Consider the following 144179-nt stretch of genomic DNA (forward strand, 5'->3'; position numbering starts at 1 on the left):
ACGAAGGCTTGCAGCCGAAACGCGTTTGTTGACTCTGGTTAATAATAAACGGGAGATTGAACACCAACCTGCCCACGAGTGCTGTTTTCCTCACGAATTCGAAGGATTTTGAGCTTCATATATATATATATATATATATTGATACCCCTCGGTTCCTTTTCGCCAGAATTTGCAGCGCTCTCTCGCCGGTTCGTAAATCCCCGCGGCAGAACCACGCCGCATTTAAATCCACAAACAATTCCCCCAGCTGGGAGAAAAACGGGACGAACTCGCGTTTGTCTTCACTTATGTGCTTTTTTATTTAATCCTCACAGCATGGAGTTTCTCAAGCAGGCAGGCACAAATCTACGTGTTTCGGGATAGCATATCCCTTGTTCACGATCAATTTGGCTCCAGGCTCTCAGTCTCAATATAGTGAGTCACATTATTACATAATTTCCTGTTTGATGTATTTTGGCCCTCGGCCTTCTGGATGATGAAGTTTTTTGCAATTTGTTTTATACATTTTTTTATCTGTCTGCATAGCCTATGTCCTTCTGCTGCAACTGCCCTTTCCAACGCTGTATTGGGTGTTGTGATTGGTGCTGTGGTTACTGAGATTACCCGCCTCAAAGGTTTGGGCTCTCTCTTTATAATATTAGTATGGATTGTATCATCTTTCGCGTCTTGCTACTTCTCTGTGTTTTTCCTAATTTTGCTTGAAGTCACAAAAATTGGGTTTCTGCCCAAAAATCTTCCAAGTTTTTTTTCGTTGCTTATTGCAAACTTTCCTTACCACATCATGTTATGCTTTTAATCATTATTTTTTCGACAATGTCTGTTTTTTCACTGTTGGCTCATCACATTCACATTACGCCTTTTTGAGATTTGGAACGCATTTCAGTTCTACATAACATTTTACTGCATTCCCTCCACACTAACCTTTTCCCTTCCATCTGTGTGTCTCGAACACCACAACTTCTTATTCCAGAAATACTTTCCTGCTCCAGAGTTTCTATGATTTCCCAGAGTTTCCTAAGCACATAGTTAATTCTTCTGGGTCTTTTTAGCTAGGAAATCTTGAGAAGACCTCGCGAATGAACAGACCATCACCAAATTTCACATGTAAGTAGAGACTACTGTCTTCATTTTAGCTTTGTATTTCATTTAGAAATACATTGTATGTATATCGGTGTAGGGACATTCAAAAAGGTTAGCCGTTCAGGAACTTTATAATAATCTCCTGGAAGCTGATTGGCTATTTCAGACTGAACAGTGTCTAGTTCTGGCATATTTGAAGAGTGAGGATTTTTCATTAAGTCCACCGACTTTACCAGCATGAAAGCACAAGGTTGTCAGGTGTGGGGTGTGGAGGATGGATACTAGAAACAACTATCACAGAAGCCTAAGGCTTATTGGAGAAAGGTTGGATATGTCCTCATTTTGACAAAAAGTGTGTTCTTTATATTTCATAGTGTGAGGACAAAGGGCCTGACATAAATCTTGGTGGACGGGTTACTGGTGATGGATATCCCTTCCACCGAAATATAAATTCCAAAGGATATAATGGGATTTATGTTTTTGGCGGATGGGATATCCATCACTGTTATGATGCCAAGATCTAAATCAAGCCCAAAGGAAATTTCTGGGATTTCAAAGGTTTCTTTTGAAGGCAGACTTTTAAGTATGATAAAAATCGTATTTTTAGAGGCGCACTACATTTTACAAAGCGCACCGTATTTTGGGTTGCGCAGGTATATAATTGAAAAAACTCCTTCGAATTGAATAGAAAACACCTTTATTAAAGAATGTGATGATTAGGTATACTAATTAAACAAATTGAAATGTGGTCAATTATGGTACTGTTTCGTAAAACAATAATGCAGCCAGGGTGCTTTAGGATGGAGACAATAGAAAAGCATAAAAAGATAATCAGTTGATGTAATACGAAGAAGATTGCAAGTATCTCTACAAGGTGCCCATCTACACAATCATGCAGCTTTACATGCCACCATGGAATACCCCCACATTCTTTTAAAAAACAGTAGAAGGAAAGACAGTGTAGCAGACGGAACTTAGTACAAGAAGGTTTCAAGTACTTTCTGAAGAGTGAAGGAGAAACTCAGCTGCAAGTTGATAGAAGGCTGTTGAGTAATCAGGAACCACTGAGAAGAAAAAGCTTGCTTGAAAGTTATGGCTCTTCTTAGTTGGAAAATTCAGGAATAGACTTGGCTTTATGTAGCAAGCAGATATCACCAGACAAATTTACCCTTGGTCTTCTATTGTTTACCATAGGAATATGAGCCAGGTTTGTTCCAGCTCTTTTGGCAGAGTGACAGGAAGTTTTTAATACTGAGGAAATAACCTACCAGTTAATCAGTATAGAATGCTGATGTTACATACATTTCTGGTAGCAGCCATTTTCAAAGATGTTCAGTAGATGAGACCATTCATTGGCCAGGGTTTGGGCTTGCGCGGGTCAACACATAGTCCATGATGATGGTCGGAAAGTATGAGAGGGGGAGATCTAGAAACTTGCAGTCCCAGCCACATGAGTAGCGTGTCCGCGGGTAGACGGCTATGACAGAGTGCTGCATGGAGTCCACTACAAGGTGCAGGTTGGAGCTGCCTTTGGTCACCAGGTCAATAACGTTTTTGCAGTCTGCAACAAAAAGACTAAAGATGAGCCTACAGTACATCCTCACATAAGTCACTTATTAAATGCAGCATATTATGTTGCACAATATTAAGCAGCTATTGTATCCTACAGCAATTTATGTATTTTCTATAATACTAACTCTACCATGGAAAGCAAACAAAAAAAAATCAGATCACACATATGAGATAGGTCTACCGGCTTCTCTTTGAAGCCAGAATACACTTTCAAATGGCTCTCCTTTATGACAGTGCCTTGCATTTCAGTCTAAAATAAACTCCTAAGAGGAAAAAGCAACACCAAAGGCAAATCACGTTTGCCCTTTGTAATCCCCCCCTCCAAAAAAACACTGTCCACAGCTTTTGTCAACCACCAAGTCTTTGTAACAACCGGCCTGAGGATCTTAAAGATTAGCCACAGTGCATTTAACTACACTTAAATTTATTTATAATAGTATTTCTTGTTTTTTGGGAAGCGCACGCGGCTGCGTTGAATAAAATAGAATTATGTAATACAGCGCAATTCTATTGTTCCATTCTCTGACATCAATTTGTTTTTTTATCTTTCATATGGCACAAGTTCAGTATTGTGCTTTAAAGCACCAACTTCATTGTTAATTCCTTCTATAACACCTGAGGTATTTTATCCCATGGCAATAACCTCCACATACTGTAATGCAATTATTAAACAGAAGTACAAATATTTATCAAACACACTTTAGATAAAAGGAGACATTTTGTAACCCCACTTCTCATAGCAGATGCGCAGTGAACTCACAGGTGTTGAAGTACTGCTCTCCGTAGCTCTCTTTGATGTCCTTTGGCACGCGGGCCCACACGGCCTGGAAATTCTCCTCTACGATTGGCTTGGTTGCAATGCCTGTTTTAAAAGCGCCGGGCTCCACAATGGAAACTTTTACCCCAAATGGACGAAGTTCGCGCCTAACACAAAATGGAGAGTGCACAGAACATTTTAATTAATAATTCTGAAAAGCAAGGCACTACGTGAAAATCATAGGCTTCAAGCAAAAGCCTGCACCACAGCACTTTGACAGCATGGCGCCACCTCGGATGTTAAAATAAAAAGTAATGGAGCAGGAACTCACCACTTAAATAAAAAAACCTCAGTAGAACACCAAGGGATTTTTTCTCTGTAGAAGACTGTCGCATTTTTCTGTCTTATTTACAGTGTGTGTGGCAATGCGAACCACAGCTAATCCAATTAGTTTTAAGATCCAAGTCTGTGAGCCCATTCTGAAAGGCAGTTAATTCTTCCAGTTCTTAGTCCTCAATTAGACGATGTTCAGGAATGATGGGTTATATGATGATAATGTCCTCTGCATGGTGCACAGTTGTGCTTCCTCCCTGAGTGCCCAACTGCATGTATCTGGTATCCTGATTTTAGTTTCCCACCTCTTGCTAATCTAGCCTGTGCTCTAAGGCCTAGGGGCCTCATTTATGAGCCCTTGCGTCACTTTTACGCCGCCGGTGCGTCACTTTTTGTGACGCACCAGTGGCGTAAACAATGCGCCTTGTTGCGCCATATTTACAAAGTGACGCATCTAGGGAGATGCGTCACTTTGTAAACCCCTGCGCCACATTATACCTGCGCCAGGTATAATGTATGCAAAGGGGGCGTATTGACGCAAGAAAGGGTCGTAGAAGTGACGCAGTGAAATCTCTGAGATTTCACTGCGTCACTTCTAGGACACTGTTGCGTGAAAATCTTGCGCCTGCCTCACAGCAGGCGTAAGACTGACGCAAGCCCTTTCACATGGGGCTTGCCCCATGTGAAAGGAAGCATTGCTGGAGTTGCGTCACTTTTGTGACACACTCCAGCAATGCGTCACTTTTGCGCTTACACATACGTCAGAAATACTGACGTATCTGTAACTCCTTGCGACATGATGCGTCATACATTAAATATGACGCATCAGGTATGTCGCAAGGAGTGCGCACTGAGAAGTGACGCATCGCTGCTTTCACGCAGCGATGCGTCATTTCTCATAAATAAGGCCCAAGGTCTCTTCTTTGACACGGCTGTGGTCCTGGACACAGAGGAACAGGCAGGGGCGTAGCTCAGGCAGAAAGACGGGGGAGGGGTGTGAGCTTCAGATTTTCCGACAATCACACTTGCATGTAATGTTAATCATTATATGAGAAGCACCGCATGAGGGGACTAAAGGACCAGTAGAAAGGTAAAGGAGTGCAGATGACCCTGCCACGAGGAGTATGACTCTAGGCCAGTGTTTCCCATTTTTTTAGACCCACAACCCACTTTTTAGAATGACAGTTAGGCAACTCTCCTAATTTTAAGTGAAATGTTGAGGGGCGATTTTTTAAATGTAACTAAAGCATTGTGTGGTAACGTACTGTCATTTCCAGACAGCATATTTTCTATTGAAGTGGCCACTAACTTTGCACAGGCATACTGTTTTACTGATAAACCCACATAGTGCACAGATGATAAGATGTGGAAATCGGGTTTCTGTAAATATCATTTATGCATCATCAAGTAAAATGCTTTGAATTGTTCCTATTAAAATCTCTGCTTCCGCACACTTCAGAATTACGAGAAAATGTGCTTCATTTTTGATTTTCCTAACTGCTGAATGAATACAGTTCATTTGGAGAAGTGTGGCTCAATGGTTAGAGCGGCAGACCCTGATGCAGAGGTCTAGCCCGGGATCAGGGTTCAATTCCCCGCCTTGGTGGGTCTTGGGCTCAAAAATTCCACGGACCTGATCATTCTCGCCTTGGTGCCTATTCCAATCATGGAGTCCCACTCTGCAACTCTGGGCAATAGCTTGCTTAATCTCCACAACGGCCCCCACAACGCTAAGGATGCCTGGCCTCCACCTTGGGGGTGCCCAGGAGTGGACACCTCACAGGGAAAGCCAGGATGGGTTCCACAGCGGTATTCGTACAAGCGCCTTGAGACCCTTGCGGGTGAGTAGTGCGCTATACAAGTATCAATTTACAAGTATCAATTTACATGTACATTTACAGGTATCAACTGTTGTGTGTTGCAAAAAAACTATGGGGCACATTACGATAGTAGTGTAACCACCACCCTCAGCCTGCCGGTGGTGGTTTCACCACCTTCGTGAAGCACTTCTCCGCCCGCTAAATTACGAGGCGGGCGGTGTGCTGACGGGCGCAAAGTCTATCCACCACGGGTCTGCCACCCCACTCCACCCGCAACTACAAAATGGGGGCGGGGCCTAGCAGGCACTGTCCGCCATATTACGATGTTGCATCCCCGGCAGCCGGTGTATGGTGGTTCATCCGCAATTCAAAGCCTACGGGGATGTACTTTGGAGGCACGTTGTACCCCCCTTGAGGTGGGTGTGAACTGTGGGGGTACCTATGGTATCCCCTTACATTTCCTTGCATCAGGTGGCAGGCACAGCGTGGTGCCTGCCATGTAGTGCAGGGAAATGCAAACAGTGCATTTCTGACATTGCGCCGGTCCGGCAACCAGTAGCACCAGAAGCAATGTCAGAGATACACGATGCGACTGCCACGGTGGCGGTCGCATCGTAATCTTATGTGCAGGATTGCCGCATTACAGACAGCTGTTCCCAAGCCCTGGCACGATGGCGGACGGACGGATGTCCGTCCGCCATTGCAATGAGCCCCTATGTCACACTTTGCTGCACTCCAGCAAGTTTGTCGCATAATTCACTTTAAAAACTCCCTCAGTTTGCAGGCCCAGAAAGAAAAGTAAATGGCAATCCCATAAGCAGCAATTTGTCAGGAGACATATAGCGTGTCTTTGAAGCACCAAATGTGAAAGATAAACAGAGAATTAAAGGCATCTTTATTTATTGCTCGGGCATTTGTGATCCACCAAAAATCGGCTGCCGACTCACCAGTGGGTTTGTTGTGGGACGCAACAGGGCCCACTTTTAGCTTCACATTTTAGCTTGACATCTTTTTCTAATGGTGACTTTTTACATGTTTTTCACTTACACAATAATGTACTGAGAAGCTATTTGGCATACAATTTTTTTTTTTTTAGCGAGCATTATTATTATGTTGCTTGTACACTGTGTCCAAGGATAGGCCCATGGAGCGCGATGCCCTTGTATTTGGTTGTCAGTTTCGAGACAGCTTTAAGGCTCCAGACACACCATCACATCAGCTCTGCACCTTTGACACAGTGCAATTGGAACAGTGCTTTTATTATAGAAACAATACCAAAAGAATTGATGGACAGAAGTGTTGAAGCTTTGGAAACATTCACCCCCAGCCACAGATCTGGGTTTAATCCATCTTTATTTTGCTCCCCATGTCAGCCCATGTTGCATTGTGCGCCCTACATGGCTAACGGTATGCCCAGACTTGGGTCCCTTGCTCGCCGCACCACTAGATTCAAGCTAACCTGGCTGATGAGGAGTGATACCCCAAACCCGATCCCAGGATGCTTGTTTCCGGTCCAGGAAGGACACGGCTTTGCATTTTGGTCTGTTCCCATAAGGAGCAGGGCCAAGACTGATTTGCATGTGGCTGGGTTCAAACTGGAGTGGCGTAGTGAGCAAAAGAACGATGGATTTAACTCAGATCTCTTGACTGGGGGTGAATGTTTGTTTTATTCAGCATTCCGCCTATCAATTGTATCTGCATAACTTTATTATATAAACAACCCCTGCATTACATTCAGCAGAGCAGCACTTCTACAGGTTTGTCCTGGAATGCGAAGCACTGCTGCTGAAATACAGTCCTGTTGAGTCTGCCCTCTATCCTGTAAAGGACGATAACCTGTTTCCCACTGGCGACTTCCTGATACATCATACTCAGGTAAGGGGAGTTACTAGGAGTGAGCGGTGAACTCTGCTCCACCAGTGGAGTTTGCAGAGTTTTTGCTAGAAGCAGCCTCAGACGCAGATGGCTCTGCTGGCCCCAGTAAGTCCTCCTGGTGTAATGTTAATATATATTTCCCTAACTTTTACTGCCCTATTATTTCCATTTCCTAATTTTAGTTTTTCCCAAATCATCTTCATTGTATCTGTTTCAAAATTCTTGTTATTGCTCCATTACCTACTAACATTGTTATTTATATTTCTAGTGTCGTTTTTTTTTTTACATCATACCAAACCGCCTCTGACTCTGTATTAGTCTGTCTATAGCTTGATTTCTTCTGGTTTTCCACTCAGCTTTTCCTCTCCCTTATATATTTTGTGAATTGCCTAGTGATGGTACTATAAGACTCAGATAATCCAGTGGTCCTACTACTAGCACCAGTTGTATTAAGGACTCCTTACTACTACTAGTACTAGTAGTACTAATCTGCTGTGCAGATTGCATGCCCAAGTAAGGTATTCTACGCATGTTTGTTGAGGTGAGAAGGCTTTCTTTTACTGTCTCATGCTCAGCCAGTAAATGGTGGTCACTCACGTTGGACACCCCAAAGTGGTGTATTTGACTTTTTCTCATCTAGGCCTAGTACTTTTTTTATTAGCAGCAGGTGATGGTGAACACTGAACAACTGAATATCGTGCACCATGGCTGGAAGGAAGTATGAGGAGGAGGATGGCACCATTATTTTCCAACCAAGAGAGACCTCATGTCCGATTGTCCACCCAGTTGGCCACTTTTTTTCTTCTTTAAAAAATATCAGATGCACCAATAGCTCTAGCCACTGAGTACAGTTCTTTGGGTTGGCCTCTTCTTGAGAGGCTGTTCAAAAAGTGCCACCAACAAAATGCCCAACCGGATATTTTGTTATTTTTTATAGGACATACTGTCTACTCTACTCTAGTATCCGAATTGTAGATAGTGATGTGTGTGGTGTATGTATTATTAAGTATTTTCAATCTTTTTGGATACTCCCCGGAATTCCAAGAGCTCCACCCAGGGTTAGGAGTTACCAATCCCAAGGCATCTGGCAGAGGGTACTCCCACTATGCTCTCGATAGTATAGGTAGTGTTAGGTAGGAGTATAATAGTATAATCATTTAGTAATGTTATGATGGTTGAATTGTTCATCTTTTTCACCATTTTTGTAATGCTTTGCATCTTCTACCTAATAAGTGCAGCAGACTCTTTTAAACAAGAATTCAACTGCTTCAATAATTGTTTGTGAAGCCAGTTTGAATCTTTCTTGTGTTTACCTTGGGTATGCAAAAGTAAACAACAAAAGGGTAGATCTGTTTCAACATTTTCCTTGGGGAATAAAGAGTGCTCATGTTCGAGGCTGCTGATACCATCTAACACCCTGGCAAGTTTAGGGGTTCAGATGGGGCACTGTGAGCTAACTAGGAATTAGGTTCAACATTTCCTGATGCTATGTGTGAACCGAGTTCCCATATTCCAATGTTTATGTTGTCCAGATACACTGTCCTACCTAATTCGTAGGAACCGTATAACAGGTTGCGACCCACAATTTGTGAAGCACTGCTCTAGAAAAAGGCTGAGTCTGGAAATTATCTTGAGAAGGACACATGTAAGAAGAACCACCCCAAGCCACTTCTAAAATACAGACTGAGAATACACATCTCCTGTGTACGATACCTACATAAAAGAGAGAGCTGTTAACCTGCTTGTTGTTCCAGTTCCAAGTTCTCTCTGACCAAGGAGGGGGGTTCTCCACATGGTACACAGAGGACTACTGTTCAACTAGGGATGGTGTCTGCAAGACAGTCAGCTTTTCAGAGGTGAGGGGATATCATATAGTGTCTGATCTGAAGGTGGACCATCTCCCTTTCCTGGTACGCCTGTGGATAACCTGACCTGTCAAAGGGAGCAAGCAAACCCCATAGCTGTTTGCCAGCATGGACAAGAGCAGTTGACTATGAAGCAGTTCTGGTACATCAACTAGGGACTAACAAGAACATGACCTTCTGCTCGGAGCCCTCTCTACATCTGAACTGGAGGGGTTACAAACTGCTGAAGAGTCTCCAAGTGGATCGCCCCAAAGAAACCTGCCTGCTGCTGGTCTTTGGACTTGCCTAAAGTGTTCCCAAAATTATCTCTGCTCTTGCAGACCACGGCACATACGCAAGTGTACTCAAGAGGCCTGCCCTGCTGAAGAACTGACCCGAACCAAAGACCAAATACAGACTGATCCTCACTCAACCCCCTGAAGGTCTGTCCAACTGTGCCGCCAACTCAATGTCCAGTTGACTTATTGTGTGCTCAGAAGAGGACAGCTGATCCGAAGAAATTTGCACTGGTGCCTGCTGTCACGTCTGAACTTCACTGGGTGACCCTGCATTTACTCCCAGATTCAGGGCAATCAGCCAGTGCCCATGTGTCTGGTGTTTCCTTCTGCACTGATAGGAGGACATGGACTGAATTACAAGGAGGCCTAACAATGCCTACCAGAAATGCTCATTGGTGAAATATTTCGTATTGAGAGACTGATGGTACAGCTCTGCTAGGGGGGGGGGGTAAGAGAAATGCCTAAGACACATACCAGAATTAACCTAATGCTAGGGGGAAATGATGAGGGGAGGTGGAGTTATCCCTGACCGCAAGACTGTGGTGCTGATCGAGATTCTGAGTACCAGAATTTTTTATTGTGCATTAATATGTTTTAAAATGTATTAAAGTATCTTTCTTTTATAAAGATAAGCACTTGGCTGAAAAATCGAGTTATTACGCTACTCGGTGTATGTTGACTGCTGAGCTTGCTGACCCCCATAATAAATTCCCTGAGAAGCCTGTCACCTTGCCCATGACGACCACTGAGAATCAGTCGCTGAATGATTTGTACTTATTCCAATCTGCAAAGCCATTGTAGGAAGAACCCCAGAACATTAGACACAAACAACCCCCAACAGCTGAGGCTCTATTAGCATCTTCTTACTCCATGGCCCCCGAAAAGGGTCTGGCAATATGTCAAGAAAATCTGCGAACGTGATTATTTTCATAAATTATATAGAAACATTCAATGCGACGACTGGGCTAAAACCCAAGATCACTGCTGTGAAGTTCTAAGTTCCCACAGCAATCCAAGATGGCGTCTCAAAAGCTCTGCAAACCATACTGAGCGTACACTGATACTAAACTGTAAATGGCCTCACCACAGAGGGCGAAATTAAGCATTTGTAGCACGGAAAAAAAGATTGTAACGAATGTATGGATTTCATTCTTCTTTGGGAGGAGTTTGCAACTCACTTAGAGTAAGCCTGTTTGGTTTTCACTTTTTAAAGAGCCAAGCCTGTTTCTAAAAGCATTCTGTTTTAACTCACAATTGTTTTTATCCATTGGCGATAATTCTGTGAAAAAAAGTTGTTTGACATGCAAAACAAATTAAGTTGCACCTTTGGCTCCAACCTGCATTGCTGTGCAATGATTAATTGATTGTTAACAATTACTTGAACGAGCACTTCTCTTGCTTACCTCAGGCTGTCTGAGAAGGCCTCCACTCCGTATTTGGAAGGGCTGTACCCTCCACCAAAGAGTGCGATTCTGCCCAAACCGCTGCTTACGTTGGTGATCCTGCCCTTGGCCTGCCTCACGAGGTGCAGCAGATTCAGGGTCACGTCGATCATGCCCAGCAAGTTCACGTTGATCACTTTTGCGTAATCCTCTTTGGTCAGCCACTCATTGAGAGCTATGGGGAAGCCAATCCCGGCGTTGTTCACTAGGCCCCAGAGTCCTGGTGGGAGAGAAGAGAGATAAATGGAACTGAAACCAGAAGCTTAGTTGTGTGTTTGGAAATGGTGAAAAGAGCAGGCAGCAGAAAGGGGGATTGGCTTGGGCCGAGCCTAGCCCTTCTTCCTTCAATGTAGCCAAGATTTCCAGCTCTAAAAGCCCAATCCATCAAACACTAAGTTGGGCACCTGAGAGGGCCTAGTGTTAAGAGTGCTCTAGGAGGCTCATTACTGAGCCCAAAGCCTCTGTCCTTCCTGAAAGCCTGGGAGCGTATGTAAATGTGTAGCACCACCATTTCCTCCATCTCCCTCTTGAGCTGTGTTAATTCCATACTTTATTCATCTTTAGTAAAATACTATCCAAGGCACAAGAATCCGTTAAATGTGAATGGATAATCCACTGTCAAAGATAGATGCAAGTGTAGCCCTCGCAGCCTGGAGACTGCTAAGGATTGATTGTTCTGGGTGCATTGTGGGGTCACTTTACTATGAAGGGCCAGAGATCTTGTAATACCAACAGAGTGTGATTGGTAGGGTGGGGAGTATCTGAAGTGAAGTTATGTTAAGGTTGTGTTATTTTTCTATGCAGGACTTACTGATTGCTTGATGGAACATGTGTGGAGGCTGAAAGCAGTGTTCTGATTGGACACATTTATAACGTAGGGGAGAGGTGTGTGTGACTTGCCTCGCTTCTGCCTATGTTATCCCTGTTCTATGCAAGGAACACTTACATACAGACTCATAAAGACTTACATACCGACGCACTGCTTGAGCAGCAGCGGTGCATAGGAAGAGGGGGCAATTAATGAGAGTGCGATGTTTAAGTTGAGTGTGCACTGCTGGTGAACATGTGCTTCATTGTGTCCTACTGAGGTTTAACTAAGTCTTTTCATTGTGCAAAGCGCCAAACAATGGAATTCGTTAATACAATTTTAGGTTTAGATTTATTGTCACATTACCAGTAGCAGAATATAATTTAGGACACTACCCACAAATAGATAAGATGCATAGAAGCCCAATCTTGTTTGTCCACCTTCCTCATAAGTTTGTGTGAGGGTTTGTACAGAGAGTTTTGGGAACCACAGCAGGTACAAGTACAGCTGAGCATAAGATAAGCCATGTGCTTGAAAGCTTTGGGGGAAGCTGACTGCATGCAGACAGTGACAATGTCAGATTTCTGGATGAGTGACAGAGTGCCACTGGTGTCTGACTGGCTGAACATATGTGCGCTGATGTGTATGAGTGAATGGAAATTTTGGGTAACACTGAATCTCAGAGCTAAAAGGAGGGGAGCGAAGTTTGCGGACACTGCCCTTGGGGCAGTTTATGGGGTCTAGGCCAGCATGAGTGTCAAGGGACCCAACATGATCTTTTATGAGACCTGTTAGATTGGGTCCTTTACTCAAGAGGGCCAGAGGTGAGGGAGGGGTGAAGGCTTGCCTCTTTGCACAAAGTAGTTGCCACCTCTCTGCTTACCGAGCTACCACCTCAGGGCACTGTATTATTAGGAAAGGGGGAGGAAGTGCACCTGCCCATGATGGAGCGGACAAAAGAAAAGAGGGGTGTGGTGTGATCACCAGACTTCATACAGCCTTGTGTGCATGAGAAAGAAGCAGCGCTACTAATGACAAGAGTGTGAAGCTTCCAAGCTCTGCCCTGCTGTAGCTACCGAGAGATTGGAACATTTTAAGTTTATAACTCTTTCCTAAATGGAAGTAGTTTTAAGTTTACAGGAAGAATATTCCAAACTATGCTTACATGTTTATCAAAAGATGTCTCTGCTTTCATCCTTTGAATTTCAGCCTGATTGAGATACATCACCTGAAGTAAATTCTGAGGCCTTCTAAATTCAATATGTAACAGACATATCAGCACAGTGGTGTCCCCAGCCCATTCTGAAACAACTGCCTCTCCTGCTGGACTATTTCAAAGCAAGATAATCACAACACGACGACCGCTGTATTCTGCGGTCTACCTGTGTACTGATTTCTGCACCAATGGCAAGAGTTCTGCAGTGGATTCTGTGCTGAACTGGTAGTCAGTGCTTTCTCCAAAAGCTGGCTGAGATGTGGTGTACTGTCGTGTGATCATGTGCAGTAGGACCCTTGTGGTCCTCCACGGCCTCCTTACAAAGTTAGGTAATCAGTTGGGAGGTATTCAGATACGTCTGGTGTGGTCAATAAAGCTTATGATTTAGTACGTTCAGTTAACAGTTGCATGCCGAAGAATAAAAGTATGTGTTATAGAGCTCCATGTGCAGTCCTTTATGTGCTCCAAAGCTGGGGAGGACGCTACAACTGGAGTCGAGTGCTGGATCTGTGCCCCGATGCAACGAGGCTGCTCTCCCTGGACGTTTGCAGTGCTACTGCAAACTCCTCCTGTGTGCCACATGCACCTATTTAGCTGTGAAGCAATTCAAAGTTGGCATGTGTGGAATCAAAGCACCCCTATAGCTCTTACAAGGTCCTCGAAGAAGGTGAAGACCCTAAAGAGGAGCCCAGTCAGAAAGCCTTCCAGAAGCTTACTGGTAAGGCCGAGAGAAGAGATACTGTGCCACAGCATAACACAGAGCCATCATCGTCCATACAAAACAAAAATGCTAAAGGCAGTGAAAACCAAGTATGAAGAAGCACTAAAGGCAGCAACAGTTAGGTGCAAGAAAACGCTAAAGGCAGAGATGACCAGGCGCAAAGAAACACTAAAGACAGTAACAACCAGCTACTGAGAGTATAAGTGCACTTACCAGTGTGAACTAAGGAAATGCCACTCGATCTCGGAGTGGAACACCTTGGAGGCATCTAAAGTAGTCAGTAGCACCCAATCTGACCAAAAGCCAGTCAGAATAGTGAAATTTTTGAATGACTGCAGAAAGGAGCGCCAAGTATGATGCAGCCGCATTCCTGAAATCACCACTGCTATTCGACACCGCTAATAAGGAGAATATTGGTGCCAGATGGACTGCATGGATCGAAATGTTCAACGACTTCATAGATGCTCTAGAAGAAGTAGATGACAAAAAGATCATCAAATACTTTAAAAAACCTTGCAGGTGATGGACTGAAAGAAGTCATAAAGAAAAATCACATGCTGATGAAGTATCCTACCGTCCCATCAAAGAAACGTTAGAAGTTAAATTCAATTCAATGCCGAATGTTGACTATGAAAGGTAAATTTTCAACGAGGCAAGAAAGCAAACTGGTGAAACAATGAATGAGTTTGTTGAAAGACTTGATACCCTCATCAAGCACTGTAAGTTCAGTGAATTCAATGAGGAAGAAGACATGCGTCTCAGAGTTATCGATGATTGCCATGCCGATTCTTTCAGATGACGCATGCTGAGAGAGACATGCACTCTGAAAAAGGTGCTTATGGCTTCAAAAGCTGAGGAACATGCAGATCTACAGACTTCTAGTATGGAAGCTGGAACAGCCAAGAATAAAGCCGCATAATCATGAATGTAAGCCAAAAGACAAAGTGGGGGCCCATAAGATGATATCGCTGAAGAAAAATGAATTGCGCTTCCAATGTGGATTTGCATTTCCACATGAAGGTAAATGTCCCACCATTGGACAGATATGCAAAGAATGTGGGAAAGAAAACAATTTCATAACGTTCTGCAAAGCAAAAGAGAAACGAAGTGCGTCACGACAAGAAGAGAAAATGGACACAAGAAAGTTCCAGAAGCATTCTAGCCCCGCACACAAGGCCAAATGGCAATATCAATTGAGGCAAGTAGAGACTAAACAAAGTTGGTCGTAATCAAATCAGTCTTCCAAAGGCTCTTTAACATAATCATCGAGGTGACAGTGAAGAAGATGGATGTGCAATGGTGATGTTGACCACAGAACGACATGTACTTGTAGGGTTTGGATGCTTGCAAAGAAGAGCACAAGTCAAAGAGAGATCACCACATGAAGCAACCAAATTCTTTTGGAAATTGGCCCAAGATCAAGCTAAAGGTAAATGGCTTCTGTATATCTTTTATTATGGACAGTGGTGCATCGATCAATATCATGCCAGCAGAAAAATACAATGAACTATCTCTGATATTGCGTCTAACACCATCCAAAACAAAGGTGTACACATGGGCAGCCTCTACGCCATTGCAAAGTCAAGGGTCATTCATAGCACCATGAGGCATAGAAAACAACAGGACAAGCACCAATTCATGTACTCCAAGGTACTTCGTCGAGTGCATGTCGACTCAGCTTCAGCACTGCTGCTGTCACGGGACTAATATCCATCAACTACAACCTTAATGCACATTCTGAAATAGTAAGTCAATTCTTGTCCTTGTTCCATTGACTAGGGAAACTCAAGACAATGAAGGTGCAACTTCACACAAATGAGGACATTCGTCCTATTTCTCAGCGACACCCTCAAATTTGCTTTTTATTTACATGAGTCAGTTGAGAAAGAACTAGAAACATTATTAGAGTATGACATCATCAAGCGCTCCACTGTTCCAACACCATGGGTTTCACCCATAGTATATTAATCACCAGCTGATGGTGCTCTGGAGAGAGCAAATACATTGTATGCTGTAGTCTGAAAAGACTGGAGACTGCAAGGCCTGAGTGGACTGTGGGACTACGTGTCATTACACTGCACTGCAGACTGCCAACACGAGAAGCAGTGATCCACCTCTCTCTTTCCTGGAGTCCCCCAACAAGTGCCTGCTTGCCCCCATACAGTGAGACATCTAAGGGACCTGCCTGGTTGGTACCCGTAGCTGTTTGGTCCTAGCTTACACACCTAAATAAGACGGGATGCACCAGCGACAATGGGAAAAACAGACACACAACGAAGCTGCCTCATATTTGAAACTAAAAAATGCAAAAAGAAACTAAGCACATGCCTAGGTCTCAACAACATGCCTTATCAGACTCTGAGCAGGAGCTGCAACTGCAGGGCAATCCATCATTAGAAGCCACGCTGCTTGGTTATGCAGCACAGCCGGCAGTCAATCGACAGGAAAATTGACATTCTTAATTTGTGTATGGCTAATATGGCAACAAAGCTGGACAAGCAGGCGGCATGACTGGCAACAGCAGAGCAGCGCATATCGACAACCAAGGATGACCTACAATCAATCACGGCCAAATGCTTAAATATGAAGAAGGTGCTGGTGATAATGCAACCAAAAAAGGAGGACTCACAAGCATGCTCCCACCTCAAAAATGTGCATTATAGGGAGTCCTGCATCCACCAACACTGGCAGACTAGAGTACTATGTAGAAAATATGCTGCCAGAGAAATTTGGAGCCGAGCACAGGTTCGCTATATTAATAGTGGAGAGGCCACACAGGTCTTTGATGGCTAGGCCACCTCCAGGAACACCCCGGCGACCAATCATTGCTAAGCTTGGTCAAGACACGGTCCTCTGACTGTCTTGGGCGATGCAGGCTATACAGTATCCAGGGAATGATATTGCTTTCTACCTGGATTCTACAGTGGTGGGGCAGGCAGCCCGCAAGGAATATCTCCTGGTCAAAAAGAGGCTGCAAGCAGCGGAAATTTCATACGCCATGCTTTACCCGTCATGATTACACATTGAACATCACGGCACACAGAAAATATTCACCACACCCAAGAATGGATTCTGTCAAGACAGTAAGTCAACTGCACGGCAGCCAGCAGGAATATGAGTCCGGGACAACTGACAGCTGAACCTGCTCACTAGTAGGACAGCTGATATTGACCTAGCTGTGCCATCTACGGCTTGGGAGGAGACATGGCATTCATAGACTACCAGAGACACTGAACTTTGGACTCACAAGTGTGAGACTGGCCCGGGTTTGGAAGGTGCACCCCATATACATATAGACTGCTTAGGGCCATAACCCGTATGCCCCATGGATGTCGGCAGACCTAAGGGAAAAAGTGATGTTATACACTGCTGATATTTTCCTGACCCCCCTTAAAGCATCCTTTTCCTACATAATCAACATGTGTTGTTCCTTGCCACCTCCGTCCCCCAGGAGGAACTTAGCTGCCCTACGACCTTTAACTGGAATGTTGAAGCTACCGGTATGTATTGTGATATTCTGTTAGTATGTTTGTTACTCTTGTTCTCTCTTTGCAGGGATGTCATTAGCATAATTGGGATTTTGAAATGGGTGGTGGGAGGGTTACTTGCTCAATGTTTGCACTGCCACTACTGTACCAATACTTCTGTTCGCCATGCATCTTGCCAGGCCATGCCACGATCAATTTATAGACTGCTACAGACACGCGCTCTGCCCCAATGACCCCCGTTGTAGGTCACATATCTGTCCTCGCTTGGATTGTACGTGGGCTTAACAGCCCACGACAAACACGCCAGGTACTCGCCTATTTGGATTGCCATCACATGCAAATTGCACTATTGCAAGAGATATTTCACATGACACACAGAGCAGACCATAGGCACCAGATTGGAGGGGATATGTGAGGCCTCAGCTTATGGGGTCTTTATATTAATCAGAAAAAGAGTGCCTTTTACAGTCACCCATTTTGAGTCCAATGAACAAGGCTATTACGTGATAGTGCATGGATGTCTGTGCAGCACCAACTTTACTATAACAAACTCTTATAGACCCAACATTGATGACACAGGGTTCTACACCCAGATCTGGCGCCGCTTGCACACCCTACAGCCCTCAGCTGTAATATGGGTTGGAAACCTCAACACATACCTTGACTCAACACTACACCTCTCTGCTATAGCAGATTGGCAGGTCAAACAATCTTCCCGAGTACTGAATGAGGGCATGAACGTATACTGGCTACTTGATTTATAGAGACTACAGAACCCAGGAGGACGGGAGGGCACTTTCACATCTTCAGTACATGGCTGGTAACAAGGGAGGTGCCTGTGTGGGTGACTACTGTGAGACAAATGGCGAAAACACTCTCAGTCCATGCACCAGTGTTAATGGTAGCCACCACCCCAACTTATATCCCTACTGCAATTCCAGTGGTGGCTTCAGACCATGGCCCAACTGGATTTGGCAGTAATCCTAGAATACTTTGTGATAAATAAAGGCTCGTTGGAAGGAACAGACACATTATGGGAAGCGTTTAAAGTTACCTCAAGAGGGGTATCCATTGGATTTCAAGTGGGCATCCTGCAATTCATACACAGTTACAGCAAATAGAAATTCACCTGGGGAAATTAGAACCGGCTTATGAAGCTACCTCAAGTCCCGCTATACTGCCAGAGATCAGGGAACAGATCACTAACTACAATGACACAGCAGAACAGGAAGTGAGACACTGTTCTAGGTGCTAGGACATGAGAATCGACAGTGAGGGTGGCCTACCAGGCCATAACTTAGCTGCCAAACTAAAAGAATCCTGGGCTCAGATACATATAGTAGGCATAGCCTCCTCTGGTGGCAGCATCTCTCATGATGCGCCAGCTATCCTGTCGGCATTCTTATACTTTTACATGCGGCTATACGAAGCTCATGATTCTGCGTCAGAGGAGGAAGTAGCAGGGTATCTGGATGACTTGGCACCAGCATGGTTCACACTGGGCCAAAGAGAATTCTTAGTACAGCCTTTCACAGCTGAAGAGATAAAGGAGGCAATGCGCATGCTCCCAAATGGGAAGGTCTCAGGTATTGATGGTCTACTAAATGAGTTTTACAGAGAGTTTGCAGACCTGTTAGGGCCCCACTTTCACGACATGTACACAGAAGCCCATGATAAACAGGTGTTGCCCCCTCCCGCAGGGAAGCCCTAATAATAGCGCTGATGAAGCCCAATAAACCGCCGGAGAGAAACAAATCATAATGAACGCTATCCCTCATAAACACAGATGCCTAAATCTTAGCAAAAATAAGCAGCTACATTTCACCCACTACTGACCACTCTGGTTTTGTCAGATCAGTCCAGCGTTATCCCCACCCACTACGCAAAACCTGTGTACGCTATTTGCAATTCTACATCAGTTTGACCCCTTTGTCCAGGCTGCGGCAGTCATATTGGATGCTACCAAGCCTTTGATTTCATATAGTGGACCTATATGGTCACGGTTCTGCAATGCATAGGAATGCCACAAGCATTTCTTGATGGATCCGTCTCTTGTTTATTGGCCCAGCAGCAAGGGTGCGCATTATTGGTAACACATTGGACATGTTGCACATATTATGGGGAACACGACAGAGGTGCCCTTTGTCACCAACATTATTCGCACTGGCACAGGAGCCCATGGCGTGTGTGGTAAGGCAGCATCACGTGGATGCTACGTGAGTTTCTGCCTGCCTCCACTAGCCATATCTTTATATGCTGACGACATATGTTAGGGACCTAGCTACACATTTGGCACCAGTGATTCTTGAATATGTCCGATATGACTAGTACTCAGGCTTGAGCATAAACTGGTCGAAATCAACAATTTTCCCACTGAGTCGCACTCATTGGGATTCCAGTTGGAATAGTGAACGGACCCGATTGAATACCTAGACATTTGGTTGCACAGAGATCCAGAGCTAGCCATTAGATATAATTACTGCAGGGCAATTTCAAAGCTTGAAGATCAATGTGGCCATATGGTCTAGGTTGCTCCTGTCACTAGCTGACAGAGTGGCAGTAACGAAGATGATAGTGCTACCTATATTTCTCTACATGTTTACTAACATGCCAATTATCCTGACACAGGCCTTCTTCAAAAACCCTTAGGTCCTACATGATAACATTAGCTTGGGCAAGCAAGCAGCCTAGATTTAGCTGGACCACACTTACACTGCCCTATGACCAAAGAGACTTTGGTGCCACAGATTTACAATTATATTACCTATGCGGACAAGCTAAATTTGCCCGGTATTGGATGTACCCCCCAAACACGCCTCATTTAGCAATAGAAAGTGATGCTGCTCATCCCATAGCCCTGAAGGCTAATCTCCAGCACACGTGCATGGATATGACACATGCAGAAACCAACACCATACATTGCAACACACAGGCCTGTAATGCGCCTAGTACTCGAAGGACTAAGACTCCCTTATATGCACCGGTGATGGCACTGCTGCATTACTAAGACCTCTCAGTCACACAAGAAGCCCACAACACTGGCTCTGCTAGGAGAAGCAGAGTTAAAAACACTGGAGACATCTACCCGGGGGACATTTATAAACACTGGTTGAGGTACTGCAAATGCCAGACCCAGTTATTGACCTTTATATATAACCACCTTGGTACAGCTGTGAAGGCATATATATATCCTGATTTCCCAGATAATACATCAGGTCTGGGAGGCACTACAGACCTTACTCACCAGTAACACACGTCAAGGGCTTATCACTAAGCTATACATTGCATCACACAAAGACAGAAGTGTAACCTCGAATGATATATTGGAGAAATGGAATGCCATACTTATGGAGCCATTGGGACTAGAAGAATGGGGTATTGTTGTAAGCTAACGGTTATGTTAACATTCAATTGTAACTTACGGATTGTACACTTTAAATATCTGCAGCAAATGTACTATAGCTCTGTCAAGTTACACAAATTCATATGCAAACGGTGCACAGTGTGGGGCTTTAGAAGCGGACCTAGCCTGCCTGTGAATTTTGGGAGCCGGTAGTACGGGTATTATTTACTTGATTCTGCAGCCGACCAACAACAAACTGGCCGCAGTGGTGAACAACCTTTACAACGCAACTTTTACAACGTAGTGCCTTTACAACGCGGTATTTACAACGTAAACTATTACAACGCATTGCGCTGGGGGGCGCTCTAGGATAGGGAATAGATTTAATTTACTATCCAACACCTTCCCTACTATCCACGGGGACTGGAGTTGGAATAGTAAATGAAACTATTCACTATACAGCACCCCAAAGCGCTATGCGTTGTATATGCATGCGTTGTAAATACCGCGTTGTAAAGGCATGCGTGGTAAAAGCATGCATTGTAATGTCATACATCCGGCAGCAGTTGCTCTGCTATTAGCGAAAAGAAGAGTGGCAATCCACGGGGGCAAGAGAAAAATCCCCAAGACCTGTCATTGGCTGCAAGACATGGCGTACTGTAGAGACCAGCTAGAATTTCACACCAAAGAACTTCTGCGGCCCTCAAGGCCAAAAGACATTTGGAGTCCATTTACTGCATATCCTTTGAGTCCTAATGCACAATAACCTGTGCTACTCAAGGAATAACTTCATGGTTGTAAAATGGCTGACTTATTGTATATGGCATAGTACTGTATAAATTATATGTAATGTCGAATTTGATGTAAGATGGCAAAGTAATTGCACCGGTTATGAATGTTTGAAAATATAATAAAAATAATAAAAATTTTAAAAAGGTATTGTATTAAGAGGTTCCAGAATTGTCATTCCTGAGAGATTGAGGCAACAAGTCATTGAACTGGCATGCAAAGGAAATCAGGCATTGTAGCCTCCAGGAGAGCCCTTGGAGACCAAGTGTGGTTTCCTCACCTTGATGAACAATTTGAGAAGGAACCGAAAGCATGTCACCTGTGTAACTGCTTATCTCCCAAGAAAACACAGCACCCGCTAAATAGATCTGATCTTCCTTTAAAAGCGTGGAAGGAAATTGCAGTTGATTTATTTGGACCCTTAAACAATGGATATCATCTTATGGTACTTATTGCTGAGTACTCATATTTTTCCTTGGTGGAAGATTTATCATTGCCCACCCATGATAAAGTCATCGAGAGGCTGGATGATGTTTTTGCACCTTGGGGTGTTCCCTCCATCCTTAAATCTGACAACAGTTCACCCTTCAAAAGAAGATAGTTTAAGGACTATCTTAGTAACTTAAATGTCAAGGATCAGAAAAGCACACCTCTCTGGCCACAGGCAAATAACGTTATTGAACGATTTATGGGCACCCTGGAGAAAGTGACTCAGCGTGTTGCACTCAAAGGAATTGATCTCAGGCCAGCCTTATGCCCATCCCTTTGTGCCTATCTGCCAACTCCCCATTCTACAACAGGTGAAAGCCTTGCCACCTTGTTGTTTGGGTGAACCATTGGGACAAAGCTACCATAATAGACCAGGAGCCAAGTATTAGACATTGATTAAATTTGTGTCATGGACATTTCTCGCGAAAGCAAGATGAAGGCCTGCGCAGATAAGTGCAGAAGTGCTCAGAATGTGGTTTTCGGAAAAGGAGACATGGTTCAAGTTAAACAGTTACGGGAAATCAATACTGACGCTCTGTTAGATGCTGATACTATGCAAGTCGTAACAAGTAAAGGAAACACCGTTTAACGTCCCGGAAGGTCCATTACGTCACATTTCAAGCATCTGCCTTAATGTTTGTAGGCTACAGACATTGCGAGTGAGACATGTCACCTGAGTGCCCAAGTCAAGCATCCAAGTCTACATCTATGATGCGACTTGATCTGGAAAACTGGTGCGAGCACCTCAAAGACTCATTGAGGAACTCTAATGGATATATTTTGTCCCTACTTTTTATTTAACAAAGGGGGAGATGTAGTGTTGTGTGATCGTGTGCAGTAGGACCCTTGTGGTCCATGGCAGACTTCTTACAAAATTAGGTAATCAGTTGGGAGGTATCTGGGTGTGGTTCATAACATTTATGACTCAATGCATTCAGTTAACGGTTGCATGCTAAATAATAACGATGTGTGTTACAGAACTCTGTGTGTGGCGTGGTCCTTTCGTGCTCAAGAGCTGGGGAGGATGCTACATGTGGTTTCTCCAAGGTGTATCACCAAATCCTGAAGCACCTGCAATTTCTTTACATTTGTTTCAGGTGCACCAATGAACTTGGCATTGCAACAGTTCGGTTTGGCACCAATTGTCACAAGGCAATCGAGGCACAATGTCATTCTCCTCGAAGGTGGAGGTCATTTGTCTCATCAATATTAAGTGATAGATAATGTGTGATGGAGTTTACTTGCCTTTTCATGTTCATTTTAGCATGGAAAATTATAGACATGGTCTTTAAATTGGCTTTTGAGGGTATTTGAGGACAGCTGACTTTGAAACTTGTACTGTGGAATGAGTATGTTGTGCACAGTTTTCCAGAGGGCCTTGGTTGTTGTCATCTACTAAGCTGCAGCTGGGGCATGTGAATAAACTTCAGAGTACCCACCCACTCAGCTATGTATGTGTCAGTCATTGAATAGTGAGATATGATGGAGAGTTTCTTGGCCTCACTGCCAGGATGGTGGCATGAAGTTTTACATAAGTGCTATGCCTCTCAGTACATTTTAACTGCAAACTAGAAACAGCCCTGCCAAGTCCCATACATGTTAGGGTTTACACTAACACATTTGATTGTGGTGGCTGTCATCAGTGCACTAAAATACATTAGTCTTGCATTTAAAGTGCCTCATGACACCACCAGCGCTGCGAGGCACAAGCTGATACCGGTGAGAGGAGCTGCATTAGCAGTGCGGGCCACATGCTGCTGCCAGATTGCACACTGTGCTGCTGCCTGACCACTAAGCCTTCATACTGGTGCCTCAGTCGCACAGTTTATTCACAATAGAACTGCACAGCTCACAATAGTACATTGGCACTGTGCTGCGCTGTCTGGGGCGGGCGGGCGGCATGACTGGATCATCAAGCTGAGATTCACGACGCCCGGCTGCTGTGGTCTCAGGAACAATGTGACATGGCTAGCTGTCACAGACACATGCCCGGATCTAGGAATTTTTAAATGGGTGGACTAAGAGTGCATTCAGATGGCTCACTTCAGGCCCACATTTAGTTGCCACTGGAGGGAGCCAATTAGACCTAGATTATATCATATTTACTTCCAAACAGGCACCATGATACAAAGAATAGATTGTGTGTTGATATAGACCATTTAGTGAAAGTAATAGCCAATATCTGTGCAGTGCCTTGAACATAAAAACCTTGAATTATGAATCCACAAATTAGGGTGCTATGCTACTTTGGTAACTAACTGAATATGGTATACATGGGATCATTTAACCTCTCTCCCCATCCCAAGGCATTCTGATTTAAGTCTGTAGGCTTATTGAACTGCATGAGTCTCTGTATGGTTCATGGGGACTGAAACTGTCTGAGGTGTTTGTTCAATTTTATTTTAATTTTCATATTGTTTTCAAATGTATCCTGTTTAAGGGAGTACTTAATGTAAAGAGTGATGCATTGCAATGTGACCTACATGGTGAGTGTTACAGTATTGTGGACGAGTGATCGGAGTGATGCTCTTATCTTTATTTTCGCTGCAACTAGCATGGTTTACAATTTTTCCAGATTCATGCTAGCAAGGCCAGTCCAGTTTATTTATAAGAATTGTGGGACTTGTAGTTAAAAATACAAGTCCCAGAATTAAAATGGGACTGGCCAAATTAGTCACGCATGGACCTGGGAAACCAGGCAGCAATAAACTAGAGGCATAATAGCAGGAAGGAGTGAGAAATGGAATAAATACAATTTACAATATCTGATTGAGAAGGTCCCATTAGGATCAGCCTAACTACAACGGATGAGTGATAAATAACTTGCCCTCGATAGCGTCAGTCCTGGTAAAGCTCTATATAATCTCCCAGAATGACATGTACTGTATACACCTAGGCATGGCAAATAATCTTGAGCTTAACCAGCAGTGATGATGAGCGATCCAAAGGAGTGCACCAGTTACAGGCAGCCAGAGTAGATCTATAAATGACCTTGTTATGAGCAGGTAGATAAATAGCGTTGAGTCCATCTAGCAGCAGCAGGAGCAATCTATTGCATAAAAGGGTTCGTAGGGTTATTGGCAGCCAGCATAAATGCACAGTGCATTCACCCAAGGGGGTAGCTTGATGCTTGCACCAGATTCAGGTTGATATTGTAAATTTAAGATATTTAGTATGACCCTCCTCTTCCCCAGTGTCACACAATATAATACACTTTGCGGTAGGGTATCCCTTTATGGGAAGGTTATATGAGCAGTAAGTACCAAACTGCATCCTACAGCCTGCAGTCTGATACCTATGTTCATTATAGTGATGTTGCAGCTGACAGCAGCACAGGAAGATAGCTTTAGTCTCAAAATGGCTCATATTTCTTGGGAAACTGCCTTTACAACACTGTCTTTACCATGCATATACCTTTACCACGTATGGTAAGTATATGTAAAGTAAGTATATTAGGGAGTAAGGGTGGCTTCAGGATTTAGGGGTGATTAGTGGTAAAAGGTGGTTAAGGTATTTTTAGGGTTTACAGGTGGGAAATGGTAAAGGGATGGGAGGGTGATTTTAGGGTTTTGGGGTGGGTAGTGGTAATTTAGTTAAGGGTAAGTTTAGGCTTTAGAGGTGGGTGGTAAATGAATGTAAAAGTGATTTTAGGGTTAAGAAGTGGGTAGTGGTAAAGGGACGTTAGGGTGGTTTTAGGGTTATGGGGTGGGTAGTGGTAAAGAAATGTAAGCATTTTGTGTGTTGTAGTCTTAGTGTGCTTCTATCAAATTAAGGAGACAAACAACGAACACCAACGATTTGTGAGTTTAATGTGTACGATTGGAAACAATGTCTGATTACATGGAGGAAAGTTGCCATCACACACATAGACGAATGCTTCTAATATCAAATGGAACAGGCCTAGACAGAACTGCTGGAATTGTGATTGAAATCTACAGCTCTCACGGCTGCAACCCTTCTACCCTTTGCACAGGAGTTTGGAGACACCAGATTATGTGGAATTTTTTAAACTACATTTCTACCATCTCAGGTTACTGAGTAAAAGAAGGAAGAAAGGTAAGCAAGAGTAGGTTAACATAACCGAAATCTACACATTAACCACGGCCTAGGTCCAAAGAACTCCTATCCTATGAGATTCAACATGCCATGTAATCGTAATTTCCAGGTGAGGCCCCTCAACAAGATCCTACCTTCCATCCCACACAGACTGGAAGCTGGTTGTGGCACACTGTCAGTGTCACAGTATAGTGTGTGGATAGGCCAATCAATGACCCTTACTGGGGGGGGCAAAATGTTGTTCTTCTTTGTTGCAGCGCCCGGCGCAGGCAGAGTGAATGAGGGCTTGTACCTCAGGTCCACACAACGCAACCCCAGCCTCATTGGTAGTGCACTGTGAGCTAACCAGCTTAGAAAGGGTTGGCGAGCATGACTTGCACTTGAATGTTTTTTATTTTAATGCAAAACCCTGCCTGTCCGTGCCCCCAGGAAGGCATCGCTGGTGCCAGGGTACGGCCCACCAGAATGAATCAAAAGAAAATAACAAAGCGACTTATATCAACACTTGCTGCCCTCAAGAAGTTTTTAATTTTGCAAAATCCTGCAAGCCCGGACTCCCTGTGCAGCACCAGAGAAGTGTGCCGGAACCAGGTAAGAGCTGTCTGAGAGTCAGTGTGACAAGTCATGGGACAACCAATAGAAACAAAATAAATCTGTAGCATTAGTGCCAGCATAAAACTTTTAATCCTAAAGATCAGTGTTATGCGATAATGCCATGTGGCATTGCCACTGCTTGCATAAGTCACAAGGCGCTACACATGGATATACCACCCTACCTCTGAAATAAACTATCTGAAGCCGGACAATAGAGACCACTTCGAAATTCAAACAGACTTCTCCTGATCCCGCAAAAATTCAAGAAAAAAAAATCTTGATCGTATTCTTCCTCAGGAAATGTCCCCAGAATCTGAAATGTTCTGCCCCAAGACTTATGCCACAATCAATCCTTCCCCCACTTCAAGTCGAAATTGAAATCCTTCTCCTCAACAAATATCTAAACCCACCCGCCTAAAGCTGGCCCACTCTGACAACCACTAAGGCAAGATCTAGGCCAGCACCATAATCCCGGGGAAAGCTCTTATGCCCCACTCTCCCTGTGCCTTCACGAGGCTCACCTCTTGCTTTCCCTGAGCTTTCTCACCCATCCAGTTGACTGCATGCTGCAGCCCATTATTCTTATTTGGCCTTATGTATGCTCACCTATCCCTCATGTAACACCAGGTAGATGTAACTATGCACTGCTAAATAACTCTATTTATATATGTATGTGTGTGGCATATCTACCTCAACATGCATTGGCATAGCCAATAGGTCTCGCTTTTGAGACCTTATAAGTATTTAGTTATGCAGCCCAATATCCTTGGTACAACAACATCAACTGTTGCATGGCGAAACACTTATAAGGTCCTAAAGGCGAGACCTATTGGCTATGCCAATGCTTGTTTATTTTTACAAATCAAGAATTGCTTCAAGTATACATCTACACACAACAAGCAAGGCTGAGTCCTAGAGAGAAAACAAAGAACCAATCCGTACTTACAGCCTGAACGGCAGCAAATACATCCGGCGTCAGCGCTCTACCTACAGAGTTAAAATACGGTGTCCAGTACAACAGACGTTGGGGTTCGAGTTCCCCCCTCCACGAGTCTTACCATGGCCATTAACTCTCAGTAGGACTCCCAGACAAAGGCTCCGAGAGCAGGAAAGGAGTGCAGGTGCCAGGGCTGGGCTTTGAACCAAGGCGTGAGTGCTGCTTTCACAGCCAGGCTCAGTGAGGGGGCGGGGCGGCTCCGGTGGATCAGAGAGAGGCAGTCACTGACTGCGCTGCTGCAGCTGCAATCAGGGAGTGAGAAGTGACGAGTGAGAGCGGCACCCGCAAAAAGGAGAGAGAGTGAGGGAAGCTTCCTCAAAAGGGCCGAAAGTGAGTGCAGGTCCCACGGCCAGGCTTGAGTGAGGGTCCCAGAAAGCGCTCAGTCACTGCAGCTCGTGCAGCTGGTATCAGATAGTGAAGAATGAGAGCAGCTCCCTCAAAGGGCGGAGAGAGTGAAGGGTGTGTGCAGCTCAGGCAAAAAGGCATAGAGAGCGAACAGTCACTGCACATCAAGCAGCTGGTATCAGAGAGTGAGGAAAGAGTTCAGCTCACATAAAAGGACAGAGTTTGAGGAGTCGATGCAACTCCTGCCAAAGGACAAAGAGGGTGAGAAGTGAGTGCAGCTCCTGAAAAAGGTAAAAAAGTATGTGGAATGAGTGCACCTTTCTGCAAAGAGGCATAGAGTGAGCTGTGCAGCTTCCACAGCCGGAATCAAAGAGTCAGTGAGTGCAGTTCCCGCAAGAAGGATAGAGTGAGTGCAGCTCACAGCAGCCAGACTCGGAGAGTGAAAAAATGAGTGCAGCTCCCTCAAAATGGCACAGAGAGTAAGGAGTGAATATAGCTCCTACAAAAGGGAAACAAGGAGAGAGGAATGAGCAAACAAGGAGAGAGGAAGTAGTAAAAAAGGGGAGAGGAAGAGAGAAAGAAGTAAAAAGGGAGAGAGAAAGGAGTTAAAAAAAGGCAGCGCAGCCGTAAAAGTGACGCGGCCGCGTGGCCGTCAAAGTGAAAGTGATCGCGATCACGGGCTGTAAGGATGCCCGCGAGTGATGCACTTAAATAGCCATGATGAGAGAGGAAAGCCAGATGGCGCCTCTGCTCGTAACTGTGTGCGTAACCGCACGCTCTAGGCCACACAAAAAGCTGTGGTCAGCTTTTTAAAGCCCACTCACTAAATGTCTTGCCAGAGCAGTGCATGCGCTGGCTCAGGCGAGACCTACAAATGAATCCGCTATTGAGCCTAATGCCTTCTTATACTTTGCCTGCACTCTGTCATTGTGTCGATGTGCCCACCCTGAGGTTACGTAGTTTTCGGCCTCGCTTCGCTACAGCTGCCATTTTGTGTTTAGTCGCCATTTATGTTGCCTCACTCAGGCAGCACGGCTAACGCGGTAAAATGGTCTTTCTGTCTTTTGCTGCTGCTCCATGTTTTGCCCGTTAAAAAACAACCTTTGTCCTTGTGTGCGATACTGATGTCAGGGTCTGGCCGAGTTCGCAAAGCCATGTTTAGACTGATTAATCCATGTCTTACTCCACTGTTTGGGTCCCACCATTCTTCTCTACCTTATCTTATTTAACTGGCCTTCACTATTCTCTCCGTGTGTTCTCTTGTTACATAGCCCTTCTTTTGAAGCATTCTACATATGTTTTGCCACCTGCAAATTGAATTACGGGCACTAGTGTTGATTAACCTAAGGGGAGGAGAGCACATGGGGTCTGAAAGGAGGGTGTGTTTTAGACATCCGATAGCTTGTTTTCAAACTATTCCTATTTGTCAGTTTTTCTGTATATCGGGAGTTGCTATTGTAAACTTGTGCTGTATAAAAGACTGTGCGCCACGGATTGAAGTGGCAGTCTCTTGAGAACCTACCTGTGTGGTACTTCTTAGATAACTGTGCTTAGCTGCAGCTAATTAACTACTTTTCTACGCCTAACAGAGTGTCTCGTGTCTCTGTCGGTCGAGGCAGGTGAACTCGGAGATCTTAGGCGTGCCCTGCGCCGCCTGGCCCATAAGGTCAGGTTCTCCAATTGGCGGCCCAACGTGTGGGCGACTTCAGCGGTAGTAGTTTTGCCCGAGAGTCGTGAGGAGCTTCACAGGAAAATTCCGGAGGATTTCGCGAACCACGTGAGCGACCCCTGCATGTCAAAGTGGACCGAAGGTCTTTTGAAGCGTGGCTACTCCTTCCCGACGGCTGCTGATGACTGCTGCCCTGACTGTCGCCCTGCCTTGGCCCTTTGGTGATGATTGGTATCGCGAGACGTTAGACGGACATCTGTTGGCGTGAGAAAAGCATTTAGTTAAGTATTTGTGGGTAGCGCCCACTTTCTTTGTTTTTGTATTTGTTATTCGATTAGCGCGCTAACCGAAGCCAAGGGGTAAGTACGTTTGTGCTGTGACTCTATTGTCTGAAAATCCCTTGACGTTTGTAAGGAAGTCCAGTTTGTTACGAAATGCCTGGATTTAGTAAGTTTAAGAAATTTTGTTGTTTTGGGTGCTCTAGGGATTCCCGGCTAGAGGATTCTTGTCCGATTCCTCCAGTTGGAACTCCTACTTACGAGCTGTACTCAAAACATGGTCTGGGTCCTATTGTTTTTAATGAAACATGGATCCGATACACTAAGAAAGACGGTGTTTTACAGTGGCCACAAAATGGTTCTTTTGCGCCAGATATATTAGATAATTTGGAAACAATTCTATTCAAGAGAAAAGCCCAGCCGGCAATGTTTGACTCTTTTCACCCATGGCGAAAGGAAGCCAAACAGAAAGAAATTAAGCAAATGAAGAAAGATAAGAAAGAGCAAAGTATGTCAATTCTACAGGCTGCCCAACAATTTAAAAATGACGAAGCGGATCAAGTAATTGAGGTGTCGGAAAGACAACACCGCATGGCAATAGATAGATGCTATCCCGTGTTACCTACTGTATCAAAGAGTAAACCTACTGATGACGATTCCTTTATGTCCCATTTGTTGACATTACCTCCACCTTATGTGTTAGGTGCTAATGCACCGCCATTGCAACCTGCTGTTAATCCAGCTGTTTTGGTTCCTGCACAATTGCCTATTCCTGTGATTCCAGCTCCGCCCCCTTTGCCAGCGACATCTGTACCCCAATCTCCTGTTCCTCAGCCTTCTCCATCTGTCGTTTCCTTTGCTGCAGATTCTTCTTCTGTTTTACAGAATACGTTGTCCCCTGTTTTAGTGTCAGATTCCCCTGCAGCTCGACGGCGTTTAGTCGATACTGTTTCAGGTCTTTTGTCACCTTTTCTGGGACCTCTTTTCTTTTCTCCTGCGTCGTCTAGGAGACAATCCCGTAGTCAGTTTCCGGATTTGGAAGAACAGACTAAATTAGATTCTCTTGCTCGTAATTGGATTATGAGTAGTGTACAGTATAGCGTACGTGATATTTTAGATACTTTCCTGCAATGGAATGCGCCCACACAGAGATACGTATTCAATGTTATGTGCAATACTCTGATTAAAGGATGGGGAGATGAGTATCTAGATTCACCGCCTCAGGATTTATTTGAAATTCAGGATCAATTTGATAAGGGACTTATTGTGGGTCCTGCTGTAGAACGTGCTATTCAAAAGCTTGTTACTTTTCGTTCCGCCTTTTTCCTCTCAAAATTCTCTTGAACAGGATCCCGCGGTTCGTCGTACGGCGGCACAATATCCTATGCGAGAAGTTCCTCCGATATGGAGAGATGAGGTTCCACAAGCGGGTAATGTTCCAGGTGTTCCTGCTCATTTTCAGCGTATATGGGTACATGACCCTTGGAAAAGGTCAGAAGTACTGGCACTTTAACAGTCTTTACCGGACCCTCGTAAGAATCCTGCTGGATACTATAAAGAGCTGTCCCAGACTGTTGACGCTTGTATTATGAATTTGGCAGATATTGACTTACTTATGGGAAATGTAGCCCCACAAGCAATATGGACCAAGATTCGTAGGCAGGATCATGCTGCAGCTTTGGGTGGTGATTGGGCTGCTATTACAGCTGCGGATGCAGGACAAGTAGGTGGTGCCAAACCAGATGACTTGATCACGGAATTGCCTGGAAGAATAATAGATTTGATGAAAACTATGATGCCTGCGGTGCGTGTTAATTGGGATAAGTTAGCGGCGTGTAAGCAAAAGACGGATGAAAGTGTCTCCGATTTCTTTACTCGTTTCGAGGAGACTTTCATTGACCATAGTGGTCAAGACATGAGCACTGAAGGTGGACAGCGATTATTCGTAGACAAATTTGTTTTTAATTTACTTCCGGAATTATCGCATAAATTAAAACATTCGGAGAGTTCTTGGGCTGTCTCTTCAACTGCTCAGATATTGGCTACTGCTCAATATTATGAGAATAGGGATAAGGAGGATAAGGAGAAAGCGGAGAAAAAGACTAAAGACTTGAAAACGAAGGTTCTTCTGCAACAGGCTTATCCTCCTCGTTCTGCTCAGCCCCATTATCAACAGCCCCCGCAGTTTCAGAGGTTGTTGCAGAAGCCAGTACCCTCAGTTCCACGAGTTCCATTGGGCCCTAATCAGTGTGCTTACTGTAAGGAAGATGGTAATTTTAAGAATACATGTCCGATTTTATTACAGCGGTATGGTGGACCATTAGCACCACGGGGTCGTGGTGATTCTCGGTCCATGTCCAGAGGTAGGGGTCGTGGTGCGTCGACTCAGGAACGACGTCCCTCTCCCCCTCAGGATTCTACAAATTACTTTGACCAGCAGACTTCTCAATCTGCACAATATTACAATGATGACTATTGTATCGATAATGAGAATGTTGATTTTCATACTAGCTAGGACAGCCATAGACAAAGTAAGGGAGTCGTATCAGTTCCAGTAGATCAGGAAAGACCTTATGTTAATGTTATGGCATTAGGTGTTACAGAACCATTTCTCTTGGATACTGGTGCTATGAGAAGTTCTATAATGCATTCTAAACTCCCTGGGGCACCTTTGTCTGGCTTAACAAATGTTTCTGTGGGATTCTCTGGCACCCCAGTTTCAAATCCTATTTCTTGCCCTTTGCCCATTTCCATTGGTCCATACAATTTGGAAGCTCCACTCCTTTTAACAACGGGATGCGGAGAAAATTTATTGGGGTTGGACTTACTGAAACGTCTACATGCTACACTGTATTGTTCACCCTCTGGTGTGCACCTCACTTTAGGTGATAAATTGACTTCTCCAATGTATGTATCTAAAGAACAGCTGCCACCTGAATTGCGTTCACTTCCTGCTACACTTTGGGCTACGGGTCCGAATGATGTTGGCTTATTGCAAATTCCACCATATGTGATTACTGTTAAAGACAATGTTAAGATGCCACGTGTTCCTCAATATAAAATATCTAGTGATGGTGAGAGAGCTTTGTTGGCCATTGTTCATGATTTGGTTCAGAAGGATGTGGTTGAAGAGACTAGAGGGAATGTTAGTAATAGTCCTGTTTTGCCTATTCTTAAACGTACTGATTCCTCTCAGCCACCTGTGTACCGTTTTGTGATTGATCTTCGAGAGGTCAACAAAATTATTGTCCCTCAGTTTCCTGTTGTGCCAGATATAACAGCCTTGCTTACTATGATTCCTGCTTCGGCGGTCTGGTTCTCGGTTATTGATCTTAAGAATGCTTTCTTTAGCATTCCTATTGCTGAGGAAAGTAGGGATCTTTTCGGCTTCTCTCTCGGAGGCCGAAGCTTCCGCTTTAAGCGCACACCTCAAGGCTATTGTAAAAGTCCTTCAATATACAGTCAAGCTTTGAAATCTCAGCTTGACACCTTTTCTTTGCCCTCAGGTGCTACTCTTATCCAATACGTGGATGACTTGTTAGTCGCTGCTGATTCGGAAAATGTCTATAAAAATGCAACTGTGTCGCTCTTACAACATTTGTCTGATTTACATCATAAAGTATCATCTTCTAAGTTACAATATTGTCGACAAGAAGTTACCTATTTAGGTCATCTCTTGTCAAAGGAGGGAAGGCGATTGACCCCGGAACGTATTCATGCAATTGCACGGATGCCTGTACCATCCACACAGAGAGAAGTGCGTGCTTTCTTAGGCATTACCTCTTACTGTAGACAGTGGATTCCAAATTTTTCCCTACTTGCTAAACCTCTGTTGAAACTTACACTTAAAGATACGCCCCAGCCTCTTCCTTGGACTGATGAATGTCAAAAGAGTTTTTCAGATTTACGTACTGCCTTGTGTTCTGCTCCTGTGTTGGGTACTCCAAATTACAGTACACCTTTCACTCTCTATGTCCAAGAAAGGGAAGATTGCACATTATCAGTCCTGACGCCACAATTCGGCGACAAACAAAGGCCGTGTGCCTATTTTTCTGCAACATTAGATCCAGTAGCTAAGGCATTACCTAGTTGCCTTAGAGTAACAGCAGCAGCGGCAATTTCTATTCGTCAATCTGCTGGACTAGTGTTAGATCATACTCTTAATGTTATGGTGCCACATGCAGTAGATACTCTTCTTAACAGGACGAAAACTCAGCACTTAACGAGTGCTCGCTTGTCTGGATATGAGTTGACACTTCTAGCTAGTCATATACACATAAAAAGATGTAATGTTCTGAATCCAGCAACATTGTTGCCTATTCTGGATGCGAACCATGTACAAGATCAGCATGATTGTTTTCTTCGCACTGAAGAAGAAACGAAGGGTCGAATAGACCTGAAGGATACACCACTTGTGGATCCGGATGGGATCCTTGGGGTAGATGGGTCTTGTTTCAAACTTACTAATGGCGAAACCACCGCTGCTTATGCAGAAACAACTTTGCGCACAGTGGTAGAAACTGCACGTATTTCGCACAATTCAGCGCAAGCTGCAGAATTGATTGAGTTGACAAGAGCATGTGTGTTGGTGAAAGGGAAAAGAGTGACTGTCTATACTGACAGTCAGTATGCATTTGGCGTTGCCCATAGTTTTGGTCGCTTGTGGAGGGAAAGAGGATTCTTTACCTCCCACGGCACCAAGATACATCATGGTCAGTTGGTAACTGACCTACTTGAATCACTTGCTCTGCCTACTCAAATAGCGATTGTGAAGTGCAGTGCACATAAAAAGATTACTGATGATGTTGGTCGAGGAAATGCATTTGCAGATGAGATAGCGAGGGAAACAGCAAGGAATATTGAAAGTCGTATGTATGTTGCGGGCCCTGCAAGATGGGTCACAGAAGGTGGTATGTGTGAAGACACAGTGGAAAGTGTGAAAGCGATTCAAAAAGAGGCCATCAAGACAGAATTGAGTACGTGGAGAGAAAGTACGGGAATGTTGGATAGTATGGGATGTTGGACGGAATTGTCAGAGCATCAACGATGGTTGTTACCAAACGCATATGTACTGCCTGTAGTTACTATGGCTCATGTACCAGCCCATATTAATGCAAGGGGTATAGGTAAGCTTTTAGCTCCAGTATGGCAGAATGAAGGTATTCCTAAATGTGCAGAAAATGTGGTGAAACATTGCATTGTTTGTTTGATGCACAATCCAGGAAAGGGTACACCAACCCCAGCAGGTTACTTTGCACCCCCTACGTACCCATTCGAGGTACTGCAAATAGACTATATCCATATGGAACGCTTTAACAATCTCAAGTACGTCCTGGTGGTGGTTTGTGCCTTTTCCAGATGGATAGAGGCCTACCCCCAAAGGACAACACTGCCTTGCCCACTGCAAAAATATTTTTGAAAGAATTCTTCCCGAGATTTGGTTTGCCGCGCATTGTCTGGAGTGACAATGGAAGTGAATTTGTAGGTCAAATTATGCAAAAGGTGTGTGTAGGTCTAGGCATTAGGCAGAAATTCCATGCAGCGAACCATCCTCAGTCAGCGGGTCTGGTAGAGTGCTATAATGGCACTCTCAAACTTAAGTTAGCAAAGATTCAGGCCAGCACAGGCCTTTCCTGGCCTGATGCCTTGCCTTTGGCACTCCTTTCAACTAGAACGACTGTTCATTCTTGTTTGGGGCTTAGCCCATACGAGATTGTGTTTGGACGCCCAGCTAATGTCTGGGGAGTCCCCAGACCCAAAAAGTATTCAGATATTCCGTACCCACTGTTGGTTGACTATTTGCATGATCTCACCACTAAATTGCATGTTATTTGTCAACAGGTCCAAAACGCTTTACCGGAGGCCTCCTCAGATCCCGGACACTCCATCCAGCCTGGGGACTGGGTGTGTCTGAAAAATTTCCAGAGGAAAAATAACTTGGAACCTCGCTGGGGGCTGCCGCGACAAGTCTTACTCATGACTCGTACAGCTGTCAAGGTCCTGGGAAAGAAGAACTGGATCCACGGTGTGCATTGCAAAAGGGTACCATTGCCTTTACCTTATGACCAGTGGGTCCGAGAAGGTGTTGGTGATAGTGAATGTGAGAAGGTACCCAGCTTCGTACCGTTCAGCAGTGCACACCTGGATTGGACTAGTTCAGAGAAGGAGGACGATGATGTCTTTCAGGAAGCTGTACCTGTGCATCTAAGACTTAACACCACAGATCCCGAACATTTGTTCAAGGACCAAACGACACCTGGAAAGAGATGATACAATCTGAGAAAGAGATTGCCGAAAGACAATTAATTTTGGTTTTCTTTAATTCTGTTTATAAAGAAACGTTTTTTTCCCTTTATCCATCAAGTTGCAGGGTCACGGTAGGAGTCTTGAGCTGTGACCTGACTAGTGACTAGGGGCCCAATGTAGGTCGGTCGGTAACGGCCGAAAATCGGTATTTTCGGCCGTTACCGACCGGTAAATCAGAATTGGTATGTAGGGCCACATATTTTACAGATTCGGTAAATTTACCAATCGGTAAATTTACCGAATCTGTAAAATACCGAATCGGTATTTTTACCGATTCGGTAATAATGAGATGTAGGTGGGACTCTTCTGAGTCCCACAAGCCTTACAGAATCGGTATTTTACCATCAAATATATTTGATGGTAAAATACCGATTCCGGTGTGCATGCACATGTGTGCATGCACACCTGTGCCATATGACAGGCAGACCTGCCCTTAGGGCAGGTATGCCTGCCACATGGCCCCGAACCTTTTTTGGGGGTGCTAGAGGGTGTCAAAGTGACACCCCCTGCACCCTTGTCAAAATCGGTATTTACCGATTCGGTACATACCGACCGGTAATGCTCCATTCATTCCTATGGGCTTCAAAGCCCATAGGAATGAATGGAGCATTACCGGTCGGTATTTACCGAATCGGTAAATACAGATAATTACCGATTCGGTAAATGGAACATCTGGATGTTCCTACATACCCCCCCTTCTTATTTACCGATTCTTAATTACCGAATCGGTAAAATTCGGTAATTAAGGATCGGTAAATAAGTTCTACCTACATCGGGCCCCTAGTCAACAGGACTTGCAGTGTCATAGGACGGCTGACAATCACAGCCAAGTGATTAAGGAAGATTATCGTGAGCAACGCCTTTAGAGTAATGGATAGTACAGGGAAAGGAAGTGATATTAAAATGATGAAGAGAGCTCATTATAAGAAATTATTATTTGGTTGTTGTGGCGTAGCACTATGTATTTTAGTGTGTTTATGTAGTTTATTAGCATGCATAGGATGGCTTATTCACGCCCTGCAGTTAGTACCTGTTCCTGCTTCTGCCCCTCTAAATCCCTCCACTACTGCTTCTCCGCATAAGTTTTACTCACTCCCAGATCACGAGCAAATGAGAAGAATGGAATATCTTAACAATTCGTTCATTCAACTGGTACACCAGCATCAATTGATAGTAAATGTTACTGATTGTTGGGTTTGTGGTCTCATACCACATAACACACAAAGAGGAATGCCGTATCTAGTCCTCCCCTTTTCATACGAAGGTTCTGCTTGGGCCTATCTGGCTATGTTTTCCAATGCATACCAGAATTTACTTCGATATCCTTCTGGTGGATCCTATAATGGTGGAGTGGATTTCAGTCACAGTTCCTTGATAAGGGGTATTGTAACGATGGCAAAGATTGCTGACATTATCAAGATTCCCAAAGACGAGAAGAGAGCATACGATGGGTGGAATATAACTCGTTATACTCTCAGCCTCACTGACAAGCTTAAGCAACAGAGTTCTATACCGATTTGGGTCCTACCCCAAAAAGGTCGTTTGTGCTTGCAAATTAATGGCCAGGATACCAAAACTAAGCAAGAGTGGAGCAATTGCTCCCATACTTATGTCTATACTTCTTCTACCCCCGCACCATTGGTGGCATCGCAATGTACATATTTTATTTGTCATGACAAAGCTTATACATGGCTTCCCACATACTTCTCGGGAACGTGTTATATAGCTTTTCTCCTTCCCCCTACATATACTGCCCCTGCTGATTATCATAAAAAGAGAGTCACTAGAGGAGTTGTAGATTCGGAAGATACAGCAGGTCAAGAAGGAGGGGATTTTCTGAAAGGGTTTCTTCCCTTTTGGGGTCCGATGGCCAATAGCAAAAATATCAGACAGTTGATCCGTGTGGTTGATGCCACAATAAATGTGACTTCTGGAGCATTAAAGAATTTGACTGCTGAGCTTCAGGCGGACCGACTTATGATTTTACAGAATAGAATGGTTTTAGACATAATTCTTGCGGATAAAGGTGGGGTCTGTAAACTGATTGGGTCTAGTTGTTGCATTTATATTCCTGACAATGCCCCTACAGTATACCAAGCCATCTCTAAGCTACATGTCATCTCGGAGTCTATTCACCAAGATACTGGAGATTGGTCTGTGATGGGATGGTTTTGGGCACTACTGTCCACTTGGGGATGGAAAGTGCTAACTTTCCTTGGAATGATTTTAGCACTCGTCTTTTCTTGTTGTCTTTGTCTACAGTGTGGTCCAGCCATTTGTGGACTCTGTGCCACGATCTGTGTCTCCAAACCAGAAGCACAGCAGACAGAACACATTAAGATGATGGTGCAACAACATCTCAGTGACCTCATGACCATTGATATCGTCTCAGACTAACATGGGTTCCTTTGTGCATTGCCTGAGTATGGCAAAAGGAGGGTCTGAGGTTACGTAGTTTTCGGCCTCGCTTCGCTACAGCTGCCATTTTGTGTTTAGTCGCCATTTTATGTTGCCTCACTCAGGCAGCACGGCTGCTGCTCCATGTTTTGCCCGTTAAAAAACAAACTTTGTCCTTGTGTGCGATACTGATGTCAGGGTCTGGCCGAGTTCGCAAAGCCATGTCTAGACTGATTAATCCATGTCTTACTCCACTGTTTGGGTCCCACCATTCTTCTCTACCTTATCTTATTTAACTGGCCTTCACTATTCTCTTCGTGTGTTCTCTTGTTACATAGCCCTTCTTTTGAAGCATTCTACATATGTTTTGCCACCTGCAAATTGAATTACGGGCACTAGTGTTGATTAACCTAAGGGGAGGAGAGCACACGGGGTCTGAAAGGAGGGTGTGTTTTAGACATCCGATAGCTTGTTTTCAAACTATTCCTATTTGTCAGTTTTTGTGTATATTGGGAGTTGCTATTGTAAACGTGTGCTGTATAAAAGACTGTGCGCCACGGATTGAAGTGGCAGTCTCTTGAGAACCTACCTGTGTGGTACTTCTTAGATAACTGTGCTTAGCTGCAGCTAATAAAACTACTTTTCTACGCCTAACAGAGTGTCTCGTGTCTCTGTCGGTCGAGGCAGGTGAACTCGGACATCTTAGGCGTGCCCTGCGCCGCCTGGCCCATAAGGTCAGGTTCTCCAACCCCAAAATATTTTGCTAAATATGTGTTGTTAAAACAATATGTATATCTGCAGGCTGAGTTTACCTCTAGAATGTATCCTCCTATTTGGCTACACACTGCAGCGCATTGTTATTTGGCCTTATATAGGTCTATGTATTCTCTGTGTAACCTCGTACCAATAAAACGCTGCACTGCTAAACAGTATTTACATATATGTGCTGTATATACCTAAAAAATGTATCAGCTACTGATCCCAATGTCTCCATACATTTCATTTCATGTACTGTTTCACCCTCAAAAACTGTTCCTGCTACTGATAATCATGCCTTCTTATGTTTCGCTCATGTACCACCAAAGTTTGGCCTCTATGTCTACCTCAATCTGTAAACCTATAACTACTACTATGCAATTTTTGTGACACTCTCTGTTTCCTTTGGATCACGTTTGTGCAATATAAAACTCTACAAATAAATAATAAATAAATGGCAAATAAGCTGCATGCCTCGTCAGTATACAAAGAACACAGCTCAATGAAGCATGGTTGTATTGTATCGCAACGCTGATAGGGACAACAAAGTCCATCGTGAGGCTCTGCTTCAGATGGAGGGATGATATACTACAAGGCAAGTTCTTTCATAGTGAAAATAGGCACTAAGCATTTAAACATCAGAGCGCCACTGTCAGATGGTGAGCTGCTGTCACTTGTAGCCTACAGGAGCACTACCAGGAGAGAGCATTCACTGATCAGTGCTTGGGGTCTAGAATTTACTAAAATATCTATTTGTCCATGGGGCAGGTTGCTTCATAAATCTACCTGTCCTGTAACAAAATCCACTTGTCCCTTTTGTGCCATGTAATGCGGCGACAAATTATGGCAGCAATCTCATGATAAAAGAGCTCTGAAATAGCCTCTCTGATTATGCGAGTGCTTCTTCCATAGTAGGGTTTGAATACTAGCAATTCCCTTATGTTGCCACATTTCCACAGATCTACCGACTGGGGCTGAAGTTAATGGCCTATTAACTTGCATATTTTAAGGGTTTTCACCAACTCTTCTCTACCGTATTCCGATACTGAGAAAGGCTGGAAATTTATTCCTGACAATGGTAGACATAAAACTTCTTCCAGGGTTGGGGAAAAAGTGGTTGGAGAGAAAGTGAACTTGCAAAGACTCAGGTTTTTGCATGAGCAAATCTACACCTGCATATTTGCTCATGCTAAAATCCAGTTCACAAATATTTTCTAGGAGTACAATTTCTTGGCCTACTTCTGTAAAGTCTTGTGAATTCACGAAAGCTGTATATCTGCACTTAATGCAAGGACTTGGGTGCACTTTTGAGGCTTTATTTAATAATCGGGCCCCTAAATAGGTCTGGTGTTAACTATGACCGGTCATGTTTATTAAAATTCTCTCTCAGTCTATCGGCTAGCTTCACTGTGGGTGACAGCATTCTGTTCTTTCACAAGGAGCATATTGACACAGTTGTTTTGTTCAGTGCCACGAACTACTGTGGCGATGTGTGCTTTTTGAGACAAAAACTATTTTTGCTTTTGCCAATGTTTGTTATAATTTTGAGGGCCCAGCAGCTCCCACACTAATAAGGTTTTACAAGAACCATGCCAAAACAAGTCACTCATCGAGCCGTCATCTTGTTGCATCGTAACCAGAACGCAGTAAGAAACAGATGCATACCCTCCTCTCCGGTAAGGAACGCAACACCTCCCCTGCGCTGTAGTAAGGAACCAATGCATCACCTCCCCCAAAGCAAGGAACTGACGCATCACCTTCCCTGCAACCCTTTTGCTTGTTTTGCATGACACATCTAAGGTACTTTGTTGGAAAAGTGTTGCATTTAACAACTTGCATTGAACTGAACTATTTCTACCATTTGAAAGCCTTATTTTAATTACTGTATTGTGGATGTTTGTCGTTTGGTCTCGTTTAGATAAAGGTTACTTATTTTTCTAAACTGGTGTGGTGTCCATTTGTAGTGTTTTCACTGTATTACTGTATGTGTTCACAAATGCTTTACACACTGCCTCTGAGATAAGCCCGTCTGCTAGTGCCAAGCTACCAATGGGGTGAGCAGAGGTTATTTTAGGAGTGAATCCCCCTTACCCTGACTAGAAGCAAGTGCCCCTATTTGGACAAAGGTACCTACCTCTGCCAACTAGAGAACCCCATTTCTAACAGTCAGTATAGTTTCACTTTAGTTACATCAGCACGAAGATGTATTTTTTCCAAATGTAATCAATAACAAATAAATAAGCATTTCAAGAATGCTGTATTCTTTTTCTTTCCTCAGGTAGGCTTGTTTTGTCATGCAAGGAAATCAATATGTATTCTTCAGAAGTTGTTACCCTCTTTCGCCACAAAGAAATTACTTGAAGTGTGTTTTCACTACTAGATGCAGATTCTGGTATACATGGAAAAGTAACAAACAGTTACTATCAGTCCATAACTCTGTTGGAACACAACCTCAAGGAAAATGTAAATGCAAAACATATTAATTCCATTAAAAGCAGCAAATCAAAAACAAGTCTTGCAAGAGAAGCACAAATGTTTTTAATCTTCCATTGAACCATACATTCATCCAATTATCCATCCATATATTCATTCCCATCATAAATCGAATTGATACATAAACTTAAAATGCTGCATGAATCTGTGCACCTTTGTATCTCGCTGAATGTTTTACAGCTCTGTTATATGTTAAGAGATGTTTACGATTGATATAATAAAATCAAGAATGAAAAAATCTCACCTCTGTCTCCCACTTGCCGCTTCACCCACTGTGCCATGGCAGCCACGCTCTCAGTTTTGGTAACATCCAGGATGACCGTCTGCAGCCTCTGGGAGGTGGCCTCTTGCAGCTGCTCCGCCCCCTTCGGTGTCAGACACGCCGCCAGGACTCGGAGGCCACGCTGGTCCAGACATCGCGCCAGCAGGTTCCCAAAGCCAGAGTCGCAGCCGGTGATTAGAACATACTTATCCTGGAGGTTTGGTACTGTCGGCCTCTCCCAGTACCAGCGGAGGAGAAAGTAGAGGCCAAAAAGAGCCACCAGGTACAACCACATCGTACACCCTCAGCTTCTGACTGCATTGGAAACAAGTAATGGCAAGCTAATAATAGTGCACTCAAAACGTGCAAGTCACTGCCCGCCACTGAGAAGACTCACAAGGAGAGACACAACTTCTATGATGGTTTAGCCAAGACATAACCCTTTATCTTTATTCACACAGCATCAATTCAGTGAGAAATGAGAACCACACCTAAGCAGACATAATAGTTATAAGAATACAGGTCATAAGATCAGCAAAAGAGCTCAAAGAATGGACAAGCAATACAACAATGGTCTCGACTCTCCACCACAGTTCATCACTCCTAAAGCATAGTGCCAGAAGATCCCTATTCCTTATCCATCTCCCATGCCGTCACCCAAAGACATCCCAGGCTTCATAGGCAACCATACCTTAGATGCATCGTCCCCTCCATCTCACAGAGGGATAGGCAATACCCTCAGTTCAATACCAACACAAACAGCAGCACTGTACAGTGCTCCGACCCTGCCGGGGTACCTGTCACCAGGCAAATCCTCCCAACATTTTCAACTCCAGGCATCCTGGGGTAGGGCAGGAAGGTCCAGGACCACTAGCAGGTATGCCCCCCTCCTGTCTGCCCAGTGCCCTCACAAATCACCACCCCTCCATGGAGTCAGCTCAGTAAATCAGTCAACATTTTTGAGTAGCCCCCTTTTTCTGCTGCTAGCAATTCCGCCTTCCAGGAGTGGGTGGATGTCTGCTCCAGTATGCTGGATGCTGGTGCCCAATGGGGAGAAAAAGAGGCTAACCCTCGCATCTCAATGATTTTAAAGCTCCAGTCCCAGGCATCTCTCGATGACGTCACGTGACCTCTTTGTAGCAAAACACAGAGGGGGCTCCACCCACCTTGGCTCCTGCCAATGGGCAGCTAATGGTGCCCATTCGCTATTTGCAGAGGGTGTCTGGCCATTCTTGTAATATGTTCACATTTCATGCTAACAACCGTTGTGAGTATTTAGATTTGCTTTGCAACACAGCTGCTTAGAAATTAAATATTTTAGACTGGCGTTTTAAAGGACTGGGCAGTGGGGGTCTGATTCAGACATGGTTAAATGTACATGTTCTTTTTGTAAGTTTACTCTTTTTCACTATTCACAAACAAATGATGGAACAGTAAGTTTACGATATTGGAGATTCCACAGTCGGGGAAGAGAGATCTCTGCAAATAAAAATATGGAACAGGCCTATCTTTTTATGTGCAAAGTTCTCTGTCCTGACTGTGGAGTTTCAGTCGTTGTAAACTTACTATTGCATCATTTTTGGATTAGCAAAAAAGAGTAAACTTACACAACAACTTAAGTTTACCTTTGTGAATTGGGCCCTGGATTTGTATGGGTCAGTTGCCCCACAGTGGGGTAACAAAGCCCTCCAGCCCCCATGCTCCACTGTGTACTGGCGGCGGGGCTCTAGCCTAAGAGCTACCGACTGAGTTCGGAGCGTGGGGTACCCCCTCCATGTAGATTGCAGGGGGAGCCTCAAGTTTCGTTGTGCCACTGATGCCCCACTGAGTGTTTTAACTGAAATCTTACAGGGTAAAACTACGGACATGCTTATTACTCTAAAAATGTAACGATTGTCATAGAAAATACGCAGTACAGTCTGTCCAATCGAACCAGAGAAAGGGTCGACCTGCACCAGAGAATAAGCCCATCTGCATCAGAGAAATCCATAAACTATGTTACTGAGCAAGCCCAACTTTACAGAGAAAGAAGTTTTCCCATGCGTGTCCTCTCTCTGAGATTTCTTCAAGCATCACCCTGCTTATGCATACCATACCACAATAAAATCACCTCAGTTATCCTCGCATACAACATGGAAATGCTTCCCCACATAGGATAAAAACAAAGAAAACAACCTTTCAACCACACAACGCACAAAATGTAGCATGCTGCCAAAATAGGCCTGCAATGGAAACAAGAAGGTGATAGATGCAGTGCATGAATTAATCTCAGCCACTGGCAACCGCTAGGGCCGCATCCCAGGTCATCATTTTTCACCCACAATGCCACCTTGTGTGTCCCCTGCACACTGTCCCTGGAACCAGGCTATACCTGGTTGATGAGTCCCAACTAGGGTGAAACTGGTCCTAGGTTGCTTGTGTTTGGTTGAGGGAGGACATGGCATGGCAGTTTGGGGTGGACTGTTCTTATTGGAGTAGGGTCAAGACTGATTTGCATATGGCTGGGTCCAAATGGAAGTGGCATGGTGAGCAAAATAACGATGGACTGGAATGAGGCCCCAAGTGTTTACCAGCAAGGGGTTAATTCAAGCATTCAATCCATCACTTTTTTGTATGCTAAAATAGCCATTACTTGAGCACCCGACATATGGGTTGCCTGCACTATACAAATGTTGCAGTAGAGTACAATACAGTATCAAGTGAAATATATATTAAGCAATCGTACATGACCTGTAGCAATAGGTCTTAAATGAGGTTGAGGAGACATGTCCAGCAACTTCAGCCTGCGTCCAAAGGTGGCAGATAATATTTGTCACAGGTGTCTATGGAAACCAGGCTCTGTGAAGCACAGTTAGGATTTACTGACATATTTTTGCATACTACACAATGCTCATTGCATAGAATTTCCTCAAAGGTGGTCATGGCAATCTGCCTAGTGGCAGGCCATGCTACATAATGCAAAAAGCTTTACAGATTTTTGAGCAAAACCTTTACTGGAGACCCCTAAATCCCACATATATGAACTCAGTAAAGTGTCCTCTTGAGCCCCAAATGTAGTGCTGTCATCCTCACAGATAAAGTCACTGATGATGTTATCAATCACATCTTTCCTATCAGAAAAGAGCATTAGTGACATCCTGGCTGAACAGGGAAACCAAAAGCAGCCCAGGCAAAAGTTCTCAAACCAGCCCCACTCCCTTCATCTCCTTGTGCAGTCTGTTTCCTACCATCCATTCTTTCTATCTCCTTTTCGATCACTTTCTCTCTTCTGTCTATTTCCCTCCATCTTTTTCTCTTCTCTTTTGAAGCCCCACCGCCTGCTGCAGAGACCCTTGGCCTTCAAATTTGGGTCCAAGGGCTCCAGCCCACCAGGGAAATGCCCGGTGGAATATAAGGCTTGCCTGGCCCTGATGTTAATATGCCTCCTAGCCACGTAGCAAGGTCTCCCACGCAGTCGCGGCCCATGCAGGTAAGACCTGTAAAGCGGTGGAGCCGGGGGATGGGGGGGGATTTTGACAGACGAGTGGAAATTAATTATTTATTTAATTTTCCCCCGAGGTCGTCTGTCGAATCCCTCCCACCCGGCCCCACCACTGTCCGCTCTTACCTGCACGGGCCACGGCTGCTCCCTTGTGCTCTTTTCTTTCCTCTCGCTAGGTTTTGATAGGAGGGAAATAGCCACAAGAGAACCAACATTGCTGATTAAGCCACAGGAAGTGGAACCAAGCTTTTGGAAATAGAATAGGTTTTACTATGTCCAATCCTCTCCCCAAAATTCCAGCAATGGCAAAAGCAATTGTCTTGGGTTTTGGAGCGATTGGCAAAAACATGTACAGAAAGATACATCTTACATAGAAGCACTAGCATAAACTGTAATGTATTCAAAATGATGTACATTTGTGCCTTTGCTCCACCATACATTTACTGCCTTCAATTTACCATGGATTACCACCATCATGTCATGGCCAGCATTGTACCAGAAATTACCACCATTGTGCCTGGGCCTCCACATTGCCGGGGATCACCATCATGGAGATAGGCCCACCATTTTACCAGGAATTACCATTATTATTCAGGGACTGGCATGTTACCAGGGGTTACCACTTTTGTACCAGAAAGTTGTGATAGATTACCACTGTTGGACCAAGGCCTGCATTTTACCAGGAATTACCTCCTTTGGGCCAGTGTCTCAGATTGCCAGGAATTTCCACTTTTGTGCCTGGTAAAGCATTTCAGGAGTGGGGCCGAAAGCAAAACACAGGGTGCTCATGCATACACATCATTACTGTAGCATTGGTAGCATGGGCCATAATGTATGCAAGGAAAATAGGACCCTTGCCCACCAGTTGGGTAGAAAAAGACAAGTATAATTGGGAAGCAATGGGCCACTCCACACCTGGGCTCCAATGCAACTGCTGTGCTGTTGATTGCTACACCCTTGATACACACAGACACACATTCTTTCTCTCTCTTTAGAAACGTACCTTTCTCCCTGACTCTGGCTGCAGTGCTGCTTTTACAGGCCTGTTTTTCTCCTCTCGTTTCCTGGTTGCCGCCGGTCCTGATCAGCACTGGGGACCGCTTCAGGCAGCTTGAGAGAGGAGAGAACAAGTCATTTTCACGGCGCATTGGGCACACTTGTCGAAACATTTACTGGGGGCCTCGCATAGCCCCTAACCTCGATGGGCCAGTTTATACTACCAGGGCCTTACAAATATTTCTATAAACCAGACTCTCTTCCTTTCAGATAGTCTTGTATTTTTAGCAATTTTTTAAGTGAGATGAAAAAGATGGAGGCTCCAAGAGGAGCATTGCCAGAGAAGCTTAAATAGAAATCAGTTTAAAGAGACGTACCCTGTGTAAATAAAAGCCTCGATGAAAATATGTAATTTAATGTACTGTGCTTTACACAACGTGGCACTGAGCAGTATTTGGGTGCCAGTATACGGTTTCTTTTAGGTCATCCAGACATTTCACACAACAGCCAACAAATTTACCTAAAACAAGCCAGACAAGACCTATTGGTTCGCAAATTTTGGGGGAGAGTGTAATCTGCTTAACTTTAAAACTAGGGCTCCCGGTTTTATGGTATTTTTTTTTTTAACATTTCCGTCTATATCCATATTTTTCTTTTTTGCCATTTTATCTGTATTTATCCATATGTAATTAGTGTTTTGCGGATAAATTAAGTCGTAAAACTGTACATTTCCATATTTATTTAACTGATAGACACACAGTCATACTTTGATGTCTGTCGTGTTCTAGCTATTTAAGCTGCCAAATATTACATAACAATACATCCACTGGTAAATATTAGTATTATACCACAAATGTAAGTCGACATATACCATTATTTGAAGAAATGTCATCCTTCTTTTTAACTTCCCATGATGTCCGTCTGCTCAGCTGTTGGGCTATAATTCATGACAGATAGCACGGAGAGTCACTTAAAAGAAGCCCCGTTTTCTGTATTTATCCACTTTTAAAAATAAATGCACACAGAAAACATATTGCTTTCTGTCTGTATTTATCTGTAAAAAATCCAGCAAAAACAGAAAACCGGGTTCCTCATTTATGACCTACTGTGAGGAATTTGGACTGCCTTCAGCTTTGACTTCAAGAGCTTTCAATCATGTGCCATTGGATCCACCCATTCGCATCGTAAGCTCACCCAGTGGCGTAGCTGGTGGGGGCAGCACTCTTTTTGGGGCGGAGTAGGTTAGCTAGTCGTGTCTGTCGACTATCACTACCCAGCCCGAGAACAAGTCGTCTGTGGAGTGGAATTTATCACCCACCCCTATATTTGAGGACCATGTTCAGTGTCTAATTAAAAGATGTGTGCGTAGCAGGCATATCCCATGAAAATCGTATCTGTAGGGAACCCCGGGAACTTTCCAGGTACTTCCCAGCTGCCAATGATTCAGTTCATATTTCTAGTCCAGTCCACAGAACCTTGTTTAATGATTTTTGCATTGTTGCTTGCAATTTGTGGCTTCATTTTACAAAAATGCCCCGTCTACCAATTGTTTGCTTGGTTATTATAAAATCTCCAATTGTTTTGAGCGGAAGAGGCATTTCTCTGTAATAATAAGAGATTCCAATATGTGTTGGACATGATAGTATCTAACTTTCATGCACAGGGCCTGACTAGGAACCCAAAGCAGCGCTGGCAAATTTTGACAGACCAGCCCCCGTACAGTGAATAGTGAGAGCAGAGATTGAGACTGACCACTACAAGGAGGGTTTGGGCAGAAATGGTGCATTCTGCAACATATGTTTCATGATAAATTCAATTGTATTAACTTTTAAAGCATAGTAAATGATGACCTTAGAGTTCACCAGATTCAATAGTCTTTGTTGGGCTTCCTCAATGATTCCCTCACTATCACCTTTGAACAGTGCTTAGCACCTTTCCATAGCCCCTCTATCACACGTATTTCATTTGTTTTATAGCACCTCTCATACCAGTGTAGGGTGTCGGAGCACTTTACATCACACACAAATACAGAGTCAAAGAAAGAAACATGTTTAATTTAGTATATAGAATATGTTAAAAAGACAAAGGGAAAGTGTACGATTCACATGTCATCCATACTGGCCTTGTGTGGAGAAGCACAAACCCAGGATTCAGAACATAACACAGTGGTTAGGGTTGGCTTTCATATTAAGAATGTATTTCTACCCAAACAAACCCTTTTTAGCAACATTAGGATAATGAAAGGGTAAGAAAAATCTGTTTCTAACCTGTACCATGTAGTTTGCATGTAGCCCTTTGAAGACACTTCAAACTTATGAACTGCACAATAACAAAAGGGTCTTTGTGATAAGAGAAATTTATCAAGCAATGGAAAAGCCAAGAGGTCTTCGCTACAAGAGCTATTTGCTTTGTCAATATTTTGTAGCTATGGTGAACAGCACGGCGCCTAAAAGAAATAAAACAGCACTATGATGTGGCCAGCACAGCTGCATCAAAGGGCTTTTAATTTTTTTTTTGTGCCGTGTACTCCCCCGAGGCAACATAGAGGGAGGGAAGGAGAGAAGGACAGGACAATACGGGATGAGGGAGTACATGGGCAGCCGAAGGTAGACGAGGAGACAAGCATACAGACAACAGAGGGTGGGTGGGTGTTCAAGTAGATGGACAATGTCTCAAGCAGATGAATAAGCAGAGAGACAAGAGAGGGTCAGCAGGAAGGGATGGGGCAACTACTCGAACAACAGAGAGTATGTGCTAAGGGGGCCACTAAACTGATAACGGAGAGTGGGTAGAGATTTGTGGGCAAACACATGGACTATACACTGCAGATGTACACAAGGGACACAGGTGAAAAACATGCACTCTTGTAGAGTGCCTAAAGAAAAAGGTAGCGCCTGAAAAAATTGAGCACAAGTAGTGCATCCATGCTGCAGGGGAAGGACAAACATACAAAGAGGAAGTTAACTGACGAAAAGGAAGGAGACTAATGAAAGTGACAATGAACCCAACCAATGGTAAGCACAGGCCTTCATCTAAGCCCCCTGCAAGATAACAAAATGTTGCAACAGACAATACATGCTCTGTCATAGACGAGACCTAGAAAGGAGATAACTAATCAGTCTGCCTTCGCTCCTTTCAGTGACTCTCCACCTGAATTTGCTTTCTCAGTCCTTCCCTTCTAATCCTCTTATAATCCCAAAGTTCTTGATTCTACTACCTCTCCTTATGCCTTAACCTTTAGAAAGTCCTTTCTCTCATATCTTTGCTCAGATCTTTCTTGAAGTTGTACTCCTTGCGTTATCTCTCCCTGCTTCTTTTCCGTCTCTTATTTCTCTCTTTAATGTTCTCTTCATTCTCTTTCTCCTTGCCTCTCACCAGTCCTTCACCCCCTGCATCCAGTTTCAATTATTTTACTCTTGTTGCTTCTCTTTTCCCATAGGTATATTGCCCTCACTCTTTTAACCTCTCCTACTTCCCTTTTCACATCTTCCCCTATCCCTCACCCACGTCCTTGTTAGGTCTCGCCTGGCGACGCAGCACGAAAGCGCTGTCGCCAGAGAGATCTATTGTTGCTGACTTGCCTCAGAAGGGAGACAGGAGATGGGCACGCGCAGGGCGAAAGGAGGTCGTGAACACGCACGTACAGCCACACGGTGTGAACATCTCATGTCTTCCTTCCATCGTCGCAATCCTCATGCAACATCACTTTCACTTTTCTTTATGCGCACGCGCGCTCACTTTAACATAATGACCAGTTACACGGTACCCTCTGGCCCCCACGGGGCTTTAAAATAAACTAGCCCCATCGTTGGAGCGGCCCGCAACGGCAGGTCCGCTCAAGAAATAAACACTGTGTCTTCATCGGCACAATCACTGTTGAAACGGAGAATCCCCCACTCACCCGGTCTGCGGGGGGAACTCCTCCTCTGGTGCCATCCTCCTGAACGGCGGCTGGCTGCGGCGCGCTTCCGAAGCACTCCAGCTCCTCTGTACTTCTGCCAGCACGACGCGGGGCTCTCTCCTCAGTCATGGGAGCCCCGCACTGCTATCCGCCGCTCTTCCCTGGGCCCCCTCCTGGGACCCGGGACCCGGGACTTGAGCTCCCACACTTCCTCTCTGGCACCAGGGCTCCCTTTTCATCACGGGAGCCCCGGAAGGGGACAAGGGACAGGCGCTGCCTGCACCGGCCATTTCTCTCCTCGCTGGCTCTCTACTTCTTTGCCTAGTTCCCCTTCCTGGGACCGGGACTCCATGTGGAGCCTGCGAGTCTCCGAGCAGCTTCTCCGGCTGGTGGGATTTCCTCTCCCTGCCCCACCTGCATTTTTTTTTTGTTGCTTTGTTGCTCACGTCAGCAGACGGGCACTTCAGGGCAGCCCAACGCTTGTTTTTAAAGTTGTACCATTTCCATAATTACTAACCATTACGCTAAAGTAGAAGTGCGGGCCAAACAGAATTGAAGAACCCAAGAAAAAGCCATCTGACGAAATAAAGAAATAAAATTCCGATAACAAATTCCGAATGCAGGCTTTAAAAATGCAGGATGTGTGCGCTCCTCCGAGAAATGAAATGAAATGAAATGTATATTTGTAGTGCGCGATTGCTGCCCTGAGGCGTCCAAGCGCTAGCGGCAAGTATGATTTGCTTAACAGAAGGAGGTCGCTGAGGAATTAATGAGGAGCATTAAAAAGGAAAGTCTTCAGCTGTTTCCGAAAGGAGGAAAGGTTAGGGTTGGACCTGAGTTGAAGGGGAAGTGAGTTCCGTAGCTTGGCGGCATTATGAGTGAACATCCTGCCGCCAGCTCTTGCCTTTTTTATTCTAGGGACTATAGCCATAAACGCCTGGCTAGAACGAAGATGTCTACTAGGATGATACTGTGTTATTAGATCACGGACGATAGCCGGTCCTGTGTCCCAGAAGGCTTGGTGGGATATACACATAGCCTTAAAGGCAATTCTTTGTCGTACTGGTAGCCAGTGCAGACTGCTCAGTCCAGGTTTGGCTGACAGTCTGCACGGCAGCTGGAGCAATGTGCGGGCTGCGCAGTTTTGCACTGTCTGTAACTTACGCAGTGTGTATTCAGGGACACCGAGATAAAGGACATTGCTAAAGTCCAAACGGGACTGAATCAGACCCTGAATGGCCACCTGCTTTGCCTCCATAGGCAGAAGAGGAAGAACTTTCTTCAACATCCTAAGGAGACCAAAGCAGGTAGTCGAAAGTTTTGTAGCATGGATATTAAAAGATAGAGCTTTGTCCAGCCAGACCCCAAGGCTCTTTATGTTGTCCTTGGGGGTTGGAGGGGTGCTTAGGCATGGGGGCCACAGGGAGTTGAAAAATTTGGGGTTCGTGGGACCCAGGAGCATCAGCTCCGTTTTGTCCCCATTAAGTTTGAGGGAGGACGAAGGTGGGATCTGCAGTCGCCATTTCACAAACAACAGAGTGCAGCACGCTATTTAAGAGGCAAAATAAATACCGCTTTTTCGCACGCTGGCCCCTTAGAAAGAAATATTAACCATGAGAAAGTGAGCTCTGTTCCAATGCTAATTAAATAATGTATACATCACGGTTTTCCGCAGAGATCCCTCAACTACGTTACAAAGAGCAATGAAGCAATGCATTAGTTGTACGATCCCGCCCAGACAGCTGGGGCTTCATTAGACAGCCACAAGCACATACATGCAAGCACTAGGGAAGGCTGATGACCGTAGTCCAGAACACGCCTCGCTGTGAACAACCTGCCAGGAGTCTGCACCGTCGGCAGCCTCACCTAATAAGCATTTGGAGTCAAAGAGGTCTCACACTTGTGAAAGTTGGACCTATTGACGATGTAAATGACAATCTGTGTCACTTATGTGTTTATTTGGGGTTTTTTGCGGGAGAGTTATTATTTACAGAAAATAAGTACACGTTCTCCTGTAGCATTTATGTAGTGATATTGTACACTAAATATGGAACGACTGTGTGTGCTATATTGTGACAAAAAATGTATTTATTTCCACTAAATGTTAACCAATCTGCACCACTCATATTTATTAGGCTACTAAAGCACAAAGGCTAAGAAATATGTTTTAGCTCATATTTTTGTGAGGAATCATAAACTTAGGGCACTGCTCGCTGCAGTAAGCATGGCATAGTTGCACAATTGTCAATGAAAACTTATTTATTCGCCTTGCCTGTAAAAATGGGCATAGTTTATAGTCTGGAGAGGTTGCGGCTGAAGTCCCGCTAGGGCAGATAATCCTTGGACTGCTACTTGCTGCCGCCTTTAGGAGCCATCATGATAGGGACAAGCTACGGACAGCTTTATGGAGAGAAAGGGTGACCTGCTTGGGCTTCTGTCAGATGCAGGAAACTCAAGTAAGCAACTGGAGCTGGAAGATGAAACGCAAGCCAAAGTGTAAAACAACAGGGACGCTAATCATCCCAGCTCCTGTTGGAGGACACGGCCCCAGCTGTACTCGACAAGCATTTGCAATGCAATAGGTCTCGCATTTACGCGAGTTTGAGCTATTGGTATTGTAAATGACAATGCCTTTTTAAAGTTTTGGTTTTTAAAACATACATAAAAAGCATTGTCATTTACAATGGCAATAGCTTAAACTCGCGTAAATGTGAGAACTATTGCATTGCAAATGCTTGTTTTCTCTTCCTTACACCCCACAAACCAACCCCATTATTTCAGGTTTCTCCCACCCCACCTACGCTCTGCTTTCCCCATCTCCGTCTCCTTCTATTCTTTTCAGCACTGCCAATGCTGCTCTCGCCTCAGGCTCTTTCTACGTCTCCTCCTTTCTCTTCATCTCACCTTAGTACCCTCTTCTATTATCAACTCTTCAGTCACCCAGAAGAGGATTTCCAGTATATACACCCCTCTTGGCACAAGGAGAATCAAGTCTGACCATAACCGGCCAACTACACGACATGTTAGTCAGAGCTTTACTCAAGAACTCACGTGTAACTGATTGTGCCCCAGCATAGCTTAATTGTCAGTGACAAAATAGAATGGGGCATCTAGAGCTGGGGGCAAGGATAAGCAAGAGTCGGTCCTGGCCTGCAGCTGCATACCATCTTCACTGCAAAGGCCATGCAAGCTTGTCTCATGACACACATACATCCTCATTTAGATTTCGTCTGACATGCCACAGCTTTGCCAAGGGCTTTAGGACACCAGTACTGAACAGAAATGTTGTTGTGTGGATGCTGGCATGAGTCCCCCGGCCATGGTGGTGCATTCATGCTGATTCCTGTGGCGCTCTCCATTCTGCAAAGGCCCAGAACTAGCCTTGCTCTGATCATCAAAATGCTCTTTTTATGAATGTTACAGGGGAAGGTGAACCACAAGAACAAAGTGAGCCAGAGAAATTAAGAGCCCTGACATGAGTCGTGACATAAAAAACAATATCATGCTGCGACGGACGAAGTAGCTGGGAGAGTGAGCGGGAATGATACAGCCGTTTAGAGGATGCATGGTGGGCCAACTCATTGGTGGATATGGGCATGCTGTGACAGTCTGGTGCTTCAGATAGGCAGGTTGTCAATCTACCACGGGCAACACTACTCACTTTTCCCCAGCCTTACCTGCTTTTCACACCAGCAAGTCAAACTAAAACCCCTCTTCCATGACATGTCTTTGCTCCTCTTGATCATTCTTTTCTTTCCTATATCTCTCGTTTTCCATGCCAAATTTCCTGTTGTTTCTCACTAACATTTTCCTCACCAAGCGGTCCCTGTATCCCTCTCTGCCTTGTCTCTTCCTCACCATTGTCAATCTTACTCCACCCTGCCTCTTCTTTTTTAACCCTACCACACCTATGCCTCTCCAGTTTATCTGACCTCTCGCCCTGACTCACTCCATGGTCTGGAGAAGTGAATCACTCAAAGCTTGGCTTATTTTTCAATTTAGGATCAAAAGGACCTTGGGCTGTGCGTGAGCAAGTCGTCTGGTTTGACCCAGGCTCAAGCATTTAGGAAAAGGAATGTCACTTGCATGGTATATGGGCGTGAATCCCCACCCGAAGGGCCTACCTGAGTGTATATCTGGTATCTGGCCTATTTTGTCCCTAAAGACAACGTCAATCTAGCTTGAGCACAGAGGCCTAGACTTATGGCGACTATGATAGAAATGGAAAACCAAGCATCCCTTCAAGCTGGACAAAGGACTACTGCTGTTGTCATGGTTATAGCGCATAAAGTGTGTGTTTCTCTGTGTGTCTGTAGGACATGGTCAGTAGTAAGGTTGAGTGTGATGAGTGTGAATACTGGAGCCAGTGGATCCATTTTGCATGCCTCTGCTTTGCATAACACATGATAGGCTTTGTGTACAGTTTTCTGAGGAAGTGGAAAGGTATTTTACTGTGGCTAGAAGGTGGAGAGTCAGACATTGAAGTAAGTAGGACGGTGACAGGGCTACCTTTAGACATTCCATGAGGAAGTTTTGTTAGCTGGGGGATGCATATTAGTTCTTTCTGAGCATTGCCATTTAGCTGATAGAAGGGGTGAAGGGTGGGAGTGGAGTGTTTATTGTGTTAGGAGAGGAGGTTTCTAAATCAGACCTGTTCTTTTGTTTGCCCCCAATTACTGCGTTAGAGGCAGACAACAGCCAAGTGCAGAAGCCTTACACTTCTTGGTGCTTCTGTTGTGAGTGCTCCAGTCTGGAGACAGCCCAGTTCTACATCACTCTACACAAAGGCTGTATTGGAGAGCATCCTGAGAAGGGCACTTGAAAGGAGAGCCATCCTAAACCAGTTCTGAAGTTTAGATAGTGGATCTACATCCCGTCTAGAAGTTGTGTATAAAAATGGGAATTAAACCTCCTCACTTTGTTCCACTTCCAAGTCCTTCAACACCAAGATGGGAGTGCTCTGCAGAGTTCACATAGGCCTGCTGTGTGACCAGGGGCAGTGTCTACTCGACAGCCCATTTCCCATGGCTGGTGTCTGCTCAAAAGCCAGTTTTCCAGAGGAGAGAAGACATCACCTGAAGTTTGCACTTTCTGCTGGAGAGGAAGAGTGTCTGCCTGAATGCCTAGAAGCATGCCTGCTGAAATGGTGTTGAGACTGGCTACTCCATCCCCTGGCGACAAAAGTAGGCAGGGTACACCCTTGTTGTAAATTCCTGCTTGCTGAGAAGGGCAAGAAATGTGCCTGGTCCTGCCAGGTAAGAGACGGTCCAGGGGGATAAACCTAGTGCATTCCCTGGTCTGTGGGACAGTCAAAACAAGCAGACTACTGAGAGTGGATAGGAGCACTCCATGTTGCAAAGGATGCCTTTAGAAAATCTGCCTTTTCTGTGTGGTCACCCTGTTTTTCTCACCTTTGCTGGAACCTATATGTTTGCTGATATTAGACCTCTGTGCACTTTAACCACTGGTAAACAATGGCAAATCATCTGTGCTCCCCCTTAAATATGGTTGAATTGGCATATTCATGATTGTTATAATTAACTAACATATATGTCCCTAATATGTGGGCCTGTAAGTTAAATGCCACTGGTATACTGCAGCCCCTATTGTGACAACCACTACAATGACAGTGTAAAACATGGCTTCAGACCTACCATTGTAGCCTGATTTGGCAGTTTAAACACTTCAATCAGAGCTGTCAAAATAATCCATTTTGACAGGTCAAAACCTTAGTTTTAAATATTAATACATCACCACTATATAAGCCTTGTACTACACAAAACAGGCAGCATGGTATTTAAGAGTAGGACATGTAGAAATTTAAAGTTAACATACAATCACAGTGACTAGCCCCCAAAACTTATTTTTTTCATTGTGCCATGCCTACCTGTCCACGGTAGAAAACCAGAGTACAGATTAAAATGCTAATACTGCATCTCGGGAACGGGACCAGTTAGAAAAACAATTAAACAACTATTTGTAATAACTATGAACAATCCAATTCAATGGTGAAGTCAGTTTTTAATATACATTAAAGAAAGGTTACTTTTAGCAAGTAAACTTTTCCTTCCTGGAGGCTAAGATGCATTTGCTCTCAAACTTCTCTCAGCCAGGGATTACCATTTGAATAGGTTTGATAAGGCTGTGAAATGCCTGCCAGGAGCAATCAATAGTCCGACCTGAATGGGTAGCGATGACTCCTCTGAACCTCCCAGAAAACTCCTCCTTTTTGACACTACAGTGTCAAAGACTGCTTGACCGTTCTGCTGGGTTTTACATAGAAGACTAAGGGCACACTTGAAAGGACGGGAACAGGATTGTAAGACAGTTCTCATGTATCCGCTGGTTTGTGATAAACCCTATTTTTGTCTACCAGACATTGGTCTCTGGGTTTATTGTAGGTACAGTAGGTGATTCTAACTGAATTTTAGAGTTAGATGTGGGAAGACACTAGGATTACCATAGAACACTTCTCACACACACCTCCATCACTCATAGCCCACGTTCAGTGCAGCCTAAGTCTTTCACCATCTTGAAAATACCCAAAGTGGTTTGGGATGGCCCCGGAAACTTTTAACTCATTGGTTAGGGCATGTTCAGGAGTCATTCCCACCCACTAAATTATGCCAGGCATAAATGTGGCAACTCCAGAAACCCACTTCAGAACACTGCTGGATGTGAGAATGAATAGAAGAGGGCTGGACCTGTTCTCTGTGCCCTCAGAGGTGCCTGCTCCCTCTTGCACCCAGCACAAAGCAGTGGACTCCAAGGTTCAGTTGGCTGACCTTGATGTTTAAGCTACAGGGATAGTACAAGCTACAACAGGTCTTTCATACTGTGCACGCAGCTGACCAGTGGCAAATGGACCTGCACTTGACCCTGCTGTTAGCATATACCTGATACCCTATGAGCTTTAGAAGTGTAAATATGTTGTCGATTTGGATTTAAGGACTAAGTCAGAAGTTAAAATCTTTGATCAGGATGAACCTGATTGTTGTATCGGTCCCATGCTCCCTCAAGGTCATCGTCAAATTGAGCCTAGGTCCTGGTCTACTGTGACTATCAGTGGCACCTTGTGCTTCTTGGCTCTATTCCTGTTTACAATTTTAAAAAGTCATATATTTGGCACCCCTTAATGATTTTTTGTCATTTTGGTTAATCCGGTTGCTAAAGTTTACTTTCTTTTGAGTCTGAGATTTTTATTGTTTTGCATTTCGACTTTGTTACTGTTTTGGTACTGCATAAATACTTTACACATTGCCCTAAGTAAAACCTGTCTGCTCTATGCCAGAGTTACCAGCTTGCTGAGCTCAGGTTAATTTAATGACTTTGAGCGTTGTAGCCACCCACCACAACTAATAATCCAATGATTTACAATCTCCCTGATCTGTCAAAAGTGTCTCTTGGCATGAACTGATTTATGAGTGCCTGACTGGTCTGCATCTTCTGATGTGACTGACTGGCCTTGTGTAGGGCCCAGACCCACTTTGTGGCCGAAGTGGAAACGCACATCGTGGCCTACAGAGCAGCCGCTAAAGCTGTCCTCGCTCACAGAAGGACTAAGAGGTTGCCGGATACATTCCGAGGGAGCATTACAAACAGCTGCCTGTCGATTTGACCACCAAGGGTAGGAAACTTGAACCGAAGTGAATTGTGGGTACATTTGATGTGTGGAGGATACTAGAGACTGTACCTGTGCCTGACTCATGCCTTTGCGTGCACCACTAGGGGAGAACCAGCCATCAAGGAATCCTCCGGGTGAGTGCAGCGCAGAAGGTGCTCGCGGGTGTAGTGCCACAAGGGGAAGGTTTCACCAGGGTCACTGTATGTTGAAATGCGTACTCTTCAGTACTGCTGTGTGATTAAAAGTACTTTCTTTTGCTGAAAGTTAAGCACTGGGCTGAACATATTGTTGGGTTGGTTGGTTGAGTTCTGAGTTAATGCACCCCCTCATTGTCTCCTAATTCCCCGTTGTTTTTCAAACGCTGACACTAATGGAAGAGTGACCAACTCACTCACTGGTATGTGCAATGGATGCAAAACAATATAACAACACCCAGAATGCTTTAGATTATCAAACGGAATATAATGACCTAGAGTGTGAGCATCATTTTGAGAGTGCAGCATGGGCTACACAGTGTGCGCTTGGGCACCTTGCACTGCAGTCCTTGTGAAGGTCTTGAGGGGCAACATGATTGGCTGTTATCTCGGTTAGCACTCACTCTCGGATTAATTGTCAAAGAGCCTCGATGGACACAGGCAGTAATCAGAGGAGTACATCCCCTGCCTGTTCGTTTGGTGTGAGCGGGAGATGCTACCAAGTGACTTCAGGATGGTGAGAACTTTAGGCAAACCTGTTTTTTTACCCACATGAGTCCATGATGCAGTGTGTTTTTGCTTAAAAAGCAAGGACCGGCTGTGGGCATTACACATGACAGGTAACCACTTGTCAGTTGCATGTGCGTGAATACCCTGCTGCTCCCGTGCTACATCATCTCTGACTGAAAATGATGAGAAAAGCGTGGGAAGCTGCAACGTACTGGTTTGCCTAAAAGTGTCCACAAAGGATTTAGGCACTTCTGCGGCGGTTAAACAGGCTGTGATTTCATCTCTCACTGATGCCTGAGGACAATATACCAAGTGCAAACTATTAGCTCAGAGCAGAGGTCTCCAACCTTTTTAGGTCGAGCATTCGAGACCTCTTGTATATTCTTTAGTATATACGTATTAGTGTATGTACTTTGTGGGCTCTGGAGATCAGCCCTAGGACTTGTCTGCTTCCGCTTAGGGACTTTTTTTCTGTTCAACTGCCTCTATTTAACCGTCTTGATAGAAAACGACCAGTAGAGGTCAGTAAAATACCAGAATCACTTTAGCATTCGCTAGATTCCAGTCCATAGAAATTGTCTTTCATGAGCACCCGTAAACAATAATATTGTTTTTAAATCGTGTATTTTCCATTATATGACCACTGACAGCCCTGATTTCATATTAAAAACAGAGCCTTGGACTATTCTATTTCCAGCTGAAAGGCAATATTTCTCTCCATGTGCTCCCATACCTGGCGTGTCACACATTTTGTGCTTACTTTCCCTCCAGGTTAAAGAACATTAGAGGTTTCAGCACCCAGACCAATGTGCTGCATAGCTAAATACATATAAGGTTCCAAAGGCGAGACCCATTGCATTGCAAATGCTTGTTTATGATAGGAGCTACTTACGTTAAATGAAAATCATTCAGAGGTACTAATATTATTAATGTTGTAATAGTGACCACATCAGATACAATTACATTAATGGCCACCATATGCAAGATGCGACGAGGGATTATCACCTCGGGTCATCAGTCATAGTTGACAACAGTAATGTAAAAAACGGGTTTGTGGAATACCAGTACATGGGTAATACATTGCACCCGTAGCCGCAATGCTCCTGGCACCAAAGTCAAAATATTAATAATAAATATCCCCAACACCGCATGATTTGTCAGTAAAATATCAGCTTTAAATATATCGTGGAAATTTAACCATTTTTCTCCGAACACCAGCCTATAAGTTCTTAGAATTAGTGCATTTTTGGCTCAAATATAAGTTTTCAATGTTGGTATACATATATTAATTGAACCAAACTAAAGCTTCTAAGTTAGTAGGCTGGGTTGCACACAGGAGAGCTACTTATAGGTAGCTAGAGAGCTACCGGTAGCTCACGAGCCACTTACTCATTGGAGAAGCCTGGCTAAGAGAATGTGTGTTTACATCGAGTACTTCTATTGGAGAGGAGAAGCGAACGAGAATGTAAAGATAAAAGTCAGACCTCGACATCATTCATGCATGACCAACCTTTTGCCGCCATGTCCTCCCCCCCCCCACCTCCCTCTCTGTCCCCTCCTGGCCTTGCCTCGCTTACCTCTGCCTCCTGAGCAGACGCAGTGCTTGTTGGGAATGTCCGAATCAAGGGTAAAACGACAGAGTTCTGGCTGGAACGGAAGGCGTCCTTCCCGCTGGTGCTTCTGTTCGCAGATGACCTCGTCCTCCCGCGCTCGGTGGGGTGAGAGGAGGCAGCGGACTTATCAGCGCTCAGGAGAGGTCCTGGAAGATGGAGTCAGTCAGCTCAGTTGGCGGCCTATAGGTCAGTCATCTCCCCGCTCATAGGCGAGAGGAAGCAAACTCTAGGCGTGGCAGGGGCCTAAGTATCATTAGAGCAGCAGATGCAGTTATTTATGGTTGTCAAGTGAACAGTATTTTACCAACAGGGCCACTGTGTTTTATTCTTATATAAAAAGATCATTACACAAACAGAGTTCTCGAGGATCCGGGGCTATGCGTGAGTGGATTATCCAGTCCTGGTTTTACTTTGCATTTTGAGACTTGAATGAATGAAATTAACTTATAAACTGCCCTTTTACCCGGGGGCGTCTTGGCTTCACCAGCTAGCCTGAACACATGACTAGTGCATGCTTCAAGATTGAGTAGCCATGCTTTTAGAGACTTTAAAAAAGCAGAACGATCTTCCATTCCAAGGCCTGTAGGTCAGATGGCATAGTGTTCCAAAGTTTGGTCATATGATAAGAGAAGTATCTGCCCCCCCCCCCCCCCCCCCCGCAGCAACTAATCTTGACTCTAGGAATAGTCATGTGTCATATAGTCCTTTGTCGCACATTATAAAACCAGGACTGCAGATCTCAGAATACAGTATAACATTATCCACTTTAGTGATACAATCCATCGTGCCAAAATGACGGTGTAACCACGGGTCAGGCTAATCTACAATAAAGCCCATTAACATAAATGACCAAATTTCTCTCAGGCGCCGGTAAAGGATGTAATTACTCCTGGGGTAAAAGTTCTGAAGAAGATGGCCTCTACATTCACAGCTTCAGTTATAAGGTCACTTTGTGACAAAATGGCTGCTACGGTGAAGTCAGAAGCATCAGTCTCCACTATAAATGGAAGAGCGATATTGGGATGATCCGATACCAGTGCTGAGGTAAAGACTGCTTTTAAATTTTAAAATGATTCTTTCTTCCCGCTGAGTGCCACAGGCGACTGATAGACCCTCTTGGACAGTTCTGTGATAAGCTTAAAAATGTCAGAAACATTGTGGGCAAAATATCTGTAAAAATTGGCAAAGTTCATAAAATGTTGAATGTCCTTGATGTTATGAGGTTAACTCCTTCCCTGTGGGGCTAATTCCCCCGCTGTGATGGGGGGCGCGCACAGCACCCGGTGCTCGTGACGAGCTCAGCTCGTCACGCAGCACGGTGGTGCTGTGCTCATGACGAGCTGAGCTTGTCACGGCCACACCCGTTTCCTTAGAACGTTCAGCACAGCAGTGGAATTAGCCCTGCGTGTGAGTGTTGCGGCCGTTATGACGAGCTCATCTCGTCATGAGCCACGGTGGCCATGTGCTCGTCACGAGCATGGGAGTGGTTGAGGTAATTCCAACACTGCTAGAGTGCAATGATGCACTTCTCTAGCTTTGCATGACAGCAATGTTGACATAGTTTTTGGAAGACTTCCTTCACATGCACTTGTGTTGCTCTAGGGTTTTGGGAATAACAGTGGCATCCAAATAAATAATGACGAAAGTGTCCATGATGTCTGAGAATACTAAATGCTGTAAGGCTGCTTGAGCATTACACAATCTGAAAGGCATTACTGAATACTAAAATTGCCCTTACAGGGTGTTGCATACCCCTTTTTAATTATAATTTAATTAAGACTTAAGCTGCCATAAACTAATTCATTTGAACAGAAATAAGAGGAAAGAAGTATACATTACAAATCACAGTGGTATTGAATTCCAGTATTTGTTGCAGGGTCAATACTCTCCATTAGGTTTTGAGATGGTAAACATAGGGGCTTCTGCAGATGAGGTGGAAAAAAGTGTTAATCCCATCTCCTTATTGTCTTCCAAATAGGCGTTTAGGACGTGATATTCTTTGACATTGTGTGTGGGTCAATACGACCATGTATTATAGACAATTAAACCACTTCGCTTGTGAGTGAGTACCTTGTCGACCCCTTTAATACCGAAGACATCTGTAAATGATTTACTGGTATCCCCAGGTCAACTAAAAAAAAGTATGGGAGTGATCACTCACATTACAGAGTTATCAATGTTCCAGAGAATAGTCTGAATAAAACACTACACAACTAATTAAGGATTGTGCACTAGTAACCAGCTGGCCTAGTACTGAAGGAAATAAGGGAGCATTGATGATATCATATAATAATTCTTCCATATGTTCTGAATGGATCACTGTCATCAGAGACCCGATATCCCAACATACATCTCATAATGTCAGTGTATTACCATTAATATTCCAAAGGCTAACCTACTTTTGAGCATTTAATTGTAATTGATTGTGGTTGCTGAAAAACACCACCCCATAAAACATGCCTAGGCCCCAGGGTCTACTAATGAAATACAGGATGAAGAACCTTATTAAAAAAGTGAACTTTATCATTGACAGATCTGAAAGAGCATTATTGAATCAGACTTTATCTTGTCAGGTAAGTCCAAGTCGATCCATTTCCCACCAATAAAGGGCAATTATAGGCAAAATGACCTAAACTCCTGCAATACAAGCAAAGCAACATCACATGAGCCATACTTTGTAAATGATTTACATTACTTAGCTAATGACCTGACAAACGTCCATGATTACCAAACGTGAGGAACCCGATGCAAACCCTAATCCTTCACCATGGGTCATTACAAGTCACTAGACAACATACAGCACCTGCTAAAGACCTTAAACTGGAAAAAGAAAAGGGAGGAGACTAATGTTATATCCAATTAAATACATCCAGGAAATCCAAAGGAAAAATGAAGAAGATTTATTCTTATAAGAAGAACAACACCATAGATCCAACAGGTGTCTCTCTTGGTCAGCCTCCACTCAATGACTGAGGACAAAATCCTGTAAGAGAGCAAGATTCCACGTTGCAAGGTAACATAACATAATGAAAGATGCAGGCTAAATTAAAGCAAGCTAAATTAAAGCAATGTAACTACTATACATTAAAGCAAAATAAACGACTATACATGTAAAGAATATAACACATCTCCCTTCCTATAGTAATGCAAAAATAAAGACAATTAAGTAATATAATTTTCAAGTTACTTAGGTCTGAATTTCTGTCTAGAACAGGTGACACTATTCGAAGAATTGGAAGTAAGATTGTTGTCATTAGCTCCCTCAACAGGTACCTTACAAGGAGAACTGTGCATAGTATCAAGAATCAACTTATCTTTTAAAACTGGTTCAACTTGTGAAGAAAAGTTTAGTGCAGATGAATCACAAGGATCATTTGAACAATCGTCTTGAGAATGAGAATCAAATGACACCTCCTTGAATGGAAAACTCATACCATCAGAGCAACTTGAAACTTGAGAATGCTTAGTTTGATTATTGCAATCAATATTCTTCACCCGGGCCACATTCCTCTTGCTCCACCATTTCCCACCAAAAACCATGACAGTGTGTGTTAATTTTGACAACAACAGTCTCTGGATAGAATTTAGAACCTCTAACTTTAAATGGTCTCCTTATGCGAACTTTGTCACCAACATTGAAACTTTCTTCTTTAACATGTTTACTGTCATATCTGGATTTAGATATCATTTGAGAATGTTCAACCTTGGTTTTAATTTGCTCTAACGATGGAATACTCTTATTTGAATTAGTATTAGATACAACCCATTGAGGTGAAAGTTTATTAAACGATTGTCTGCCTCTCAACATAGCAAAAGGCGTAACACCTGTGGTTGCATGAGGAGTATTATTATAAGACCAAATTCTGTCACATACAACCTCTTTAACCTTTAAACCTGAAGATGATGCCAAATGTATCGAATCCTTGAAAATGCGATTCACTCTTTCCACTAGGCCATTTCCCTGAGGGCTGTAAAGAGCAGTCGTGAGATGTTTGATACCATGATTTTCCCAAAAACGTTTCATATTGTGTGATACAAATTGTACCCCATTATCTGACACTAGGAAATAGGGTAAACCTTCTGATCTAAAAAAATTGCTTTAAATATTGAATCACATTCTCAGTATTAGGATCGGTCATGAATTTTTAGGAGACCCACTTTGAATGATAATCCACCAAAGTTAAAACATATCTAAACCCTTGATTAAGACCGCTAATAGGACCAATAAAGTCAATCCCAAGTTTTTCCCAAGGATTTTGAGGAACATTGACTGGGCACAAAGGAGAATTAGTTGTATGAAGAGATTTTTCTGCATGTGAACATTCAAGACAGTTGTTTAAAGAGGTCTCAACCAAAATGTCCATTCCAGGCCACCAATAGTTTAAACTCAGCCTTTTCTTAGTGCTAGTAATACCAGTGTGACCTTTATGAGCTAAAGCAATAAGTTTGTTCCTAACGCTAGCTGGGGGAATAAGAAAGGAACCTCTCATAATGAAATCACCTTCAATGCTCAATTCTTCTTTAACTTTTGAAAAAGGAACAAGCTCTTTATCGATTTGATTTTCTCTGGGCCAGCCACTTGAAATACATTTCTTAAGTACAGTTTGACAAGTGTCAGAACATTAAGCTTGTAACCAGTCTGATTTAGAAATGGTATCAATATTTAACATTAAGCCATCAATTAAGTTGACAACAACTTCTTTGTCATCCAGCAAAGATTAAATGCTACTTTCATAAATAGGACATCTCGATAAAAAATCAGCGTTGAAATTTTTCCCACCTGGAATGTGTCTCATAGAAATGTTGTAATCATATAACTTAGAAAACAACCATACAAGTCTAGGGCTGCCATTTCTTAACCCTCTGTCATTCCACATGGAGATTAGCGGTTTATGATCAGAAACTAATACAAATTCTCTGCCCCATACATACGTTGAAAAGTGTTTAGTACCCCATACGCAAGGTAAAGCTTCTTTTTCAATGGTACTGTAGTTGTTTCTGATGATGAGAGTCCCCTGGAAGCAAACACAATTATATTTTCTTTACCATCAACCATTTGACTAAGAACAGCACCTAGACCAGAGTTGCTGGCATCAACCGTGATGTATGACAATAAATCTTCAATAAATGGTCTGCGTGCTGGAGCATTAATTATTAAGCTTTTCAAACTATCAAATGAAGACTGTTGTTCCTTGCCCCACATGAATTTGACATTACTTCTAGTTAGGTTTCTCAATGGTTCACTGATCAGGGCAAAACTTTGTACAAATCGAGAATAGTATTCGCTCAACCCTAAAAATTATCTTAATTGGTCTTTGTCAGAGGGTTGAGCACATTCACAAATTGCTTGCAAAATATTTTGTTTAGGAGTTACACCAGAGTCAGAAATTATATGTCCCAGGTATTCTATACTGTTTTGCAGAAATTTGCATTTTTGTTTATTTTTTTTATTTTTTATAAATTCTTTTTATTTGCAACTTAAAAACAAGTGGCGGTCATCACAAAGTCGTACACAGGCATCAATCTGTACCATAGAGACACAGGGCTGGCAACACACTTTACATCTGAAGTATTTACAGCATATTCTAGAAAGCGGGTTAAATAGTAAGCATCTCGTCATTGGGCAGTGTTTGGGGAGGTTCACAGATGTTGCCTCTGTAGTCATTCCAGTTCGACCACACCGCCACCCATTTCTTGGGGCACCCGCGTGCCGTGTAAACTGTTTTCTCCTGGAGCATACACCAATCCATGTCTTGTTTCCAGGAATTAAATTTGGGAGGCGCCGCTGCCCCCCACAGCCTAGCAATGTTACGCTTTGCCACCGCTTGTCCCAGCGTCACTCACAAACTTCCCTTCGCTGGCAAGTCCGTGGGTTCCCATATGTTGAAGAGGCACCTCTTCGCTTCAGCCCGTAGTTCTACCCCCCACACCTCCTGCATGCATCTGATCACTCGTTTCCAATAGGGCTGTAGCAACCAGCACTCCCATAGTATGTGGATGAAGGTCCCAACCTCCCCGCACCCCCTTCTGCAGAGTCCATCCTCGCTACAACCCATCAGCTTCAACCTAGTGCCGGAAATATACACCCGGTGAAGTACCTTGAGCTGGATAAGCCTAAGCCTGGCAGATATGGCCACCTCCTTAGGGGAGGCTAGCGCACTTGTCCATTCTTCTTCATCTATTTCCAGGCCGTCAGCCTCCCACTTCCCTCTGAGAGCTAGTGACGGGTCCGGGGAGTTGTTAACTAGTTTTTTATATGTGAGGGAGATTGCCCGCTCTGGGAGATGGCCGTCCAATAATCTGTCCTCCATAGGGGAGGCACTAGGGGGCTGGCTCCCAGGGGGAATATTTGTCTGAAGGGAATGCCTGACCTGCAGGTAGCGGAAATATTCTGTTTGTGCGAGTGTACATGTTTGTTGGAGTGAGGCAAACAACACCACCCACTGCGGGCCCCAGAGGTCTTTAACGTGGGAAATGCCAATGAGGTCCCAGTTGCGGAATCCTTTGGTGCGGCCTAAATTGCCTAACTTCTCAGAGACCCATAGCGGGGCAGCCTGTGTGAGTACATTAGCCCACCCCAGTTTTCGCTGAACTATGTGCCATATTTGGACCGTGTGTTTGGTAGGGCCCGTGAGCTGGTACCGGCCCGGTTTTGAATAAAGCGCTGCCTCAAAGTTACCGCCCGGAAGGAGCCATCGATCCCCCCTAAGGACAGTCTTGAACGCCTCCCACAACACTATCGAGGATTCCACCGAGCCGTCGTTCCTCTAGAAATAACGGTCAATGGCAAGGGTTAGTGTCTTCCTCATTTCTTCGCTGCGCAGCTACCAGGCGTTAATTGGCGCGATACATCCTTCCCTCCGATCACCCAATGTGAGGTGGGCCAGTAGCGGAGAGTGGTCCGAAATGCCCCTCGCAAGGTGTGTAATGTCTCGGGCTGTGGTGCTGTGCTGCATTGGTGCCAGAATGTAATCTAAGCGTGAGAACGATCAGTGTGGCCTGGAGAAGAATGTATATTGTTTGACTGTCGAGTGTTGGAGACGCCAGAGATCGGCCAGGCCAGAGGCCTCGATAAGGTGTTGGCCTAACGGCTAGGGCGCTCGACCTCGGACCTGGGGATCTGGGTTCGACGCCAAAAGACATCCTGTGATTCTGGGCAAATCACTTAATCTCCCTGTGCCTAAAATAAAAAAATAAAAAAATAAAATAAAAAAAATAATGAAAGTGTGTGTCCTCATGTTAAAAAAAAAACCAAAAACGTAACTTGTGCTATGTAAAGCGCTCTGATACCTGATTCGGTTCGGGTCTAGTTCGCGCTATATAAAACTCTACAAAAAAAAAAAAAAAAGTGTGCTAACCACATGCTCCCCAATGGTATGTCCCTGGGTGGGTGTTTGTCCAGCTCCCCTGATACCACTGCATTAAAGTCTCCCCAAACCACGAGTTGACCCTCAGGGAGGGAAAGAAGGAGCTTGCCCAGGTCTTGAAATGACTGAGTCTGGAGGCCCGGCAGGTTGTATGCCGAGACCAGACTCAGCCTGTGCCCGTCCCACCTCCCCGCCAGAGCCGTGAAGCGTCCCTGAGGGTCAGTGTCCGCGTGGTCAATGACAAAAGGAAAGTTATGACGAAGAAGGATACCCACCCCCCTAGACCCAGAGGTGAAGCCTGAATGGACGGCCAATGAGTACCCCACCTGTTCAATGCGTGGCATGTATTACCCAGGAGATGAGTCTCCTGCAGCAATACTACATCCGGGAGATGTCGTTTAACAAGTTGTAACACAATGGTTCGCTTAAGCTTGTCGCCCAGCCCGTTGACGTTCCAGCTCAGTATTTTAAGGCTTTTGTCCCACTTCCTAGCCATAACCGATCGTTACTGAAGAAGCAGCTCTGTGAGTACTTGTACAAGATCCAACTATAGAATTACATTTCTGGTGTGACCAACCCAAACTCCCCCCCCGCCCCCGCCCATCCCCCACCCCCTCCAACCACAACCCCAACATCCCCCCTCCAAACCCCCCTCCCTGCTGCCCTGCTCCGTAGGCTCCAAACTACCCAAATCCGCAGTTAGCAGAGTGCCTTTTGCCCAAAACACAACCTGGAAGAGGAAGAAGCAAAAACTCAAACTACCCTGTCTTCCCTTCCCAGTGGACCTTCTGCCAGGAGCGTGCACTGGCCCCAGCCCCCGCCCGCCGCCCGACCCCCCCCCACAAAGAACGTTATAAACCATGAAATCCTACTCCTCAACACAATCAAAATGGACCAGTGTTGGCCTGCAGCCCACCCCTTCTAGCATTGACACAAGTACTCAGTGGGACCCTCCGGGTCAGAGAGTCACTAGTTCGGAGAAGAGGGGGGAAACCACTACAGTTCCTACTAGACGAAGCCACCTCCCTGTCGCTGCCGGGGGGCACTATTTGTCTCCCCCCCCGGTCCCCCAGGGGTAAAACCCACAAGGTGGACCTCAGCCCCCCTAACCGGCTGTGTCTTCCCTGAGAGAGTACATTATAAACCGGTCCAACATGGCAGTTCTCTCATTCTCCGTGATCAGCTGCTTCGCGCTGGGTCCCCCACCTGGGGCTCGCAGACCTGGACCTCCAGGAACGCTGGTTCTGAATGTCCATGTCCGACCTCCCAGCCGCCGACTCCAGGGACGCCGCCTGGGTGTCTCGCCAGTTCTCACCGCCGGCCCTGTCGCGAGGTCTCGTCGCCTCACGGTCAATCCAGTCCTGCACGTCCGATGGCAAAGTGAAGAATAGGGACTTGCCCCCAGCTAAAACCTTGAGCTTGGCCGGAAAAAACATAATGTATTTGAGGTCTCTCTCCCTCAGCGCCGCTTTAACACCCACAAAAGATCGCCTCTCTCGCTGGACCTGAAGAGTGAAGTCCGGGAAAAACCGGACTGTGGCGTTTTCGTACTGTAAGTCCCAGGACTGCCTGGCTGTCTGTAGTATGGTGTGTCTGTCCCTATAGTTTAGGACTTTTGCAATGATCGTTCTTGGTGGTGCCCCTGGCTTAGGCTTTGGGATGGGCGTCCGATGTGCCCGCTCAATCGTAAAGATGTTGGAGAGGCGTTTGGGCTTGAGGTGATTGAGGATCAAATCCTCAACAAAGAGTTCCATGCTCTAGGCCCATAGGAATGAATGGGGAGGTATTCCTTAATTGCGACTCGCAATTAGTGAATCGCAAATTGAGAATGCAATAGTAATCCGGAGGAAAATGACCCCCCTTTCTTGTAATCCGTGCACTCGAGGTGACAGAGGGGACCCAAGGCACGAATGTGCCCAACCTCCTGGAGCCCTGGCAGGGATCCGGGAGGCAAATGGCACCTCTTCGGGACTTCCAGGGAAGTTCGGCCATCTGGTCGCCCCATAGGAAAGCATTGCGGGCGACCAGATGGCCGAGGGGATCCGGGCGACCAGATGGCCAGGCACAAAAGGGAAGCCGTCTGGACACCCTGTGCCCCAAAGAAGGAGTGAGCTGGCACCGGGGCATGGCGGACCGGAGGCCCAGAGCCCCAGCTGGGCCCCAGCCATGGAGGCTCCCAGGGGGCCCGACAGGCCCTCCGACCCGGGTCCCCCGGGCACCTTGACAAGCAGGGGTGGCCTGCCCGGGCAAAACGGAACCCCAACCCGGGCCCTCGGCAGTGCAGCAGGCTGGGGGACACGGCCCAGGGCCCGAGCACCCGACCAAGGGCCCGGCGGGGCCCCTGGACCCAGCCGGGGCTCCCAGGTCCGGAGGCGCAGGGGAAGCCTTCCAGACACCGTTCCGGGCACCCTGCCACACGGCAGGACCCAGGACGGAGCCCTGGGTGGGGAGGCCACCCTCCCCGGGGCCCTCAGGGGCCCCGGACGGAGCTCCTGAACCCGGTCAAGCACGGGGAGGCTCCCCAGGCACCACGGAACCCCGTCCCGGGCCTTTGGCAGTGCGGCAGGGATCCGGGAGGCGAATGGCACCTCATCGGGACTTCCAGGGAAGCCCGGCCATCTGGTCGTCCCATAGGAAAGCATTGGGCGCAACCAGATGGACGTGGCGAGAGGGGCGACCAGATGGCCGGGAACGACATGACGCCAATATGCCTGCCCCGAGCCTCCGCGGGAGGGCTCCCGCCTGCCCTTCCAGGGCTCCGGGGCCGCAGGGCTCTGAGGCTCCAGGGCTCCAAGGCTCCGAGGCTCCAGGGCTGCAGGGCTCCAGGGCTCCGAGGCTCCGGGGCTCCAGGGCTCCAGGGCTGCAGGGCTCCGGGGCTGCAGGTCTCCAGGGCTCCAGGGCTCCAGGGCTCCGGGGCTCCGTGGCTCCGGGGGTGCAGGGCCCGGGACCCATGGAGCCCGTCCCGGGGTACTTTGCCACTCCGCGGGCCGGAGGAGGAAGCCCCGGACGCCTGGGAGGTGTTGTCCGGGAACACAGCCCATCTGGTCCCCGGCAGGGAACCGCCCACCCGGGAGGGGTCCCAGAGTACCTTGTCCCTAGTAATCCGGAGGAAGGCTACCCCTCTTTCTGGGAACAAGTGCGCACGGCTCAGGGGACCCTAGGCGCGAACGTACCCGACCTCCTGGAGCCCTGCCTGGGATCCGGAAGGCGAATGGCACCTCATTGGGACTTCCAGGGAAGCCCGGCCATCTGGTCGGGGCTGCAGGGCTGCAGGGCTCCGGGGTTGCAGGGCCCGGGACCCATGGAGCCCGTCCCGGGTACTTTGCCACGCCGCGGGCCGGAGGAGGGAGTCCCGGACGCCTGGGAGGTGTTACCCGGGAACACAGCCCATCTGGTCCCCGGCAAGGAACCGCCCGCCCGGGAGGGTGTCCGGGCATACCCTTACCCCCAGTAATCCGGAGGAAAATTACCCCCCTTTCTTGTAATCCGTGCACTGAAGGTGACAGAGGGGACCCAGGGCGCAAACGTGCCCGACCTCCTGGAGCCCTGCCTGGGATCCGGGAGGCGAATGGCACCTCATCAGGAGTTCCAGGGAAGCCCGGTCATCTGGTCGCCCCATAGGAAAGCATTGGGCGCGACCAGATGCCCGAGCCGAGAGGGGCGACCAGATGGCCGAGACCGAAATGACGCCAATCTGCCTGCCCCGAGCCTCAGCGGGAGGGCTCTCGCCTGCCCTTGCAGGGCTCTGGGGCTGCAGGGCTCCGGGGCTCCGGGGCTCGGGAACTGCAGGGCTCCGGGGCTGCAGGGCTGCAGGGCTCCGGGGCTCGGGGACTGCAGGGCTCCGGGAGCTGCAGGGCTCCGGGGACTGCAGGGCTGCAGGGCTCCGGGGCTCGGGGTCTGCAGGGCTCCGGGGGCTGCAGGGCTCCAGGGCTGCAGGGCTCCGGGGCTCCAGGGCTCGGTGACTGCAGGGCTCTGGGGCTGCAGGGCTCCGGGGATCCGGGGCTGCAGGGCTCCCGGGCTCCAACCAAGCCGGGGAGATCAGGGAGTCTGCCCAGGCACGAGGGACCCCTGTCCCGGGCACACGGACCCTCAGGACGCGCCCCCGTTTTCCACGATTATTTTTCCAAAATTCTGCGTAGTGTGCGTAGTGGCACTACGCAAACTACGCCCAGCCCTAATTCAAATCGTGGATGTTCCATGTTAAAAAAATTAGACTTGACATATGATGGCCAGCGAGTTACTTTGTAAGAATACAGTGTGGACACAGCACAACAAATCCCTCCCCCATCCCTCCACTCACTCCAACCCCCCCAATTATGTTGTGACAAACCCTCCCCCAATAACATAAGAAGAGAAAAGTAACACCTAGCAGAACGTTTTTACCGGAGCAGAGAGAGGGGTTGAAGTGCTTCCCCAGCGCCTGCTCCGAGATCGCTCAACATCCCCATTCTCCTTTGAATCCTGCCTCTCCTTCGCAGTCGGTGTTCCTGTGCACAGCTGATGATACCAGGAATCCCGCCATGAGGAAAGCACCAAAGGACACAAGAAGTTCAGTAGTTTGAAGTTCAGAAAGTGATCGGACCGACGAGGACGACGTCTGTGTGTTGCCTGTGGCAGCCCTGTTTGTTTCCCACCGCAGCCGCAGGAACCCCGCTTGTGTCCATGCGGGGGTAGGAGCCACGCCTGTGTCCTCGAAGCGGCAGGAGCTGCACCTGTGACCTGCGCCTGTGCCCCCCGCGGCAGAGCCTGTGTCTCTGCAGTGTCTCTGCAGGTGAAGCAGGCTGAGCAGGGCGGGCGAGGGATCGGGAGCTGCCCGGTGTCGTTTGCGGTCTGGTCAGCGCCCTGAACCCTGGGGCAGGGGCACGTGCCTGCGCCTGGATCAACCCCGGATTGACCCCCAAATCCAGCCCAGGTTTTCGAGTTGGTACTTCTACTGCCATTCACCACACGAGCAAGGAGAAACGCTTCACCTACTCCATCGCATTAGGGAGCTCACCGCACTGTGAGGCCACCACCAGGGGTACCGCAGAGTATCCAGCTCTCCAGTACATTACAGTACATTATAGCTCATTACTGCCTCTTGCTGCTTGCTTTTTTTTTTTTTATGTACCTGTTTGGACCCAGTCAGCCCATCTGGCACTTATTTTTCAAATAGCGCCACGGGCATCTGGACGTAATCTCACCAAACCTGCCAAATCTGCCGTGAGGAGAACGGCTCGGACATTTAAAGGACCTCGCACCCTCCCAGGAGCCTCGGAGACGCCTTTCATAGCCGTGAGGGGAACGGCGCGGCGTGTAGCGAAAACTCCAAACCCCAGAAGCCCTTGCGTTGCGCAGGGAAAGTGACGCTGCCGGAGGACGACCGAGGCCCTGATAACCGGCCCTGCCCTCCAGCAACGTGGGACGCGCGCGGGCCAAGGGCGGGCCCGTCATAGCCAGGAGGAGACTGGGCTGGGCCACGTCCCTTTCATCTTTCCTGTTCATTGTGGACTCGGTCAGTGACTTTTTGTGTACATTTACAGTTTGGGTTTATCATATTGGAAGTGCAATCATAAGTATTTTATGTCCAGTGGGGCTGTGAATCGAAACTTATTATAAGTGCAAGACCAAGCGGGGGTTATGGCCACTAAGCGAAACCTTGTGGGTCAGAAGGTGGGGGGGGTGTCAGGCACTTTGGACGCCTTTTTGACCAGGGCTGAATCCGTGCTTCAGCGTGAGATACAGCTCACGGAAAAAAGACTATCTTTAGGACCCTATGCAGAACAAAAAAGATCATCTATGGGGGCCATAAGTTTGGCTAAGTCACCAGTGGTAGCTACTCAATCTGCAAGCCATTCAAACATAGACCCAACTGTACACTCACAAGGTGGCATGGTGGATACGAGCTTGGATCTGGAACCGGAAAATGGGCTTGATGTACGTGCTGCGGAGGGCATTAGCTCCCCTGGATTGTCCTTACACGGTGCTATACACGGACTCACGGTGGTCCCTAGTAATTTGCAGAACCCAGATTCCCCCTTGGTTCAAGACTCACCCCACGCCCAATCCCAGTCCCCACCTAAAACAGGGGGAGCTTGATATGACCAAGCAACTAGGTCGAAGAGACCTACAAGGGACAGTACTGGTGTAGCGGGTGATTCAGGGGAACCTTTGGCGAAGCGAACCAGGGGCGGCTTAGCCACGCGGGACAAAAACAAAGATAAAGGGAAAAGTAAGCATCAAAAAGGAAAATCGCCCAGAATATTTGAATCTGGGGTGGCTCAACCTGTAAACACTGATGTGACTGAGCTATGTGATATAGGAGGTAACCAGGTTTATTGGGAAGGCATGGAAACATTAATTCTAACTATCCTTGCACCATTTTGGACTAAGTTAGGGGCAATTGAAGATAAAGTTGCCCACTTGGTAAAAGACTTCGAAGCAAGGGGTAACACAGACATATCAAAAGCTTCAGGGGAGGGCAGTGTCCCTAGCACACATTTGGGAAATAAAGGATTAGGTGGGACTCACAACAAGTCTATGACCAATATGGCTGCAGATAGCATGAATGGAGCAAAACGTATCCCAACTCCACCAGCCCAGGTTATAAGTTTAGATACCGGGGGCCAGACACCGTTACCTAGTATCACCGTTACCTAGGGTCAGATCGGCAGACTTTCCTGCCTTGTACAGGTGCTCAAAATTCGCAAATGCCAAGTGATCTGCCTGGGGCACTGAATGTTTCTCCAGTGTGCCATGGTGGTGGTCACAATACAATCAACAACACAATAAACAATGCATTGCTTAAACCTGCCCAAGATATTATAGAGGGGAACATCCATTACGACGAAACTTTAACAACGCGGTACTGTTACCACGCTACTTTTACAACGCAAGTCGTTACAACGACTTGCGCTGGGGGGCGCTCCAGGATAGTAAATAGTTTAATTTACTATCCAACTCCTTCCCTAGAGTCCACGGGGACTGGAGTTGGAATAGTAAATAAAACTATTTACTATCCAGCGCCCCTCAACGCAAGTCGTTGTAACGACTTGCGTTGTAAAACGAGCGTGGTAACGGTACGCATTGTCAAAGTACGCGTCGTATCGTCATACATCCATTATAGATCTTCCACCAGTAGCTAGCCCCCTCGTTGTAGTCCTGGCTGGTGTTCCCCTGTTGAGATCGGATCAACCTGAATCCTGTACTCAGTTAAAAAACAAAACCGTGGACTGGCTGGCCAGACACAAAGGTTTTAGGTTTTCATTGGCCAATAATATTCTGATGGTTCGTAGAGTTGCATGGGTTGGTAAATCGCAAAAAAAGATAGGGGGGGATTGCGTTATTGTCAACTTCCGAAGCCCTGTAGTTGCTCAAACGATCCTTGAAGCTCAAGACCATAATTTTCCCCCTGTTACCTCCATTGTGGCTCTCCTGTTGGGGTATTTCTACTGGCCTCCGTTGAGACCACAAGGTGAGTTTATCCCGTTTATTGCGGTCTCAAAGAGATTTGGGGCCCTGTCCAACTTAGATGATCAGGTTTGACTGCAATGTAAATGATGTACCTATAGAGGAGCTACTAACAAAGGGGGCACTGGTAGATAAGGAAACCCCACCTATAATTTCTAATCCCTTACTGGTGGTGTTACCTCACACTGTAGACTCCAATCCCGCGGTCCCAGTAGACATTGAATGCAATCAAATGGGGCAGACTGTAACTGTGACTGAAGTAAAAATTCTTTCATGGAATATAGCCGGCTTGCGGTCAAAAAGAGGGGACACGAACTGGGAGTCTTTTCTTTTAACGCATCATATTATTGCTTTGCAGGAAACCAGGGACTCAAATGATTCTTACTATTTGGAGGGGTACTGTTCCTTTAGTAAAAATGCTGTACCTTCAACTATGGGGAGACCTAGGGGGGGGGCTTTTGTTATCGATCAGTCTTAAACTATTGTATAAAACTAAGCTGATAGTCACAAGTACACCAAACATTTTAGCAGTCAAACTCATAGGCAATAATCTACCAGGTTTCCTGGTGGTAAACTTTTATAATTCTTTTACAAGAACGGATGATTTGGAGCACCTAAGATCTTTGGCTACCTTTTTGGATGATTATGATGCGCCCTACCATCTATTAATCCTTGGTGATTTTAATATCCATGTTTGTCCATCCAACTGTCTGCTAGGCGTAGAAGAGGAGTATGGCCCGCAGGGGATAACGCATTTTGAACACACGAAGTACAGGGTTTTTCTAGAGAGCTATTTATCTGTTTACAATTTATTCTGCCCTGTACAGTCAGAAACTTCGCCCCCGGTTCCCACATATATTGGCCAGGGTCACCGAAGTATCATTGACTATAATTTAGTCGCATGTCCATTAATGGACCTACTAGGCACATTTTGTGTATCGCATAGTGGCGTGAGTGATCATAACCCCCTCACTCTGGCTATTAATATTCAGGCCTTTGAGAATGTAAAACCACTGGCACTCATTTTTAATCCCCATATTGCCACCAAAGACGAAAGACCAAGATCGGAGGCTAAGATGGGAGGTCATTACCCCGGAAAGCTTTCTTGACAACCTATACAGAAGCCACTCAGAGGACTTTAGTATATGTTTGAATTTGGACTCTTACCCATCAATAATCTTAGGTGCTTTTGACCGCATCACGAGACAGGTAGCGGCCAACTTGACGCTTCACTGTAAATCAAGGCCCAAGAAACATAAAAACTGGTTTGACCATGCGTGCGCCAGTGCGCACACGGCTCTCCTGGGGGCGCCGAAAGAGACCACAAGGGATGTCAACAGGGTCAAGCAGGCTAGAAGTGCCTATAAAATTGCAGTTAAAACAAGAAAGACACAGTTAAGAGAAATAGCATGAGATGGACTCAGCCAAGTGAGTACCTTGTCTCGCAGGACCAGATTCTGGAGAGTGGTCAATAGTCCAATGTTTGACGAGTCAACCAATTCTGTTAAAGACTGTCTTATTCCTCCAGAAAGGTGGGTAGAACATTTTAGTGGCATATAAAACTGATGTGAGCCAGGAGTTATCTAACTTGCATGAGGTTAATACCTATGCCTCAAATGTGGTATTTTCATAGGAGGAAGTAACTGAGGCAATTATGTCTACATTAAGGGGAAAGGCACCAGGCCCAGATGGCATACCGGCCGATCTATACAGGGCAGATCCTATTGTATGGGCCAGGATTTTGACTCTTGTTTTTAATGCAGCAACACAGGTCGGCTTTCCCCCGTCTTGGGCTAAAGCTGTAATAATTCCAATATTTAAAAAGGGCTCAAGGGAGGATCCGGCCTGTTATAGACAGATCTCACTCTTGGACTCCGCAGCCAAGATAATGGGGAAGGCCGTACTTGCCCGCTTAACAGACTGGCTAGACAAAAATAGCATCATCTCGGATCTGCAGTACGGGTTCAGGCAGGGAAAGGGCACAACGGGACAATGCCTTAATCTACACCTAGTAATAGGGATATACACGGTCGCTAAGCGTGAGGGACAGCCATTTAGCATTTATGGATTCATCCACTGCTTTCGACCTTGTAAATAGGCAAAAACCTTCCCTTCATAGCATCGGGTTAGAGCCGGCCTTGATCTGCTTCTTGGCGGCCATTCACGAAAATGGTATCCCTTCCTGCACAACAACAATCATCCCTGCAATGCAGACATCATTGCACCATGGCGCAAGGGTGTCTGTGTTGGCCCACAGCTGCTGTTTGTGCACCGGCGCTGGGGAGAAGGACAGAAATGTGCCATATCATGTAGATACAATGCATTCCTGCCATTTTATTTTGACACATGGCAGCACAGCAGTAAGGCTTGCTGCACTGCCGTGCATCAAAATATAGTAAATGAGGTCCTGAGCCTCTACTTACAGGGGCTTATTTGCATGCCCCTTATGCTGCCGGTGCGTCACTGTAAATATGGGAAAAAGTGATGCACCAGTGGCGAAAGGGCTTGTAAATAAGCCCCACAGATTCTAACTATACACAGGTCAATCATAGAACTCCTCCATTAAGGACAGCCAAGTCCAAACTGCTGAGCCATGTTTCCTCTTACAGGAAGCACAACCCCAGATCAGTTTGGCATGTTGGGATTGATCATTGAGGTTCAATCTGGATCCTGTGGCACAGCGAGCACAGGACCTATGTCTGCAGAGAAAAACGAACAAGTACTGGCAGTGTCAATAGCTGTGGCTTTGGTGTGCTTCCTTATGTGCAAGCATGTACAAATCTGTGTATACGATTTCTGCCTGTTCTCTGTCGAGCTTGCCTCTTTCTGAGCCTCCCTGCCTGTGCACAGTTTTTATTCCCCAAGTTCTTGGTGCCATGCATCAGGTTACACAGTAACACAACACGCATGCTCTTTGTGGATTTGTCCGTGCCTGTGTTTGAATCTATTAGCTCGTTAAAACTTGACTTGTGCTTTGCCAGTGCTAGTTTTTAATTACATGAGCTCCCTTGTCGGACCTCAAATATGGACTGTTTTCATTGGGTCTTCTCCAATAGATAAACATGGCGTCTGGATAGGTTTCTTTCTTTTACGGCAGGTCCAGTCACGGAGTCCGACCCTAAACCAGGGTTCTGTGGGTCCTTGAGTGTTTCGTAACAAGAATATGACACTACAAAACAGGTGCAGGGGTTGCTGGAGTGTGAGAAGGCTCCACAAGCACCTCACCTGTTCTAAAAGAGTCATATATAAGGATGAGATGTCCTGGTGTGGTCACCTTGGAGGTGCTATAACATCACATAATGGATTCATATCTTTTTAAGTTTTAAAAGTAAAGTTTATTAAGTAGGAAAAAGGGAAGTAACAAAACAGCAGGCTCACAATAAAATACAATATCAATGTACTGAAAACATTTGAATAATAATAAGATAGAACAGGAAAATATTTGCAGTTATATGTATGATGGAATCATATCAGATCTCACGGGCGAGCACCAGTCACCAGAGAGCACCAGTTGGTTTTTCGAAGGTCTCGCTACAACAACAACATGAAATAGGAGGGCAGAGCAAACAGGGATCACCGCAAAACCTAGACCTCGTTCCCTCCAGTGTTGGACAAGTGCAGCAAATGCCGTATCACAATATATGCACAGATGAGATCTCAAAAGTCTCCTTGAACCATGTCAATCGCGGGTGTTCACCGCGCAGTTCTTGTGTAATTATTGTCTCCAAATTGTGCGGTGTTTTGCACAGGATAATGAGACGAAACCGCTTCCTTATGTCAAAGTGCTTCGAACTCTTTTACTGTGCTACTAATGTCTCCGACTAATGCTTACTCCGGCATTTTGCTATAGATATCTGTTTGCGAACTTGGTGTTAGTTTTAGGGCCATATGTATCAAGCAAATTCTCATTCGCAAAGGCAGAAATTCGCGGAATTTCGGCCTTTGCGAATGCGAATTTGCCCAATGGTATGTATGAATGCAAAATGAATTGGATTTAGGGAATCGCTAAAAATGTGATTCCTTATCTTGCGAATTTGGCCAATCTGCGATTAATCTGCGAGTTCCTACATGTGCGAGTTTTCAGTTTGCGAAATTCGCAAACGGAAAATCGCTAATGTAGGGAATCGCTGATTAATCGCAGATTGGCCAAATTCGCAAGATAAGGAATCTCAATGATCTGTATGAAAAAATCGCAATTAGCAAATTTCATAAATTCGCAATTTACAGAATCGCAATTACCACCAAGTAGGAGCAGGTGGTAACCAGGTGCAAACTATTTAAGCAGCAACTGAATTCCACAAACTGTTTACCAAAATGGCGGGGCTTTACCTCATAGCTAGGAGGATGCGTCTGAGAGCTGCTGAACAGAGGAGGGTACGCCAGGAGAGAATATTCCGCTTGCGCATCAGCATCTCCCAGCGCCTTGAGGAGGAGCTCTACACCCATTACAGGCTTGAGGAAGATAGCATTAATGATTTAATTGCAGAACTCAGACCCTACCTTGAACACCCCACACGCAGGACAAATGCCGTCTCCACTGAAATACAGGTCCTGTGTTCATTACACCTGTTGGCCTCTGGAAGTTTTCAGGGGGTGATTGCTTCAGCAGGAGGGGTGTCACAAAGTGGCCTTTCGCGATTCTTCCATGCCTTCCTAGATGCCATGGTTCAGAGGATGTCACATCACATTTACTTCCCCAGCACACCACAGGCAATAGCACAGACAAAGCAGGACTTTTATCAAATCTCGCATTTCCCACACGTGATAGGATGTATAGATGGCACACATGTTGCTATATCCCCCCCCTCAAGCAATGAATACATCTTTAGGTACCGGAAATGCTACCACTCACTGAACATTCAGGTGGTGTGTGATGCCAAACACATCATTACTGACATTGTAGCAAAGTACCCTGGCAGCACACATGACGCATTTGTCTTCCGTCACAGTGGGATATACCGTAGACTCTCAAGAGGGGAGTTTGGCGAGGGATACCTACTCGGTAAATACCTTCAGACATAGGGATAATTTGTAACAATTACCATGTGCATTTCACAGACTAACCTTTTATTTCAAACCCACAGGTGACAGTGCTTATGCAGTACTGGATTTCATCTTGACTCCCTACCTCAATCCCACCAATGCTAGTGAACGCAGGTACAACAGGGCACACATTGCAACCAGAGGCACAATCGAACGGACATTTGGGATTCTTAAAAGCAGATTTCCGTGCCTCCATAAAAGTGGAGGTGCACTTCAATACAGCCCCAATACGTGTTGCAAAATAGTGGTGGCTTGTGCCATGCTGCATAATATTGCCACAAGAAAAGGGACACCAGTGGAGCTGAGTGACTTAGGATCCTCTGACGTTGAGGGGCCTGGACCTGGACGTATGGTAGCTGGAAGAGCTGTTGCAGCGGCTGGCCGCCAGAGGCGTGATGAGATTACGCGCAACTATTTCTAGGTAAGAAAAAAAGACACAATGCCATATCATGTACGTGTGAATGTGGTTTATTAATCCTTACTTGCAGGATATATATTAACAGAAAACGTTCAGGCATAGTAGTCATACTACATATGTGTGGCACATGTTTCAGTCACAGTGCTCAGAAGAATAAAGGAGTGACTTTAGAGTGAGATGATGCACAGTCTGATGCTAATTAGAAGGAGTAGGCCTATTGGTCCTGCCACTACGGTGCCTCTCTAAGGTGGGCGGTGGGGTGGTGCTGCTCCGAACTGACTGCATATCCTCCTCACTTGGAGTTAGTACTCCAGGCCCTGTTGTGCATACTTGGCGCAACTCATCCACAGCAGTTGTTACTTGTAAAAGTGCATTTGCAACGTCCTGTGCAGCATGTGTGAATTGACGCTGCATCTCAATGCTGCGCCTGGCCTGGATGCTTGTTGTAGCCGCCAAGCGGTTGATGGCCCGGGTATTCCTATCTTGGCGTTGCAAAGCTCTGCGCCTAGCAGAACCCTCTGTGCGCAATTCCTCACATACCGTCTGTAGGCCATCCCTCAGGTCATTCCTAAGTCCCCTGAAGCCTTCCCTCACCTCCCTTTGTAATAGTTTAATGTTCTTGGCTTGCAGGCGCTGCACCTGCAACATATTGAGTTCCAGGCCTGCAAAAACAGAATCCTCGCCTCGCCCTTCAACATTGTTGGTCGTGCGCCGTCTGCGCCTGGCTGTACTTCGTGGGACATGCTGGTCTGTTGCAGGTCCCTCTTGCTGTGGCTGTGTGTCCTCATTGGTAACATTTTCAACACTTGCATCTGCTTCATCCTGTATTGGCGCAAGTGGTCTTACAATGTGTCTCCTCTTTTGCCTGTGAGTGGTCACGGGGCTGTCCTCCCCATCATTGTTCACATCTTGGCTGGCATCTCCTGAGTCAAAACTCTCACCGACTGTCCTACTGCCTGAGGGCTGTGTTGATGATGGTGCTGTGGACAGAACAGCACACATTAATTGACTGTACTAACTTGCACTGTATAAATACATTTTTTCACACCTATTTCATTTACATTGGTGTATTGTTACCCTGTCATGACCTGCAGAATATATGTTGGACTATTTTAACAGCAATTTTTGCACTTTCATTTACATGTGACTACATCTCCCATGATGCATTGCTATGTCTGCCTGTGTGCCTGCTCTGGACTACCTATCTTGTTTCCTGACCCTTGGTCACTGCCGGGGGGTGTTGGGGGGGGTGTAAGGGGTGTGAGGGTATGCTTCTTACCTTTTCCAGATGCTGGCTGGTCAGAGCTGTCAAGATCAGCCACTCCTCCCACACTCTCTGGTTGCAGGGTCCCCTCCACCAGTTCTTCATGGGGTGTGGAGTCAGAAACAGATGAGGTCCCACCACCTGTTATCCTGGACTGCTCCAGCCTGGCAGCTATTTTTTCCTTGGAGAGCAGGCCATACCAGCGCTTTCTGAGGTCCTCCACACTCCGGGGTGTCACACCCACAGCATTCACCTTATGCTGGATTTCTTCCCAAATTCTCCTTTTGGCACCTCCCTGGATTTTTTCCCAAATAATAATTCATGGTTTGACACCATTTAATGTATCAAAGCCTCCAGTTCTGCCTCAGAAAATGTTTGCTTTCTTTTCCTGGAGCTTTCACTCTCCTGCTGCTGGGATTCCTGCCTGGGCGTGTCTCCACTTTCAGCCATGTTTCTCCAGGAACACAGTACACTCTCACAAACACACCTTCACTCTGCCTCTGAATCAGGAACTCGGGTGCAGCATGGGTAGTCAATCACTTCCTGGTTGTGATGTCATCATGCTGCACCAGAGTCCCTGATTGGCTTCATTGCAAAATTCGCAAAATTGCGATTTTTCGCAAAAATTTCGATTTTTCTGTGCGATTTCGCAATTTTGGCGATTCCTTAAGGTTAAGGAATCACACTAGGGTAAATCGCAAATAAATAGCGATTTCTAAGGAATCGCTAAATATTTGCGATTTCTTTCATACATACCGATTTGCGAATCTGAATGTGCGATTCGGTAAAAATCGCAAATAAAGATTCGCAAATCGGTACTTTCATACATATGGCCCTAAGTCTCTTTTAGAACATAAGGATCCCCTTCACAAGTAGCTTGGCTAGATACACTAAGGCTGTTTTTCTTTATTGACAAATGAAACCTTTGACCCTGCTTCCCTGCCAATCTTCGAATACATTCCCCAGTATTACATATTCGTTTTTCCCAATGTGAAAGAATGAAAAGTCGCACTCCATTCCGTGTCTGCACACATATTCGTACATGTCTCTTCTACTAATTACTGAAACTCCATGATTCAACCTATAGTTTTGTTTTTAAGCTAAACTACTTGATGACAACCAAAGGTGAGGTCTCTAGACACTTTAGTGTTTCTCCTTTGATTATTTTTAGGTTTTGCCTGCACTGCCTGTGCTTGAGAAATCTACTGTTTTTAATATAAACATAAATGGGACTTACATCCTGCCTCCTTTCTTTCCTGGCTTCTCATTGTTTCCTGTGCTTGGTACTTACTTTTCCTCCATTTCTATTGGCTGTAGCATATTTTCCTGCATTTACCAATGCTTGTTCCTTGTCTGCTTCTCTTATCAGTTTCTCGCTACCGAAACACTGTTAACATCAGCTTTGGTGGAACTATATTTTCATAAAGTTTTGCCTTTTACTATTGCAGCATTTATATAAAAATGTATCACCCAGAGAGATTATCCCCCAGATTCATCATTGTCCCGTTTTGCGAGTCCTTAATAGCGATTATTAAGGAATCGCTATTAAAGACTCGCAAAACGGGATTCATGTAGAAATCGCAATTTTATTTGCGATTCCTACAGCTTCCTTATTTGCGATTAGCAAATTGCTAATCGCAAATAAGGAATGACTCCCCATTCATTCCTATGGCCTAAAGACCCATAGGAATGAATGGGGAGTCATTCCTTATTTGCGATTAGCAATTTGCTAATCGCAAATAAGGATGCGATTTCAAGGGTGCCAGGGGTGTCCAAAGGACACCCTGTAGCACCCCTGAAATGTAAATGTAGACTGAAGTGCATTTTTCTAAGTTTTCGCTATTTACCACGATGTCAGACTTTGCGGTAAATAGCGGCCAAAAATAGCGATTTCGCATTTTTTAAAAGGTTCATGAATAGCATTTAAGGAATCTCAAATAGAGATTCCTTAAATGCGATTGCAATTTGATAAATCGCAATTATTTGCGATTTTTCAAATTGCGAGTTCATGAACCATTGATGAATCTCAAATGCCATTTTTGCGGGCCCAAACGGCCGAATTTTGCGATTCGCACCGTTTGCGCTCGCAAAAATGCTTGATAAATCTACCGGTAAGTGATTTGCATGGATCACAGGATGGTGTGGGGGTCTGCTGAGGCTAGAACTGGGGCCCCCAGCTCTCGGGTCAGTAGCTCTGGCTGCTGTGCCACATTCTTCCCACTCCCATGTTATCTGTCAGGGAGCTCTGAGCTCTTTCCTTCTCCCAGACGATGATTGATGAAAACAGCTCTTTATTCATTACATAGGCTAAAACGATGCATTACCAATGCTTGTTTGGAGCTGAAACTTTTATTACTGTAGCCATGTTTGGTCTTTTACCTTTCATTTAATCTCTGGGAAAGTAAGCTTTATTAATTCTCTGCATTCTCTGCATACTTGTGTTTTCCCTTAAATAGCTGAGGAAAACTCATGTTTCAGGGATTCCAACTTTAGTGGTAATTGTCATATATTATTATTACTGAAAACCGATGTTTCGATAACTGTCGCCATACGCCCAGGTATCTCTTACTGAAAACAATCAGAACAATACTTTGAGTATACTAGCCCGCAGCTGGGCCGAATTAAATCGAGACACCTCCTAAATTGTTTGTCGTACTAGTTTGATTTTCATCAACACTGGGGAATGAGGAGAAATTTAGCAAAGCCTCGTCATCTCATGATAATAGAATACTGCTCAAAAAAGCATAAGGCATCCTCCTCTCGCAGGCACGGTTTAAAGTATCCACTTCTGTAACCCTGCTAAGAAAGCCACTTAAAGTTATAAAGGGACCCTCACCACAAACCTTTCGTGGCAGGCTTGGTCTTCGGGTTCCTCACCCACAATGACGGGTCATCTGGGTGGGCTCACCCTGAGTCAGGGAGTTTATAATAATGTCCGAATCAGGCAGCAGGGTCACTGGGCACTTTTAAACGTTCCCGGTAGAGGAGGGTATCTTTCTTATCCCTTTTTAGGTATCAGCCTGCGATGGCTGCGCGCGATGGCTGCGCTTGCACAGTCTCACTGGCGAGAAAGAGAGAACATCACTAGCGAGGTTAATCCCCGCCCCTCTTCTCCATTGGCTGGCCTCCTAAACGGTGGCCAGCCATTGGAGAAGAGGTCCTAGTGACGTCTTCTTTCTCTTTAAGCCCCGTCCTTTTCAGATTGGGTTCCATGACTTACTGCTGCAGTAAATGTTTTCTTATCTTCTTTATGGGTCCAGATGTCGGAACTGGGGTGGCTTGGTGAGCAAAATAATGATGGATTAAACCCAGATCTGTGACTGGGGGTGAATGTTTAGCCATTGTGCAACATTCCGCCCATCATATTGTATGTTTTCGGTCCAGATGGCCCCAAAATGAAGATAAGGGACCTTTTACCCCAACAGGAAGTCCGGGTGCCCAGTCTGAAAAGGACGGGGCTTAGAGACAAATGGCGAGCGCTTGTTTTAATTTAATTTCACGGCCGCCAGTGCTTGTTAGTGATCCGACTCCCAATACCTAGATTTTGTCAGCCTCCACTGTGGCCTCCTCCCAAGAAAACTCCTGTGGGTTGAATTTGTGAGGCTTAGGAGGGCCAAAGTCCTTGCCTTTGCATGTGTTCACGGTTGCACAAGTAACATGTTATCACAAATCAACTGCACTAGATCAGACCAGACTGGACTGAAGCAGCACATTTTCCTGGGCTTGTCTAGGCTCTCCATACCCAATCCATGCTGCAGCGACCCCCTCCCCTTTCTTTCCAAATGAACTATCCCCTTCGTGGCCAATTGGGGCTTGACAGCTCACACACACCCTTTTCCCAATCCTAGACAAACATTTCCCCCACCCCTCTTTCACACACCGCTTCTCTCACCTCCCTGCCAGCGCCGGTCTCACCAAGGCTAGATATGATCTCTGAGGCCCCTCACCCGTCCCACCGTGACCTCACCTCCCCTTCACGAAGGTCGCTCTCTCAAACCCTTTCTCCTCAGCTTCGGTGCCATCAACTGCTACAGCGGTCAGTCCAAGAATCTTTTTACCTTAAAAAAGCAGGAGCGAGTCTGCAGAGAACAATCACAGAAACACGAACAGACCCAGTCACACCCTCACACACCCTCTCACCATCACACCCCCTCACCCTCACACACCCTCACACCCTCTCACCCTCACACTCTCACCCCCTCACCCTCTCACCCTCACACCCCCTCACACCCTCACACACCCTCTCACTCACACCCCCTCAGCCTCCCACCCTCACACACCCTCTCACCCACTCACCCTCACCCTAACACACCCTCACCCTCACACCCCCTCACCCTTACACCTCCTCACCCTCACCCCCTCACCCTCACACCCCCTCACCCTCACACCCCATCACCCCCACACCCCTCACCCTCACAACCCCTAACCCTCACCCCCTCACCCCCTCACCCTCACTCACCCTCACCCTCACACCCTCACCCTCACACACCCTCACTCCCCCTCACCCCCACACACCCCCTCACCCTCACACCCCCTCACCCTCATACCCCCTCACCCTCACACACCCTCATGCTCACACTCCCTCACCCTCAGCAACCTCACCCTCACACCCCCTCAACCTCACACACTCACCCTCTCACCCTCACCCTCTCACCCTCACACACCCTCACACCCTCACACCCCTTCACCCTCATACCCTCACCCCCTCACCCTCCCACCCTCACACACCATCACCCTCACACACCCTCTTACCCACACATCCTCACCCTCACACCCCCTCACCCGTACACCTCCTCACCCTCACTCCCTCACCGTCACACCCCCTCACCCTCACACCCCATCACCCCCACACCCCTCACAAGCCCTAACCCTCACCCCACCTCACCCTCACACCCCCTCATCCCCTCACCCACCCTCACCCTCACACCCTCACCCTCACACACCCTCACACACCCTCACCCTCACTCCCCCTCACCCCCACACACCCCCTCACCCTCACACCCCCTCACCCTCACACCCTCATTCTCACACACCCTCATGCTCACACTCCCTCACCCTCACCCCCTCACCCTCAGCAACCTCACCCTCACACCCCCTCAAACTCACACACTCACACACCCTCACCCTCTCACCCTCACACACCCTCACCCTCACACCCTCACACCCCTTCACCCTCACACCCCCTCACCCTCACACACCCTCAACCACCCTCACACCCCCTTACCCTCACACACCCACACCCTCACACCCCTCACCCTCACACCTGCTCACATCCTCACCCTCACACACCCTCACCCTCACACACCCTCACCAACCCTCTCACCCTCACACACCCTTTCACCCCCTCTCACTCACCCTTACACATCCTCACTCACCCTCACACACCCTCTCACCCTCACACTCACACCCCCTCACCCTCACATCCCCTCACCCTCACCCCCCTCACCCTCACACCCTCACCCTCACACCCACTCACCCTCACACCCCCTCACCCCCTCACCCTCACACCCCCTCACCCTCATGCACCCTCTCACCCCCTCACCCTAACATGCCACCACCCTCACACACCCTCAACCTCACACCCTCACCCTCACACCCCCTCACCCTCACCTTCACACCCTCACACACCCTCATCCTCACACTCTCACCCCCTCACCCTCTCACCCTCACACCCCCTCACACCCTCACACACCCTCTCACTCACACCCCCTCAGCCTCCCACCCTCACACACCCTCTCACCCACTCACCCTCACCCTAACACACCCTCACCCTCACACCCCCTCACCCTTACACCTCCTCACCCTCACCCCCTCACCCTCACACCCCCTCACCCTCACACCCCATCACCCCCACACCCCTCACCCTCACAACCCCTAACCCTCACCCCCCTCACCCCCTCACCCTCACTCACCCTCACCCTCACACCCTCACCCTCACACACCCTCACACACCCTCACTCCCCCTCACCCCCACACACCCCCTCACCCTCACACCCCCTCACCCTCACACCCCCTCACCCTCACACACCCTCATGCTCACACTCCCTCACCCTCAGCAACCTCACCCTCACACCCCCTCAACCTCACACACTCACCCTCTCACCCTCACCCTCTCACCCTCACACACCCTCACCCTCACACCCTCACACCCCTTCACCCTCATACCCTCACCCCCTCACCCTCCCACCCTCACACACCATCACCCTCACACACCCTCTTACCCACACATCCTCACCCTCACACCCCCTCACCCTTACACCTCCTCACCCTCACTCCCTCACCGTCACACCCCCTCACCCTCACACCCCATCACCCCCACACCCCTCACAAGCCCTAACCCTCACCCCACCCTCACACCCCCTCATCCCCTCACCCACCCTCACCCTCACACCCTCACCCTCACACACCCTCACACACCCTCACCCTCACTCCCCCTCACCCCCACACACCCCCTCACCCTCACACCCCCTCACCCTCACACCCTCATCCTCACACACCCTCATGCTCACACTCCCTCACCCTCACCCCCTCACCCTCAGCAACCTCACCCTCACACCCCCTCAAACTCACACACTCACACACCCTCACCCTCTCACCCTCACACACCCTCACCCTCACACCCTCACACCCCTTCACCCTCACACCCCCTCACCCTCACACACCCTCAACCACCCTCACACCCCCTTACCCTCACACACCCACACCCTCACACCCCTCACCCTCACACCCGCTCACATCCTCACCCTCACACACCCTCACCCTCACACACCCTCACCAACCCTCTCACCCTCACACACCCTTTCACCCCCTCTCACTCACCCTTACACATCCTCACTCACCCTCACACACCCTCTCACCCTCACACTCACACCCCCTCACCCTCACATCCCCTCACCCTCACCCCCCTCACCCTCACACCCTCACCCTCACACCCACTCACCCTCACACCCCCTCACCCTCACCCCCTCACCCTCACACACCCTCAAACCCCCTCACCCTCATGCACCCTCTCACCCCCTCACCCTAACATGCCACCACCCTCACACACCCTCAACCTCACACCCTCACCCTCACACCCCCTCACCCTCACCTTCACACCCTCACACACCCTCACCCTCACACCCCCTCACACCCCTCACCTTCACCCTCACACCCCCTTACACCTCTTCACACCACCTCACACCACCTCACCCTCACACACCCTCACACCCTCACATCCCCTCACCCTCACACCCCTTCACCTTCATACACCCTCACCCTCACACCCTCACTTAACCTCACCCTCACACCCCCTCACAACCCCTCACCCTCACTCTCACACCCCCTCACATCCCCTCACCCTCACAAACCCTCAACCTCAACCCCCTCGCCCTCACACCCCCCACACCCTCACACTCCCTCACTCTCACACACCCTCACCCTCACACACCCTCACACACCCCCTCACCCTCACCCCCCCCCTCACCCTCACACACCCTCACACCCTCACCCTCTCACCCTCACCCCCCCTCACCCTCTCACCCTCACCCTCACACCCTCACCCTCACACACCCTCACCCTCACACACCCTCACCCCCTCACCCCCACACCCCTTCCCCTCACCCTCACACCCACTCACCCTCACTCACCCTCACCCACCATCACCCCCTCACCCCCTCACCCTCACCCACCCTCACACACCCTCACCCTCACACATCCTCACCCTCACACACCCTCACCCTCACTCACCCTCACACCCCTCACCCTCACAACCCCTCACACCCTCTCACCTTCACACACCCTCACTCACCCTCACCCACCCTCACACACCCTCACACCTTCACCCTCACCCCCCTCACCCTCACACCCCCTCACTCTCACACACCCTCACCCTCACACACCCTCATTCACCCTCACCCCCTCACACCCCCTCACCCTCACAACCCTCTCACCCTCACACACCCTCAATCTTGCATTCCTTGTGAGTGTTTACTTTTTCCAGGATATTATACTTGTCTTGTGCATAGTTTGAATGGCGTTGCATCCAGTTGGTAATAACGGGCGCAACCGAGTTGTGACTGAAGGCAGTGCAAGTTTCTCTTAGTGCCTGACAGTGGAGCGAAAAACTGTTGTGAATACATTGTCATCCAATCATTGGCCGCTCTGCAATCACACAGAGCAATGGTCACCCATGCCAGTTGCAGTTGTGAGTCTATGTGAATGTGTGGGTAGGTTGGCGTTCTATGGGAATTTAATGCATATGTTTAAGCCACGCCCTTAATTGTACAGGCTCCTCCTCTTTTAGGGAATCCCGCTATTTTCATTCCACTTAAAGCCCAGAGCTCTCAAACTTGCTTTGGATGCCCCCTTTCAGGAAAACACCCAACTCAACCTCCCGTACCACATTCAGTCATTCCAGTCTGAGCCAGTTGCTCATTCATACTGTCATAAAGGTATGATTTTGGGCGTCCTTCCGGTCTCACTAACAGTACTGCTCAGAGGTTTGCAAAAATCGCTTTACCTATTGCAAACCTACATGCCTAGGTCTCACACACAGTGGTCGAAGTGGGAAAGAAAAAGTAGGGGAACTGTGGGTGGAGAATCAGGGGGCGGGAGTAACCGAAGATTGAATCAGTGGGCGGAGTCAGGGGTGTGGCTATAAATAGCAAAACATACCAATTTTTAGTATGTTTAGCATTTCACTGACCAGTTACAGCTTATAACGTTATTTAATTAAAACAATGGATAAACATGTTTATTTGAGGTTTAATTCAGGAAAAAGCAAACACTCATAGGGAATACAGGTTTATGTAAAGCGTGTGAAATGTAAGCAGGAACAACATGTTACCTCAGTGGCGTCACTAGGGTTGGTATCACCCAGTGCGGGTAACTCATGGTGTCACCCCCTCACGACTTACCGCATTGAAGCACACAGGAACATCCCCAGGGTTCATTAACTAAAACAAATTAAACTGTTGGGCAGAGAAGCATATTGCGTGCACCGGAACTCCCAAGGCATTATGCTAAATACAGTCCTCAATAGTGTTGATACTTACTGTCTCTCAAGCGTTTGCCGCCAGTGCTGGATATTCTTGGACATGTGTTTCATGCTTAGTTGGTACTTGTCCCGTTTGGTTGTGCTTGACAGGCTGCTTCCCAATAGGAATTTCCTTCACCTCACAGTCAAGCAGTGTGTGCTCGATAAAGGACGTAGGTCGGTGCCAAGCACTTTTATATGATGATAAATATTCAGGGACTCATTTATGAAAACGGTCACATCGCTGGGTGAAAACAGCGATGCAACAGTTTTCAGTGTGCCCTCCTTGCAACACCGTGGTTGCGCCATATTAAATGTACACCGCTCCACATCGCAAGGAGTTACAAATATGTCAGTATTACTGTCGTATCTGTAGGTCCAAAAGTGATGCATTGCTGGGGTGTGTATGAAAACAGACACAACTCTAGCAATGTTTCCTTTCACATGGGGGAAGCCCCATGTGAAATGGCCTGTGTCAGTCTTATGCATGCTGTGAGGCAGGGATAAGATATTGACGCAGTAGTGTCCTAGAAGTGTTGCAGTGAAAATTCATAGATTTCACAGCACCACTTTTACAACCCTTTATTGCGGGGGAATGTACACCCTGCATACATTATACCTGACGCAGGTATAATTAACCCTGGGCGAAGCACTACGCTACGCTCGCGGAGTTTGCGAAGTTTTCGCAACTTCGCACTACGCGAGCTGCACGTAGCACAGTGCGAGCATGCGTAGTGCAGCGTAGCGGTAATTTTTTGCTTGTTCGCGGTCCTGAACGTCATGTTCGCGACCGCGAGCAAGCAAAATGACATCCCGGCGAGATTCTCAACGCGAGGAGGTCAGGTTTCTCATTGTGAGTGGTTGCGCATGCTCACGACCGCTCCAAATGAGAAACTACCTGTTCGCGTTGAGAAAGCTGCCGCTCGAGTAATAATCTACTCGAGCAGCAGAAAACGACAGCTCGCACTGTGCAAGATGCCGTTTTCAATGCTTGCACAGTGCCGGATGCTTGTCCGCACTGAGCAATCATTGAAAACGCATCTTGCACAGTGCGAACATGCTACTACGCAGCTCGCGTAGTGCTACGTGAAGTTCGCGTAGTGCGAAGTGCACTTCGCGTAGCTTCGCGTAGCGCTACTTCGCGAACTACGCCCACCCTTAGGTATAATGTAGTGCAGTCCTTTACAAAGTGACGCATCTGCTTAGATGCATCACTTTGTAAATGTGGAGCATTTTGTACGCTGCAGCAGTGTCACAAACTGTGGTGCAACAGCAGCATAAAAAGTGTCGCAGGCCTTTGTAAATAGGGCCCTCAGTTGTCAGCGTGTCACATACTATCCTTTTATGCTGGACATAAAATACCATCAAATATCCTTGCAAGCTCTTGTTAGGAAAGATTATGCACTCTAATTTACAACAGTAATTCAAAATCCTCATTAATAATTCAATAATCTGAATCAGTTTCACTATCTCTGATTCAATTAAATGTATCATCCCAATGATACTAAGAATGTACTAAAATGTTTTATGGTGATTTCCCATTGAGTAAAGAAGTAGTGTCTGGGCGCACCAAATGGCTTACTCTGTTGAAATATTAAATGGGATTGGGCTAAACTCAAAGAAGTAGAATACATATAATATTCAGTGGTACACAACTCCACCCTGCCCACTAAACATTAAATGTAATGAGTGCCCAACAGTGCATACACCAAGCAACAGCAGCAGTGGAAACTTACATCACACATACTGAAAAGACACAGCACAGCCAGAAGCAGTGGAAGCTTCCCTCATACCCACAGAACAGGTACAGATTGTTAGCTTAAGTGCACCCTTTCCACAAAACACAACACAGTGCAGGTACAGAGAAGTAGCTGTGCATGATGCGCTCAGACACAAAACAGGCAGGAAAAGCAGCAGCAAAGCAAGCTAACCTCACAGAGCGAACAGGTGGAAGTTGGAACACAACAAGAAGCTAGACAAACATGGGGATACTGGTCTCCTCTGGTCGGCAGGGACATGTTAATGAACCTTTCTTCTGGTTGTAAAGAAGGTACCCGACTTGTCATTATAAATTGTGTCATGCCTCTAGAGCTTAGCTGGTATCAGCAGCACCCTAGCAAGTTCTCACAAACCATCAACTGGGCACCATAAACACTCAGCTAACACTAAGAGTTCACAAGCTATACTTCAGCCAACTAAATGCTAGCACTCATCCACCCTAAGGGGCCCTCTGCTTGTCCTGAGGCACCATCAGCCTACCTTCAACTCTCATCACAAACTCTCAGCTGGTTGTTACATTTCCAAGTGTCTATCAGCACCCTTAGTTGATCCTCAGACAGTGTTCAAGCCCACTCTACCACGGCTCATTACACAGATCCAATTACTCTGTCTCCATCTTCTCACAGACCCTGTCACCATGGTCTTAGACCATCATTTTTCACTCTCTACTGACAACAGACGACCCAAAGAGACCCTTAGCAGACCTCAGTCAACCCCTAACTAACTCTCGGAAGCCCTTGCTGGCCCTCACATTTAATTCCAGCTTTGTAAAACGTATCACCCTTAAGGGTATCCAGGTGCTGGGGGTCATCACGTAGATTAAATGAGCTATTGTCCACAATCACATGATGCTGAGCTGAGCTGCCGCAGGCGTTGGGTATCGAGCCACAAGCCTCTCTCTCTGGAGTAAGACGCTCTGGCCGCTGCGCCACACTTCTCCCAATTTAACCCACCCCTACTTTCAGCAAGATTTAACTGACCTTTAGCCCCACTGTACCAGTCTCCAAAGCCTCTGAGGAGCCCCCACCTGTGTTTGGAGCCTATCACATCGAAAGATCACCTTAGCTTGCCTTCCGTCCCTCACGGCCGACAGTCAGATATTTCCAAAGTACCTCTGCTAGCCCTCAATTCCTCTCTTGATTCATAAAATAACCTTAGGCTTCTAAGCCCATAAAACACGCCCATTAGAACCCCGAGCCCCTCACTGCCCATGAAGACCCTTGTCAGTCTGCCCTCATCTACTCAGTCAATCTTGTCCCCAGGCACCTGTACTCAGTATGCTGCAAGGCAATTCCCTAATCTGCAGCTCCTAATGTACCACTGTCACACTTTCTTAAGCGCTTTTCTTTAATTGGCCCCTTTACAACACTGTGCAAAAGACATACTAATATTGGAACTAAACTGCAGCGCTTTGGTAACCGATTACATGTACAAAATTACATATATGTATGCATGTGTTGGGTGTGCACGTAGTACATACACATATGTGCGTACACACACTTCACTTACGTGCACCTTGTGATAAGAGCATTGCAGTTTAGCAGCAATATTAAAGTGTATTCTGTACAGCACTGTTCTGCAGATTTCTGGTACAAATCGTAGTAAGATTGTTCAGTTGGTTAACGCAGCTGTTGCGTATGGCCTTGTGCAAAAGGTAGATAACAAGATCCGACCCTGGAGAATAATTAAGTTGGTTGTCCCTCTGCTGTAAATATATGCCCTTGACCTGCATATCATAAATCGGAATCCTTCCCAGCATAAATCAAACTACAATTGTAACGAACCAGATATTATGGATGTCCTTTGGCTTGATGGTAATAATATGAAGTAAAAAAATGATGCAGCCTTTATTTGTGCTTTGAAAAAAGTCATTGTTAAGTTATGTATCAATATTCATTTCCGTACATAATTAAAGTAATATTTTCTAAAATTCATGCGTTGTCCTTGCCTCTAATGAAGTCAAGATATGAAAATAACTGCTCCCTCTCTTTGTTCTTGTGGCTAAGGACACACATTTCCATATTTTGTTTTATCTCTTCATCATCACGCATACATGACATGGCCCCGCACGCTGCCGCCTGGTCATACTTATACAACCCTCTCCCAGTCATCACCGCTCCGACACAATTGACAAAATGCGTTTCAGTTTGAAGGTTTCAGAGGCTGATATGACCTGACTTGTTTCCGATGTTTTCCTACAGAAGTCCTTATTCCACCGTGATATCATCATACAATTCCTGCTGGACTTCAGTACACTACCATGCCTGGGGTAGCAAAAAGTGACATCATCTACCCATCGTCCCCACAGAGCAGAGGCGAGGCTGCAGAGCTGCGTTACACAGCGTAACCTTGGTGTCACCCCATGTGGGTGGTGTCACCCGATGTGGTCCGCACCCCCGCACACCTATAGTGACACTACTGGGCCCAGCAAGAGAAAGAGAATGACACCTCTGGTCCTTGATAAAAGGGAGGTAACTGGCGCCCATCTGCCTCCAGAAAGGCCACTCAGGCTGCCACTGGCGGTATCCGAACAAAGCAGAAACCACCCAAATCGGCCCCCCAGACTGCTAAAAAAAAGCGGCCCACTGCTGGAACTGGACACCGGCCCCTCAGGCAATGCCCGAGGGCATGCGTTACGAATCCGACCCCGGTAAGCATGAACACCACCCTTTCACATCAACATCTAATTTCATTTTTGTTTTTGGTCAATTTAAAGTGAATTGCTTGCAGGTGTTGGATGCAGTACCTTAACCCTCTATCTGCAGATTACTTGTAGTTTTTTGGGCCTTGTTCAAGCGCTACTTAGTGAATCAATAGGTGTTTCTATCTCAAGCAGATGCCTTTCTTTTTCACACAGCAACTGAGACAATGGAGGGGGGCATCTAGCAAGCTCCCCAGGCTCAAGTTCAACTCAAAACACTTTTTTCGTAGTGTGAAGTTAACTAGTAAAACGGTCTACCAAATGCAAGGCATAACTGCATCAACTTGCTCCCCAGCTCTGTATGTTTAGGTTCAATATACATGTCCACTAAGTTTTGTGGAAAATGTTTGTCTTTGCCGCTTGCCTAAAAATAAATAGTTACTGCACTTCATTTCAAAGCTCAGCATCGTTTTGTAGAGGACGCAGGTTTACAATCTGTGTTTGAGGTAAACTTAATAGCTGGATATATCCAGCGTCAATGAAGTGGGCAAGACAAATACTTTGACAGTTACATTTCGCAAGACCCTGAAATAGACAAGCCACATCTGAAGGTGTCTAGCACACAAATCAAAGAATAAACGTGCGAGGGAAAAAAGTACTACGTGTATTGAGATTGTTAGCTGAAAAGTGAGAGTATATTGCAACTTTCATTTCGTTTAGTACACGACGTCTTTACAGGCACCACCTTAAAAGAGCAGATTTGGAAGAAGATGCATATAACAGATGATGAATATGATCACGAGGCCCAAAAGAAATCCGAAGAGGAGCGTTAATCCTAAAGTAAATACAACACTGTTTTAATAACAAAGTGTGCTTCATTAAACGCAAAAAACACTTTATTCCACACATTTTACGACCACATACAAATGGAAATAGCCATAATTGTATGCAACATAACCACAATGAGAAATGAGAAAACAATAGAAGAAATGAAGAAGTGACCGATCAGTAGATCTGTAGTAGCAAAATAAATCTGTTTTTGAGACTCTTCAGAGGAAAACTCAGTATGCAGTACCGTGCCTGGGTTAGCAAAAAGTGACATCATCTACCCATCATCCCCACAGAGCAGAGGCGAGGCTGCAGAGCTGTGTTACACAGCGTAACCTTGGTGTCACCCCATGTGGGTGGTGTCACCCAGTGCGGTCCGCACCCCCCGCACCCCTCTAGTGACGCCACTGTGTTACCTTAATGCTTTTACTCTCATTGTTCAGAAATCCATGATTATGTTTTGTCTTGTAGGGACTCTTCAGGAGAATCTAGACTCACGGAAACCCACAAAGGCTCCTTCTTATTCATGTCAGCCAGCTAGCTGCTCAATCATAATATAGCAAAAAGAACAACTGGTGGACAGAATGCAGAACAATGTCATACATTCATCCCAGTACAGAGATTTGGGCCTAAATCCATTGTTTCTTTGCTCACCATGCCATTCCAGTTTGGAGCCAGCCATATGCAAAACAGTCTTGATCCTGCACCCAATGGGAACAGTCCAGCCCGAACTGCCAGGCCAGGTCCTCCCTGGACTGGAAACAAGCATCCTAGACCGGTTTTGGGCTTTCAGGCCTCATCAGCCAGGATAGCTTGATTCCAGTGGCATGGAGAGCACAGGACTCATGTCTAAGCATACCTATCCCACTCGGGGTGACAAATGCAAAAAGAACAATTGATGGACAGAATGCAGAACAATGTCGTACATTCACCCCAGTACAGAGATCTAGGCCTAAAACCATAGTTTTTTGCTCACCATGCCATTCCAGTTTGGACCCAGCCATATGCAAATCAGTCTTGATCCTGCGCCCAATGGGAACAGTCCAGCCCGAACTGCCAAGCCATATGTATTCAAGTGTCCTTTCATTCGGGAAGTGAACACAAAGCATTACCCACAGAACTATGCACATAACATATTGCTCTTTGATATGCATGGTACATGTTCTTTGCAGCAGGCATATTACCCCACTGCGCTACCTTAGATGAGTAAAACAGCCACTAGACAAAACATGCTCCCATCTCTCTCGAGCAGGTACATTGATCACCAACGTTATCTTGGCACTTGTATTGTTGACCGAAACCTGCTGAATATACAATGAACTTTGCAGTGTTTTTAAAACTCCTGCACTTGTACAAAACCGGTCCCCCCAAACTAAACTGGCCCCCTACTCTTCCAGTCGCCCTGGGAAATGCCTGCTCCTGCCCTTTCACTGCTCCTGTCCAATCAGTACTCTTGCTCATGCTCGATCAACTCTCCTGCTTATTCAATTCCCCTGTACCCTCCCTTCCACTGCTCCTGCCTCATTCACTGCTCCTTCCCCATTCACTACTCCTGCCCCATTCACTGCTCCTGCCCCATTCGCTGCTCTTGCCCCATTCACTGCTCCTGCCACATTCACTGCTCCTGCCCCATTCACTGCTCCTGTCCGTTCACCGCTCCTGCCCGGTTACCACTCCTGCTCATGCCTAATCACCGCTCCTGCCCCATTACTTCTACTGCTTTGTCACTTCTCCTGCCCCGTCACCCCTCCTGCCCCGTCACCCCTCCTGCCCCCTCACCTCTCCTGCCCATCACCTCTCCTGCTCGTCACATCACCTGCCTGTCATGTCACCTGCCCGTCACTTCTTGTGCCTGGTCACCTCTCCTGTCCTGTTGCTTCTCCTTCCAGGTCACCTCTCCTGCCCTGTCGCCTCTCCTGCCCCATCACTTCTCCTGCCCCGTTACTGCTCCTGCCCCGTTCACTGCTCCTGCCCCGTTCACTGCTCCTGCCCCGTTCACTGCTCCTGCCCTGTTCACTGCTCCTGCCCCGTTCACCGCTCCTGTCCCTTCACTGCTCCTGTCCTTTCACCGCTCCTGCCCGGTCACCGCTCTATCTCATGCCCCGTCACCTCTCCTGCCCCATCACCACCCCTCCCCGTCACCTCCCCTGTCCCGTCACCTCGCCTGCCCTGTCATCTCTCCTGCCCCGTCACTTCTCCTGCCCCGCCACTTCTTCTGCCCGTCACTTCTCCTGCCCGGTCACCTCTCCTGCCCAGTTACCTCTCCTGCCCAGTCATCTATGCCCATTCCTTATCACCGCTCCTGCCCCTTCACTTCTCCTGCCCCATCACTTCTCCTGTCCCATCACCTCTCCTTTCCTGTCACCTCTCCTGTCCCGTCACTGCTCCTGACACGTCAACTCTCCTGCCCCGTCACTTCTCCTATCCATTACTTCTCCTGCCTGTCACTTCTCCTGCCCTGTCACTTCACCTGCCCGTTACTTCTCCTGCCCGGTCACCTCTCATGCCCTAGTACCTCTCCTTTCCTGTCGTCTCTTCTGTCCAGTCACTGCTCCTGCCCAGTTCCCTCTGTGTACAACATTGACAAATTACACAAGGTGTCAAATTCCCCGCAGTACTCTGTTTGGGGAAAGCTCCTCTGTAATCACCAACTCTGATCTCACTGGCACTTGATATGCTAAAGGCAGAGGGTGGTTGCATTCTCATTCGAAAGGAGATAATCAACCTCAATCGGAATGACAATGGGCCTGCCCTCCGTCTGTGCGAGCTCAGGGAGGGGCTGCTGCAGCCTCTGGAGTTCAACAGAGAAGTGCGAGCAGCCCCTGGAAGCTGAATGAAAAAGTTATTGTTTGCCGTCCCGGGATGATATTTTGAAAGAAAGAAGTAGGGGAACGGACTGAAATAATTTTAGAAGTAGGGGCACACCGTGACCTTCCGACCCCACCCACTTCTACCACTGCCTATATATCGAAAGGCCTTATTTAGGGTTTGCCAGATGTGATACTCCATCACAAACATGGCGGATGCCCCATCTGCCGTATTATAAGTGGATTTCAGCCTATGGCACTTGTAATATGTTGCACAGGATATCTGTCACATATGTGTGTCCATGTTACCTTGCATGTTTGTGTGTCAGTGCATTTACATTCCAACGTTCGATACAGTCATGTGTTTTTGCATACTCATTATAGCTGTAGCTATATACCCTTGAATCTATGCTTTCATTCGGCATTCCCCATATAATTGCTAAACGTATTGGCTTTACCAATGCTTGCTTTCTGTTGATTGTAGTGCTTTATGTTATGTTATATTACATGCGCTATTTATAGAGTGCACGTATATAGGAGTTTCATGTGCTTTAGAGACAACCAGGCCAGAGAAGAGGACAAGTGGACAACCAGACTCAAGAAGAAGGAGGGAAATCCAGGAGAGCCTAGGAGCGACAAACTAAAGAGAAAGGTTGTCAGCATCTTGTGTAAAACTGTCAGCACATTTAGAGAACAGAGGTACTTGCACTTCTAACTTTATAATAGGATTAACAGGGCTACAAGCACCAGCTCTGCTGTCATTGCCCAGCCTGGCTTGGACACAGTTCTATCCATTGCCAGGCCTGGCTCTGTAGCACTGGGATAGCATTATGGCGACCTCTGAAAGAGACAGGGCTGCCCAGCTCTGATAGCACTTTGACAGATGCATATCTCTGGTCAGGCTTGGTTCTGGAAGTGGGCTGTCCAAAACCAGTCCTTGAACTGCTGCCCTTCAGACAGGCCTGCATCTGAAGCACATGTTCCCAAGCACTGTGCAGACTGCCTAAAAGCCGTCTGTTCTCATTCACAATATTTATTTTGCCTCACTGTAGCGAGGATGTTATATCTGGGGATTCTTTGGAAGATTAGGATTTCGGGCCTGCATACTGTGTGTCTGAAATAATTGCACATATACCAAAGAATAGCGCGCAGCCCTACTGAGCTGCCCATAGGCTCCTGGAAGTACAACATTGTTTACTTATATTTGACTCAGTTATTTAGTTGGCAGTCAGCAGAGCAGTGACTCAATGCATTCATCGAAAATGTGCCTCATCAGGGCGGCAGCATTCTCGGAGCCAGCTGTTCTTGAACAGGTAACTTTGGATATTGTGCCAGAGTAGTTTCATTTTACAAGGAAACTCCCAGGGCTCTGCTAATGGCGGAAAAGCTGACTGTGCCATTTCACTGTAAACGCCCAATGATGTGTAAACTCCCTGCTGATGTGTAAACTCTCCACTGATGTGTAAATTCTCCATGCACTAAAGATATCTCTGTATCTGTCACTGCTTTAGAAGCACAGAACAAAGTACAGTGTAGCTTCAGGGGTCTGCCACCCTTTAACGACACTCCCCCCTGGCCCAAGGGATTCCTAGAAAGGCATCTCCCAGCAGGGCCGGACTGGCCATAGCGGGCACCGGGCAATCCCCCGGTGCGCCGCATGGGTGGGGGCCGTTTTTGTGCCCCTGGGGGCCGATTTTGTTACAGGGCCGTTTTTGCAGCCACCCCAGTTCAGACATGGCCATATGCAAATCAGTCTGACCCTGTGCCTCATGGGAACAGTCCAGCCCGAACTGCCAAGCCATGCCTTCCCTGGACCGGAAACAAGCTTTTGCATACAGCCATGCCTGAACTGGGGTGGCAGAGTGGGCTAAAGAACGGTGATGGATTAAACCCAGATCTTTTGACTGGGTGTGAGTGTTTGATTGATTCAGATGCTCCGTCCATCACCACCCCCTTTTGTACCGCTTTTGGCCACCATAAGTGTGGCAGGGTATGCTCAGACGTGAGTCCCTTGCTCACTTTGCCACTGGATTCAAGCAAGCCGGGCTGAAGACGGCTGAAATGCCAGAAACCGGTCCTCGGAAGCTTGTTTCCGGTCCAGGGAAGACATGGCTTGGCAGTTCGGGCTGGACTGTTCCCATGAGGCACAGGGTCAGACTGATTTGCATATGGCCATGTCTGAACTGGGGTGGCAGAGTGGGCTAAAGAACGGTGATGGATTAAACCCAGATCTGTTGACTGGGTGTGAGTGTTTGATTGGTTCAGATGCTCCGTCCATCACCACCCCCTTTTGTACCACTGTGTTCGCCATAAGTTGGCAGGGTATGCTCAGACGTGAGTCCCTTGCTCACTTTGCCACTGGATTCAAGCAAGCCGGGCTGAAGACGGCTGAAATGCCAGAAACCGGTCCTCGGAAGCTTGTTTCCGGTCCAGGGAAGGCATGGCTTGGCAGTTCGGGCTGGACTGTTCCCATGAGGCACAGGGTCAGACTGATTTGCATATGGCCATGTCTGAACTGGGGTGGCAGAGTGGGCTAAAGAACGGTGATGGATTAAACCCAGATCTGTTGACTGGGTGTGAGTGTTTGATTGGTTCAGATGCTCCGTCCATCACCACCCCCTTTTGTACCATCTTGCCACGGGAGACATGCTTCGAGCCATGGTTGCCAGTGGGTCAGAGCTGGGACAGAAATTGAAAGCCACGATGGATGCCGGAAAGCTGGTGAGCGACGAGATGGTGGTGGAGCTTATTGGGAAGAATCTGGAAACACCCCCGTGCAGCAAAGGCTTCCTACTGGACGGCTTTGCACGCACAGTCAAGCAGGCTGAGTTGCTAGATGAGCTTCTGGAAATGCGGAAGGAGAAGCTAGATTCTGTAGTCGAATTCAAGCTGGACTATTCTTTGCTTGTCCGGAGGATCTGTGGCCAATTGTTTCACATTGCAAGTGGCCGTTCCTACCATGAAGAGTTCAACCTTCCGCGGGAGCCCATGAAAGATGATGTTACTGGGGAGCCATTAATTCGCCGCTCAGATGATAATGAGACGACTCTTAAGTCTCGCCTCATTGCCTACCATATGATGACAACGCCTCTGGTGGAATAATAGAGCAGACAGGGAATCCACACAGCCGTGGATGCCTCCCAGACCCCGGATGTAGTTTTTGCCAGCATCCTTGCTGCATTCTCCAAAGCAAAATGTAAAGACCCGGTCATCTTTATTTAATACGCATACTCCTCTTGGGGGTATGACTGGGAGGGGAAAAGGAGAAAATCCTGGTTCAAGCCTGGGGTGACCGCACTGTGCTCTATGAAGAATATAGTAAAATCCCGTTGACGGAAAAAAAAAATCAGTGCAAGTTAAAGTAATTGGTTGGAAATGTATTCTTTTATGCAGAGTCAGCCCTAGCTTGCATAGCGCCCTGGGCAGAAAGGAATTTGGCATCATCGCTGCTGCTGATGAATAAAATGAGGTGGTCACAGGTCAGTCACTAGGTGATTACATCAAATCAGTGAGTGCCCTCTGACCACAAATGTCTCTGCACCGCCTGTTACTCACCCAATTCACTCACAACTTAGCTCCATCACATTAGTGTGAAGTTGTTGGTGGGGCGAATGAGGTTGTTGATGAGTGGTGGCAAGGCATGACAGGGATATGGGGAGAAGGAAAATGTGTAAAATGGCACCTCCAGCAAGTAAAAAAATGATTACAAACAGTTTTGCCCCCCCCCCCCCGCACACAAGGTATTGGCGGGCCCAGTGGGCATTTATTTTTTAAATGATTAGGGCCCACCACCAAAACAACATGCGGCGGGTCCAGGGGGCATTCTTTTTAAAACATGTTTTATTTTATTAAATCCCCCTGGGTCCGCTGCATGCCCCGTGGGTAGGCGGGCCCTAATCATTAAAAAAAAAGAAACGCCGGGCCCGCCGCTTGCCCCACAGGCGGCAGGACAAAATCATTAAAAAAACATGTCCCCCCCACTGGGCATGCCGTGTGCCCTAAACATTTCTAAAAATAAATGCCTCTTGGGCCTGCCACGTGCCCCGTGGACCCTAATCATTTTAAATAATAGATGACCGCTGGGCCCGTTGCATGCCCCCGGGGCTGCCGGCCCAGGGGGGACATGCGTTTTTAGCACGTTTTTGGACCGCCTCCCACGGGGCACTCAGAGGGCCCAGGAAGCATGATTCAAATTTCACAGCCATGTTTGTAAAAAGCAACTTCTTTTTACAAAAACTGCTGATTTTACGATTTGTTTGGAAATCACAAAATCCTGAATGGTCTGATTTACAGTACTATTATGTCCCAGTCTGTGACTGAAAGCACTGTGAATATGCAAGCCTTTATTTAATTTTTTTTATTATACACAGTATAAAGTAGGATGCCCAAACTGTGCAAAGAAATTTAGGGCCTAATTTCAGGTTTGGTGGACAGGGTACTCCGTCACAATCAAAAGAGAGTACCCTGCTACCCGGCTGTGGGGTCATTATTTTTTTAATGCTAACTCATTTTGGGACTTTGATTTTGAAAAACAAAAAACTTATCAAAAATTTAGTGAACGGCCATTAAAACTGACGGTAGTCGTCCACCAAACTTTTTGTATATTGAAAGGAACCACGGTGACAGCGGTTCCATTCAATGTACAGAGATGACCCCTAGGTCATCTCTAAATTTGACTTACAGTAGTCCATCCGGGTCGACTGTGTACCATCAGTCAAACTCTAATCAGGCCATTAATGATTATGATATAACACGTGTGTTTAAAATACATTTGTTAATTAATACGCAATCAGGCTGTACCTAGTGCAGACCTTTTTTAACAAGTTGCCACTAGAAGGACACACTCCAGAACTCAGCATACATTACCTCTCAAAAAGAATAAATGTTTGTAACCATGAAGCTGCAAATTACTCTTACAATTCATGTCATATAGTGACTCACAAGCAGGCTGGACTGGGAACCCAAACCGGCCCTGGCAAACTGCTCGGCTGGCCCCAATGGGGTGAGGGGGTGCAGCTGAACAGTTTGCGAGGGCCGGTATCAGTCGATTTTGTTACAGGGGGACGATTTTGCCGACCCCCAGAACATAAACAGCCCCCCAGGGACCTAAAACCAGCCCCCACCCTAGCGGCTTACTGGGGAAACGCCCGGTGCCTGCTACGACCAGTCGGGCCCTGCTCAAAAGCAACCTTTACATTTGCTGGTTAACCAGTCGCACACATTTACAATTCTTTTACGTAGCAGCCATCCTGGAAAGAAGCAAAACAATGGTTGATAGACAGAATGCAGAACAATGTCATACATTCACCCAGTACAGAGATCTGGGCCTAAATCAATCTTTTTTTTGCTCACCACACCACCCCAGTTCAGACATGGCCATATGCAAATCAGCCTTGACCCTGTGCCTCATGGGAACAGTCTAGCCGAACTGCCAAGCCATGTCTTCTCTGGATCGGAATCAAGCATCCTAGGACGATGTATTTAGGCCCAGATCTCTGTACTGAGGTGAATGTATGACATTGTTCTGCATTCTGTCCATCAACTGTTGTTTTGCATTTGTCACCCCGAGTGGGACGGGTATGCTCAGACGTGAGTCCCGTGCTCTCCACGCCACTGGAGTCAAGCTATCCTGGCTGATGAAGGCTGATAGCCAGAAACCGGTCCTAGGATGCTTGATTCCGGTCCAGTGAAGACATGGCTTGGCAGTTCGGCCTGGACTGTTCCCATGAGGTACAGGGTCAGACTGATTTGCATATGGTCATTTCTGAACTGGGGTGGCTTGGTGAGCAAAATAACAATGGATTAAACCCAGATCTGTGACTGGGAGTGAATGTTTTGCCATTGTGCAACATTCCGTCCATCATCTTGTGTGTTTTGCTATCCTGGAAAGAAGGCTTCTTAATTCTTTCTCTGTTTACCTATCCCGTAGCTTCTCAGAACAAGGGGACTCTTTCCCTTCCCTTCCAGCAAGAGGCACTTGAATATCACGATTACCCATTTTGGAAAAGTTGTGTTTTTTTAGCAAAAAGTACAGGAAATATTATTATAAAATTGGAAAAAGATTGGGAATGGTGATCTCAATAGGTTCTGCCCACTTTAGCCCACTTATGTAATTCAAAAAACGATCCCAATAGGTTCTGCCCACTTTAGCCCAAATATGTCATTCAAAAACCATTGCAAGTAGAAGAGACGCTGGGCCCGATTCACAGAACTAACTTAAGACAAAATCCTAAACTTACTACCATTTTGGTATTCACAGAAGGCACTTACTCATTTTGGTATTCACAGAAGACACTTACTCATTTCGGTATTCACAGAAGTTAGGAGTCCTAACTTTAGGACTCCTAAATGCCATCTGTGAATACCGAAAGTCCTAAAGTTAGGATTTTTCTCAGTTTAGGAGTAGTAAAGTTAAGACTGCTAACTTTAGGACTCCTAAATGCCTTCTGTGAATACCGATAGTCTTAAAATTAGGATTTTTCTCAATTTAGTAGTAGTAAAGTTAGGACTCCTAACTTTAGGACTCCTAAATGCCTTCTGTGAATACCGAAAGTCTTAAAATTAGGAATTTTCTCAGTTTAGTAATAGTAAAGTTGAGAAAAATCCTAATTTTAAGACTTTCGGTATTCACTGAAGGCATTTAGAAGTCCGAAAGTTAGGAGTCCTAACTTTACCACTACTAAATTGAGAAAAATCCTAATTTTAAGACTTTCGGTATTCACAGCAGGCATTTAGGAGTTCTAAAGTAAGGAGTCCTAACTTTACTACTACTAAACTGAGAAAAATCCTAATTTTAAGACTTTCGGCATTCACAGAAGGCATTTAGGAGTCCTAAAGTTAGGAGTCCTAACTTTACTACTACTAAATTGAGAAAAATCCTAACTTTAAGACTTTCGGTATTCACAGAAGGCATTTAAGAGCCCTAAAGTTAGGACTCCTAACTTCTGTGAATACCGAAATGAGTAAGTGCCTTCTGTGAATACCAAAATGGTAGTAAGTTTAGGAGTTTGTCTTAAGTTAGTTCTGTGAATTGGGCCCTTTGTCTTTTTATTGCTTCTAGTGCCTCATGGTGTTATAATATTTTGGCATAATGAGTCCAGTTGAAAGGTGCCCATAAAATATATGTGCCCTGACTGGGAAGTGTGTGCAGAGCAAAATTCCTGTGAGAAATTCCATTCTGCACAATTATAAGAGGTCCAGTATTCCTGCATCCAGATTTACTGAGAGTGGGAACAACAAACACCATTTTACTAGCTAGGAAATCCAGCTGATAAAATCACGGTGGGAACATGATTCTTTGTATCCTGGACACCTTCTAGAACTCTTGCCTGAAACTCAGAAAAAGGCCCCGGAGAGCATCGGAGGCTCCTCCGTCACCCGCCCAGCAAACATTCCCACTCCTTCGCCCTCTTCACCTTCTCCCATCATCCCTGTCTTACAACAGCCCCCTGCACACTTTTACCACATGCTCAGAGCAAGTGGTAATTATGTATATTAAACCCCAGGGAAAAGAGGAATACAATGAGGCAGACCTACTGGTAAATATCCGTCTGTACAGTAATTCTCCTCTCTGTGGGGTTTAACTCATAATTGGACAGTACTGGTGGGCCGTTACCATACTGGTAATTACTGATGCGGAGTTTGCACTCCACCAGTACCGTGCACCTTGAAATTGGGTATGGTGGCTACTTAACGTGCCTGGGATAGATCAAAAGGGATGATAGGGCCCAGTTACCAGATCCCACCACATCTACAAATACAAAGCATGGGTACTTCACACCACTTTAACTTCAGAATGAGATAGAGAGAGAGAGTGATATAATGTTGTATTGTCATTTGTATAAAACGGTCCTAAGCCTTGAGAAGCCAGAAGCTCAGATATAGCAGAAATGTTGCTTTGTTTTATTGTTTAATGCTGTGAACCCCATTTATAGGCACTATTACAACAGAAACTGAATGAAAAAAGCCCTGGAAAGCCTGTCCCCCTTTCCTGTTACCTGGTAGTTGTTGCCTTAAGCAAAATATTGTGGATGATATAGGCCCTGTTGTATTGTGAAGTTCATATGTTTTTTCCCTTCCACAAAAACAGTTTTAGGGTTGGTTGGATGCACCCTTCGGCTTCGTGACTGCTTGATGTATGCACTTGCACCTCGCAAGGGTAGCTTTCTTCACCTCTGTACACTTTCTTAACTCCATAGTCTATGTCTTTCAGGCTGTATATACACAGAACGCTCCATAGATGGCAGGCGTTGGTTTGTGCAGCACATGTATTTTCATAGGTCTCTCCTAAACCCATTAGTAAGTGCAGCTACACTCTTTTTTATGACATCATTTTCAGCCATATCCACACACCAAAACTCTTCAAACACAGCCCAGACACACTCACACAGGGGCATATTATCAAGGACGGGCGATACATTGTGACTTGTGTACACCTGAGGCGGAAAGCCGGGTGTTAGGCTACCTGCATCACCTCGCACTTTAATTTGAAAACTAGCGTTAAAATTTTAATTTGCGCCGTATTTTAAAACTAATTCCTGCATTCCCCACGCTCTCGGATACATTGTTCACGGACCCCTGATCTAATAGTGGTTTGTGGCGGCCATATTGAGGGAAGAAGGAAGCCCCAGCGCTCTAGCGCCTGAGACTACAAAAGGAGGTAACGCGATAACTCGCAAGACTTTGTGACTTGTGTACACCTGAGGCGGAAAGCCGGGTGTTAGGCTACCTGCATCACCTCGCACTTTAATTTGAAAACTAGCGTTAAAATTTTAATTTGCGCCGTATTTTAAAACTAATTCCTGCATTCCCCACGCTCTCGGATACATTGTTCACGGACCCCTGATCTAATAGTGGTTTGTGGCGGCCATATTGAGGGAAGAAGGAAGCCCCAGCGCTCTAGCGCCTGAGACTACAAAAGGAGGTAACGCGATAACTCGCGAGACTTTGTGACTTGTGTACACCTGAGGCGGAAAGCCGGGTGTTAGGCTACCTGCATCACCTCGCACTTTAATTTGAAAACTAGCGTTAAAATTTTAATTTGCGCCGTATTTTAAAACTAATTCCTGCATTCCCCACGATCTCGGATACATTGTTCACGGACCCCTGATCTAATAGTGGTTTGTGGTGGCCATATTGAGGGAAGAAGGAAGCCCCAGCGCTCTAGCGCCTAAGACTACAAAAGGAGATGGGCACTCCTCCGCGCAGCGGACGCGGACAGCGGCGCCGGAGTCGCGCCAAAGTCAAACCAAAGTCCTGCCCGTCTGCGCCCGTCCGCGCGAAGTTCGGGCGTAGGGGGAGAAACTTTACTCCGGTCACTACTTACACGTCACTAACTAAACACTATCTATTGTCTCTGAATACTCATACTATGCACTGTCCCCAAACCCTTGTGGTAGACAAGTGGTTAGGACCTATAAGTTGCCCACAATGTAAACATAATATCGCACCCTTCATGATAAAACGACCCAAAAACGCCGATAGGACTCTCAAGGGAGGCCTTATTAATGCGCGTTCCATGTGCAAGAATGCTCAACATGTATATGACCTTATTGTAGAAAACGACCTTGATTGTCTACTGGTAACTGAGACGTGGCTCAAGGATTGGTCTAATCCGGATATTGTCAAAGCTCTACCACCAGGCTTTTTAATACAGAGACTGGATAGACCTCGCCAACGGGGAGGAGGATTAGCAATTATACATCGCGATTCCCTGAAATGTTCCACCATGGAAATACCCGAAATAAAAGAAGCAGAATGTTTGAGTTTTAATCTTCAAGCTCATGATTCTTTTTCCTTCTCTGGTCTATTAGTATACCGACCCCCCGGACAAGCAACTCGGTTCTTAGAAAGTCTCGGGGAAGCACTTGCTAACCTAATTCTACGATTCGCCAATTTCACTCTGCTAGGGGATATAAACTTACATCTGGATAATCCTAATGACCCTAACGTTGTATGCTTTAAAGATACCCTACGCATACTGGGTCTGACAATCCAAACTATGGAGCCAACTCATAATGCGGGGCATATTTTAGATTGCATTTGCTCTAATATACATACAATTACAGTAGAACCACCACTGACCCTAACATGGTCAGATCACAAGTTCATTGGTTTTAATTTGAAAATTGATAATAAAAAAGAAACTAATTTAACTTCATGTAATATAAACTCAACTCCCTGCTGGAGAAAAATCACTGAACACCCGGATCTGATGAACTGGGTAGAGGCAGAAAAACCAGCCCTAGTGGGAAATGCGATCACTGACAATGAAAATTACAAGGGTTGGATGAAAAACATTGGGGAAAGACTGACAACAAGAGGAACCAAATCAAAAAAGATACAAAGGAAAAAATCCGCTCCTTGGTATACCAACTCCTTAAAGGTTACACTAGGAGAAGTGAAACTGTTAGAACGAAAATGGCGACGTTAATATAAGAGTGAAGATAGGGAAAACTATAAAAAGGCTAGGAGGAAGTACCATATCTCCATCAAGTCTGCTAAAACTAACTACTACACAAATCTGATTGAGTCAACTAATAACAACCAAAAAGAGAGATTTCAAATAGTCAACGGTTTTAGAAAGCCCAAAATATTATCTCAGGAAATTCCACCGTCCCAAGCTCTCTGTGATAAAATTGCGGAATATTTTGAACAGAAAATCACAAATTTCACAAAAGAGTTCCCACAGACCAATCAGTTAACATTAAATACAGCTGGCCCTATAGTCCCAAAAGACACACCTGGAACCCTAACATGGGAGAGCTTCACCATGATCAGCCCAGCTGAGTCCTCCCAAGCCATCTCAAGATTGAACTCAGGTTCTCCTCTCGATCCCTGTCCTCCTCTATTACTTAAGGCCATAAAAGACGAGGTTAATCCAATGATTAACTCAATACTAAACTCTTCACTGCAAACAGGAGATATCCCCACATGTTGGAAGGTTGCAGTAGTCAAACCTCTCCAAAAAAAAGCTATTCAAGATCCTACGACATTGTCAAATCTTCGACCTATATCACTTCTCCCAGCACTATGCAAACTTACAGAGACATGCGTCAATAAACAGCTCACTGCATATTTAGAGGACAACAATCTTCTCCATCCAAACCAAGTGGGCTTCCGCTCTTACCACTCTACAGAATCTGCCCTCATCTTTTCGACGGAAACAATCAGAGCTGCTTTGGATCAGGGCAAAAGAGCAGTCCTGATCCTATTGGATTTATCCGCAGCATTCGACACGGTGTCCCACGATATTTTACTTCACCGCCTGAGAAGTGTAGGCATAGGGGGCACCGTGTTGAAATGGTTTACCAACTTCCTGAGAAAAAGAAAACAGAACATCATCTTAGGGCATTACCATTCTGAGACCAGGGAAGTCCAGTCTGGGGTCCCCCAGGGCTCTAGTTTAAGCCCTATATTGTTTAATCTCTATATTGTCCCATTAATGAAGCTCATCTCCTCTTTTGCTATTAGCTCAATAGCCTATGCCGACGACACTCAACTAGTCCTAATTCTAGATGAGGACGCGGCAATCACTGAACGCTCCCTTAGAGACTGTTTGAAAGCCACTTTTGAGTGGATGAACACAAACCATTTGAGACGTAACACCACAAAGACCGAAATCCTACCTTTTGGGAAAAACAATCTGTTTTCGCCCCAGACCTGCTGGCCACCCAACGTAGAAGCCCCGCCAAGCACTATAAAGAGCGCCCGAAACTTAGGAATCAAATTCGATGAGGCACTGTCCTTTAAGCAACAGACAAGTGAAGTGGCCGGCTCCTGTTTCAATGTTATAAAGAGTCTTCGGAAATTTTTTGCTTTCCTCCCCTTATCAGCTAGAAAAACGGTAGCAGTGGCATTAATCACATCCAGACTAGACTATTGTAATGGTCTGTATGTAGGGATCAACAAAGCAGCCCTACATAAGCTGCAAATGGTACAACACGCTGCAGCAAGATTAGTGCTAAAAATGCCAAGAAAGACCTCAGCATCTGCAGCACTTGACACTCTTCACTGGCTCCCCATACAAAAGAGAATCCTGTTCAAATTACTGACAATAACCTTTAGAGCATTTCATAAAAGAGGCCCAATATACCTGCTCAATAATTTCAATCGCTACACCCTGGACGTCAACTGAGATTTGCAACGGCCAACCTGATGACTATTCCAAAGTTCCGACTAGCCACTAGAGGAGGAAAATCTCTAGCGGTTAGAGGCTCTAAAGCATGGAACAGACTCCCACATCAACTTCGAGAAATCTCCTGTGAGAGCAAAATTAGGAAAGCCATCAAAACCTGGATCTACAACTTAACAGACACCACCTGTAAAACCCTGGTTTAGAACTAAAGCACCTATATGGGTCGCTACATCTCTCACCTTTTGGATTACACAAGCCATAAATAAGCGCCAAGATGCTCCCTGGAGTGATAGAGCGCTATATAAATCCCCAATAAGAACATTATTACCGCTTTTATCGGCAGGAAACTGACGATAAAGCGTCGATAATGGGCTTGATAATATGCTCTATGGAATTCCTATCGAAGCCCATGTTAGATGTCTTCACATCTAACATGGGCTTCGATAGGAATTCATAGAGCATATTATCAAGCCCATTATCGCCGCTTTATCGGCAGTTTCCTGCCGATAAAAGCGGCGATAATGTATCGCCCGTCCTTGATAATATGCCCCACAGTTCTTTCCTTCAAGCAGAATCTGATGCTTAAGCAGCCTATCTCTTACTAATGTTCTCTTCATTTATTAAAAGCATAACTCTCGTTCTGACGCATGATATCAAAGGACTCCCCATATAGGTCGCATGACAAACACACACAGGGGCATATTATCAAGGGATTTATCTCCGCTTTTTCGGCTTTAAAAGCCAAGAAAGCGGAGATAAAATTATCTCCCTATTACCTAGCTGTCGCTAACACCAGTTAGCGACAGTTAGTAGGAGATAGCGACCATCTTGGGCCCCGCTTTGCATGTCAGAGAAATTTATCACTAATGACATGCAAAGTGGGCGTGCCAAGATGTTAGCGACTGGAAACAGTCGCTAACATCGCTATCTCCTATTACCAACTTTTGGAGATATTCGCGCTAAGCGTGAATATCTCCAAAAGCTAACACCTGCCCTGAGCAGTTCTTAGCCATGTTATCCAATGGGAGGTGGATAACATGGCTAAGAGCATTTGCTCGGTAATGCATGAATATCGCTGACTTTTCAGCGATATTCATGCATTTCGGCCGATTTTTATCTCTTAGGAGATAAACCTTGATAATATCAAGGCTCCTAAGCGATAAAAATCGTCGCTACACGGCGATAAAATTATAGGCGCTAAGCCAACATAGCGATAATTATCGCTAGTTGTTGGTAATATGCCCCACAGTTCCAAAACTCTATTGACCATACGTGTCCCTGCTTTCTATAAATGTACAGACTTTACTTAGATCATGATTCAAAGTTGTGTTTTACATTCAATTCCATGCATAAATGGACGTTTACTCATGGAATGGAATTCTGAGATGAGCATCAATTACCGCAAATCTACTAACAAATTTCTCCAGAAAAACCCTGACGAAATCTATCAGTAGTAATTGGTGAACACTGATCCCACATATTGGCTTCGTTCTGAGGTGGGGATTTCAGCAGAAGTTAATTTTGTTATCCATTAAATACCCCACACGAGGGTATCTGTAATTATCTTGTGTACTATCACCCAAATTTCACTTAACTGGGAACTATGGCCTGAGTCTCCAAATCTGGCTTTGTGCTTCTATCATGATGACACATCATACAGGTACATAGTTTACAATAGACTAGTCTATGTTTGAGATCACCAAACCAGTTACTCCACTTGGTGTAATCATATAGCCTCTAATAAAGCTCCACCTCTGTCTCTGCCAGGCGCGGTGCGTCCATTGGGGCGTAGGGGCGAAGCCCCACTAAGCCCCATGGAGCCACCACGTCGTCACTAGAAGCCAAACACAATTATTTTAAAAAATCGCGCTATCTGCCGGCCGGGAAACCGGGAGACACCCGACCTTCCCGGAGTGCGCAGGGGGTTGGGGGGGGGGGGGGAGGGGGAAGGATCGGGCTGCTGCAGCTGCGCAAGTGTATTTTTGGGCACAAACATGCCCGCGCACGCGCAGATCGTTTTCTTGTGAATTCCCCCTTAGAGAGAGGACCAGGGGGTGGGCCGCAGCCCCCGGGGTTACACAGGGCGACTGGGCGAGGAGTCATGGTGCCCCCCCAGCCAATCCTGGCGCAGGATTGGCTGGTCACTACATAGCCCGGTTACATAACCCCTGACGGATAGCACGGCCGACTTTGGTGCTGGGAAACCAGGTTCGAGCCTCTTATCGAACCATAAAAATGTATACATGACTTACTTTGGTGTTAAATAAATAGATATTTTAAAAAACAAATAAAAATGATGTTCCGACTAAGGTGTGAAATTGGTGTCGAATAAATACATGTTTTTAAAAACAATTAATAATAATCATGTATCATTGGTGCTGGAGTACAAGGTTCGAGACTGGTATTAAACACTGACAAGCTGTGTGCAAGTTATATGGTCATAAAAATACATGAATGATGGATGCAGGATGGGTGGATGTATGAATGGATGCAGGATGAATGATGGGTGGATGAATGGATGGGTGGATGCATGAATGAATGATGGATGCAGGATGGGTGGATGGGTAGATGAATGAATGATGGATGCAGGATGGATGCAGCGTGGATGGATGGGTGCATGAATGAATGATGGATGCAGGATGGGTGGATGGATGATGGATGAATGATGGGTGGATGAATGGATGGGTGGATGAATGGATGGGTGGATGCATGAATGAATGATGGATGCAGGATGGATGCAGGATGGGTGGATGAATGAATGATGGATGCAGGATGGATGCAGGATGGATGGATGGGTGCATGAATGATGGATGGATGGATGGGTGGATGCAGGAATGGATGCAGGATGGATGATGGATGGGTGGATGGATGGGTGGATGGATGGGTGGATGGATGGGTGGATGAATGGATGAATGATGGATGCAGGATGGATGCAGGGTGGATGGATGGGTGCATGAATGAATGATGGATGCAGGATGGATGCAGGAATGGATGATGGATGGGTGGATGGGTGGGTGGGTGGATGGATGCATGAATGAATGATGGATGGATGCTGGATGGGTGGATGGGTGGATGGATGGGTGGATGAATGAATGATGGATGCAGGATGGATGGGTGGGTGCATGAATGAATGATGGATGCAGGATGGGTGGATGGATGGGTGGACACATGAATGGATGCAGGAATGGATGCAGGATGGATGATGGATGGGTGGATGGATGGATGGGTGGATGGATGGGTGGATGGGTGGATGGATGGATGCATGAATGATGGATGGATGGATGCAGGATGGATGGGTGGATGGACGAATGATGGATGCAGGATGGATGGATGGATCGGTGGATGCATGAATGAATGATGGATGCAGGATGGATGGGTAAATGCATGAATGAATGATGGATGCTGGATGGATGGGTGGATGCATGAATGAATGATGGATGCAGGATGGATGCAGAATTGGTGGGTGGGTGGGTGGATGGATGGATGGGTGGATGCATGAATGATGTATGGATGGATGCAAGGTGGTTCGGGCTCGCTCGCTGCGCTCGCTGCGCTCGCTGCGGTGCAATATGCAAATTAGTTTACGCCTCACCACTTTCAAATGTCACCAGCCACCCCTGGTCTCTGCCCTCACAAAACAATTACTAGTTATAAACAAATAAGTGTGCGTGTGTGTGTGTGAATGTAGTAATCGGACCCGTCCTGCTGTCACCAACTCTGTTTGCTCTTGTGGTATGATAACATCATAGAGGATAACAAAATATATACTCAAGATCATACGCAGACAATGATGACCAAAGACCACAGACTCGTTTGATATGTCAAATACCCAGCCTAGTATTTCATTTTAGACTATGCCGAGGAGGATCTTTAGAACCTGGGAGACAGACAGTAGATCTGCCGGGCGGATGCACTGATGGCCTCCACCATTCAGGCAGAAGGCTATCTGTCCTTTTTCCAGATCCCCACCCTCCTGGCTGGGATTTCTGAGCTGTGAGGGCAGCCGCCATGACGGCAGCAACTTAGCCCTGCAAGCTTGATGAGCGGGCACCATTTTGAAAGCACCCACTCTTCAAACCTCTTTGTATATTGAGAAAAAAGACTCAAAGTAAAAGTTTGTTTTCTCAATACAAATCACAGAAATTCTAACAGGAAAGGTAATTTCTCCCTGCATGTGGGGGCCATTCTACATTTTCCCTGCCTGTATCCACCATGCCAAAACCCCGTTATGCTCCTGTTCTTTTGTTGATTTCTCTGTTTAGAATGAACTCTGTCTTGGCCTGTGCAAAATAGAAAATCATTCTATGTTTAAGAATGCTTTTTAAATTCATGTGTTCTATTCATGTGTTTTATTGATTAACTACATTTATTTTCTGATTTTGTTCATTAGTTTATCACCATGACATGTTTGTTGCAGTTCATAAGTAACAACTCAACTCATATCTTGCATATATAGGTTTTCAATATATTTAGTGGGGGACTCTAGACACTAAACCCGGGGCCTTTGGCAATTTTAGAAGAAATCAAGCAGAAATTATAAGTTGTGGCTTTTGTCCTTTGGTGATGGAGCATTTGTCACCGGAGGGATATCTCAGGTATCTGGCACCAGAACTACGGTTACACTGAGAGATCACTCATCTATGTGAACCCTGAACATGTCATATATGACCAACCAGAGGCATTCCTCTGCTGTCTACAGCAAACACCTCTATGCTTAGTTTGTCAAGGTATATTCTAAATAAGATGTAGAATCTGGTTTAACATATGCCTTGTGTGGATCTTCTTCAGGATGCTGTCTAGGCAGAGGAAGTACACCAGCGCTTCCCTTGTGTAGGCTGTGCATCAAATTGTCTTGCCTCGAACAGCAAGACCAGTTTGGCAGTGAAATTCTTAGGAAACCTTTTTCTGCTGCCAAAATTAGCCTGGGTCTGTCAAAACCTGAATAACTTTGATATTGGGTATAAACGGTTACCAATGCAAAACCATTGTTCAGTTGAAACATTACTTACTTTGTGCACTACTTGTTCCAGTGTTACAATGAAAAACAGTTAACCCTGCTGGCTGCCTGGTGTAGTTCTTGTGTCCCACTAAAGTTTGTCCTTTCCTCTACCCATGCAAAGCTAATTGCATTAATTTGTATACACGCTTAGGAACAACCATTACAGTGAATAAAGTCATTCTTCTCAAAGGAATTTTAGAGAAATTCATAACAAATGTTGCAACTTATAATGCACATTGCCCCCTGCAGGATTTTAATGGTGTTTACACTTTATATGCTGGGGCCTCAAAACAGAATCGAAAGCATGATTGTTTATTATAACACATGTTATTTAGAGACACAATTACTGTTTCTGTTGGTGCGACCTCTTTGCAGGACATTGTCTATCAGCCATGCTTTCTGTGTTTTCTGGAACTTGAAGGAATTATTGTATCCTTTGGTTTTTAGGACACCATTTGTTGCAAAGTTATTTCCATCTATGACTTGATAGATAAAGAGGATCCAGACGTTTTCTTAATGACAGAAACCTGGCTTCAGGACTCTGACTCTGCCATATTGAACTTGGCATTTCCCCAGAACTATACCATCTTCACCTCTAATAGGACCACAAGAGGTGGTGGCATTGCTATGGCTGTCAAATCCTGCTTCCCAGCAGAATGGAAGCCATCAGGACTACCCGCATGTGAAAGCGCCATTTTTAAAGTCGCCTTCTCCCATCAGTTCACCTTCAGTGGGCTGCTGGTCTACCGCCCCCCCGGCAATGACTCGGTATTTAGATCCGCCTTGGCCGATATGGTCAGTCCTATAGCATTGGGCTGTGCCAACTTTAATATTCTGGGTGACCTTAACATCCATTTTGATAATGGGTCATCCACTACCGTTAGCTCCCTGTTGGCTGACTTGGAAGCTCTCCAACTTATTCAGCTTGTCACCCGTCCAACTCATGTTGGAGGCCATATCCTTGACCCCTTCTTTTCCACACTCGAGGGGTTAAGGGTGTCAGATCCAAGGAGGATAGGGTGGACTGATCATCTACTTGTAGAGGCACTTTGCCCGGTCCATGACAAGCCGTTTATATCCAGGGAAAGGCTAACTCTTAAAAGGCCGTGGTATAAACTTACGCTGGAGGAGTTCTACGGTATATTAGAGCGGAAACCTTTAAACAATCTCACCAATGTGGAACAAGGCTACCAACAGTTTTGCCTGTGGGTAACTGACGCCTTGGACTCTCTGATACCTTTACGATGGGCGAAAGGCCGAACAAAAGTACCTAGCCCCTGGTATAACGAGTCTTTGGCAGAATTGAAAAGATCCTGCCGTAAGACAGAGAGGGAATGGAGACGCTCATATGACCCGGCCCAGAAAATCCGGTATTTCACTGAGTTAAAGTTTTATCACAGAGCTATATGCAGAGCTAGAGCTGCATTTTATGCCCAGGAATTTGCCACCAGTACCAACCGCTCAAAACTGATTTTTAAGGTACTGAAGGACCTAATGAAAAATAGATCCTCAGCAGAGGCGATTTGCACAGACTCACACTGTGATAAACTGGCCTCTTTTTTTGTGGAGAAAGTGGAAAAAATATATCACGGGTTCGACACACTCCACCAGGATCGAGAAGCCACTGTCTCTGATACATTGGATCATGAGCCTCTGGCTATCTTACCTGAATTGTCGGTTGAGGCTTTTGACAGACTCAGCCTCAAGGTCAAATCAGGTTCCCCGGCGGACCCGCTGAAGCCTGCCTTCATTAATACACTCTCCCCGCTGTGTCGTAATCCCATACTGGATCTCATTAATATGTCCCTGTCTTCTGGAACTGTACCCGCGGCCTGGAAGCAGGCAGTGGTTACCCCCATATTAAAAAAAGCAAATTCTGACCCCCGACTGCCAGAAAATTACCGACCTATCTCCCTGTTGCCGTGGATTGCCAAGGTAACAGAAGCGCATGTCAACTCGGTTCTGTCCGAGCATCTGGCTTGCAACCAGATCTTGGACCCCAGCCAGAATGGATTTAGGTCAGGACACAGTACCGAGACGGCACTACTTTACATCTTGGAACATCTTCGCCAGGTACTTGACATGGGTCATACCGCAGCGCTTATATTATTAGATTTAAGCGCTGCTTTCGATACTGTGTCCCACCAAATACTTATCCAGCGCTTACAGGAGGCGGGAGTGACGGATGTCGCTCTCCAATGGTTCCGGTCCTTTCTGGCTGATCGTACTTTTAAAGTGGCTATACCACCTGGCCAATCCACTACTTACCCCCTGAAGACGGGGGTTCCTCAGGGATCTTCACTGAGCCCGACTATATTTAATCTCTATGTGAAACCGTTGGCTGGTGTCGTCAAACAGTGGGGCCTTACGATGGCCTCATATGCGGACGACACACAGCTAGCGGTGACACTTAGCGGAGACCCCGAGGTAGCAGCTTCGAGATTCCGTGCGGGTCTCTTGGCAGTAGCAAGCTGGCTTCGCACCAACTGCCTCCAGTTGAATGCCACCAAAACGGAGGTATTGGTTCTTGGGAAGCAAGCTGAGCTATGGGGTAATCAGTGGTGGCCGTCAGAGCTTGGTGTCACACCTATTCCAGTGGCTGGAGTGAGAAATCTAGGAGTCTGGGTAGACTCTGCACTTTCCTTCAAGGACCACACCATGAAGGTGGCTGCCACATGTTATGGAATACTGCGTGGTATTAGGCCAGTCTTGAAGTACTTTGATCCCCCTACCAGACAGCTCGTAGTTCAGGCCTCAATACTATCTAGGCTGGACTACGGTAGCTCACTGTTGTTAGGGGTGAATCAAGCGGAGGCCTCTAGGCTCCAAAGAGTACAAAATGCCGCGGCACGAGCCATTGTGGGCCTTCCCAGACACTGTTCGGTGTCGGGCACCATCATGGCCTTGCATTGGCTCCCGGTCAGACAGCGAATCAAGTTCAAGGCGCTGTGTCTGGCCTTCAAAATTTTGAAAACTTCTTCGCCACCGGCACTTGTTACTCTGCTTACACCCTATGTGCCATCGAGATCTTTAAGATCGGAGGGTCTCCATTTGGCTGTCTGCCCACGCTTCAGGTTGAGCAGGATGGGTGGCCGTTCTTTTAGGGTTCTAGCGGCTGGCCTATGGAACTCGCTACCAGTCCACATTCGTGCTCTTGAGGATATGTTTGCCTTCAGGCAGGCCATTAAAACTTTCCTCTTTCCAGTTTCTGGCTAATCTTTTTAGTGTGTTATGTTATAGCATCTGTCAAAGCGCCAGGACGCCCCTTTGCTGGGGCAGCTGTGCGCTCTAGAAATTTTAATAACATAACATAACATAACATTTCAGGAGCGCTCCCTGTGGATTCGTTTGACATCTTCAGTCCCAGACTCCCTGACCCGGACGCACCTCATCATAATCGGTGCACATGCTTCTACGCCTGCTCCTGGCTCCCATCACTACAGACTCTCCATCTGGACCCACAATCCTGAGTGGTCCTTGCTAGATACTTCATCATTGGATCTCCAGAGCCCTCAGTCTGGGAACACCTTGCTCTCGCCTCCCTTTCTCATTGCAACACAGTTGTGTAACTAATTGTAACCTGGTCCTGATGATGGCCTTTCATTGCTACAGGCCGAAATGCCGTCAACTTTTACAGCGCAATTTACGCCGCCCATCTTTCGAGGATACCCATTTAAATCACTTTGTATATTCTTGCATTTATTGTACGGGTATTTCCACGCACACATCTTGTATATAATTTGTTTTGTTTTTACGCCCCCCCGTCGTTGTGCATACTTCCTCATGTGACACTTGCGCCGTTTCCTATATCACGAGCACTGGCGCACAGTATTACACAGGTTACATGCCCTTGAATGTAACACAGTGCTTTTCATGTTTCTTAAATATATAAAGAAATATATACAACAAATTGTTATTCAGAACCCACCACTCTAGTCAGGGCAAGGGAGTTACACGCTGAAGATAACCCCTGCTCACCCCCTTGGTAGCTTGGCAGAGCAGTCAGGCTTATTCCAGAGGCAATGTGTAAAGTGTGTGTGCAACACACTCACACAGCAGCGACGCACTAGGCACACCACAAAAGAAACTCCACACAAGGTTATATAAAAATAGCTTTTGTATTATCCATAAAAACACAGTCACATATATTATACTGTGCTACCAGGCACTTGTCATGACCTCACAGGGATTACATAAATTACTTGGCCAATCGGGCCACTGTCACAAACTTCACAATTAGTCTGACCAGTAACTACTGGTAGGATTACACTGAGCATAACACCTTTATGTAAAACATAATTAGCAGTGTATCATAGTAACGTTTGCAGCGTGCCCATACTAGAAAACTCAAGTATAAACATCATCAGCAGTGCACCAGAGTAACCACAGGCCAGCTGCACACATTAGGGACCCTATGCCCACCGTAACTGATTTCCCCTGCGTAGGCTCCTGGGCTACCTGCCCGCCTACCACAGGGAATGCGGTACTTCTAATTAGGAGCCTCTTTCGAGGTCTCACCCTGCTCTTGAGCCCAACACCACAAGCATGGGGGCGGGGTGCAGCTCACCCTGTCTCCTTCAATGGAGAATGCCCCCAGTGCTGAAGATAAGATTGCAGCTGCCCAGGACCAGGCTCCACAGCTGTGACCAGGCTAGGAATGCAGAGCCCTTCCTATTTAGGGGCTTCGATCGAGGTCTCACCCCAAGCTTCCAGCTCCTGTCGGCAGGAAGACCTTTCCTGAGTCTCTCACTTGTAACTTCCTAGTGCGATTCCTTAATTGCATTTGCATTTTTAAGAAATGCAAAAAATAGCGAATTGTTTAATGCATCCCAAAAACGTATTTAGGAAGTGCAAACGGCCGAATTTACCGATTCGCACCGTTTGCACTTCCTAAATAGGTTGATGCATGTGGGGGTAAGATACTGGATCAACCGGATCCGTGTCCCTGGGCTCTGCAGGTCTCCGCAACTGACCACCAAATGCAGAGGCGTTCTAATTAGTTATTGCTGGCCTGTCCCACTGTTTATGTGAGTTATTGACCCGATCAGGGAACTTGGACTAGAAAAACGACATTCCATGAGTCCAGTGACCATTAAGGTACGAAGAAGGGGCCGGTGAAGGCCCAAATGATGTACGGTTTACCTTAGAGTCTCCAGTGACATTCTGGCTGGTTGTTGCCATTAGAAGAATGTGTTTGAATAAACATGCTGAACTCAATCTAATTTCTAACTAAAGAATGCGCAGGGCATGTTATGCAAGACACAATTATTGCTAAAGATGAAGAAGCAAATGCGTATTTCTGTGTAAGAGAATGCTACAACAAAAGAAAATGAAATCCTACAAAGCAGCAAAGTGCATGTCTGTGTGTGAATGTGTAAAAGGGAGTATTGAGGCTCTTGAATGACTTCCCTTCATTCAGGTTTACCTGCTAGCTGAGCTACCACATGCTGTTTCTGGTCCTTATGGCACTGCCCACTCAGAAATGTATCTTGGCAGCGCGTACAGTGAGCACCCTCGCTTCCTGGTTCGGAGGGCGAGGGGAGCTACCCCTGGCTTTAGAAGAGGTAAAGACCCTAGCAAGTAGCTGGTGCTTTCTGCCGCCCGTTTAAACGAATTGTAAAAATGCATGGTTTTATAGTGTGTGCACTCAGAGCCTTCCCTTAAGCTGTTTTAAATCTCAAAGGCATATTTAAATGTGCTCTGATTCACCGACAAAAGCAACATCAGTAGCTTTTCAAAGACATAAGTATATGTGCAAGTTAATGGAAACATTTTTATTGAGGGCAGAGTATGTCATTAGTGGACTACAAGGGCAAGCATACACAAAACAAAAGGTGAATTAAAGAAAAATGGGCACAACAGCAGGCAATGCCCAGATGACTTCTGCAGAGACAAAGCATCACACTTACATTGCCAATCTTAGCAGGCACTGAGGGGCATAATACCAAGGGTGGCGATAGGCAATTATCGCCGGTTTAGCTGCCGTTTTCGGCCGCTAAGCGGCGATAATTCTATCGCTCTATTAGCAAGCTGTCGCTAACTGATGTTAGCGACAGCTTTTAGGCGATAGCGAGCGGTTGGGCCCGCTTTGCATGTCAGCGATATTTATCGCTAATGACATGCAAAGTGGGCGTACCCAACCTGTTAGCGACTGAAAGCAGTCGCTAACGTCGCTATCGCCTATTAGCAAGGCAGGCGTAGCGATGGAAATATCCCCGCTATCGCCAAAAAACAAAGCCTGCTCAGACCAGTTCTTAGCCATGTTATCCAATGGGAGGTGGATAACATGGCTAAGAGCATTTCGTCGCTAATGCGTGAATATCGCTGTATTCACAGCGATATTCACGAATTTCACCGCTATCGCCGGAAAATGTATCGCTTTGGAGATAAACGTTGCTAGTAGCAAGTTTTCTCAGCAATAAATTCCGGCGATGCTCAGCGATAAAAAAAATTGTTGCTAAGCTATTTAGCGATAAATATCGCTACTTGTTGGTAATATGCCCCCGAGTATCTTGGTTGGAAATGACTAGCATAAATGGTACAATATGTTAGGACAGCAATACGTGTGTATTGCCGAAATGAGAGTTAGCGTGTCCACTTAGTATGAAGGAAGTTTGCGTGCCTGCTTCTGGCCTAATTTTCTTTTGAGTAGCCGAAAGACTGAAACATGCAACAGAACTGTAAAAAGCAATTGCTAGCAAAATCTACTGTACACAAATAAATGTTTTGTACCGAGATCCTATTGTTCTTTTATCAGTGCATACTTACGTGCATGGTTAAATCTAGGTGAAAACGCTGCACACTGGGCTGTTGCTCTTTGCCTTACCCTGAAGTACAACATTTTCAATGACTTACTAAATGCCGTAAAATCCACTATTTAAATAAATTTTTCAATTTTTCAATTTTTGTTATTGCATTGGAAGAATTCCTTGCACACACCTTTTTAATTTCTCACTTCCGCATTATACTCAGGTGTAAAAATTCCACCACACCACAGTTTTAAAATCCACCAGCCGCCACTAGTTCTGGGCTGGGGCAGCAGCGTGGTAAGAAGTGAAAAGAGCCCTAGTAAGGGATGGTTATGGCTAACAGCAACCACCAGCACAAATTAAGTACTGGCTCCAATGAATGGATGGCTCACACTCAGAATAGACAGTCTCAGATCTTGATTCCGAGTGTCCACAGCAGGTCCTGTTGAGACATAGAGGAGAAGAAATAGGGAGGGTGGTTTAAAAAAAAGAGCTATGACGCACGCAACGTTGACCGCATCATAGCGCAAATAGTACCTGAATCACAGTGCGCGCAGCAGATGGCAGCGGAGGGGCACTTTTTAAAGCTAATCAATCTGTACTTTGTCCGTGCGCCACGGATTGAAAAGGAAGTGAGACATAGCAAGCCACTGCCCAAAAAGAAGGCAGCAAAGAGGAGAGACAATGATGACAACGAATGGTAAGCTATGGGCGGGTCCCAAGCCCATTATTGTACACAAGAATCTCTCAAGCGAGAGCGCATGCTCTTGCAGACTCGACCTAAAAATCTGACTGGTACTTTCTGCGAAACTGGTTATGGAAGACAAACATGGCTGTTTGACATGTGTTTTCCAGTGACGGCCCCAAAAAGGCAATGTTAGTAATGAGAGAGCGCCATTTGCAGAAAAATTTGTAGGGGTGCATCATATGTACAAGTAGTCAGCACCCGTATATATAGAGGATTTTAATCATGTTTAGATGCAATGTGGGATGGAGAACTAGAGTAACTGGTATTAGAAATCTGAAGAGCCAGGGTTATGAATTATTTCCACATTTTGTTGTGCAACATAGAGATGTAGTTGAAATTGAATCTTTCACTGATGAGAAGCGTGTTTAAACAAGCACTATCGTGCATTCAGATTTGTTTATTGAAATGTATAACTGTGTCATTTATACACGATAACTAGTTTAAGTTAGAAATGCATTTGCTTAAAGTTAGAGGCCTATAGAATTAGAGTGAATTGTTCATGTAAACGTTGGGCCTATACCCATGCAGAGGCCTAGTTCATGGAAATTGTGCAGGCCTGGTCGAAAATGTCTTGCTTAGCGTGTAACTGTAGAAATGTTTTGTAAAAGAAGAAGCCTTTAGAAAATATTGCAACATTTATAGAATGTGAGCCGAATAGTATGTATTTCTTTGCAGGTGCATCACCAAGCCGATAGTAGAGTAGAAGGGCCCATTGTGTATGAGAGTTAGAAATGTTAGACGCAGACATGGAGGAGTGGACCAGGAATTTGAAGAAGCAACTTGAAAGAATGAAGAGCCTGGGACCCAAGGACGTCTGCACGGACAAGGATGGACAAGTGCCATGGTGGAAATTTCCAGAAATTAACACCTTCGAGAGGGGCGTGCCTGAAGGCGTGTCGTTCACATTTTGGGGTTTCGTATTAGGGACAGCACCCCGAGGGTGGAGGCAGAGCAGATGGGCTGAGGAGCTAGAGAGAGCGGTTGGATGGCAAAGAGCTTAGCTAGGATTGAGAATTATACCTGATTCAAGAGAACGTGAGTGAACTTCTTTGGAAGTCACCACGGCTGACACCTTTTGCTAGGATGGGCTGTTTTTGAGTAGGGATGTCACCTAGTATAGAGTAAGGACAGTCTAATTTGAACTTATGTCTATTATCCCAATGAGTACTAGAACCCAGGTTATAGCAATTTTGTTTAGTCTGATGATTCTGGAATTGATTCTCGTATTATTCATCAGTCGCTTGAGACTTTTCCGTAGAATTATGTTTGTATTAGTACCAGTGTATCTTTTGAACCTCTTGCTGAGGTGCTTGTATCTTCAGTTGTTTTTGGTTATGTAATAAATTTTCAAACTTAGTTTTGGTCAGTGGTTCTTGGGGGAAGCTATTGGGATTTCTAAAACTTTTTGTTGATTCCGTAGACAAGATTGCCTAATTCACTCTATGACAGGTAAAAAGGTCTAGTCGACCTGTGATGGGATTCTGGAGAATGGTAAGCAGACTCTAGAGGTAAAATCCCACCTTTCCAGTTGGTAGCAGAGTAGGATGGTTTATCTTCTGGAGTGAGGGCAATCTAGAAGTAGGTTGAGATTTTCCCGAGGCCCATAGAGAAACAATGAAGAGTGCCCAGAAAGCTGCGGACGGTTGGCGTTCCATGGAAACTGACGGAGAGTGACAGTGCGGCAGAAAGCAGCAGGTCGGAGGAGAGTGAGTATGAAAAGGGTCATGCGTTGTTAGATTGCGGTTATGTTGTGTTGTTGTGTTGTGTTGTCTTGCGGAGTTGAATGCCTGTAGTGTGAAAGGAGAACAGGTTGTGAGCGCGCGCAACCGGAGAAAATCTTAAGCTCAGAGAGTTTAAGTGGTTCGGGTGTATCGAACTCCCAAAGTAATTGTCGACCATTGTTAAGGGGGTCATGAGGTACCATTGATCGCCCGCAGGACCGAGATAGGGGGAATGAATGTGTGAGTGCGTGGGTAACAGACGCTGGTCGGAAGTTGCCGTGAGAGTGTAACCTATCAGTTGAGGCGATTGTCCGGTCGTTCGCGGACAGACATTTGCCAGTTTGGTGACAATTACAGAGACTGTGGACGTACAGTCAGGGAAGTGGTTGCTTGGTCGGAAGTAACCATTTTTCAGTGTATGATTGGGACGCATGCGAGACCGCGAGACGAGCGGAGAAAGGAGGGGAACTGCTGCAAAACGGAGGCGAGTGACGTCAGAAAGAGCCGCGGTGGGATTGGTCGGCTAGCGTGGAGCCGCGCTGGGATAGGGCGGTTAATGAGAAGCCGCTCTGGGATTGGTGGATTGTCATCAGGAAGTTAACGAGTGCAGTAAACAAGAAAACGTTGTGAATTTTCATCATGAAATGTTTTAAAGTGTTGCGGAAATGTTTCAAGGGCGACAACAAGATAGAACCTCGGGGTGGGGAGGAGGCTCCACCCGAGGATACTCCAGCTTATTATATGGCAACGAATGTTGGGTTACACACCATATTGTGGCTTGGTACCTGGTGTAAGATGACAGACGGAAACGAAGAATTGACATTTCCTAAATATGGAACGTTTAGACTAGAGGTGTTGTATCAGTTGAAAGCGATTATGGCTGCGTTGCAACCTTTGCCCAGACCAACACAGTTTGAAGCACTAAATGCATGGATCAGGGCAGCCCATGAACGGAACAGAGACAGGAGACAAGAAAGGGTGAAACGATCAGTTAGGGTGGTTCAAGATGCGAGATGGGATGCATTGGCCAAGAGGTGGAGGGTACAGACCATTGAAGGAGATAGGTTGTACCCGTTGTTGGTAAATACAGGAGATGCACAGAGGAAAAGTACGGAGGATGAGGACAGTGAGACAGACGACAGCCTGATAGAGAGGCTGTTGTCAGAGAGACCACCTCCTTACAATCCTGAGTTGGAGGGAACGCCAACATCAGCAAAGAACTGGGAAGTCCCTGACGGGGATGGTGGGGTTAAAATGGTGAGTGGGTCGAGTACCTTAGGGGACAAGTTTTGCCCAGCAGAGGGAGAAAAGGCACCTCCACCTTCCCCAGTGGCGAGAGTAGTGGGAAGATTTACAGTACAAAAAGTTCGGGTAGAAGAGGGCGTCAACTCTCAGAAACTGCCAGATGCTCTGACGGTACCGGTTACCATAGGTCCCATAGTATCAGTGTACAATCCAGAACAGAAACAATGCGAGAGTCCGCCACAAAGAGAGAGCGAGAGATGTGTCAGTGAGGACAGGAGTAACGTGGCAGATGGGTGGAGGCAGTTGCCAAGGCCCATAGAAAGAAGCACTCCTTTGGCAGCATCAGCCGACTCCTCAGAAGAGCAAATGGGTTGGAGAGGACCAATGGATTTGAGGGGACCGAGGCCGAGGTCGATGAGAGAATTAAGGCCAGATTTGAGAACTTGGGAGACTATTGTGGACACTCAGAGTGATAGATCGAGGAATGTGTTTGGATCTGAGAACCAGGAGAATAGGATGGAGTCTCACTGTGTACCTAGTGAAAGCAGGCAGGAATGGGTTCGCGAAGGGGTGGGGAATAGGGGGCGTCCCACCCCACCTCTGGAGACAGCAGACAAGAGTGGGACCGTGAAGGCTGGAAAAACAGAAGGGTTCCCCCTAACACACCTGAAGAAAACAGACGAGAGAGTCAGGACTGTGGCGGGAGGGACTCTAATGGGACTTCTAGTCAAGGTACATTGAGGGCTGCAATTAAGACAAGAAGGATAGATGTGCTGAGGCTGAAATCAGAAGTGGAGGAAATAGTGGAAGGTACATTGCCACTAGAAAGAATAGAACTCTATGAACCAGACGAGCTGTTGTTCGTGGCTAAAGATGTTACCCGGAGAGCTAGGACAGCCCATGAGAAACTCTCTGAATTAGCGAATAAGTATGCTGTGGATTTGACAAAGACAAAAGCGCTACAGGGTGGCCATAGGTTGCAATACTCGGACCAAGACCTGGAAGAGAAGAGGGTGATCGGATTAAAAACCCACATCAGGGAACTGATTGTGGGGATCCGAACGTGGTCCAATTTGGAGAAGTGGGAAGAAAGGTGGTCCAAGAAAAAGACGGTTAGACAAAGTGTTATTGAGACTTCCCCGGGAGGAGGATTGATGCATACAGAAGCGTACCCCTTGCGGGAGATGGCTCATGGGGGTTATGTACATGTACCATGGAGTAGGGGAGATCTGGCTGCCTTTACGAACACCTTTCCAAAATTGCGTGAGAGTCCAGGGGAATGGTACAAACAGGTAGAGAGGTTCGTTAAAATCTCAAAGGTGTTGTGGATTGATTTGAACACGCTGTTTGACATTGTGGTTCCAGGTGATTTGTGGATAGCATGTAAGGTCAGCGTGGAATGGCCCACGGCAGAGCCAGAGCGAGATGCTGCCACAAATGGACCGTCACCCAGGGTGATGGCAAAGTATGAGCAAGCGATCACGTGGCTAAAAACTAAAGTACCTCCACAGGACATTGACTGGGTGAAAATAGATCGGACTAGGCAGGAACCAAAGGAGACAGTACATGAATATTATGAGAGATTATTGCAGATTTTCAAGCAGTATAGTGGATTAGATGTTATGGATCCAAAGGACATGGGACAGTTTGTATCCAAGTTTGTCCTGGGACTGAGGCCTGATATTTGTCTCATGATACAGCAACATTTAATCTGTTGGCAAAACAAGCCTCTAGATGAGATCTTGAGGTATGCGAGGTATTGCAGTGACGAGATAGACTCGAAGACAAGAAAACTTAAGGATAAACTGATGTTAGTACAGATGCAATCAGGAGGACAGGGTCAGTCAAGCAATGGCACGTTGGGGAGGAAATCAGGGGGACAGAAAAGGGATAACGAGGAGGGTCCGAGACCAAGGATAGATATAGCGACCCTGAAAAAGATGACCAAGTGCCATCAATGTAATGAGGTCGGGCATTGGAGACGCGAGTGTCCCCATAACCCAGACAATCAGGTACAGGAGGAGGAGGAGGAGGAAGTCCAAGCCCCTCCAGTCCGGAAGGTAACGGTGACAAAATACCAGATGACTAAAGGGGGGACCTCAGCCCCTAGGGCTCCGGTTCCCCAGCAGCCGAAGATATCAGTAGGGAACAAGGTTTACAAGCAGATGCCTTTCATAGTCGAAGGGGACGAGTGTTATTACTTTGACCCAGTGACAGGACGGTACCTGGATGGGGAGGAGGGCTGTACTCTTGGAGCGGTGCTGGAGGTAGATCAGAGAGGACCATTTGTGGAGGCAGATGTAGATGGACATCCCATCACCTTTTTAGTTGATACTGGTGCTTCTCGCTCTACTGTGCGATCTGCGGTAGTTCCCAACTTACCCCTTTCAGGACAAACCATCCAAGTTGTAGGAGTCGCAAACAGGAGAATGACAAACCCCCTGACCGAGCCAGTCCCTGTGAAGATCGGAAGTTTCAGAGATAGACACCAGTTTGTAGTGTGTGATTCCAGTCCCGTGTGCCTGTTAGGAAGAGACCTTTTGTGTAAACTCAATTGCACCATCTATAGTACCCCAAAGGTAGTGGAACTACAGACTAACGACGACGATGCTGACTTTAAAGTTACAAATACGCATGTGTGCATTGAATTGTATCCTGCTTTGACGGTGGAGGAACTCCCTTGGGATTTGAGAGATTCAGTCTCACCGGAGGTTTGGGACTTTACAGGGGAGGAAATCGGATTGATTAAAGGAGTAGAGCCGGTCAGAATTCAAGTAAGACCGAATGCAGAATTCCCGAGAACACCCCAGTATAAGTTGACCCCGGAAACACTTGCAGGAATAAAACCCGTGATTGAGTCCATGATCAGACAGGGAATTCTAAAGGAGGTTATGGGCAGTCCCTGTAACTCTCCGATAATGGGTTTGCAGATACCTAGTGGGAAGTTTAGGATTGTGCAGGATTTACGAAAGGTTAACAACATAGTTGTTCCATGCTGTCCAGTGGTACCGAATCCATCAGTGATACTGTTTCAGATACCGTTCCAAGCTGAATGGTTCTCTGTGATTGACTTGTGTCAAGCCTTCTTTTCCATCCCTTTACATGAGGAGAGCCAATTTCTTTTTGCGTTCAAAATAGAGAGCCGCGTCTTAACATGGTGTCGTATCCCTCAAGGGTATACAGAGAGTCCATCAATCTTTAATCAGTTGCTGAAAAGGAATCTTGAGAGTCTGGTACTGCCGCAGAACTCTGTTCTCGTGCAGTACATAGACGACCTCCTTGTTGCGTCAGACACCGAAGATGCTTGTAGGATTGACACCATTGCCTTGCTGAACCATTTGGCAGAGAATGGACACAAGGTATCCCCCAACAAGTTACAGTACTGCCTATCTGAAGTGCAGTATCTGGGTCACAGAATAGAGAAGGGAAAGAGAAAGGTTTCGCCTGACAGGATTTAGACGATCATGAGAATGACGGTGCCCTCAACTCAGAGAGAGGTCAGGATGTTCCTAGGCATGGTTATCTACTGCCGACAGTGGATTGCTAACTTTTCTCTGAAGGCGAAACCATTGCAGAAACTGACGCACAAGGACGTGAGTGATCCGGTACCATGGGACACAGATTGTATGATGGCCTTTCTCGAGCTGAGAGAGGACTTGTGTCGCGCTCCGGCTCTGGGAATGCCCGATTACACCAAATCGTTTGCATTGTTCTGCAGTGAGAGGGAGGGGTGTGCTTTGGCAGTCCTAGTGCAGGATCATGGCGGAGTCCTTAGACCAGTTGCCTACTTCTCGGCTACCTTAGATCCAGTGGCCGCAGCGTTGCCCGGATGTCTCAAATCCGTTGCTGCAACAGGTGTCAGCATTGAAAGATGTGAAAGTATTGTAATGGGATATCCACTGACTGTGCATGTACCTCACTCTGTGGAATTGTTGATGACCAGGACCAAGACGCAGCACTTGACTAACAATAGGCTCACACGCTAGGAGCAGGTTATACTTGCTGCGGAGAATGTGACTCTCAGGAGGTGCTCTGTCTTGAATCCTGCTACCTTGTTGCCATTACCAAATGATATAGAAGATGATTGGGAAGACCATGATTGCCTTGATGTGACTGAATTATGCACCAAACCTAGACCGGATATTGTTGATCAGCCATTGGCAGACCCTGATGAAATTTACTTTGTGGATGGCTCATGTGTAAGAGACAATACTGGTCAGTTGAGAGCAGCGTTTGCTGTCTGTACTATTTCTGGAATAATTGAAGCAGCCTGCCTGGAAGGAGTACACTCCGCGCAGGTGGCTGAGATAATTGAGTTGACGCGTGCCTGTTTGGCAGCCAGCGGGATTCGGATCACCATATTCACTGACAGCCAATATGGATTTGGGGTGGTTCATGACTTCGGTCAATTGTGGTCTCAAAGGGGCTACATGACATCATCGGGCTCCCCAATCAGGAATGGCGAATTTATCCGGTTGTTGCTGGAAGCCTTGCAAGGTCCTGCAGAAATAGCTGTGGTAAAATGCACAGCCCATACCAAAGGTACAGATTTTGTGACAATGGGGAATCGTTATGCTGATGAAGTTGCACGATATTGTGCGGAGCAGGGATACTCCTTTACTGAACAAACAATTGAGGGACCAAGGGAAAGAACCGAACTAAGCATGATGCTTGAGGTGGCAGACACATGGGAAGAGTTGAGAGACATGCAAGGACAGGCGTCAGACTATGAAAGAAGGGTGTGGGAATCATCTGGTTGTGTTAAAGGAGATTTGGACATGTGGGTTTCGGCTGATGGAAGAGCTGTGTTGCCGAATGAACTGGTGAGTGCAATGGCACGTCAGATACATGGTCCTGTGCATCTGGGAAGGGATGCGATGATGCGCGTGTTCAGGCAAACGTGGTACAACCCGAAATTTAGACAGGCTGCGGAAGCAGTATGTCAGAGATGTGTAACCTGTCAACAGCTGAATGTTGGGAAAAGAACACCAGTTACATTGAGTCACATTGGGAGGTCCGGCGGACCTTTCTATAGGATGCGACTGGATTTCATTGAGATGCCGAGGTGTAACCGCCTCAGATACGTCTTAGTGATTGTGTGTGTGTTCTCTAGATGGGTTGAGGCATATCCCACTCGTAGGTGCGATACACTCACAGTAGCGAAACTATTGTTGAGGGAACTGGTGCCACGATTCGGGGTTCCGACCTCTTTGGAATCGGACAGAGGAAAGCACTTTAATAGCGAAGTTGTGAAGATGCTCTGCTCTGCCCTGAACATTGACCAGAGGCTGCATTGTAGCTACCGCCCAGAGGCTTCTGGCATAGTGGAGCAAATAAACGGAACCCTTAAAGCCCGAATGGCAAAAGTGTGCTCATCCACATCCCTGAAGTGGCCCGATGCGTTGCCGTTGGTACTAATGAGTATGCGTAGTACCCCAGACAGGAGGACAGGGCTCTCACCTCATGAAGTACTGATGGGGAGGGCTATGAGACTGCCATCTATTCCTACAACTGCCTTGCTGAATATCACAGATGATCTGATTCTTGATTACTGCAGGGGACTTTCTGATGTCATCCGTTCTGTGTCCCTTCAGGTGCAGGCTGCTGAAATCCCGGCTTCTAGCGACCTCTGTCACGACCTGTGCCCGGGTGACTGGGTCCTGGTGCGGAAACACGTTCGGAAAAGTTGCCTGGATGTGCGTTGGAGAGGACCTTTCCAAGTTATCCTGGTAACAACCACTGCTGTGAAGTGTGGCGGATTGCCAAACTGGATCCATGCTTCTCATACCCGAAGAGTCCCAGCACCCCTGGAAGGAACAGCTCCTCTAGAAGAGAGATATTCTGATGAGGAAGAAGATCCACAAGAGGGTTCGAGTCAAGCTGTGGGGGTGCCAGTGGAAATTGGGGACTTCCCTAATCAAGCTGAAAGTGACCACGACGACAGTGACACTGAGTCTGCCTCAGAAAGGGGAAGTGGCGACGAAGGTGATCTGAGTGCAGAAGAGGCTGACAGAGGGGACGAACAGGGTGTGCAAATGAGAAGCAGAAGAGCCAGAAGTGCAGAGGCTCATTGGCCCGAGAGACGGAGGCGAATGAACGTGAGATTGGCTTCCGAAAGAGATCTTGCCCCGGTGTCCGAAGAATCAGATCCGGAAGAGGGAGAACACGAATCAGAGCAAAGTGGTCCGAGAAGGTCAAGGAGGGTAAGAGTACCTTGCCGAAGATACGCCACTCCTGAGTGGACCTACCCTTTCACAAATGCCAGGTGTACTGAGATCCGGGAGGGTGAGGTCAGTGGCTGTGACCAGTACGATCCCAAACGTTAAGTTGGAAGTGATACTGTTGGTACCTGGACTTGAAATTGAAGGCGTACTGACACTCACAATTCCCAATCCCCCTTACCTAAGCAAGATACGTGATTTACTCCTGGATAGACTGATTTTTCCTACATTTGGTCCGGATATACCATCTTATGACTCAGTTGTGCTCCGCATGGAACTTTTAGACTATGTGTGGCAGGCGATCGGAGCAAATATCATTATTGATTATTAAAAGTCTTTGAAAAGACTTTGAAAAGACTTTGTATATAGCTGTTGAACTTAACCTAGACCCGAGTGGAAGAAGAACAAATTTAGGGACTTTCCACAGAGGACGGAGAAGGGTTAGGGTTGTCTGCTGTTGAAACAAAAGAAGAACTTAACGGGATTTCTGCTTTCCGAGGTGGTTCGAGAGACTCAAATAACAAAGAAAGAGACCTTTGGGTGCTTTCCGAGAGCGAACTACTTTGTGCTGAGACCATGGCGCCTGGAAACCTGAATCGTAGAGCCAAGTGCATAGTAGGAACTCTTTTAGGAGGAGTGATACTCCTTATAGCTATAGTAGTTTTAGTTTCCTATGTTGCACCACATGAACAGGTAGTGAAGGCTGAGGGGACACCGAAACCTACTACCCCTAGCCAGAAGGAAGACAGAGCAAGAAGAGAGAAAGCTTTACTGGCTGCAGAAAGTCGCAGGCCACATACAGATCTGTCTAATGGAAACTTTGGACAGAATGCATATGCAAAGTTGTTGTATGAATACATTGATGCGATGGATGCGAAGGCCTGTTATGTGTGTATGCAACTGCCTGCTTCAGTAGATGAGGGCATTAGATACCATCACCTTCCATTGACATATGGAATTTCATGTAGTTTACTGATTAGTATACTTTATGGGCGAAATCATTATGAATATTTCTTTTCGAATTATGATGCTGTGTTACCAGAAGTCCCGAATTACAAGCATTTGAACAAGTGGGATTATTATAAGTCAGAGGACAGACTTGGATATTTTTTCATTCCCACACAAGAGCTAGACACCCCGTATGCACACCGACACAACTTGACATGCTTATTATCTGAGACGGAGAAGAAGTTCATTGAGCAAGTGGAAGATAGGTACACGAAGCAAAAACAGTTGCGAGATTCAGGGCAAGGCAAAGTAGATTGGACGAAAGAAGAGAAGCAGCATAAGTCAAGAGGGAGTTATGGTCCAATAGCTCTAGATGAAGTGCAGAAAGGGAAGTTGTGCCTTCACCGACCACAGACGTATTATGAAAATGTGTATGTGGGTCATACTACGTGTGAACACACCTTCACATTGGAATATTACACGAAAGATTTCTTGAAGAGCGTGGTGCAGGTGATTTCTACTGTGTATTTTGTTTGTGGAAGGAATGCGTACGTGAGATTGCCAGAGAAGTGGTATGGAACATGCTATCTAGCCATTATTTTTCCCAAGATTTATCATACTGAAGATTTTGCACTCTTAGAGGGAGGGCTTCATAGGAGGGTAAAGCGAGGGGAAAGTGCTGGAGCAATTGTGGGAGATGTGTTTGGAGCAGCGATACCTATGTTGGGGGTCATTTTGAATGATGTGAAAATACGGCGATTGGCAACTGTAGTGGACGAATTGTCAATGAATACAGCTAAGTCACTAGTGTTGGTTGAGGGAGAGATGTTGTCGATCAGGACGATGGTTTTGCAGAACCGTCTTGCGCTAGACGTCATACTAGCGAAAGAGGGCGGAGTCTGTAAACGATTGAAGGTTCAGGAATGTTGCACTTATATCCCAGACAACTCTAAAGATCTGGAAAAATATATAAGCAACATTACGGCAATCTATTACGAAATAGAGGATTTGACTCAAGAGAATGCGTGGGAGACGGTTGGCAAGGGATTTGGAAAAGTTGGAAACTGGTTTGCCAATTTGGGAAAGAGTTTCCTTGGGTTTGTACTGAAACCCCTCATCATAGTGGTGGCATGTGTGATTGGATTGTGGGGTTTGGTGAGATTGTACAAGTGGTACAGATCAACTAGATTGGCGAGATCAATGAGAGCGCAAGAGATGCGAATGGAGAGGCTGCAGGACAGTCAATACCGCAGCTTGAGAGCGTTGGAAATGCTCAAGCGAGGGAAAATGGCCACAAGCTCGGTTTAGAGCGGTTCTTACCCCGAGGAAGGTGTAAGGGTGGTGATGACACGGGTCATCAAAGGGGGGAACTGAGAGAGCGCCATTTGCAGAAAAATTTGTAGGGGTGCATCATATGTACAAGTAGTCAGCACCCGTATATATAGAGGATTTTAATCATGTTTAGATGCAATGTGGGATGGAGAACTAGAGTAACTGGTATTAGAAATCTGAAGAGCCAGGGTTATGAATTATTTCCACATTTTGTTGTGCAACATAGAGATGTAGTTGAAATGGAATCTTTCACTGATGAGAAGCGTGTTTAAACAAGCACTATCGTGCATTCAGATTTGCTTATTGAAATGTATAACTGTGTCATTTATACTCGATAACTAGTTTAAGTTAGAAATGCATTTGCTTAAAGTTAGAGGCCTATAGAATTAGAGTGAATTGTTCATGTAAACGTTGGGCCTATACCCATGCAGAGGCCTAGTTCATGGAAATTGTGCAGGCCTGGTCGAAAATGTCTTGCTTAGCGTTTAACTGTAGAAATGTTTTGTAAAAGAAGAAGCCTTTAGAAAATATTGTAACATTTATAGAATGTGAGCCGAATAGTATGTATTTCTTTGCAGGTGCATCACCAAGCCGATAGTAGAGTAGAAGGGCCCATTGTGTATGAGAGTTAGAAATGTTAGACGCAGACATGGAGGAGTGGACCAGGAATTTGAAGAAGCAACTTGAAAGAATGAAGAGCCTGGGACCCAAGGACGTCTGCACGGACAAGGATGGACAAGTGCCATGGTGGAAATTTCCAGAAATTAACACCTTCAAGAGGGGCGTACCTGAAGGCGTGTTGTTCACATTTTGGGGTTTCGTATTAGGGACAGCACCCCGAGGGTGGAGGCAGAGCAGATGGGCTGAGGAGCTAGAGAGAGCGGTTGGATGGCAAAGAGCTTAGCTAGGATTGAGAATTATATCTGATTCAAGAGAACGTGAGTGAACTTCTTTGGAAGTCACCACGGCTGACACCTTTTGCTAGGATGGGCTGTTGTTGAGTAGGGATGTCACCTAGTATAGAGTAGGGACAGTCCAATTTGAACTTATGTCTATTATCCCAATGAGTACTAGAACCCAGGTTATAGCAATTTTGTTTAGTCTGATGATTCTGGAATTGATTCTCGTATTATTCATCAGTCGCTTGAGACTTTTCCGTAGAATTATGTTTGTATTAGTACCAGTGTATCTTTTGAACCTCTTGCTGAGGTGCTTGTATCTTCAGTTGTTTTTGGTTATGTAATACATTTTCAAACTTAGTTTTGGTCAGTGGTTCTTGGGGGAAGCTGTTGGGATTTCTAAAACTTTTTGTTGATTCCGTAGACAAGATTGCCTAATTCACTCTATGACAGGTAAAAAGGTCTAGTCGACCTGTGACGGGATTCTGGAGAATGGTAAGCAGACTCTAGAGGTAAAATCCCGCCTTTCCAGTAATTAAGCTAACATTATTGAAGTCTGATGGACTACCCATGGGTTTGAACATGTGATTCTATGGTGAAGTATTTATGAATTCATGACTGACTTGGGTTTTATTTAAATTAATTATATTTTTTAGTGTTTGAAACGGTCTAAAGCTAACTATCTGAAGAAGGGGAGGGCTTCTCAAACAACATTGCTGTCCGAGCATCAAAATCATAGTATATTGTTCACAGACAGTATTGTGCAAGGAAACTTGACCACAGGAGCTGGGATGGAATGAAGAAAAAGGTGGTGAAGTGACAGTTATTTTTTGACACTGCAAATATGTATATCTTACAAATATTTGATTAGTACATAGTGTGGCCCAGAGAGTAAGTTGGTGACTTGTGAGGCAAAAAATCTCACTTGATGAATACAATCATGACATCTTTCCTCCAAACACCACTGATATTACCTGACGGCCAGGTTAGTTCTACTTAAATGGAAAATAATCCAAGCTGTAATTTGAGACAAAGAGAATTGATTATTTTTCAAAACAGTACGTTTTTGGTCAAAGCTTAAAGAGAGATTAAAACCCAGGGCTGGAAGGCAAGGAACTCTGCCTCTACAGCCATACTCCCTAGCAACCACTTCCGATGTCTCTAGGCCAACCGGATGGAGTACATGGTATGATGAACTGCTAAGTGAATCATCCCCTCTTACATAGGTGATGATTCAGGTTGGCTTTGAAAGCAGCTGTGGGAACCATTTTATGCATCAGATGTGTTGTTAAATAATAATGACTTGTCTTTGTGCATCTCTTTGTAATGCACTTTTCGTCATTCAAAAAGCTCAAATTTCCAACGCTCAACCTAGACTCTTTGTCTCACATTATGGCCAGAGTTAAATATGGGTCACCAGAGGATCACTGCCCACCTAAGGTGTTCAAAATGACACTCCCAGTGGTAGGGATTGAACTGCTCTCCTTGTTACACCAATCACTGACAACCGGGAAGGTTCCACTCAATTTCAAGGAAGCCATGGTAACCATGTTACTGAAGAAAGCAGGGGCAGAAGTCAATAACCTAAAGAATTATCAACTTATATCTAGACTCCACTTCCTGGCCAAAGTAGTGGAACAACATGTGCTCAGAACCCTCTCCCTGTTCTTAGAGGAACATCAGCTGCTTCATGTGCTGCAGGCAGGCTTCAGGGCCAACCACAGTACAGAGCTGGTGATGCCCTCGGTGCTGGTTGAGCTCAGGCTTGTGGCCGATAAGAAGAAGCCTTCAGCGCTGATCTTGCTGGATTTAACAGTCGCGTTTGACACGGTGAACCATGCTCAACTGTTGTTCCGTATTCAGAAGTTGGGAATCTCTGGCATGGCATATCAATGGTTTTCCTCTTTTTCTGAAGGATCAGATACAAAAGGTTCAGCTGGGGGGCTGTGTGTCCAGTAAAGATGCACTGTCCTGTGGGGTCCCGCAGGGTTCTGCACTGTCCCCATTGCTCTTCAATATCTATCTCCAGCCACTGGTGGCAGCACTAGCACAAATGGACTGTTGAGTGTTTAATTACGCAGACGACACTCAATTGATCCTTCGGATCATTAACTCTCCTCAAGCACAGTCTAGCATACAGAACATCCTCAGGTTCAGAATTAATTGGATTACCGCTAACGCGCTTAAAGTAAACTCCGATAAGGCAGAGGTTCTAACTATCAGCACATGGGGTAACCCCTGGTCTAACCTCTTTTGACCACTAGAGCTAATCGCCACAACTATACCGGTGCCTGACGTGAAGAGTTTAGGCATTAAGTTGGATGCTGAGCTAACACTGTCACACCAGGTGACCACGGTGATAGGGACTTGTGTGGGCCTTCTGAGGCAACTTTGGAAATTGGTACCCCTTCTATCATTTTCAACTATGCGCACTGTGGTGAGGGCACTAATTGTATCGCGATTGGACTACTGCAATGCACTATACTTGGGTCTACCGGACAAGCTGTTAGGTAAACTTCAAGTAGTAATGAACGACGCAGCGAGATTGATTCTCAAGCTCCCAAGACGTTCACAACTACACTGGCTCTCAATTAAGCAGAGGACCAGGTTTAAGAGCCTATGTATTGCACACAAAGCTCTGTATGGGTTGGCACCAGAATACATCAAGGACTGCCTAATGAGATATGTGCCTATACATTGCCTCCGCTCGACCGAGGCAAGCCTGTTATTCTGTCCACGGTTTGACAAAGTCACCATGGGTGGACGAGCTTTCTCAATTCTGATTCCTGAGCTGTGGAACAAGTTGCCAGAGAGCTTGCACAAGGAAGCATTTCTCCTTCCATTTAGGAAAAAACTAAAGACTTTTTTTTTCACACAGGCTTTTGGACACGACAAGCTCTGACCAAGGAGGCACTGTGACAGGTAACTGTCGGTACAGTTCTGTAATTCTTCTCATAAGAGCTAAGAGACAGTTGGTGATTATGTGCCATACAAATGTCAATTAACATAACATTCATAAGTACTGTAAAAACAGGTTACTTTAGCTTTGTCACGCCTGCCAATCATCTGTGGAACTGAACGGCGAACTGACGAGACCAATCCAAGATGGCCTCGCCGTAATGCGCATGCACGAGGGGTACGAGCCAGAACATAAGCTCGAGTTCCCCGGGTCTCAGCGCTTTGCGCTCTAGTTGCTATCACTATCGACTAGTTACTTCCGCTTGGCCGTTTCCTGTTTATCGCCCATGTTGGTTATGGGTATACTTTCAGTGTTCTAAGAAACGGCATTCTATTCAGCAAGTGCCGTTCGTTTTTGCTTGTTTGTTCCAGCCTGGGGTTTACGGTTTCTTGGACCTTAACTCTTGCGTGAAGACCAGAGCGGTCCTTCCGGTTTATGAAGCCGCTTTTCTACTTTCTGTCCGAGGCTCTGCCTTACTGAATACCTCACACCGAATCATTGTTTTCTTCGGTGTTTCACATTGGTATTCATTATAGTACTACTTCAGCCCGGTAGACCCACTATTCCTGTTTATTCGTGGGTGCTACTTTTCCCTATCTCCCCTCGCTCAGTGCCGGCTGTCTTACCCCTGTGTCAATTAGATTTCCTGCGCCCTGTTTCTAGCAGACCCGTCATTGGGCCGGACTACGGTTCCGTCTAACGGCCGGTATTTGCTGGATCAGTGGTGCGGGTGGTTTATGTGGCAGTTTGGGATTTGTGGTCCGCCTGGTGACTTTCCTCCTTCCCTTTATTTCCTTATTTTTTTCGTTTGTTCACTGGACTTCCCGGATGCTGGCAATCATCACAGTACAGGGACACGAAGAACCACTACTACTGTGATCCAGACCTTTTCCTATACAAGACATCTTAGCTGTGCTGTGGTTCTGGTTGGGTAAGAAGTATATTATACCCTCACTTCAGTACTTACTTGTGATTACTCAGAGGTAACAATTCATACCCCTCAAACTAGGTTATACTGGATATCTATAATTTCCGTGATCACACGTATATCTCCAGAGGATATCCTAGTTGCTTTCAGTGTCACACCATTGTGCTATCAGGTAAAGGTGGTTTATGTATCAAAATTGGGGGCTTGTGGGTTGACTGTTGTTGTATTAACCCATTGTTCCTTTTAGCTTCATCTTCCACTTGAAGAGGAGAAGTGTCCGTAGAGTCCAGTGTTTTGTCTTCCCCTACTTTCCTTGTTTTGTTCCCTCCTTTCCCTCCATATCACCCTAGTGTCCTAGTGTTTGATAGTCACGGGAGGTGTAGGGGGGAAGGGTTGGGTCTCTCGTCGGCTCCTGGCACTCCTGCGGAAACTGCTACCGGATCCTTACAAGCTTGCTTTCATGGAACTGATTACAATTGCTTAATTTAATGCGGACTTTCAAACCCCTGACACGCCACAAGGGCGCGTGAACCACCTTCTCAGCTTCCAGAGCGCATTGTTTGAATATATTTCCTCAACAACCTGTGGTTTTCTTTAGCTCTTAAAGGGACTGGAGGTCAGAATGGAGAAGATGTTGCCTACCATGTCCCGCATTTGATTATTTCGTTTTGAAATTCCCTTGGTAGAAAGAAACTGCTGTGATATAAGGTCTCAGCCTAGGTGTGTGGCGACCCCTGCAGGTTTGGAATGCCCTTGCCCTGGACTATTTTTTTTAGGTGGCATAGGGCATTGCATCAAAATTCTTTGGCTCCCACGTAACTTCACTGGTCTACTTTCCCGGGATGGTCTGCGCTACTTTAAAATTCCCTGGAAAAAACTAACCTCACTTAAACTACTGAAAACAAGCTCAACTTTCCTCAGTTTCATTCTCAACGTTTCTTTGCAGATGGCGGGAACAATTTCATCACTGTGTTCGTCATAGGGCCACTGGCCTCCCTCGAATGGATTTTTCAAATGTGTACATTTCGACTGTTGGGGTGTGTCTTTGTGTCCTTTAGTTTTGTAGCTTTATTGTTGTGTTCTGTCTTCCCTGTTGTGCTACAATATCGTGAACTTTGGTTCTGCATTCATATAGCACATTGGTACCAAATGGATGCATGGTGGCGCTACTCAGCGCCACTAGATTTTATTGGTATTCTTTATATTACTTTTATACTTGTGACTGAAATCCTCGCAACCAATCCTATTTGGGACATTCCCTGTACCTCAAGTGTTGCAGCTGAACGTATGCTGTTGGCTAACGCCCCAACACAAAAAAAGACCCTGGTTGCTTCAAGGTGTTCATAATATAATAAATTTGGTAGAAACACATGTACAACTTATTTTTATAAAAGGTCCACATTGGTTTGTGCCTTTGTGGTGGTTTGAGATTTCCCTCCATGGCACTTTAGGTGGCTGTAAAATGCATGTCTTAGACTGCAGGGGCTACATGCTGGAAGTGCTATAACAAATAATGCTACAATGCATTGCAATACCATAACAACTGTTTTCACACTCACAGGATAGTTAATGTGAAGTTATTCTCTAACACTCGCTGGGTACAAGGTCCACAACTCTCTACAGTATGGTTAGTGGTGCTTTTCAATTAAATTTGAGCATTTTTATTGCACTTTTATCATAAAATGTTACACCAAGATGTGCGCGAATAACAGACTGAAAATGGTGAGAGTTTGACTCCTTGGTGATATATAAAGTGTGCGCGTAGCAGTAGTCAATATTATCCTTCCCAGAGACAGCCTTTATGTAAAGTATTGCTTCTTGCAGAAGGTAGCACTGCAGCTGTCTCCAGTATAGAGCACCCAGTACATAGGCACAATGAAGTGCTAGATCCGCGCACCTGACAATCATCAGCCTTCCTGTAACAATATTCAGCGACTCAGAAGGAAACGCCCTGCCTAGAAACGTCCTCACCCTGAACAATCGAAACTGCAGTCGCGACCTCACACTTCCCATCTACCAGTTAATACTGTGACCCAAACATCAAGGGTGGGCCTCCGAAAAACCCACTCTGCCTTTTGCAGAATCGCCTTTTTGATGTTGATATGATCACGCGGTTACATCTTCCTATGAGCACAGCCTAAACATTTGATATTTCTCTCTATATGCAGCTAGCCATTACTCTACACATTCAGCGTCTGAGGAGATCAGCTGTGCTTGCTGAAGCGATAATCTTGCAGTAGCCTAGCAGCGGACAGACTGTTCATCTTAACTTCTGGCCTATGAAAAGTAAGTATGGGCGAAATTTGCGAATTCGCGGTCCGCGAATTCGTGCGAAATTGCAAAAAAAGTCAGCGAGTTCGCAAATTTTCCCGTGAACTCGCGGATTTTTGTGCCATTTGCACAAATATGTGACCACGTGTGCCTGTAACCTTGCCAGCGCGCAAAAAGGCGCAGAGGTCCCTTGAGTGAGCTGGCCATTATAGTGGGGACGGGCGGGAAGACGTTTCATACCGCTAGTGTGTGGTGGATGGGTCCAAACGGGCGGGGTTTCTATACGAGTTCACATGCATCTTGTTTATAAAGGGTCAGAGACCGAGCAGAGCAGCAGATGAAGAGAAAGCAGCCTCCTGGTCACAGGAGCTACACGGGGATGGCGATCGGGAAACTCATGGATGCAAAAATACGTTTGGCACAGGACCCCAGAATCCTTCAGATGTCCAAGATAACTCTGCCGCGCATGTTGGTACGAAGCCATTCTGATCCTGCTCAGTGGGTTCAGGCGCATGCAGCTGCTGCTGCTGGACAATTCCCATCTCATACTTTACTGCCCCGTACAGGCATATGCTGGCACTGGGCAGTAGGGTGCAGTGGCATGCGGGTGCTCCACACCTGGTACATGCGCATACCGGTGCCAGGGGGGACACGTGTTTATTGGTGCTGTGTAGCAAGTTATGACTTTACTTTTTGAATGCACCAGACGGTGGTACCACCTACACGGATCAGGAGCATCCAGGCACCAGACTTCATGGTGCAAGAGCATAATGGTGCTGTGCGGTATGGGTATATATGTACTGGGGGCAGGGGGACACTTAGCACAATGTGCGCTCACACCCAGAGGGCTCCCAGGCAATTGAGCACAAATGATTTTCACACTGAGAGGGCTCCGGGGCAGTTCAGCACCAGGGGGGCTCACACCCACTGGGCTCCGGGGCAGTTCAGTAGCGCGAGGGCTCACAACCCCTGGGCAGCTCAGCAGCACGGGGGCTCACACCCACAGGGTTCCCGGGCAGTTTAACAGCGCCACCCTCTGGTTCATCACTGCCACCCTCTGGTTCATCACTGCCACCCTCTGGTTCACCACTGCCACCCACTGGTTCAACACTGCCACCCTCTGGTTCAACATTGCCAGCCCCTGGTTCACCACTGTCACCCTCTGGTTCATCACTGTCACCCTCTGGTTCATCACTGCTACCCCCTGGTTGATCACTGTCACCCTCTGGTTAATCACTGCCACGCTCTGGTTCATCACAGCACCCTCTGGTTCACCACTGCCACCCTCTGGTTCATCACTGCCACCCCCTGGTTCACCACTGCCACCCTCTGGTTCATCATTGCCACCCTCTGGTTCATCATTGCCACCCTCTGGTTCATCACTGCCACCCTCTGGTTCATCACTGCCACCCTCTGGTTCATCACTGCCACCCTCTGGTTCATCACTACCACCCTCTGGTTCATTACTGCCACCCTCTGGTTCGCCACTGCCTCCCTCTGGATCATCACTGGCACCCCCTGGTTCATCACTGCCACCCTCTGGTTTGCCACTGCCACCATTTGAATCATCACTGTCTCCCTCTGGTTCATTACTGCCACCCTCTACTTCATCACAGCACCCTCTGGGTCACCAGTGCCACCCTCTGGTTCATCACTGCCACCCTCTGGTTCATCACTGCACCCTCTGGTTCACCACTGCCACCCTCTGGTTCATCACTGCCACCCTCTAGTTCACCACTGCCACCCTCTGGTTCATCACTGCCACCCTCTGGTTCATCACAGCTCCCTCTGGTTCACCACTGCCACCCTCTGGTTCATCACTGCCACCCTCTGGTTCATCACTGCCACCCTCTGGTTCATCACAGCACCCTCTGGTTCACCACTGCCACCCTCTGGTTCATCACTGCCACCCTCTAGTTCATCACAGCACCCTCTGGTTCACCACTGCCACCCTCTGGTTCATCACTGCCACCCTCTGGTTCATCACTGCCACCCTCTGATTCACGACTGCCACCCTCTGGTTGATCACTGCCATCCTCTGGTTCATCACAGCACCCTCTGGT

The 144179-nt window shown here is 46.2% G+C and overlaps 1 protein-coding gene and 1 pseudogene across 1 annotated transcript; one reads left to right on the forward strand and one right to left on the reverse strand.

The window, feature by feature from the left end:
- Window positions 1-2335: 2335 nt before the first annotated feature.
- LOC144830131 (17-beta-hydroxysteroid dehydrogenase type 6-like) lies at window positions 2336-60445 on the reverse strand. The gene is made up of 6 exons (XM_078688885.1): window positions 60313-60445; window positions 46514-46620; window positions 42012-42344; window positions 10984-11242; window positions 3413-3576; window positions 2336-2641 (listed from the first exon to the last, which is right to left on the reverse strand). The coding sequence occupies exons 3-6, from the start codon at window positions 42322-42324 to the stop codon at window positions 2430-2432; spliced, it is 948 nt and encodes a 315-aa protein (XP_078545011.1). The 5' UTR covers window positions 42325-42344; window positions 46514-46620; window positions 60313-60445; the 3' UTR covers window positions 2336-2429.
- A 41148-nt stretch (window positions 60446-101593) lies between these two features.
- On the forward strand, window positions 101594-102298 carry LOC144773877 (adenylate kinase 2, mitochondrial pseudogene; annotated as a pseudogene).
- Window positions 102299-144179: the final 41881 nt, after the last annotated feature.

This window comes from Lissotriton helveticus, chromosome 1_1, assembly GCF_964261635.1.
Source record: "Lissotriton helveticus chromosome 1_1, aLisHel1.1, whole genome shotgun sequence".
Classification (NCBI taxonomy): Eukaryota; Metazoa; Chordata; class Amphibia; order Caudata; family Salamandridae; genus Lissotriton; species Lissotriton helveticus.

Excerpts from the sequence above, each read along its gene's own strand:
- LOC144830131 (XM_078688885.1), bottom strand. The coding sequence starts at position 42,324 with ATGTGGTTGTACCTGGTGGCTCTTTTTGGCCTCTACTTTCTCCTCCGC. Across the intron at positions 11,243-42,011 it reads GCGGCAAGTGGGAGACAGAG|GACTCTGGGGCCTAGTGAAC; the intron begins GTGAGATTTTTT and ends CTCTCCCACCAG. Across the intron at positions 2,642-3,412 it reads AGAGCAGTACTTCAACACCT|ACTGCAAAAACGTTATTGAC; the intron begins GTGAGTTCACTG and ends TTTTTGTTGCAG.